The following is a 143,240-nucleotide window of genomic DNA, read 5'->3' on the forward strand; positions in this document are numbered from 1 at the left end:
GAACACTTGATATACAATCAGAGGTGCTCACAATACAAATCAGATACAGACTCAATGGACTTAAGAATTTCTAAGATATGACTTTGAGACACAGAAATTCTAAGTGAATGCAGAACAATTTCAGCAGAGGTTTGGTACTTGTGAAAATCTTGTGAGTCTTTCGTTTAGCGTTCTTGCTTTACCAATTCTCTAGGTCTTCACTCCTTTATATAGAGGTGTGAAAGAGACGTTGTGAAATTGCCAGCACACCAAAGAGTCGTTATTGAAGCTTGATCTTTCACCAATGATCTTTTGCCTGATTTGGTTGTTGTCCTATGAAGAACCAATTTGAAATCCATTCCTTATCCAAAGGAACATAAATGCAGGCGAGACCGTATTCTGGAGCTGTTTTCTTGTCTTGAAGCGTGGACACAAAACAGAGTAGTGGAGAACGTGGTTGTACAATTCGTACAAAGTACAATGTCAACGCTTTCGTCCAAAATGCAAGCACAAGCCTTCAAACACCTTTGAAATGACCGTTGCAAAATTCCACTAATCCTATGTTTGTGTTTTCGAATCCAATGGACAGCTTTTGCATTGATAATTCTTCAATTCTTGAATCTTTTGCAAATCCAGTTGAGATTCAGCTTCTGGTGAAATAGCTTCTGATGAGGCAGCTTCTGATGATGCAGCTTCTGATGATATGACTTCTGCAGCTTCTGATGACGCAGCTTCTGATGATGTGGCTTCTGGACCTCTTGTCTTCAGAAGCACTATTCTTCAGGAGTGGCTTACTTCAGGAGCGCTATTTCTTCAGGAGCAGCTTGACTTCAGGAGCACTTTGCCTTCAGAATCATCTAAGCTTCATTTTCTTTTGCTCTTTATTTGCTCATTCAGAACCAATGATGATGTAACTTTATAATTATGGTCCTGTACACTTGAACAAATATTAGCTAGTCCAATTTACAATTTTTAATACCTTGTTATCATCAAAACTCTTTAAGGTTCATTGTTAAACACATTTTGTTCCAACACATTTTGATATTATCTACTCAATAATTTCTTTAAATTTTTTATTGAATTTCTAATATTTTATGTAGCGGAAATATCTCAACAAACTACACATAATACTTTCAACAAAGTTTGCATATACGATCTTATTTTATGATTAAAAGACTCCAATTTGTTTATTTGTTTTTTGGAAAAGAAGCTTCAATTAGTTATTACTAATCTTTTAGCACTATATCATTCAATTAGTTTTTATGTTTGAGGGGAAAAAAGGTTCGATTAGTTTTTTTTTTTTGATAAAAAAAGGTTCGATTAGTTATTATGTTTTCTTTTAGCAGCATATTCTAATTCAAATGTTAATTATAAATAAATAAATTTTCATCAATCACATATTTACATATTTTGAGCACAAGCAGAATCCTCAAACCTTCTTTTCATCTAACATTTTTCCTTTTTCAGGTTTGCCAAACACCACTTTTATTATTTTTCATACATATACTTTGATATATATATATATATATATATATATATTTCAACAACTTTCTTCCTTTTCATTCGATTTTTCTCTCTCATACGCATGGGCCACGAAACAAACTCATGACCTTTAAAGGGACCCAAAACTCTTACCGCTTGGACTAATTCATTATTGATTTTGTTACACTTTTTATTCTTGCATTGGACATTCATCTCATCATTTATATTTATTTTTATGATATTATTATAATTGTAAATTTAAATAAATTCAATCTAATATACTGACACGTGTATTCCTGCATACAAACTTATAAAACTTATTTAATATCTAACCCGGGCAATGCCGGGTCTCTAAACTAGTAATACAATATAACAACAAAAAATATAATCTAAGTTCTTTTTTTAATGACACCAACAACAATTTTATTATAGTCCCTAAAAAAAAACAATTTTATTGTAGAAAAAGTTGTTTAAGGGTATAATTGGAATGATGAAAAAGTAAGTATAAATATACTCATCTAGTTTGTTACACTTTTTAAATGATAAAGGAAAAAACAAAAAATATATATTTATATTGTGTTTGTTACATTTGTTTTAATATTTAAATTTATTCTTATCTATTGTTTAAAGGTATAATTGCAATGATGAAAAAGTAAGTATAAATATACTCATCTAGTTAGTTACACTTTTTAAATCATAAAGGGAAAAAAATATTCATATCGTGTTTGTTACATTTGTTTTAATATTTAAATTTATTCTTAGCTATTTGTTACATGTGTTATTTGTATTAAAAATTAAGGGTATTTTTGAAAAGAAAAATCCAACCCAAAAATACTGAAAGGGATAGTTTTCTTTATATATATATGGACAAATCTCGAATATGATTATCTTGAGAAAAAATTATGAAAGAATTAAGGTAAATATATTAAAAAAAAATTAGGGGATATATTAAACATCAATAATAGCATTTTTTTTAGAGAATTTTTTTTAAGAAAGCATTTTTTTAGAAGATTATTAATAGCGATTTTTGTTTTGACAGACATTATTAATATTAATTATAATAGACTTTGTCGATAAGATTTGACTTCATTGATAATGTTGATATTGTAAACTTAGACATCTTTATCAAGATTTGAATCTGAGACCTTGTAGTTGTGTGTGGGAATTTTTATAGTATTTTCCATTTTCTTTAGAGTATGCACTTCATTTAAATTATTGCATTTATAATTTAATCTTTTTATAATATTATTTAAATCTTTAATTAAACAAATCAGTCAAATCTCATTGCAATATAAATAATTTCACCGCAATAGTAACAATATCGAGCACTTTATGAAAAGTTTATTTTGATTTAATTTGTCAAAATTATTTGATTGTATTATATGCAACAAAAATTATAACCAAGTGTTATAAAATAGATATATACAATTAATGCAATAGAAAAGTAGACGTGAATATTGTATGTGTTATTGAAAACTATGTAATCACCTTGTTCCGCAACTTTCTTTTAATATGTGGACCCCGTTAGTTTGACTGAGATTATCAGAATTCAGTGTAATTTTTGAATATGAAGGGTTCAAATAAAAAGAATAATAAAGGATTGCAATAAGAAGGAAAGAAAGATTAGTTAAAAAAATATGAAAGAAAGATTTCAATATGGGACCTCATGCAAAACATATTTTATCTTGATTGTGTAGAAAAAAGGAAAGAGATCATCACTCTAGGTAAAAAAAGATTAAAGAAAATGAAATCTTACAATATTATCCATGACCAAAATACAGTTTTAGCAGTCTTACAAAACTACTTAGTTACATACATACTGGTAGCTTGCCCGCCCACTCGTCAGGGATGCCATAGTCTATGCTGAGTTCTCTCAACGGAGGGATGTTCTCCATTGCATATAGCATGAGACGGGGGAACATCAGATTGTTATGATCATGGAGAACAAACTGAACAAATACATTTGGACTCGAACTATGGCTCAAATAGCTAGCAACATTTCGCAGTGTTGATATATCCATAGAATAATCTATATCAGGTATTAATGGATATGATGGACGAACATAATTATTGTATATCTGAGACAAATCCCCCCATTCTGCCCATCTATCTATAAACCTTTTTGGATATATTAACGAGTCGCCATTCATTGTTAAAATTTGAGCTTGTTCCCTTGTTAAAATTATTCCTGTATACTCACAGATAAAGGCTCCAGCTTGAATAAGGTCCAAGGACCTAACTCCCCAACCAGTTTGTGCAGACCTAAACACTTCCAACCTATGCTTGATCCCCTTTTGAGCAACACGATTCCGACAATTGGGAGGACAAGAGCAAAAAGGGCCACATTCAAAAATCAAAGGCTTACCTTTCACAAGCAAACCCTGAAGATTATAGGGAAACTCTCCTCCATTCTTCCTGGAGCAAAAGCAGCCATCAGTACAAGCCTCCACACATTCACAGCCAGTAGCTTTCCCGCTCTGATGAAATAAAAACCACGGAAAAATAGTTTTTGGAAGATACTCATAATGAAGAGGTTCTTCATTGTCATCTATGTCATTAAATAGCCTAATAGGAACATTCTCCCTCTTGTGTGAAATATCAACAGAAAGACAATTCATAGGCTTAACATCCAACCCAATTTTCTTAATCTTCCTAGCATCTTTGAGAACAACACTACCCATCTTAGTTTGCCCTTCAACTCTCAATAACTTATACTTAAAAACTCTAAAACCATTCATCCCTTCTTCAAACCAGCAATCAATAATCCTATACAATCCATCATAAACATAAACCTTACCAGAGCTAGACGCACCCCCTTCATACTTCATCCCACGAATAACCCTAATCTCGATCCCGTAATGCATACTACGCTCTAAAGCAAGGTTTCCACCCTCTAATTTCTGATCACAAATTTGAATTGAGGAATTCTTCTTTCTTCCTCCTTGGCCGGTATAGATTATTACATCACCATTATCCAATTCCATATCATCCTCATAACCGCCTGAAACAATCACACTAGTAGCAATTGGCTCGCCATTGGGAGACCTACTTTTAGGAAGAAAATCAATGCCAGCTTGTATCTGCATATGCAAACCAATTACACATAATTCCACCATATACAAGAAAACATCACCAACATAAACTCCAGGTATCGAACCAACTATCCTTTTATCGCGATACAACCATAACTCTCGGTCCTTCATTAACCTCGCAGCCCATATGTCACCACGAATATGATTATAACGTCTTTTTCCATTCAACATTTCGCCCTCCATCCATGTTGCTGCCTCTTCCATGTTCTCATCACCAGCTCCCATCTCCGCCTCCATAATCGCAACTTCAGAAACAAATATCCTATCCTCATCCAACCTCTTCTCCTTAACCAATCTCTTATCTGCCTCCATAAAAACTTCGTCAGCCAATTTCTTCTCCTCAATAATTCTTTTCTCATCCTCAATACTTGCTAACACACGTAGCGAATCAAAAGTCATCCTTGTTCTCCTCATCACGTTGCAAAAATGCATCCGATCTTTCATACTCATATTTGAATACCTCACAAGCATCTGACTTGCCTTTTTCTTAACCAGAGCTACTGCCGAACATGATTCTTGTTTATTTGAAATGGGCACAATAGATCGATCATTTCTATCATCCACAAAATCCACCCCCATATTAAGGTTATGATTTAGTCCAAGGTCAGAAATATTGACTGAGTTCTCCATTGAAGCTGCAGAAGCATTGTTGGAATCATCGATTTTGAGAAAATGATAAAGGGATTTATCGGAAGTAGCATTAGAGGGTTGTGGAATGTTGTAGTACTTAGTGTAGAGGTTAGATTGATTGGTGTGTTCATATCCAAGAGGGAAATGAGATTGATTGTTGTGTTCATATCCAGAAGGGAAATGAGGTTGTTGTTGGGAACCTTGGGTGGTGAAGAAATCATCAAAATGATTAAGTTTAGGGACGAGTATGGTTTGAAGCGGTGCTCCGGTGGAAATGGGAGTGAGTTGGGGATTGAGGGTTGACATGTTAGGGATTTGGTGAGAAGAAGTTTGAGAAGGGGAGGTAATAGAAGGGGTTTCAAGGGTTAATGATAAAGGATCTATTGGATTCATGGTGAAGGTGAATGAGAAGTGAGTTTAGTGAAGTTTTGTTTTATTTTATTTTAAGGGAGGTTAGAGAAAGAGTTTCATTGAAGTGATATCATGAAATTGAAATAATATGAAAGTGGAGAACAATATGGTGACAGAAACAAGGTACTCTCTTAGAAGATTTAGGAATTGATATTATAGGTGGGATGATGTATAAGATCACAAATATTTGTTTGTTGGCTTCATTTACCATTTCTTACTATTATATAGACATATAATTTATCGAAAAATCTTGAATATGATTATCTCAAATGACAAATAAATTATGAGAAATGTTGACCGTAGAAAACGCTTAAAAACATTCAATGAACCTATAATTCATCGAAAAATCTTGAATATGAATATCTCATATGGAAACTAATTAAGAGAGACATTGACGCGAGAAAAAATTATGTGAGACCAATTTTATTTTAAGGTAAATATATTAAACATTACTAATATCAATATTTCTTTTGAACGAGCATTATTAATATTAATTATATTGTACTTTGTTTGAAAGACCTGACTCACTTGATAATGTCGATATTGTTAGATTTGATACCTTCATCTGGGTTGGAACCCTCGACCTCGTAGTTGTGTGTGGAGTTTCAATTGTGCTTGAAATTTTCTTTTAAGTATACACTTCATTTAAAATGTTATATTTACAATTTTATCCTTTTTATAATATTATTTAAACTTTTTTTATTAAAAAAAACCAATCAAATATCATTGCAATATGAACAATAGTGAATACTATAAATGGAGTTTATTTTGTTCTTATTTGCCAAAATAATTTAATTGTGTTATATGCCAAATATTTATAACAAACTATAGTAAAATAAAGGCTTCAATAGGTCTTTCGTCCCTGCAAATATAGGTCATTTGAATTTTCTTCCCTGAAGTTACTAATCCTTCCAATCTGCCACTGCAAATATTAATCATTTGAAAAATGGTCCTAATTACATCTGATTTGTAACTTCAGGGACGAAAATTCAAATGGCCTATATTTGCAGGGACGAAAGACCTATTTAAGCCAACCACCTCGCCCAATCATCACTTGCCACATGGGCACCACATCGCTAATGACAGCCACGTCAGCAAAAAAAACCTAATTAAGACCAAAAATCAAATGATTAATATTTGCAGTGGCAGATTGGAAGGATTAGTAACTTCAGGGACGAAAATTCAAATGGCCTATATTTGCAGGGACGAAAGACCTATTTAAGCCTAAAATAAATATACAATTAAACAGAATAGAAAAGTAGGCATGGTCATTGTTGCACGAAAACTATGTAAACACCTTATTTTTCGCCTTTCTTTTAACATGTGGGCTCCATTAGTTTGATTGATATTACTCGAGGTTCAATGTTGTTTTTTAATATTAAGGATTCAAAGAGAAACAACAATAAAGGATTGCAATAAGAAGGAAAGTAAGATTGAAATATGTGGTCCTCATGTAAAACAAATATTCACGTGATTAGGCAGAAAACTGGAAAGAGATCATCACTTTAAGTGATATTGATTAAAGAAAACTTTGTTTTTGTAGCTAGATTATCGTTAGCCACGTGAACACCATGTTAATCTCATACTTTGTTTTCCATGTTAATATGTGGATATAATGTCAAAAATATTGTGTTTAATTCGGAAAAGTGTGTCACTATGTAAAAAATTATAAACAAAAGTGTTACGTGAAAACTACACAACCCCTTGTTTCACCACTTTTCTTTAATATGTGGACACCATTAGCTTGAATTACATCACTTGGATCCATTGTAGTTTTCAAAAATTAAGTGTTCAAATAGAAAGAATGGTAAAGAATTGCAATATGAAAGCTTTGAAAAATATTTATGCTTGATTAGATAGAAAATTGGGAAGATATCATCACCCTAAGTGAAAAAGATTAAATTTTGTAGCTAAATTCTCGTTAGCCAAGTGGATATTATGTTAACATATCCTTTTATGTCCCCTTTTAATATGTGGATCCAATGTCAATAATATTTTTCTTAATTGAGAAGTAAATCAAGAAGAGTGTGTCATATTAGGTGGAAAAGCACAATCATATTTTTCTGTGTCCTTAAATTGTCGGTGTTGCGTGAAAACTATGTGTCGGTATATGCGGGCCCTATTAGCATGCCTAACATTACTTAGTTATAATAAGAAGAAAATAAAGATGGAAACATATGTAGCCCATGCTAAATGTCTTTTTGCTTAATCAGGTAGAAAATTGGAAAAAGGTCATCACTTTAGGTGAAAAGGATAAAAACACCTTATTTTTTGTAGGACCTAAGAAGCCACGTCAGCTTTGTCTTCTTCTGAGAAGGCCTGTTTCAGGATATGACCAAGTACATTTTGTCTTCTTTTGAATCACGTGCTAAGTCAAATTCAAGGACAGAAGGAATGAAACATATAATTCTATTTGCAGCCATGAATTTCGAATGTCTTTTCAAATGACATTAACTATATTAGGCAACATTCCAACGTCTTGATTTGATAGGTTCTCAATGACTCTTAATGCATTGAAACTTCTCCAACGTCTCTCAAATCCTTCTCTATATAAGGAGATGAAGACTTGAAGAACACAACAAGACTCTTCAATTTTAACTTGTGCCCTTATTCTATCAAATTTAAAAGCGCATAAACACTTAAGAATTTTTGACTAATTTTGTATCTTAGAAAATCTAAGTCTTTAGAGCCTTGCTCTATTTTGTAATTGATTACACCTTTGATTGTATATCAAGTGTAAAACCAAATAATCTTTTATCTGATTAAGTTAGATTGTAAGAAGTCTCTCTCAATTGTGATTGAGAATTAGAAGTCTCTTGCTTGTGTGCTTGAGAATTCGGAAGTCTCTTACTTGTATGATTGAGCATTTGTAATCTTTAGTGATTATAACGAAAACCCCTTGGAAATGCAAGGGGACTGGATATAATTGCTCTCTCTCTCTCTCTCTCTCTCTCTCTCTTGCTCTCTCTCTCTCTCTCTCTCTCTCTCTCAAAAACATGAAGGAGTAAGTTAGCAAGCCTACTCTCACTAGCATTTTACTAAAATCCCAACTCCATTAATTCAAGTTCTTTTTAAACACAAGGAAAGTTTTGTATTTTTATTTTTATTAATTAAAACAAAAACATAAACCCTTTTGAAAACCCCTTTCCTCGGACAAACAAAACACAATTTTCTCAAACAAAACAAACGCAATGTCGCTCTCTCTCCAGTAGTCGTATGTTGTGGATAATCATATATTGTGTTACATGTGCTTAATTAACTCCATTTGATGTTTCACATTAATTTAGTTTTAGCCTACGATAGAGATATTAGAAGAATTACAATTTAGTGACATGTATTTTGGTGGGAAAACTGGATTGAAGATAGTGGTTATTTTTGCATTAGAAGAATGATGAGTCATTGATTTACTACATGATAGACATGTTGGGAGAGTTACAAATTTGTTGATATGTGATGACAGATCATTCTTAGCATGTTTTTCAGTTATTTTCAGTAGGGCTTACCAGCAAAAAGGAGGAGTATTAGAACGATTGCCATTGATTTCAGGACTTTTGTAATGTTTTCTATATTTGAGTCTGTAATTCTAGTTTTCCCGAAACATAGCAATTTTAGGGGGTGTTTGAAGTAATTCACGAATAAATCATGCAAATCAGCAAGTCAAGAACATCCAAAGATTTGTGAAGACTTAGGAAGACCAAGAATGAATATTCACGGGGCCTCAAAAGACTTACAAGAAGGAGGAATTATGTTTCCCAAGTTTCGAGGCAAGTTATTTGAAGACGAAGACCTAAAACGACGGAAAATCACATAATTTGGGCCTAGGAAGAGATGGTATGCGCCTAGGGCATTTGCCATATGCCTAGGGAATGGTTTTTACAAACCATGCACCTAGGGCATTTTCCATGGGCCTATGGCATGGTTTTCCATGCTCTCACATGCGTCTATGGCATTTTCCATACGCCCCGTGCATCTGAAAAGAGCGGGGTGCAAGCATCTTTTCCTTTTTTTTTATGGGTAAAGCCTGCACTTTTAACCCAACGCAGGTAGAAACACTCACTATAGATACCAGCCTTTCTCATTCAGAATTTCTTGTTCAGATCTGAAGCAGTTCAAGAGTAAGGCATCTTTGGAGCTTTAGGAGAGTTTGTATCTTCTCCTTGATTTTTTTGGGTATGTTTTTATCTTTAGTAATTTGTTTTTAGTTACCATGTGTAACTAAACCTTTTTAGATTAGAGTTCTATGATAAAACTTTATTTATTTTTGTTGGATATTTATTTCATTTAATGTCGTTTTTATTTTATTTATATTTTGTTCGTAATTAAGTTTTATTAGGAAATTCCTTAGTTTATTTTTGTAGTAGGCGTAACCCTAGATTAGATACTTAGGTTGTGACAGAGCCTAATATTGAGCAAAAGATACCGAAAGCCAGTTGACCCTATTAGTAAGTACTTCGGAGGTGACATTACTAATATTGAGTAAAATCTGCTGAACCTAGGAGGTAACTATTTAAATAATTAACGAAAAATGTATGCTTGAAGGAAATAGGTCGTAGCCTAATAGGACCATTCTCTTAAACCCTTGGTAAGGTAGACGCTAATATGGCTTATCGTTTGTATAACTACTAAGTGCGAGAGAGTGTGTTCTATTCGTGTCCTAAGATGCATAGATGGATGGACCTAAGGAACCTTGGCCTTCATCGCCTTGAGAAATGGTGGAAAGCCAACATAAAGTTTATGTTTTCAATTACCTTTGAGGTGGTAGGACCCCACACGTAAGGATCATAGTGATACCAGTAAGTGGAACCAAACATTGGAGGGATAGACCTAGTTAACCGAGAAGTATAGACCCCACATGTAAGGATCACCGTGTGATCGGAAGGTGCAACTTCCAACCTATTAGGTTAGTAACGTCCCAACAATCTCATTACTTATATAGTCTACCTAATATAAATAAACGTGACATCACTGTTATTTAATATCCAACAATATAAATAGAGCAGATTTGAAGAATCCTAACCGCTGCATACTTTTCTACAATCAAAAACAAGTAAATTTGCTCTATTAACCCTTTACTCTTTTATTATATCGTCAACTTAAAATAAGTAACGCAAATTGTTTGGACGAAACGACAATCCATGTGGATACGATACTCTACTTATCACTTTATTACTTGGTAAACGATTTGGTACACTTTCCTAATCCTCACATCAAGTTTTAGGCGCAATTGCAGGGATTGTTGATATTTTCGACTAAGCGATTCAAATTACTTATTTTCTATCTTTATTTTCCTGTCATTTAAATTTCATTCATTCATTTTTCCGTTTTCAAAAATAAAACAATGAAAAAAAAAATAAAAAAATTTATAAATACCAAAAATATTATTCCAGTTGACTATGTCCTACTAAGAACTTTGTGTAGTTTGTTTTATGCATAATACCAAAACAGGTGTTTGCAATTTGATCCAAACATAGACAAAACTGAACGAGCACTTTGAAAAGAAGCCCGACTTGCAAGAGGAAGGACATAACAACTAGAAACAATCTTAATTCATGACTATTCATCAGACGAGTCAGAAATGGGAGAAGAAAGTCGCATTACCCTAGAAGACTATGAGAGGTGATGACATGCTGTCATTACGTAATTTTTAGGACTTATTGTGACATTTTGATAGAGTTCTCATGCAATTTATACTGTTATGGAGTGCAAAAAGCTGAAATATTGAAGTCTGTTTGAAGCAAATCGCGCCACGCTAATTTCAAGCCGTGCTGCGATTTTTGAAGCGAAATTACAACCTCCCTGTTTGAGGGAAATCGCGGCACGCCTATATACATGGCGCGGCGCGATTTTGATGGGTCAGGCCCATGACTTCTATAAATACTGCACTAATCCTGAAGAACAAGGGTTACGATTTTGGAGAGCAAAGTGCGATTTTGAGACATCGGAGACGGCTAGAAGGGCGATATCTTCAACCTTTTACCAATTCATGTATGTTTTAATTATTTCATTGATTATGCTATTTGTAAACTCGATTATGAGTAGCTAAATCTCTTAGAGATTAGATCCGAGATGAATCTTTGTAACCCTAATTGAACCATGTTGCTGTGAAACTCTATTTCGTTTATGAATTCAATTCTAGTTTATTCAATTCAATTGTTCTTAATGCTTTTTATATCTTGATCACATATAACCTGATTTTGTGAGAACGAATGACCACTGACCATGGCTTTCGACTTAGACCTAATTGAATTGTTCTAATAAACAGGGTTAGCCTAGGAATAGATAATCGTTTGTTAGTGATAATAGGTTAACGTTCGATAAAACCTTCAAGAATTATTAGACCACCCAAGGGATTGGGGGCTGTAGTTTGAGAAGAGGGTTCTAATTCAAGGGATTGATTAGAGCTATTTTGTTAATCATCGTAAATTAGAAGAAGATTCATAACAAATAGGTGCGGTATACCAATTAGGGGAACTTAGAGGATTCGACGGATCTGATCTCATCTCTCTCCATATTTTCTTAATCAAATCTATTTTCTTTTATTTGATTTCATAAAATCAAACCAAATCTACTGCCTAGTGGCAAAACAAAATAAACTTTTATACATCCTATTTTTATAACGCGATTGAATTATTGAAGTTAAAAACAGTCCTCGTGGGATCGATATTTTTACTACTTCGATAGTAATTGGTACACTTGCCAAACATCTATCAAGTTTTTGGCGCCGTTGCTGGGGACTGTTGATTTATTTCAACAAGGCAATTACGTTATTATTTAGGATTTCTGTCTTTTATATTTTTGTATATATATATATATTAAAAAAAAATATTATGCTCTTTGTTTTCTTCTCATTGTACTGTGCTACTGAAAAGTTTATCCAAGTTTTGCAGCTATGATAGACAGGGTACTCCTCTATGACACAGAAGAGATTGCTAAGTTGCAGTGTGAAAAATATATGCTATCTTTTAAGATCAAAAGTTTGGACAACAAAATCTCGAGGTGTGGTCATTATGAGGCGAATCAACCAGGTAGTGATGGTGAAAGGAAGAAAGATGTGATCAACATCGATTACAATACTCAACTTCAGAATATTTTAGATGATTTCTTGGTGTCAAATCAAGTTTTATTTGAAAATTTTGATGTTCAGTGTGGTGATCTTGTTGAGAAAGCACATGAGTCTCAGAGGAAGCTGGTTCAGATGGAGATTGAGTGTCACAAGGTTGTGGTGGAAGAAAATCCAAAAGTGAGGAGTGCTGACATTTTCCCGAAGTCTGAACAAACAGGGGTTAAGGAAATCACTCATGTGCAGATGGTTGCTTGTGCTTCTCTAAGGTGGGAGAGCTTAAATTCCAAAGGTTTAACTGTGAGTGCATGGGAGCATCTACTTCTTTGTTACAAATTCATGGAATTCCTACCAAACAAGAGGAAGAAGAAGGATGATGTGTTCTTTCTGACATATTTGCAACCCTAACAGTGGTTGAAGCGTCAAGCTCAATGACGTAAAAGAAAGCGCTTGGTGGGAGGCAACCCACTAGATTTAATTTCAGGTAGTATTTATTTTTATTGTTTTCAATATATAAAAAAAAAATTTCAACAACGAAACACAAAACAGGCAGGAATTTTTCTTTCAAAGTTTTAGTGTGCAAGCCTGCCAAGAAGATTGTGATACAATACTGATGTTGTGTCACAATCTCCTCTTCAAAAACTCTTGTTTCTCAAAAGTGGAAGTCCAGGAAAAAATTGCAAACTTTAAAATTTTTTATTATGTCTTCAAAGTCACGTTACGATTGTCAAATCATAATACGATTTTGAAGTAAAACTGCCTGGACTTGACCGCTTAAATTGTATTACGATTGGGGGATCGTGGTACGATTTCAGAAAAATTTTGCACCCCTTTCTGCCTCAGCCAAATTGCGTCACAGTAGTGACAATCGTGATACGATCCTTGTGATAATTTGAATAAGGTAACCGTTACAAACTGCCATCGCACCACGATTTCCCAATCGTAACGCGATTTTGCAAGAGCCTCTATTAAAGAACCAGCAGTTTCAGCATAAACCTCTTTCCATTTTCCTAGTTACTCTGCCCAATTTTCTCTAGGAACCCTAACCCACGAAAATCAACCCTTTTCATCAATTTTTCATCTCCTTAGCATATCCCAACACCAATTCATCCAACATTCTTCATCTTCATCCATTTCAATTAACCAAAACAGCCTACCCTTTTTCACACACTCTCAAACTTTCACACAAATGGCACCCAAACCACAAAATGTTTCAAAACCACAAACTAGACAACAAACCAAGCCTAAGACAACTACCACTCAACCTTCATCTAGCCAAAACAAACGCAAAAGAAACGCTGTCCCACCATCAAATGTTAACCGATTTATTTCTGATGACGCAAGAGAATGGTTCGATTATTGCAAGAGTTTGAGGGTGATTTGCATACTCCTACTGTTCAGCCTAGCACCGACAAGACCATGGATGTCTTTATGAAGAAGTCTGAGGAGTTTATGAGGAAGAAAGGTGGTGCACCTGAAGCACCCCCACAGCAGCAGCCACCTCAAATGGAGAGAGGAGAAGGCAGTCAACATGGTTCTTATCCGCCGGTTCATCTTATGGTTCTGGAATACATGTTTACTTCTGCTATTTGGATGAATGAAATCTCTGATCTTATGTGGGTAAACCGTCCTAGGTTTTCCACTGAGTTTGCTGCAGAGGCACATATGCATAGGAAGCCGATCACTGGCTCTTTCGAGAGATTTGACAAATCCCGCTAGCCTTCTTTGATGGGTTACCTGATACTGGTGGTGATGAGGATGTGGACATGGGACTGGACCACTGAGGGTTCAGCTTTGCTTGTTTTAGTGTTTTCGTTGTACTTTTCTTTTTAGTACTTTGTTTCTGTTTTGTACTGTTTTTATATTCTTAGTCCGTTGAACTTGTTATTCCCCGTATTGTGATGAATCTGCACTTGTTTATTATTGACGAATTTGTTTGTTAGTTGACTTTTTACAGTTTAGTAACAGTTGTTTGATGAAACGGTATTCCAAAAGTTCTAAAGGAGGGGTGACTTGAATCAAAGTCGCATTACCCTAGAAGACTATGAGAGGTGATGACATGCTATCATTACGTAATTTTTAGGACTTATTGTGACATTTTGATAGAGTTCTCATGCAATTTATACTGTTATGGAGTGCAAAAAGCTGAAATATTGAAGTCTGTTTGAAGCAAATCGCGCCACGCCAATTTCAAGCCGTGTTGCGATTTTTGAAGCGAAATTACAACCTCCCTGTTTGAGGGAAATCGCGGCACGCCTATATACATGGCGCGACGCGATTTTGATGGGTCAGGCCCATGACTTCTATAAATACTGCACTAATCCTGAAGAACAAGGGTTACGATTTTGGAGAGCAAAGTGCGATTTTGAGACATCGGAGACGGCTAGAAGGGCGATTTCTTCAACCTTTTACCAATTCATGTATGTTTTAATTATTTCATTGATTATGCTATTTGTAAACTCGATTATGAGTAGCTAAATCTCTTAGAGATTAGATCCGAGATGAATCTTTGTAACCCTAATTGAACCATGTTGCTGTGAAACTCTATTTCGTTTATGAATTCAATTCTAGTTTATTCAATTCAATTGTTCTTAATGCTTTTTATATCTTGATCACATATAACCTGATTTTGTGAGAACGAATGACCACTGACCATGGCTTTCGACTTAGACCTAATTGAATTGTTCTAATAAACAGGGTTAGTCTAGGAATAGATAATCGTTTGTTAGTGATAATAGGTTAACGTTCGATAAAACCTTCAAGAATTATTAGACCACCCAAGGGATTGGGGGCTGTAGTTTGAGAAGAGGGTTCTAATTCAAGGGATTGATTAGAGCTATTTTGTTAATCATCGTAAATTAGAAGAAGATTCATAACAAATAGGTGCGGTATACCAATTAGGGGAACTTAGAGGATTCGACGGATCTGATCTCATCTCTCTCCATATTTTCTTAATCAAATCTATTTTCTTTTATTTGATTTCATAAAATCAAACCAAATCTACTGCCTAGTGGCAAAACAAAATAAACTTTTATACATCCTATTTTTATAACGCGATTGAATTATTGAAGTTAAAAACAGTCCTCGTGGGATCGATATTTTTACTACTTCGATAGTAATTGGTACACTTGCCAAACATCTATCAAGTTTTTGGCGCCGTTGCTGGGGACTGTTGATTTATTTCAACAAGGCAATTACGTTATTATTTAGGATTTCTGTCTTTTATATTTTTGTATATATATATATTAGAAAAAAAATATTATGCTCTTTGTTTTCTTCTCATTGTACTGTGCTACTGAAAAGTTTATCCAAGTTTTGCAGCTATGATAGACAGGGTACTCCTCTATGACACAGAAGAGATTGCTAAGTTGCAGTATGAAAAATATATGCTATCTTTTAAGATCAAAAGTTTGGACAACAAAATCTCGAGTTGTGGTCATTATGAGGCGAATCAACCAGGTAGTGATGGTGAAAGGAAGAAAGATGTGATCAACATCGATTACAATACTCAACTTCAGAATATTTTAGATGATTTCTTGGTGTCAAATCAAGTTTTATTTGAAAAGTTTGATGTTCAGTGTGGTGATCTTGTTGAGAAAGCACATGAGTCTCAGAGGAAGCTGGTTCAGATGGAGATTGAGTGTCACAAGGTTGTGGTGGAAGAAAATCCAAAAGTGAGGAGTGCTGACATTTTCCCGAAGTCTGAACAAACAGGGGTTAAGGAAATCACTCATGTGCAGATGGTTGCTTGTGCTTCTCTAAGGTGGGAGAGCTTAAATTCCAAAGGTTTAACTGTGAGTGCATGGGAGCATCTACTTCTTTGTTACAAATTCATGGAATTCCTACCAAACAAGAGGAAGAAGAAGGATGATGTGTTCTTTCTGACATATTTGCAACCCTAACAGTGGTTGAAGCGTCAAGCTCAATGACGTAAAAGAAAGCGCTTGGTGGGAGGCAACCCACTAGATTTAATTTCAGGTAGTATTTATTTTTATTGTTTTCAATATATAAAAAAAAAATTTCAACAACGAAACACAAAACAGGCAGGAATTTTTCTTTCAAAGTTTTAGTGTGCAAGCCCTGCCAAGAAGATTGTGATACAATACTGATGTTGTGTCACAATCTCCTCTTCAAAAACTCTTGTTTCTCAAAAGTGGAAGTCCAGGAAAAAATTGCAAACTTTAAAATTTTTTATTATGTCTTCAAAGTCGCGTTACGATTGTCAAATCATAATACGATTTTGAAGTAAAACTGCCTGGACTTGACCGCTTAAATTGTATTACGATTGGGGGATCGTGGTATGATTTCAGAAAAATTTTGCACCCCTTTCTGCCTCAGCCAAATTGCGTCACGGTAGTGACAATCGTGATACGATCCTTGTGATAATTTGAATAAGGTAACCGTTACAAACTGCCATCGCACCACGATTTCCCAATCGTAACGCGATTTTGCAAGAGCCTATTAAAGAACCAGCAGTTTCAGCATAAACCTCTTTCCATTTTCCTAGTTACTCTGCCCAATTTTCTCTAGGAACCCTAACCCACGAAAATCAACCCTTTTCATCAATTTTTCATCTCCTTAGCATATCCCAACACCAATTCATCCAACATTCTTCATCTTCATCCATTTCAATTAACCAAAACAGCCTACCCTTTTTCACACACTCTCAAACTTTCACACAAATGGCACCCAAACCACAAAATGTTTCAAAACCACAAACTAGACAACAAACCAAGCCTAAGACAACTACCACCCAACCTTCATCTAGCCAAAACAAACGCAAAAGAAACGCTGTCCCACCATCAAATGTTAACCGATTTATTTCTGATGACGCAAGAGAATGGTTCGATTATTGCAAGAGTTTGAGGGTGATTTGCATACTCCTACTGTTCAGCCTAGCACCGACAAGACCATGGATGTCTTTATGAAGAAGTCTGAGGAGTTTATGAGGAAGAAAGGTGGTGCACCTGAAGCACCCCCACAGCAGCAGCCACCTCAAATGGAGAGAGGAGAAGGCAGTCAACATGGTTCTTATCCGCCGGTTCATCTTATGGTTCTGGAATACATGTTTACTTCTGCTATTTGGATGAATGAAATCTCTGATCTTATGTGGGTAAACCGTCCTAGGTTTTCCACTGAGTTTGCTGCAGAGGCACATATGCATAGGAAGCCGATCACTGGCTCTTTCGAGAGATTTGACAAATCCCGCTAGCCTTCTTTGATGGGTTACCTGATACTGGTGGTGATGAGGATGTGGACATGGGACTGGACCACTGAGGGTTCAGCTTTGCTTGTTTTAGTGTTTTCGTTGTACTTTTCTTTTTAGTACTTTGTTTCTGTTTTGTACTGTTTTTATATTCTTAGTCCGTTGAACTTGTTATTCCCCGTATTGTGATGAATCTGCACTTGTTTATTATTGACGAATTTGTTTGTTAGTTGACTTTTTACAGTTTAGTAACAGTTGTTTGATGAAACGGTATTCCAAAAGTTCTAAAGGAGGGGTGACTTGAATCAAAGTCGCATTACCCTAGAAGACTATGAGAGGTGATGACATGCTATCATTACGTAATTTTTAGGACTTATTGTGACATTTTGATAGAGTTCTCATGCAATTTATACTGTTATGGAGTGCAAAAAGCTGAAATATTGAAGTCTGTTTGAAGCAAATCGCGCCACGCCAATTTCAAGCCGTGTTGCGATTTTTGAAGCGAAATTACAACCTCCCTGTTTGAGGGAAATCGCGGCACACCTATATACATGGCGCGACGCGATTTTGATGGGTCAGGCCCATGACTTCTATAAATACTGCACTAATCCTGAAGAACAAGGGTTACGATTTTGGAGAGCAAAGTGCGATTTTGAGACATCGGAGACGGCTAGAAGGGCGATTTCTTCAACCTTTTACCAATTCATGTATGTTTTAATTATTTCATTGATTATGCTATTTGTAAACTTGATTATGAGTAGCTAAATCTCTTAGAGATTAGATCCGAGATGAATCTTTGTAACCCTAATTGAACCATGTTGCTGTGAAACTCTATTTCGTTTATGAATTCAATTCTAGTTTATTCAATTCAATTGTTCTTAATGCTTTTTATATCTTGATCACATATAACCTGATTTTGTGAGAACGAATGACCACTGACCATGGCTTTCGACTTAGACCTAATTGAATTGTTCTAATAAACAGGGTTAGCCTAGGAATAGATAATCGTTTGTTAGTGATAATAGGTTAACGTTCGATAAAACCTTCAAGAATTATTAGACCACCCAAGGGATTGGGGGCTGTAGTTTGAGAAGAGGGTTCTAATTCAAGGGATTGATTAGAGCTATTTTGTTAATCATCGTAAATTAGAAGAAGATTCATAACAAATAGGTGCGGTATACCAATTAGGGGAACTTAGAGGATTCGACGGATCTGATCTCATCTCTCTCCATATTTTCTTAATCAAATCTATTTTCTTTTATTTGATTTCATAAAATCAAACCAAATCTACTGCCTAGTGGCAAAACAAAATAAACTTTTATACATCCTATTTTTATAACGCGATTGAATTATTGAAGTTAAAAACAGTCCTCGTGGGATCGATATTTTTACTACTTCGATAGTAATTGGTACACTTGCCAAACATCTATCAGGAGGTTGGATAGTCTGAAGGAAGTATCACTTGGTTTCCAACCAGCAAACCCAGTGGTGTTTGACATCAAGAACAGTGTTATGATGAATTTGAAATCTAACCAATTTTGAGGCAAGGAGTCAGAAGATTGCAAAGCACACTTGACACATTTTCTGGATGCCTACAGCGCAATCAACTCTGTTGGGGTGTCGGAATCATACATACGACTCAGGTTGTTTGGGTATTCCCTAACCAGAAGGACAAATGATTGGTTGGATGGACTACCAAGTGGTACAATCGAGACTTGGGATCAGTTCAAGAGGGAATTCTTGGACAGGTATTTCCCAACTGCAAAATACTTGGCGCAGAAGAAGGAGATTTCCAGCTTCAAGCAACAAGAGGGAGAATTACTTTCTGATGCATGGAAAAGGTTCAAGCTACTTTTGAAGAGGTGTCTTGGTCACAAGTTGTCAGAAATGGATATCATGCAAGCCTTCACTATAGGACTAAAATTGGATACTCAGATGTTACTAGATGCTTTTGCAAGAGGAGCCATGAAAATTGAAATAGTTGATGAGGTACGAGAGCTGATTGACAACATGTCTCTGAATGAGCATCGGGGACACTCTGAGGAAAAGGCGACCCTAAAGAAGAAATGTATGATAGATCTAAACACTCAAGATGCTTTACTTGCTAGTAATAAAGTTCTCAGCATACAACTAGAAACATTAGCAAAAAGGTTGGAAGCTCCTGAAGTTGCATAACTATATGTAAAATTGGATACTCGGATGTTACTAGATGCTTTTGCGAGAGGATCCATGAAAATTGAAATAGTTGATGAGGTACGAGAGCTGATTGACAACATGTCTCTGAATGAGCATCGGGGACACTCTGTAACGCCCTTCTTTTTATTTAATTATTTTAATTAGTTTTGTTATACCCTAATTTTGGACCTAAAAATACTAACTCAATTCATCTTATCTTGCATTTCAAGCCATTTGATATGTCTCTGATCAATTGCATCTCTCTCTGCATTTTATTTCAATGTTATTTGCAAAATTCACATGTAAGGGTATTTCAGTCATTTCCTATGGCAAGATTTCTTTCAATCTTTTAAAATTTTGTTTGAGTCCTTTCAAGTAGTTTGAATAAGTCTCTGTTCCATTCTACGTCAAAATCTATTTTAAAAATTGCATTTGAAGTCATTTTGAGTCAGTTTTGCCCCTAGGGGCACTTTAGTCTTTTCATGTGTTAAAGCCCTGTTTAAATCCTAAAAATGGTCTCTGAGTCTTTTAATTTTGCTTGTATGAGTCTTTGATTCAATTTCTGTTAAAAATCCATTTTTTAATTGCATCTGAGTCATTTTTAGTCGTTTTAAGCCCTAGGGGCATTTTGGTCATTTCACACGAAATTTTGGCAGAGAGAGGTTACTTTAAAGTACCTCATTTAAGCCATTGGTTCGTTTTAGTCCGTTTTGTCAATTTTATTCGTTTCACTTTACGTTATCTTCCAATTACCAATTTTAATTCATTTTATCTTTTAGACCAAAATTCCTAAAATTGCATTTTAGTCCTTTGAGTCACTTTATTTTCTTTTAAGTCCTTTTTTGATTCGAATCTTTTTTTTTAGGTCAAACTTCTTAATTCCTTTGGTCAATTGCAGCTAAGTCTTTTTTTACAGTCCAGTCCTTTTTTTTTCTTTTTACAAGAATAGTCCATGAATTTTCAATTTTTGCAGATTGGTCCTTTTAGTTCTTAATTTTGCAGAAAGGCCCTTGGGTCCAAAATTTGTCCAGTTTCGAATCAGAGCAGGTCCAGGGACACATGTCAACAAGCCATTGGCCACCAAGGCCACATGGCAGCCTATAAAAGGAGCCAGTTCATCAATACAGTAAGAAGAATCAATCATTCAACGCCAACTCATCAAACTCATAGAAACAGAATCACATTTTCTCTCTCTAAACGGTTACGATCAAAACACAAACAATTCTCCAGAAAAGTTCATCCCCAATCTCAAACCCTAGAATACCAGCATCACAAATTCAGCACAATTACAACAAATTTATTGCAATTCTCAGAGATTCGAGTTCGAATCTTCATCATCGAATTGAAAAAGCCGCAATTCAAGCACAAATCCGAAGAAATTGTGCGATCACAACATTAAGAGTAAGAAGAAGAGAAGATCAAAGCGAATTTGGAACCAGTGAAGCAGAAAGAGAAAGAATAACTGATTTATTTTCAGTTCAAGACTCACCAGAAGCTTCGCAGGATCTAATTGTTCGAATCTCCAAACAAAATCAGGTAAACATACAAATCCTTCTCGTTTTTTGCTTCAAATCATCATCGAAGGTTTAAAAGTGAAAGTAAACGGTGAATCGAAGTGAAAACTTCGAAAAGATTCAAAAAAAAATGAAACCAAACCCTAATTTCAAAAATCATGAAGATTCACCGTTTATTCTTCGAAATAAAGCATAGATTCATCATCAGCATGTAAAATAGGTCAAGATAGGGTTTAGTTCCGAAAAGATTGAAGAGAATTTTTCGAAACCCTAAAACGTAGAAACGAGTGTAGATCTGTTCGAATCCGTGCCTTATTTTGAAAAACGAGTGCAAGAATCGTAAAGAGGAGACTCAAATGAACACGATGGTGCAAAAAGTTTCGAAAAAATGTCCAGGTGTGGTGGCGCCGCCGGCGAACCACCACGCCTCCGCCGTCATGTTCATCGGAGAAGATGAAGAGAGATTGCAGAGCATCTCTCTCTAGAACTTTGTAGTGAGAGAAGGGGAAGGAAGAAATGAATTGGACCGGTTTCATTGTGCTTATATAGGCACGTGAACCGGTCTGGTTCAATTCGGTTCATTCCATCTCCCAATCTCATTCGTTAGATCCATGGTTCTCCACGTGTACGATCCTGATGTCTTGTTTCTGTGCGTCTGCATGTTATTACGGTGTGCTGCGTGTTTACGAGCGTTGGATCTAGGGTTTGTGGGTCCTGGATCAATCTAACGTCCCTGGCACGTTTGGATAGTCCAGGATCCATATTCCCTTGGGCCTGGGCTTGTTTGTAGCGCAGACTGTCCTCTGGTTTTCTTTTTCTTGCTATTTCACACGTGTTTCTTGCTTCTTGTACCCCTTTCAACTCAAAATCTTTTGTAAAAACATCTAAAAATTTCTTGAGTGATTTGATGTGTTTCTTGATACTTTTATGAGTGTTTTACATATTAAAATTGGTAAAAATTTATATGTGATGTATCTTGTAGATAGTTTGTACTCTTGTTAAATCCTTGCAAGTTTTTTACTATGTTTTGGTGTGATTTCTTTGTCCAATTAGTGCATAGGCTTATTGTGTGATCTTAGGATGTGTTGGTAACCAATTTGCATCTTTTCATTTACTGTTTGTAAATAGAAATTGTCAATTTCTTGTCTTGCAAGTAATGTTAGCGTAAAATAAGTCTAAGTTCACCTTGAAGTGTGAGGCTTACTATGACTCTTAGATTCTCATTTCTTTTAAGTCTTGAATTTCACATCTAAAAATGTGATGAAACATGGGAATTATAGGTCATGGTTAAGCCTTGCCTTGATGAGGAATTTTAGGTCTATTTTACACTACTTTTGCTTATTTTATATTCCTCCTTTTGGTTATAATAGCTTTACTTGCTTATGTCTCTTCCTTTTATGCCTCATATTACTAACCATTTCCTCCATTGTGTTTCATACATCATGAGTATTTCTCTCCCCATCTCACATCTTCATTCTTTTATTTTTTTTCTACCCTTTATAATTCATGCCAAGTTTAGAATGTAAATACTTAGAAGTTTTGTAATATGTTACTTCCATGCTTTTAATTTCTTGGCAAAGAGGCCATAGAATGTATCTAGGGTATGATGTAATAAGGACAATGGACTCTAATGATGTACACCGACACAAGCACCGACACATACACACACATCACTATAGTATATAGCTAGAATATGCATGTTTAGATGTATGTTTAGGATTGTATGTTTAGATGTATGTTTAGGCTTTAAACCTAGAAAAATCAATTTCAAAAAAAATGTGAACAACACCTTTCAAACTCTTTTTCATAATAAACCTTGGGGTCCAAAACCCCATTGAATTTTCCTTTTATTCTCTTAATCAAATTTCAATGAAAAATAACCATACTTAGACCACATTTTGCAAATAACTAATCCCACCTCACATTTTCCAAATCTCATGCCCTTGAGGCCTCTTTCTATTCTTCAAAACTTCATTTTCAAACTTAAAATCAATCAACAAAAACAAAAACATTTTTGGAAGAGAACTACGGTGGATTTGATCCCTTAAACGGGTACGTAGGCAAGGAACAAAATTCCTTCAATTCAACTAAAATAAAAATCCAAAAACATTCTTCTCCCTCCAATTCTTCACTTAGAAACTCTTAGGTTTAAATAAACATTTTCCAATATCATTTAAAAATAAAGCGCGCGCGTAGAAAGTAAAGACGGTTCCTATAGGTTACTATAGTCGTTATGGGTGCCTAACACCTTCCCGTAGCGAAAACAACTCCCGGACCTCGATTCTCAAGGGTTTTGCTTACTTTTTCCCTTCCCAAGAAAAAATAAGATATCACCGGTTTAAAAGGTTCAAACGTAATCAATGTTTGACACCCGAAAAACCAAGATAAAACAAGTTTTAGAATATATTTATATGATTGGTATGATTTACATGATTTATGTGATATTTTGTTATGTTATATGTTGGTATTTACTAGCATAATATAATTGTTATGTTGTCAAGATGTCAAGATGTTAGGATGTCATAGATGTTCTTGATGTTGTTTAAGTTGTCAAGTTGTAGGGAGATTGAGTCAATTGCATACTCATTAAAGATGGGGGCTTGAGGCCTGGCAACTTAATGCTCAAACTACGTTGGGGGCTTTAGGCCCGGCAGCTTTATGCTCACTTGTTGAAGAGCCTAATTACGCTCATATATGTTGCTGAATGATACCACATGCATTTGCATATGAAGAAGTTTACGATGATTTAAGTTGTTAAGAGTTGCATTGTCAAGTTGGGTTGCATTGTCAAGTTGGGTCGCATTGTCAAGTCAAGTGTCGAGTCGACTATGAAGTTGTTTAAGATTGAATATGAAGTGAATAATGAATTTGATTAAGAATGTTGTCTATGAATGATTATGAAGTTGATTATGAGTTTGATTAAGAAGTTGTTATGATGTTTTGATGATGATGTTTGTTTACGATTTGATGACGATGTTTTGATGATGATGTTTGTTTATGATTTGATGACGATGTTTTGATAATGATACTTATGTTAATTACATGATGATGCTTATGATTATATTTGATGTTAGCTGTTAATGCTTAAGATTATTATTGATGTTAGCTGTTAATGCTTATGATTATTATTGATGTTAGATGTTGATGCTTATGATTATTATTATAAAAAGTTGATGATATGATGTAATGATAAGTGATGTTTTATGAATAAATTTATGATGATACTTGATGACATTGTGTTTGTACCTATAATGTTGATTATGATTTGTTTATGATGGTTGAATATGAAGTTGTTATGATAAGATGCTATATGATTTATGATAAGGTGTTATGTGATTTCTGATATGCTGATAAGTGATTTATGATAAGATGTTATACGTTTACTAATGATGATGTATGAAGATTCCTTGTGATTATAGTTAAGATGATTGTTTGTGATTTTGTTTATGATATATATATATATATATATATATATATATATATAAAGTTATGAGATGGTTATGATTAGTATTTGATGTTATATGATGATGTTTATGTCTATGATTAAGTTGATGTATGATGCTATGATTAAAAAGGATATATGATAATGCTTATGACTAATATCTGTAGATATGTGATGATATTTATATGATGATATAATATGAAGTATATGACTAACGTAGGAAGAATAATGACATTAGCTAAGGAAGTTTAAGTTGTTAGATATGATTAATGAATTATTAAGATGTTTAAGTTGTTGAATGTACTTTATATGATTTATATGTTTAATACTATTGTTTGAGAAATCTCACCCCTCTGCTTGAAAATGTTGCTCTTCGTATGGGTAACTTGCAGGTAATCAAGATTAGAGGCGTTGTGAGTGGACTCCTCACATGTGTGTCTAGGTGCTATGATACGTAACGGGATGGGACTTAACTTTACTTCTGATTCCTTACGTATTGTTTATGAACTTTTATGAATAAATATTGAACTAAGACTTATGAGATTTTCTGTTGGGCCCTGCGTGCCAAAGAGTTTTTATGTTGAATGAACTAATTCCGCTGCGAAGTTTTGAATTACTTATGTTAAATGATTTTGAAGAATAAATTGTTATTTATTCAGTTTATGACTTTCAAGAAGTATGTGACATTCCGTTTATGATTTAAATACTCTGATTTATTATGAAATTTTTATGTTGGGAAAACGGGGTGTTACAATTGGTATCTGAGAAGGTCGGTCCGTCCGGCCAAGTAGAAGAGTCGTTGTGTCGTGTCGTTATGTTTTCTAGTTAGTAGTTATGTTTTATTATGTGATCATGTTTAACTGACTAACATTGATGTGGTTTTGTGTTTTGTTTGAAGAAACAATAATTAAATTTATTTTCTCTTGTGCTTGAATTTCAAGGACGAAATTCTTTTAAGTTGGGGAGAGTTGTAACACCCTCCTTTTTATTTAATTATTTTAATTAGTTTTAGAATATATTTATATGATTGGTATGATTTACATGATTTATGTGATATTTTGTTATGTTATATGTTGGTATTTACTAGCATAATATAATTGTTATGTTGTCAAGATGTCAAGATGTTAGGATGTCATAGATGTTGTTTAAGTTGTCAAGTTGTAGGGAGATTGAGTCAATTGCATACTCATTAAAGATGGGGGCTTGAGGCCCGGCAGCTTAATGCTCAAACTACGTTGGGGGCTTTAGGCCCGGCAGCTTTATGCTCACTTGTTGAAGAGCCTAATTACGCTCATATATATGTTGCTGAATGGTACCACATGCATTTGCATATCAAGAAGTTTACGATGATTTAAGTTGTTAAGAGTTGCATTGTCAAGTTGGGTCGCATTGTCAAGTCAAGTGTCGAGTCGACTATGAAGTTGTTTAAGATTGAATATGAAGTGAATGATGAATTTGATTAAGAATGTTGTCTATGAATGATTATGAAGTTGATTATGAGTTTGATTAAGAAGTTGTTATGATGTTTTGATGATGATGATGTTTGTTTATGATTTGATGACGATGTTTTGATGATGATGTTTGTTTATGATTTGATGACGATGTTTTGATAATGATACTTATGTTAATTACATGATGATGCTTATGATTATATTTGATGTTAGTTGTTAATGCTTAAGATTATTATTGATGTTAGCTGTTAATGCTTATGATTATTATTGATGTTAGATGTTGATACTTATGATTATTATTATGAAAAGTTGATGATATGATGTAATGATAAGTGATGTTTTATGAATAGATTTATGATGATACTTGATGACATTGTGTTTGTACCTATGATGTTGATTATGATTTGTTTATGATGGTTGAATATGAAGTTGTTATGATAAGATGCTATATGATTTATGATAAGGTGCTATGTGATTTATGATATGCTGATATGTGATTTATGATAAGATGTTATACGTTTACTAATGATGATGTATGAAGATTCCTTGTGATTATAGTTAAGATGATTGTTTGTGATTTTGTTTATGATTGATATATATGTGTATATATATATATATATATATATATATATATATATATATAAAGTTATGAGATGGTTATGATTAGTATTTGATGTTATATGATGATGTTTATGTCTATGATTAAGTTGATGTATGATGCTATGATTAAAAAGGATATATGATAATGCTTATGACTAATATCTGTAGATATGTGATGATATTTATATGATGATATAATATGAAATATATGACTAATGTAGGAAGAATAATGACACTAGCTAAGGAAGTTTAAGTTGTTAGATATGATTAATGAATTATTAAGATGTTTAAGTTGTTGAATGTACTTTATATGATTTATATGCTTAATATTATTGTTTGAGAAATCTCACCCCTCTGCTTGAAAATGTTTCTCTTCGTATGGGTAACTTGCAGGTAATCAAGATTAGAGGCGTCGTGAGTGGACTCCTCACATATGTGTCTAGGTGCTCTGATACGTAACGGGATGAGACTTAACTTTACTTCTATTCCTTACGTATTGTTTATGAACTTTTATGAATAAATATTGAACTAAGACTTATGAGATTTTCTGTTGAGGCCTGCGTGCCAAAGACTTTTTATGTTGAATGAACTAATTCCGCTGCGAAGTTTTGAATTACTTATGTTAAATGATTTTGAAGAATAAATTGTTATTTATTCAGTTTATGACTTTCAAGAAGTATGTGACATTCCGTTTATGATTTAAATACTCTGATTTATTATGAAATTTTTATGTTGGGAAAACGGGGTGTTACACACTATAAGGAAGAGGTAACCCAAAGAAGAAAGGTATGATAAATCTAAACACTCAAGATGCTTTACTTGCTAGTAATAAACTTCCCAGCATACAACTAGAAACATTAGCAAAAAGGTTGGAAGCTCCTGAAGTTGCACAACTATCTGCAAAAGCCAATTGTGACTTCTGTGAGCAAACACTTGAAAGTGGTGCATGCTTACCAGCAAGTTTAGGGTTTTCAGAGGAGCAAGTGAAGTATATGGGGAATTTTTCTAGGCACCAGTGGAATCCATACTCAAACACTTACAATCCAGGTTGGGCAGAACATCCACACTTTTCTTACCGAAGCAACAATGTTCTCCAACCACCACAGACAAACCGCCCCCTAAGAAACTCAACAGAAACAACCAAGGCAAAGTTTAGAAGAGATATTCTCTCAAGGTATGAAGAATACCTAGGGGCAACTTGAGCGACTAGCTAAGGAAATCATAGAGATAGAAAAACAACACGAAATTGATGTATAAAACTTGGAAGTGCAGATGGGACAACTGTCTACTGAGTATGCAAATTCTACAAGAACAAGATTTTCCAGAACATCTCTAGATAATCCTGGGAATGAAACTTGCAAAATTATAGAAGTGAATGAGATTGGTCCTCTGACAACTGAAAGCAAGGTAACAGAAGCATTGAAACATATGGTGAAATAATGGTCCACTCTCAGGGATGTCTTACAAACCAGGAAAGTAACCAAGAACCAATGTTGCAACAACCTTTTGGATTACTTATTCTCAACACCCGAAAAACCACTTCATGAGAAGATGGTTGTTGTTGCCAGAAAAGTTACCATAAAGGGATTCTATCTTGGAGAAGTGATGTGTGACCTCGGATCTAGTGCAAACATGATGTCACTATCACTATTCAATAAAATTGGAGGATTAGAGTTAAAGACTTGCGAAGTAAGAATATGACTTGCTAATGGTTCTCTAAAGAATGATTAAGGTGTAATAGAGACTATGAATGTTGACATTGATGGATTCACGTTCCCTATTGAGGTAGTAGTTTTGGAAATGAGGGGATTAGATAAATTTCAAAAGATCTTAGGGAGACTTTTTCTCGCCATTTCCCGCTGCTATAATAAATGTGGATCAAGGGGAAATTATCATCAGATCAGGAGAAGACTACGTCACCTACAAAGTTTCTAGACAGTACCGTTACCCCAAGTAGGACAAAGTGCCGAAGGAAGAATCCAACTGAAGGTTGAAGAGGAGGAAGAAATCAAGGAGCCTGAAGGACAGAGGCTCCCAAGCACAAGTTAGACATATACGTCAGGCTCGGGACGTTAAACACGCGCTGAATAGGAGGCAACCTATTTTGTTAAGCTAATGACTCAAAAGAAGCGCTGGATAAGAGGAAACCTATTGATCGTCGTTACGGAGACGCTAAACACGCGTTGAATGGATGGCAACCCATTGTTTTATTTTTCTACATTTTTATTTTTGCTAAGTTGAGATGATCTACCTAATCAATTTCTTTACTTTTTCTGTTGGTAATCCTTCAAGTATTATCTAATAACATTTTATTTCTTTTGCATTTACATATACAACCTTTTCTTTTATGCTTAAATTTGTTTTAGCCTTAGGTATTCATTTCAAAGCATTTAAGGCGGAGGTTAGTTTACCCTTACATTCAAGAGCATGATACTTTATGGGACTTGCTAGCGGAAGTACTTATAGGATCACCATCTCTTTTCCGAATAATATAACCAATGAGATTCAGAGCCACATATTTCCATATCCATTCTAGGTTGTTAGATACTTAAATATTTCCAATTATGAGTGTTACATATGAATGTTATTTTTGCTTGAATTTGTTGTCGTTCTTTATGGACGACCGGTTAAGTTATATTACACACAAGACAATTTTTCTTTCGTACCTTGAGCCTTTCAAGCCACCCTTTTATATTCATATTTCCCTTTGTGAAACCACTTTGAGTCTCTGGAGAAAATTTCTTTCTTTTTAGTGACGAATCATGTCACAGTCCTACACTTTAAATGCACCTTGTTTAATTTCACTTGGAGTTAGATATGTATTATTATGACTACACATGTTTTGAAACTAAGTTTGGAGTTGCTCTTTGGAATTAGCAACATCTTAAGTTTGAGTTGGGGTAACAGTAGAAAAAAATGGTCTCTCAAAAAAAATGTTTTCTTTCTGTCAAAAATAAAAAGACAAATAGTTCTTCTGTTTTACCCATTTTGTTTGAATCAAGGAAGGAATGATGGCAGTTCATGAAAGTTTAGTAGGAATGCCTAGATTAATGAACTAACTCCAAGTTCTTTTGTTAGCCTACTTTCCCAAAATATATCCACCCTTAACCTTAGCTAAGTTATAACCATCAAAGTCCTCTAAGTGTGTGGATAACTTTAACTTGACTGTTTGTTTAGAATTGTTTCAAATTTATAGAAAGGTACATTCATGTGACGACTGAAGTTGGAAAATGCAGTGACCAGCCCTACTGACTTTAGGAGATACATACATGTACCATAGAAAAGAGTATGGCTAAAAATATAGGTTACTTTCGCCGAGCCAGACCCGCTTGAATGTACTGTGGTAAGTTAGTTGTTGCTTTGCTATAAATGTGATGAATGATTTCTAAGCACAACTCCCGGAAAGGTATGTTTTTCCTGAAAAAATGCAAAGAATAAATTATGTTTTTCTTTCGTTACTTGAGGACAAGCAACAATTTAAGTTTGGGGTTATGATGACATGACATCTTACGTTATTCTTAGCATGTTTTTCAGTTATTTTCAGTAGGTTCTAGAAGCAAAAAGGAAGAGTATTAGAACAATTGTCTATGATTTCAGTACTTTTTTTTTAATGTTTTCTATATTTGAGTCTCTAATTTTAGTTTTCCCGAAACATAGCAATTTTAGGGGGGTTTTGAAGTAATTCACGAAGAAATCATGCAAATCGGCAAATCAAGAATATCCGAAGATTTGTGAAGACTTAGGAAGACCAATAATCAAGATTCAAGAGGCCTCATAGTTCCCCAATTTCCGAGACAAGTTATTTGAAGACAAAGAGCTAAAGCGACGGAAAATAGGAGAATTTGAGCTTAGGAAGAGGGAGGAATTATGTTCCCCAAGTTCTGAGACAAGTTATTTGCCATATGCCTATGGCATGGTTTTTACAAACCATGCGCCTAGGGCATGGCTATGCGCCTATGGAATTTTCCATGCACCTAGGGCATGGTTTTCCATACTCTCACATGCGTCTAAGGCATTTCTCATGCTCCCTGTGCATCCGAAAAGCGAGGGGCGCTAGTGTCTTTTCCTGCTTTTTGTGGCCAAAGCCCACACTTTTAGCCCAAACCAAGGTAGAAACTCTCACTATTAATATTAGTCTTCCTCATTCATAATTTCTTGTTCATAACTAAAGCAGTTTAAGAGGAAGACATCTTTGGAGCTTTAGTAGAGCTTCTATCTTCTCCTTGATTTTATAGGGTATGTTTTTATCTTTAGTAATTTGTTTTTAGTTATCATGTATAACTAAATCTTTTTTGGTTAGACTTCTAAGATGAACCTTTATTTATTTTTGTTGGATATTTATTTAATTTAATGTCGTTTTTATTTTATTTAACTTTTGTTCGCTATTAAGTTTTATTAGGAAACTCCTTAGTTTATTTTTGTAGTAGGCGTAACCCTATATTAGATACTTAGGTTGTGACAGGGCCTAATATTGATATTACTATCCTGATACTTATATTTTGATATTTCAATCTCGCTACTAATATCTAACTGTTTAGGAAGTAATTAGTTATAACTACCGAAAGATACCGAAAGCGAGTTGACCCTAGTAGTAAGTACTTATGAGGTGACATTACTAATATTGAGTAAAATCTGTTGAGCCTAGGATGTAGCTAGTTAAATAATCAAGGAAACAAGTTTCTTCTTAAAGGAAATAAGTCGTAGCATAATAGGACCATTCTCTTAAACCCTTGATAAGGTAGACGCTGATACGGCTGCCCGTTTGTAGAACTACTAAGTGTGAGAGAGTGTGTGGTATGAGTATCCTAAGATGCATAGATGGGTGGACCTAAGGAACCTTGGCCTTCATTGCCTTTGGAAATGGTGGAAAGCCAACATAAAGTCTATGTTTCAATTACCTTTGAGGTGGTAGGACCCCACACGTAAGGATCACCGTGTGACCAGTAGGTGGAACCAAACATTGAAGGGATATGCCTAGTTAATCGAGAAGTATAGAACCCACACATAAGGATCATCGTGTGAACAGCAGGTGCTGCTTTCAACCTATTAGGTTAGTAACGTCCCAACGACCTCATTACTTGTATAGTCTACCTAAGATAAATAAATGCGACATTAGTGTTATTTAATATCCAACAATATAAATAGAGGGGATTCGAAGAATCCTAACCGCTGCTTACTTTTCTGCAACCAAAAACAGGTAAACTTGCTTTGTTGCAAACAAATAAAAATTGCAAGCTTCTAACCCTTTACTCTTTTATTGTATCATCAACTAAAAATAAGTAACGCGAATTGTTTGGACGAAACGACAATCCATGTGGATACGATAATCTACTTATCACTTTATTACTTGGTAAACGAATTGGTACACTTGCGTATCCGTACATCAAGTGGTAGAAAACACGTCTCAATTTTTCCTGAATAATTTTGTAAATTTGTCGATACGTTTTTTATTTAATTTTTGTGTGTGGTGTAATATGGTTTTTGGGGTTGACGAGTTAATTACTTGAACAATGTTAAGTGGTGTGTTGTAAAAAAAAAAAAAAAAACATAGCATGTTTTAACATGTTTTTTTGTTTTAAAAAATAAAATGTAATTTACAAATTTATCCTTTGCTAATAACATAACGTAAATAGATAGAATTGAGTTTTTAGTAAAATGCAAGTGGGACTGTGGGAGTATGCTTGCTAACTTACTTCTTTATGTTTTTAGGTGAGAGTAAGTTAGCAACCCTCTATATATATATATATATATATATATATATATGACATGTCATCTTACGTTATTCTTAGCATATTTTTCAGTTATTTAAAAAGGTTTTGGCTTAATCCCCTACTTTTGTTTCTTTATCAATATATTTTGGTAGCCTAGCACTTTGTAACAAAAAAAAATATTGTAAATAATTGTTCAAAAATGTATCTCTCAAAATAGCTAACCCTTTTACGCATTTTTTGAACTTTTATTATTAAAAAAAGTCGCAACAAAACGATAAAATAATTAAAATATTTTATTTATGACATGCTTGTCATACCCCAATTTTTGACCACTTTTCTCTGTTCTTACCCATTTTTATCCGTATTTTAAAACGGTTCGAATTCTCTGTTTTTCGTTTTAACCAGTTAAAGTTTCGTTATCCGTTGTTTAATCCCTTAAAACCTTTTATCTTGTATTTTAAAGCAAGTAAATTTTGTTCGCATTTTATGTAGTCAAAATCACTTTGTTCGTATTTTTAGGCATTTAAAATTTTCATTCGTACTTTTAAAATATTTAAAGTCTTTTCTTAAATCCCGCTTTGCTCGTATGTTTAAACGTTTAAAAAGTTTTGTTCGTATTTTAAAAAAACACTGCAATTTTTTTTAGTCATATCGGTCGAAATTTCGACAGAGAGGTATTTTAAAATACCTCATTTGGTTACCGAGAGGGACAATTTTAAATTTTTATTAATTCACTTATTTTACCTTCATTTTTATTAATTCTCATTATTTCATTTTCCTTTTTTGTTTCATATTTTTTTTATTAATTTTATTTTGTTTCCATTTTCATTTTTTCCCTTTTAATGTCACGTTTTTGTTTATTATTTAAGATGGTTCTATTTTGTTTTATTTGGTCTAGTCCTTTTTATAGTCCTTTTGTCTTTAGAGTCCAGTCTGATCCAAGTAAGGGCATTTTGGTCCAGTGAAAGGGACACCTCATCTGTTGAACCTGCAACTTAACCTAATTTTGCACAGTATATATAGTAGCATTTATTGCAGAGACTGACCCTAATCACTGCCAATCACTGTAGCGCCGCAGAGTTCCTTTTCAGAAACCCTAATTCTTCTTCTCATTTCCCAATTTCGAATTAAATACCAAAAAATAAAAAAAAATATGAATGTTCATAAACATTCATGAACATTCATCCTCAAAATTTTCAGTAACACTAATATCAAACCCAAACCGATTTTAACAATATAAACTCAATTCTAAGTTCGAATCCACCGTTCAAATTCGTTTCGAAGCTCATAGTCAACCAGATCGAAGCTTGAAGGTATCAACAGAGAGCTTTTAGTTGAAGTATTCCAAAGTTTTCCGTTTCCAAGCAGTTTTCTCCGATAAAATCAAGGTAGACTTTCGATTTAAATCACTTTTGAACCACTTTGGATCGGATTTTAAAACATATACGTTCATAGATCTAAACCCTCGGTTTTCATCCATAAAACATTTTAAAAAAAAAGAACACAGAGGTTTAGAAATACGAACGTTGCTCAAAGTCATGTGTGTCCTTAGATCCGTGAACAAAAACTCGTAGATCTATTCTCGGTCCCGAACTCCTTCGAACAAAAAACTTCGAATCTGATGTTTAACTGAAAAGAAAATATGAAGTTGTTTTGTTCGAAGTGTTCGCTGGAGTCACCGGTTTGATCCAACGATGAAGATGAAGCTCAGCTTCATATTCATCCTGAGTTTGCAGATCGGATTCAAGAGAAATAGAGTAGTTTAAATGTGTAACACATGAGTTTGTTATGTTTAAGAAAATTTTTTAAAAAAAAAAAAGAAAAAAGAAAGAAGGATGAAGAAGTAAAGTTGCGCCGTTCATATCAAAGGGAAGAAGAAAACATATATCAAAATGAAGTGAAACCCTAAAAGGGGGTTTTATATAGTATTTGACAGTGGACCGGTTCAGTTGAACCGCACCAGATCCTGAACCAGCCCACTTTTCCTTTGGTCTGACCCGCTCCACTCTTCTTAAGCCCATTCTGTTTCATCAGTTGTTTTTACTACTGTTTAAACCCCATTTCTGCATTCTGCACCCCCCTGTTTTCTAAAAAATCTTTGTCGCATCATTTTTTTTTTCACTACTTATTTTGGTTTTATTTTAAACCTTGTTTCTTTAGTTTAACATATTAAATTAAGTTATAATCTCATATGTTTTAATTAGTATTCCAATCTTTTTCTTTTTCTCTATATCATGCATTTGGTTTAGTTTTATATAATGATGTAGTTTTTACTTCATGCACTTTGGTTTGTTTAGGATTTTAAAAATCATTACATGCATATTTTACCTCATTTTGCTTTATTTTGCATATGTGTTTTTTACATCTTGGTAATCCTTACTTTATTATTAATGCTTTATTATTTTTAAGCCCCATAATACTAGTGTGTATAATTTAGGGAAATGATGTAATTTGTTTGGGGCTTTGTTTTTCTCTTAGCGTGTATCTAGGAATGGTATGTAATAGCTTAGTAATTGCACACACCGACACAAGCACCGACACTACACCACTCTATTTATCGCTTTTATCTCGCGTTATTTTTCGCATCGTCACGTTAGTTTACCGTTAGTTTAGTAAAACTTTTTTATCTCAAAAATCAAATAAGCAAAAGTCAAATTATTTTCTTAATAAACCTTGGATCCAAATCCAAGAGATTTTTCCTTTATTTTCTTAATCAAATTCCTAAATGAACTCTAATTAAACTTAGACTAAATTTCTCAAATAAAATGAAACAACCTCACTTCTATTTTATTCTTCTATACCTTGAGGTCTCGCAACCCTTCTCAAAATCATTTTCAAAATCAAATATTCATAGTTTGAAAAATCCATCAGGTCAATACCTTGATAAATCCTTCGATAACAAAAATATTGTACATTTTTGCATAAACATATCATGCATTCATAGTTTCTAGTCTGTGTCTTATCATGTGTCTTTCTCTACAAAAGGTCAATCCATCAGTAAAGTGGTCCGATGTCTTCATCCAAGTTCGGCTCGCACATGCAAACACTCATGCAAACACAAAAGATTGATCAGCTTGAGCAAGAGGTCCATGAGCTTCGTGGAGAGGTAACAACACTTCGGTTTGAGGTAGAGAAGTTAAATAGCCTAGTATCTTCGTTGATGGCTGCAAAGGATCCACTGCTTGTTCAGCAAAGGTCTCAACCATTATATCAGCCAAGGAGCATGAAACGACCTCGACAACAGGTTCCTCAACAGCCTCAGCCGCTTACTACTCAGAATCAGGCTCCTCAGCCGTTTACTTCCCAGAACTGGGCTCCTCAGCAACTTATTCTTCAAAATCAGGCTTGGAAAACATCATAGTTTGACCCAATTCCTATCAAATATGCAACTTTGCTTCCCATCTTGCTTAAGAAGGAACTTGTTCAAACCAGGCCACTTCATTGGGTGCCGAATCCTCTGCCATCTTGGTATTGCCCTGACCTCAAATGTGATTTCCATCAAGGGGCACCAGGTCATGACACTGAGTAGTGTTACTCTTTGAAGGAAGAAGTTCAGAAGTTGATTGAAAATAACACCGGATTCTGCGAAGACCCGGATATAAAAGTGCTACTTCAACAGCAACATCTGGCTCCACACTTTGTTGCCGCTGCTAGGCCCATCAATGCTGTTCAAAATCCGGGTTATCAGCCCCAGTTTCAACAATGTCAACAACAGTATCCGGTTTCTCGCTCTGTTGCTGCTATTAAGTCCATCACCAACACTGTTCAAAATCCGGGTTATCAGCCCCAGTTTCAACAATGTCAACAACAGCCTCGACAACAGGCTCCAAGGACACAGATTGATCCTATTCCCATGAAGTATGCAGAATTGTTCCCAAGGTTGATTGAAAGGAATTTGATCCACACCATGGCGCCTCTTTCAGTACCGACAATATTGCCAGCAGGATATAGAGCTGATCTATCTTGTGCCTTCCATCAAGGGGCACCAGGTCACGATATTGAACAATGTTTTGCATTTCAAAAGATAGTTCAGAAGTTGATCCGAAAAGACCTCATACCTTTTGAAGAGTTTGAATTTGAATCTGCAAGTTAATCTGTTATCTGGTCTTGGAGCATGATGTTGATACATGGAATGTTTAGCTGCAGTTGGGTCTTTGCTGATGTTTCTTTCTACAACTCATTTGTTCAAATTATATGTTTGGTTATTGCTTTATGTTTTTCAAAAAAAAGAAAATTCTTTCGTCCCACCCGAGACGAAAGTGAACTTGTTTAGGGCTTTTTGCTTTATGTATTTTCATCATTAATTAAAAAGTCGCTTTGATCCCGACTTTGGTTTTATTTTGTGCTTTTTCCTGGAAAAATGGTAATACAAAAAACCAAAAAATTATTTTCCTTTAAATCATTTCCACATATCTGCATAATCATAGTGTTTATATCAATAATCAAAGCATGCATTAATAAACCTGTTGAACACTTAAACCCTGTACTCTCTTTCGACTTTGAGTTCCCTATGTCCGAGGCTGAAAAAGGGATGATGAAGAAGTTTCCAATGAGATTTCTCGCCAACTGGGGCATCTTGGCCATCGAAGCTACAAACATCAAGAAAGACCGTCTTGAAGAGGACTTTCATGCACAAAGACTGGCACAAGATGCTTCCATCTGCCTTGCAAGGATATTGTACTTCAAGTGCACACTTTAACAGGGGCAACCCCCCCCCCCCCCCCCCCCACCATCCCTCAGTACACAGTATAAAGGCAGTGCCCCCACATGGAGGTCAAAGTCCTGTCAACGGAAGTTCCAATGAAAGCCAAGCTTGATTGAATTCAAAAGTGTTATTGTCGTCTGCCACCGACAGTTATATCAAGTATTCGACAAAGAGGGCTCGTCCCCGTGAATGTCAAGAAAGTGGCTTTGTGCTCAAAAATATGTTACCTGATTCCAGGGGCAAAGGAATGCCTACTTACAAAGAATGGTGACAAACTTGTATGTTCTGTGAACGCCAATGCAGTCAAGAAATACTTTGTTAAAATGAAAAGCTCGATAAGTCGCAAACTTGAAGAAGCGGCTTAGGCAAAAAAGAGCGTCTCGATGGATTGGAAACCCGAAAGGGCGGTCCATGCAAAAATTAGAGACATGAAGAAAGAAAATCAAAACCCTCGGTTTAGAAAAAAGAACACAGAGGTTTAGAAATACGAACGTTGCTCAAAGTCATGTGTGTCCTTAGATCCGTGAACAAAAACTCGTAGATCTATTCTCGGTCCCGAACTCCTTCGAACAAAAATCTTCGAATCTGATGTTTAACTGAAAAGAAAATATGAAGTTGTTTTGTTCGAAGTGTTCGCTGGAGTCACCGGTTTGATCCAACGATGAAGATAAAGCTCAACTTCATATTCATCCTGAGTTTGCAGATCGGATTCAAGAGAAATAGAGTAGTTTAAATGTGTAACACATGAGTTTGTTATGTTTAAGAAAATTTTTTTTAAAAAAAAAAAAAAAAAGAAAGAAAGAAGGATGAAGAAGTAAAGTTGCGCCGTTCATATCAAAGGGAAGAAGAAAACATCTATCAAAATGAAGTGAAACCCTAAAATGGGGTTTTATATAGTATTTGACAGTGGACCGGTTCAGTTGAACCGCACCAGATCCTGAACCGGCCCACTTTCCCTTTGGTCTGACCCGCTCCACCCTTCTTAAGCCCATTCTGTTTCATCAGTTGTTTTTACTACTGTTTAAACCCCATTTCTGCATTCTGCACCCCCCTGTTTTCTAAAAAATCTTTGTCGCATCATTTTTTTTTTTTTCCACTACTTATTTTGGTTTTATTTTAAACCTTGTTTCTTTAGTTTAACATATTAAACTAAGTTATAATCTCATATGTTTTAATTAGTATTCCAATCTTTTTCTTTTTCTCTATATCATGCATTTGGTTTAGTTTTATATAATGATGTAGTTTTTACTTCATGCACTTTGGTTTGTTTAGGATTTTAAAAATCATTACATATATATTTTACCTCATTTTGCTTTATTTTGCATATGTGTTTTTTACATCTTGGTAATCCTTACTTTATTATTAATGCTTTATTATTTTTAAGCCCCATAATACTAGTGTGTATAATTTAGGGAAATGATGTAATTTGTTTGGGGCTTTGTTTTTCTCTTAGCGTGTATCTAGGAATGGTATGTAATAGCTTAGTAATTGCACACACCGACACAAGCACCGACACTACACCACTCTATTTATCGCTTTTATCTCGCGTTATTTTTCGCATCGTCACGTTAGTTTACCGTTAGTTTAGTAAAACTTTTTTATCTCAAAAATCAAATAAGCAAAAGTCAAATTATTTTCTTAATAAACCTTGGATCCAAATCCAAGAGATTTTTCCTTTATTTTCTTAATCAAATTCCTAAATGAACTCTAATTAAACTTAGACTAAATTTCTCAAATAAAATGAAACAACCTCACTTCTATTTTATTCTTCTATACCTTGAGGTCTCGCAACCCTTCTCAAAATCATTTTCAAAATCAAATTAAAATCAACATAACCCACAAAAAATATTTTTTATAAGAGAGAACTACGATGGTTTTGATCCCTTTTAAGGGTACGTAGGCAAGGGTTTATTCCTTCCAAATCGATCAAATAAAAATAACAAAAACTCATACTTCTTCTCCCTCCATTCTTTCACTTCAATTTTAAACAACAAATTTTCAAATAAAAATAAAGTTAGAAAGAGGTTCTCACAGAGTACCGTGAACGACGCGGGTGCCTAACACCTTCCCGAATCGTAACTTACCCCCGGATCCAAAAAGGGTTTTTCAATCTCATTTTTCCCTTCCCAAGAATAAAATCGAGCAAGTCCGGTAGATTGAAGGTTCAAGTCCAATCAATGGCTTGACACCCGAAAATCTTGGTCTACAAAATTCTATTTAAACTAATATCTCATTTGAAGCTTTCTTCGTGAAATTCTTTAAAAAAAATTATAACAAAAATATGGAAACCATATTTTATTTATTTATTTGCAAAAGCTATAACGAGCTTCGCAATTTGGTTTGGTGAGTTTTAAGAGACAAAATTTTTACAAAAAAAGAACTAGACGTAGGGTAGTTACGAATAACTTACTTTTTACTGACCCACGACATATAGTTTAAGACAAATTTGATGTTCTCGATGTGCTCGTCTGGGTCGGAGGTCCCGTCATAGATATGATAGTTATGGGTAGATCATGTGTTTAATTCCTTGCAATTCAGTTTTTCTTCATAATATTTGTTTGAATTCCTTATAAAAAAAGGCTCAAGTGTGTCATCTACTACAAAACCAAATATATGTTTTGTTAATTAAGTGACTTTTTTTTTTTTTGAAGAAATTAAGTGACTTTAATATATATTTATATAATAAACACTTTGTATTAAACTAGCGTTAAACTAGCGTTGATGCGTATAAATTACAAACAATAATTTTTCTAAATTTTTTATTAAAATTAATTTGATTTTGATCAAAATCATAGGTATAGATAATAAATATATTGCACTTTCATATTGTAAGAAATTAAACTTATCTTTTTGAATATCTTTAAAAATATATAACAAATACAGGGACGGACCCAAGAATTTTTAGTAGTGTAGGCCAATAGAGAGACATCACCAAAATATATTCAACAAAAAACAAGTACAAAAAAGGAGGAGGCTAGGCCAAGACCTCGCCAAGAAGAAACAAACTAAAGCTTACATATACATCATAATTTTTCTCTTCGGTTGTTCATATTTTGGAAACGTTGAATAATTTTCTCATTTTCAATGCCAACTAAAATATCACCCTCAATATAAGTAACCAAACAATTATTTAACCATTCGTCTCCCATGCGATTTCGCATCCGATTCTTGATAATACTCATAGCAGAGAAAGCTCTTTCAGCACTGGCGGTTGCAACAGGTAATATCAAAGACAACTTTAAAAGCAAATATACCAATGGATAAACAATATGTTTTCCGGTCTCCACCAGCTTTAAAGAAAGATCACCAATCCCCTCTAATTCTAAAAAATCACTATCAAAGCATACATCTACAAAATAGTTATCAAGCTCATCATCTAGTGCCAATAATTCCACTGGAGAAAATTCTAACGGGTAAAATTGAGCTAAACGATTCAACCTCTCCATATCAAATGCTGAAAAGGAATCTCTCGGGCTTAAACAAGCTATACAAAGTAGCAATTATGTACTCACTTCCGTAAAACGACTATTCAACTCTTGAAGTTGGCGATCAATCACTTCATAGAACACTTGAACTTAAAAGCGATGTAAATTAGAAACAAGGTTGATCAATCAAAAGAGGGATTATCTAAACCTAGAAACAAGGTTGATCAAGAGGGATTTCCAATTTCAATATCAAAATTCAATTCAATAACCCAAAAAGAGATTAAATGAGAAGAGCTTGTACCTATGTCTTTGAAACCATGTGTATTGTGTTGTGTCCAAGGTGATCGATGCAGTAGCTAGCAGGAGATGTTCTTGTTGTCGCTTTGTACGTTTCTCTCTCTCTCTCTCTCTCTCTCTCTCTCTCTCTCTCTCTCTCTCTCTCTCTCTCTCTCTCTCTCTCTCAATAGTAACTACATATTTTTATTGTCAAAATATAACTATTGAAAATGACATATAGTTTTATCGTAAAAAAAAAGCAGATATTTTTTAAAAAAAATAATACCTCAACCTTTTTTATAAGAAACTATTTAAACTATCATCTCATTTGAAGCTTTCTTCGTTAAATTTTTTGTAGAAAATGTCACAACAAAAATATGAAAACTATAATTTCTTTTATAAAAGCTATAATAAATGAAACTATAATATATATAGTCTCAAAACAAGCACTTCATAAAATTTCATGAAGTCAACAGACTTTTTTTTTTTAGTGGCCGGGGTTTGAACTCCGGACCTTACATATTTTATGCATTGTTCTAAACAACTGTGCTAAGCTCACGAGGACATGAAGTTAACAGTCTAACAACACAACATTTTTTATTTTGGACAAGTCTAACAACACAATATTATTATTTAAAATAAAAAAACACAACACAAAGACAAAAGGCCTTCTCTTATTCCATCTACCAACCAAATCAACTATGAGAAGACTGCTTAGATTTCACCATCCCAAAGTTCTTCAAGAGATCTGTAGGCACCATAGGTTTCATGAACAAATATGTCACCCTTCAGTAATCTTGCCTGTAACAATAAAAGCCATTGTCATAAAACTAGACAATATTTCCATGAAAGTAAAGAAGAACTTCAACAATATAGGTTTTTTTTTTAATGGAAAATGTTAGTCGTTACGTTAGCATTTTTCTCTTTCGTTAGGATTTGACCCTAAAATTTTCATTCCTCAACTCCTTTAATCAGATACAGCTTTATACATATAAAATGACTTGCAATAGGTGTAGACTTAGGGCAACCATAAAATACTATATACCTGTTCAATCTCAGAAAATTTAGCAAACAAGTCTTCAGGTATAGACCAATCAAAAACATCAAAGTTTTCTTTTATCCTTTTTTCATTTGCACTCTTGGGAAGCACACTATGACCCATTTGTAATCCCCAACGAAGAGCTACCTGAGCAGGAGACTTGCCTAGTTTCTCAGCAACCTCATTTAGAATTGGATGCTTAAGGACATCAGTATGAAGCCAGGTTGGGGAGCCCAAAGGTGAATAACCCTAAACATTACATAAAATAATGCAAAAATATAATGACTTATTGGAAGAAAGCGAAAAGGTTTCATGAAAATAGTAAATATAATGTGCTGAAACAAAATAATGATCATTCAAGAAAAGACTTGGAAACTTACAGAGAAGTGGACACCTTTGGAATTGCAGAAATCGCGGAGTTTGTCCTGCCTCCAGGAAGGATGGCATTCAACTTGATTGACAGCAGGAGGAACACGAGCAACCTCGAGCAAATCTCCCAACTTCTTGATAGAGAAATTGCTCACACCTATAGCCTTTGCCTTGCCAGAGTCATACAATGCTTCCATTGCCTTCCATGTGCTGGCTAAGTTAGGTATCAAAAGATCTTCAGCCTTAGCCGTGAATTCGGCGCCTATTGGTCCTTTCTTTATCGCAACTGGCCAGTGGATCTGAAAAGGAAGAACCATCAGTTAAATTGAGCATGTCTATGTCTGAAATAAAATTGTTAAACCACCAAATTTTGAAATTAGATGAAATAAACCCTAGGCCGGATCCAAGACTAAATTTTTGGCGTGACTAAAATAATGGTGTCAAAAAACTCGCCTAATAAAATTAAAGACTATGTACTATTTCACCCAAAATTATAGTTTTAGTAATTTTATTTGTAACATTAACAATTGCTAATTTGAACAAAATAAACCATCCTTTCAAAAAAAAAAATACACCGTCATATTTTATTCTTATAGTCATCAATCCTATGTAAAATTGTGAATTGGACAATGAATCTTTTATTATGAAATAACAAAAATGCAACGTATGAGGATGAATTCATGGTGAAATTGTGAATTGGACAATGAATCTTTTGGTAATTAAGGATTAGGGTTCATCCATAAATCGTAGACCAAAAACTCACTTTCTTTTTCACAACAAAGGACTCTAATTAAGAATTAATTCAATTAAACCTAAAAACTAAAATGTTTAAGACCCAATATATTGAGTAAGAAAAGCACATTATATATACAATATGATATTTTTTTGAGGGAATATACAAATATGATATGAAATTCACAAAAATAAATATAAAGACCAAATTATAAAATAACATACTAATATTAAAAATAAAAAATAAAAATGTTTGGTGGAACGACTTTACTGGTCCACCTTCATACTGAGTGGTCATTAAGTCTGCAAGGCACATGGCTTAACAGCTACGTCCATATTGCTATATACCACAAGTTTATAATGGAAAAAGTTAAACACAGCTTTTTCCAAGCACACATGCAGTCTATTAACCAAGCAGTGTACAACAGATTTCGCATTTTCACTTCTAATTTTGAAACAAAGTAATGACCAGAACCAAGCAGTAGGAGAATATACAAAAATCTATGAACCACGAATACGGTCACGACGCGGACATTGACATGTAGACACCGCTGATAATTTGAGAAAATCATGTAATTCAGTATTCGTGTTTGATAGATGAAGATTGAGTGATAGAATTATTACATACAAGATACAAATCAACGTAATCAAGCTGGAATTCTGCCAAAGTCTTTTCCAATGCTAGTGGTACATCTTCTGGAGCATGATCAGTATTCCTGCAGGTGCACATCATCTTATTAGATACTACTCAATAGTGAACACGACTAACACATTCATAAATTAGCTAAAACATTCAAACAAACCAGAGTTTAGAGGTAATCCACAAATCTTCGCGCTTCACTACGCCCTCATCGAACAGCTTCTTCAACACCAAGCCAATCTGCAAGCAAGAGAAGAAAACAATGAATCATTTCCTTCACATATTGTATGTATATTAACATTAAGAAAACAAACAATGAATTACGTACCTCCTTCTGATTGCCATATAATTGAGCACAATCAATGTGACGGTAACCAGCCTGTATGTATCAGATAAAACATCATTATTTATTATATTGAATACAAATATATTTTCCAAAACTCAAGTGGAATAATGAAAATTTACCTTGATGGCGGTAGCAACGGCTTCAGCAACGAGGCCAGGATCGTCCTCGGCTTGCCAAGTTCCCAAGCCGACGGAAGGGATCTTGGCTCCGGTGTTGAGATCGAAGAATTGAATTGCCTTGGACATTGTCAAGCAAGTTGAGAAGAATGAGAAGTTAGAATGGAGCTAAATGCATGTAGGAGTTTTCAGAATATATATAGTCCTTATCTAACTTTTGAGAATTGGTTATTAGTGATTTATCACATATCTGTATTAATTAATTATGCCTTAATTGTGCATTTGACCATTGACCATGAAATGAAATTCCAACTGATTGCGTTAATTTTCCTTTTTATGCTTATGTATTCAACATTCTTCGAATATTAGAAAAATCTTGAATGCATTTAATTTCTTTGACAATTCTGTTTAACGTTGGTAATTTGGTTTTGGTCAGTTTAGTATGATATCAATGCATGATATCCAAAAGATAACTTTTTTTTTAAGGATCCAAAAGATAACTCGACCTCTAAATTTTTTTTGAATTAAATGCATGATATCAATGCCATGATTGAAAATAAAACAATATAACTCCCTGCGTTTCAAGACATAAATAAAAAATATTTTGAAACGGATAGTGTATTTTTTTTATTTTAATTTTTGGTGACCAAATCTTGAATACCTCAAGATGCAATAATAACAAGTCTGCAACCAAGTGATCTCTAAGGAGACATGTGTAATATCTTCTTTTTGGTCCATAATGAAAATGAGAATATTTGAACAACAACTGACCACAAATTGAATCAAGCTTATTAGTCAAATTTTAACAGATTTAATAGATTTGCAATTTAGCTTGCATTTCTCTCATTGTTTCGATTTTAGCCAAATCAAATATATTTGATCTAAGTGCAAAGTAACGAAATTCGGAAAAGTAAGGGGTCATGGACCATGGTTGAACATTTTTTTGGAGATTCATATTAGATAGTACTTTCATCATTATTATTATTAGAAAAATGCTAACTTGTGTCTTAAGGGCACAAGATAACTAGATAAGATCTTAAAATAGACTTAAAAAATAAATGTTATATTGAAAAGATAAGTTTTTAAACTTTTAAGGTTATGAATGCATAATATTCATTGTACCAAAAAAAAAAGAATGCATAATATTCAAAATTAAATTTCTACATTTTTTTCCTTGTGTCCATAGGGCACAAGTTAGCAAGACCATTATTATTATTATTATTATTATTCAAATAAACACCGCACAAAGACGGGGAATCAAAACAAACAGAGTCGTGCAGAGACGACGAAATTAGAAAAACAAGCGAAAGAAAAACTGAAAATATATGGAAATCACTTATTCAATTAGGATAGAAGGAAAAACAATTTGGAGGGGTGGTTTTTGGTCAAAATTGACCCTGAATCACCCCTGTTCGGTAAACAAGAAGAAGAAAATAGTGGCGGCTCGGGTTTGAGAAAGAGAGAAGACCGAAGAGAGAGTATTGTTGTATGCTTTTTTTTTTTTTAGCAAAAAGAAAGAATGATGCAGAGAGCATCATTCAAAGTTCAGTATGCTTAATTTTCATCGAAAGCAAATAAATATAAATATATAAATAAATAAGTAAATAACAATACAATTTGTTTGTTCTAAGTGGTAGATTTATCAAGTGGAATAGTAACACATCATTCTTAATGTTGATGGTAGTTGTCTCGACTCTCCTATTAGAGTTGGCTACAGCGGTGTCTTAAGAAACAATGCAGGGCTTTATTTACAAGTGCATGGTGTTGGCCTAAGAGATGGATATCGCAAAGTTAGTTTGTTTCTCGGATTCTTTAAATTGTATCAACCTCATTAAAGGTCCCAACATGATGTTCTATGTCTTTTGATTCAAAATATAAGGATCTAATTTAGCAAAGCAATGTCACAATTTACCACACTCTTCGAGATGGGAACCAATGTGCAGATCTTATCGCTAAACTTAGAACTTCATCAGACATAGACCTACTCCTTCATGACTCTCCGTCAGAAGATCTTTGAGCCTTCGTAAGATAGATGCAACCAACATTTTCTTGTTTAGAGAGTAGTTTTTGTGCTTTTTGTTTTTCCTTTTTAATTTGTTGCTTTGTTTGTTTAACCTTGTAACAAAAGAAAAAACATATGTATTTTTTAATTTCAAATTCAATTATGATATTTGTTTTTTCTCACATATATATTTCAATATTTGTTTGTTTGTGTTTGTTCCCACATATTAATCCTTACATACGTACTGATATAAAAAGAAAAGAAAAATAGAAAAATCTTTGCCATTACAAAGTTCTTAAAAAATGCTTATTCAACGGTTATTTTTTACTTTTTCATAACATAACATTTCAAATCGTTAGATCTCACTCGTTTATATATTTCTTAATAACCACAACAAATTTTTTCAAAGATTTTTGTCAATGAGTGTCTTAGGAGACTCGATAAGGATTTTAAATTAATAATTTTTTAAAAAAAATTTAAATACTTTAATTTTCAATACATTGAATACACACATTTTCATAAAACATTACTCCTTCGATTCTATAAAATAGAAAACCAAATTCGTAATGGCGGACAATCATCAACCATACCAAAGCCAAAACCTGATATGTTTGCTGCCAAACTAACAAATATCTATTATGAAAATGGTAATTCCTACGGACCAAAGATGATGCATATTGCTGATTCGGTTTTTGAAAATCCATGTGTTAGGATAATTAGAGTTTAGTTGCATTGGTTTTAGTAGTTTTAGACTTAAGATAACTTGTAGTGCAAGTTATCTAGTCTTATGTCTTATGCATTCTATCTTGTTGCTTACTTATAAATAAGCATCCCTTGTACTTACGAACTTGTATGAAATCAATAATTTCACCTTACAATTGATATCAAGAGCCTTCATTAGGTCTTGAACCCTTTATTCATCACATATCAATCTTGCTCAGAACTATAGCTTCAATTGTGGCAGGATCATTGAATTACGCACAACCCTTTATTCCAAAATTTGACGATTTTTACGATCACTGGGCCATGTTGATGGGGATATGTTTTGTTTCAAAGAATATTTGAGTTTGATTGAGAACGGTGTCATCATTGCTCCTGCAAAAGATAGCAAGTTGTGTGATCTCAAGGTAAAGAACTATCTTTTTCAATCAATTGATAGAAACATCAAGAAAACGATCTTGGTACGAGACACAACCAAAGATATTTGGGATTCAATGCGCAGAAAGTATCAGGGATCTACAAAAGTGAATCGTGCTCGGTTGCAAGCTTTGCGCAGTTTGAGGTTCATGCAATGAGGGAGGGTGAATCCATTGATGGATACTTTGCAAGAACCCTTGCTATTGAAAATCATATGACTGCTCATGGTGAAATAATGGAACAAACCTTAGTGGTAGAAAAGATCATGAGATCATTGACAGGAAAAGTTTAACTACGTGGTGTGCTTCATTGAAGAATCAAATGACGTAAGAACTCTTTCCATTGATGAATTGCAAAGCAGTTTGCTTGTGCAAGAAAAACGTATGAAATATCAGAGTCAAAAAGCTGATACTGAATAAGCTTTGAATATTTCAAACAGTGGTAGAGGATATGGGCGTTGGAGAGGGCGTTCAAGATTAATAGGACGTGGCAGAGGGAAAAGCAATAAAGATTCAATAGAATGTGACAAGTGTCATAAGTTGGGACACTATCAGAATAAATGTCCTCTCCAGGAAGAAATCTCAAAGTATGCAGAGTTTAAAAAAGAAGGTAAAATGCTTCTCATGGCTCAAAACTGCTTGAATACCAATGCTAAATATAAGTTATGGTTCCTTGATTCTGGATGTTCCAATCATATGGTAGGAACAAAAGACTGGTTATTTGATTTTGATGATAATTTTAGAGAATCGGCGAAATTAAGGGATGATTCTAAGATATTTGTCATAGGAAAAGGCAAATTGAAGCTATGCATCGGTGGTATGATTTGAGTAATAACCAATTTACTATTTTCCTGGACTTAGAAATAATCTGCTCAGTATTGGACAACTTCAACAGAAGAATCTTACTATAGCGTTGAAGAATGATACTTGCAAAGTGTATCATGATGAGAGAGGGATGTTTATGTCTACACAGATGAGATCCAATAGAATATTTGTCATATTTGCACCAGTTATTATGCCACTATGCTTGAAGATAGCAAAACAAGAAGATGCAAATCTATGGCATTGCAGATATGGACATATTAGTTGTAATTTGTAAAAGACAAAATACATTGATGAACAAACAAATTGTGAAAGTCCTGCCAACACTGAAAGAATTGGAGAAAAATAGCAAAGATTGCTTGATGGGGAAGCAACACATATAAGCTATTCTTAAGTAGGCAAAATGGAATACCAGTGAGAAGTTGGAGCTAATTCATTCAGATATATGTGGACGTATCAAACCAGGTTCTAATGTAGGAAGCAGGTACTTAATGACATTCACAGATGATTGTACTAGAAAAACTTGGTTATACATTTTGAAAGAGAATTCTAATGTATTTGATGCATTCAAAAGTTTTAAAACACTTGTTGAAAAATAACCTGGATATGAGATTAAGTGTCTAAGAACATACTCCCTCCGGTCACTATTATAAGCAAAATTTGACTTTTTAGATACATTGAATAATTAATGTATTTAGTCTATAATAAAGTCTAGATACATTTATTATTCAATGTATCTAAAAGGTGAAATTTTGCTTATAATAGTGACCGGAGGGAGTATAGAGGAGGAAAATATACTTCATCTACATTCAATGAATTATGCAATTCTAACGGAATCAAAAAACAACTCACCACAACTTACACACCACAACAAAATGGTGTGTCTGAGATAAATAAAAGAATTATGATCAATATGGTAAGAAGCATGTTTTCCGATAGAGATGTACCAAATAAACTTTAGCCTGAAGCAGTGATATGGGTCACATAAGTTATGAACAGAAGTCCTATTTTGCCTGTTAAAGATATGACTCATGAAGAAGCATGGAGTGGTATAAAACCCTATGTGCAACATTTTTGAGTTTTTGGATGCTTATTAATTGGACGTCAAGAGTGATTTTCTTCATGGAGAATTAATTGAAGATGTATATCTGGAGCAGCCATTAGGCTATCAAAATGATGATGCAAACAAGGTATACAAACTAAGAAAAGCTCTGTACAGTCTGAGACATGCACCTAGAGCCTAGTATAGTAAAGAGATAGAATCTTACTTGATTCAGGAAAAATTCATCAAATGTCCTCATGAACATACTCTCTGTCAAAAATGAAGCTAGAGGTAAGCTGCTAATTGTCAACTTATATGTGGATGATCTCATATATACTGGAAATAATGAAGAAATGTTTGAAGATTTTAAGTAGTCAATGAATGGAAAGTTTTCTATGACAAATTTAGGCCAGATGAAGTACTTTATTAGAGTAGAAGTTACACAGAACAATCAAAGCATTTTCATCAATCAAAGCAAATATGCTGGTGAAATTCTAACAAGGTTTCGCCCAGAAAACTGCAATATGGTGTGCAGTCCCATAATCATTAGTAGAAAGCTAATGAAAGATGAAACTAGGAGATACTAGACCTGATCTCACATATCATGTACTTGCTAGATGCAACCAAGTATAAGCAGGTAGTTGGATGTTTGATGTACGTGTTTGCTACTAGACCTGATCTCACATACAGTAGAAACTCTTTGAATTAATACTCGGTAAATTAATAAACTCTCTAAAATAATAAATTTGTCCGGTCCCGACTTGGGCTAATGTAAAAAATTGAAAAACTCGATAAAATAATAAGATAATAATTTTTCGGGAGATCCCTTTATAATTTTCGGTCCCAAGAAAATCATAAATTAATAATTCATAGAAACTGAAAAAAATATATTAAGAATACATTGAACACATTTGTTCCTCTTGTTTACATTTACTGTACTTCAAAAGTCATTATTGATTTCCAATGCATATGAACACAGTAGTTACTAATTTACGTTGAGTCACAAGGTTCGCTGCAACGTAATTCTAAGAGGCATAGACTAATTTGCCTTTTTGTTTGGTATGTACAATATATTTACTTAAAAATTCTTTAAATTAATAATTATTAATTTATCGATAAATTAATAACTCTCTAAATTAATAAATTTCTCCGATCCTGACATTATTAATTTATAGGGTTTTAACTGTATTATGTTTGTCTTGTGATACATGGAAAGTCATACAAAAATGCATTTGGCAGCAGCTAAAAGAATTTTGAGATATCTTAAAGGGACAATGAGTTTTGGGATTATGCACAATAGTAGTGATTTGATTAGCTTAACAGGATGGTGTGATTCAGATTATGCCAGTGATACATATGGCAGGAAGAGTACATCATGTTATGTGTTCATGATAGGGAACTTAGAGAAAAATTGGGAGTGATTGATAGTTTAAGTTTAGATTGATATTCATGATGTTGCAAACTGATCTTTGACATAGCTCGGTTTAAGGGAGGTCATGTTAGGATGATTAGAGTTTAATTGAATTGGTTTTAATAGTTTTAAACTAAGTCTCATAAGATAACTTGTAATGCAAGTTATCTAGTGTTATGCATTATATCTTGTTACTTACTTATAAATAAACATCCCTTGTACTTTAAAATCAATATTTTCATCTTACACTATGTGCTACTTGAAAAGGTGCTTTAATGATGAGGCTTCTAGACAATGAACTTGGATAGTTCAAAATGAAAGATAGGTTGGCAAAGGTGTCGAAACTAACATATGATTTTGATATTATGGATATAAACAATGACTTTTTCGTGGTCAAATTTGATCTTGAGGCAAACAAAGTTAAGGTTATGGAGACTACCTCTTGGTGCAAGCATGGACCATATCAAATTTATTTCACCAACGACAAAGACCGAAAGAACCATGGTGGAGATCCGCTTTCCAGATCTAAATTTAGTTTTTTATAATGAAAGTGTTCTCATGGCCATTGGTACTCCAATTAAGGTGGAGAAATATACTCTAGATGTCATGGGAAGTTGTTTTGCTCGAGTTTATGTGGAGATAGATCTTTTTTATTTTATTTTTTAAGACAGCGTGGAGATAGATCTTAACAAACCAGTCATTGGCAAAGTTTGGATAAAGGGTCATTGATATTGCATTGAACATACGAATGACTTTATTAAACATGCACCATTTGTGATTTTTTTGTTTTTTGTTGTTGTCAAGATTTGGTTGTTTTTTTTTCAAGTTATAGAAGACAAGAAACCTGTGTTTTTTAATATGTGATTTTGTTCAAAATTTTCACATGTTTTGATATGTTTAATATGCTAGTCTGGAAGATAAAAAAAAGGAGTTTCCCCATCCGAAGATCATCAATAGCCAATTCAACTTTACATGATTGATTAACTCTTTCATATTCAAATGATTTGCCTTACTTCCACTACTATTAGTTTTAATTCTGCTATCAGACTTTTTTGCAAGAGTTCTATTTTATAGAGTATTTAGAGGAGTCGCAATATCAAACTATGGGAAAATGCTGTTGAATATAAGGTTGTTGTTTGTAGGTGCACTGCTTGTTGTTTTGCAGCAGTGGCAGATTGCTCACGCGTCAATTGTTAATTTTGGGCGCCAGCAACAGCTCAGAGTTGGAAAAAGTTTTGGTCAAGCCTCCTACTAGTAAATTGAAGTGCAATATTGATGCATCTTTTCATAAAACTATAAAGTGGGCATTGACATGTATTTACATGATGATGAAGGGTGTATTATTCGTGTGAGAACAGGGACTTTCAGCTCACCTCTTACATCTAAGGAGGGGAAGCTTTCGCTATTCTTCAAGCTATTTATTGAATTGGTGGATTCGGTTTGGACAACGTAATTTTGAGTTAGATGCTGAGGTGGTGGTAGATAGTTTCCATAAGTTCATATATTCTTATGGATTGGGTAATACCAGAGATATAGAAAGTCTCAAAATAAGCACTTTATAAAATTTCATGAAGTCAACAAACACACAAACACCTACAACACAGACAAAGGCTTTCACTTATTCCATCCACTGACCAAATCGGCTACTGAGAAGACTGCTCAGATTTCACCATCCCAAAGTTCTTCAACAGATCTGTAGCCACCATAAGTTTCATGAACAAATGAAGCACCCCGGAGTAATCTTGCCTGAAACAATAAAAGCCACTGTCATAAAACTGGACAATGTTTCCATGGAAGTAAATAACCTCAGCCTTATAGATTCATACTGTCAAATAACTAACAACAGGCTTATCTAGATTCAAGTAAAAACGAATTCCAACTCTCCATCCCCAAAACATTAGAGGGAAAATAGGTTTGGGTTAGCAATATTAATTGGAAATTAAGAATCCAAAATCAAGTCTTATTCTTACATATAGCTGATGACATGGAAGGAGATGACTAACAATATTTTTAGCTATGCTGCTTCACAACTAGAGCTGAATATCAATATAGTTAATATATTCTGTTCTTAAAATCAGAAAGACCAAGGGAAACCATCAAGCATTTTACCTGTTGAATCTCAGAAAATTTAGCAAACAAGTCTTCAGGTATAGCCCAATCAAAAACATCAAAATTTTCTTTTATCCTTGCTTCATTTGTACTCTTGGGAAGTACACTATGACCCATTTGCAATCCCCAGCGAAGAGATACCTGAGCAGGAGTCTTGCCTAGTTTCCCAGCAATCATATTAAGAACTGGATGCTTAATGACATCACTTTGAAGCCAGGTTGTTCCAGGGGAACCCAAAGGTGAATATCCCTAAACATTAAAAGTACCACATTTTAAATTAGAGAAAATTCTTCAAAAATATAATAATAAGGGTTCATTTCAAGTTTTAACAAACGGAAAAGATCCTCTCAAAAAAAAAAATCATGAAAATAGCCAATGTAATGTGCAGAAACAAAATAATGATCATTCAAGACTTGAAAACTTACAGAGAGGTGGACACCTTTGGAATTACAGAAATCACGCAGCTTGTCCTGCCTCCAGGAAGGATGGCATTCCACTTGATTGACAGCAGGAGGAACTCGAGCAACCTCGAGCAAATCCCCCAACTTCTTGGAAGAGAAATTGCTTACACCTATAGCCCGTGCCTTGCCTGAGTCATAGAGTGCTTCCATTGCCTTCCATGTGCTGGCTAAGTTAGGTTGCACTAGATTTTCAGCTTTGAAGCCTACTGATCCTTTCTTCATCGGAGCAGGCCAGTGGATCTGCAAAAGAAGAATCATCAATAAACAGTTAAGAATGTACTAAATAATATATTAAACCACCAAATTTTGCAATCAGATGAAATAAATCTTACATGCATCAGAAGGAAAGCATAAAAAAATGAATAAAATAATAGCACCCAAGCAATGCAGCATATGCTGGAAGTGCAAATTAAATTCCTTAGAATTAAAAGCACTTATAGTTGTCAAGTCTGCAAGGCGCATAGCTTAACAACTACTCCCTCCATCTCATCTTAAATATCGTTTAAGATTACACACATTTCATAAGAAAATCATGTAGTGTACTAGTTTCTATCATAAAAATGAACTTCATTCACTAAAGTACCCATATAGATGGAGAAGTTAGGTTGATTGAGAAACTCTAATTTGAAGGTCTATTAAGTAATTAGAGTTTCATTGATATTCTAAAGTGATAAATAATGAGATAAGCAAATACTACAAATGTGACACTTAATATGAGACGGGAGTATTTCCATGTTGCTATGTAAGAAAAGTTTAGAATTGAAAAAGATAAACACATAGCATTTTCCAAACAATCATACATTCTGCAATTAAGTTATTATCCAAGCCGTGTACAATAGGATTTTTCCTACAATAAAAAAATGCAGTCCGTAATTAATTAACCTCACAATTTCATAACTAAAAGACTACATGGAAAGGATGTTTCTTGGAAATTCATATTTCAGATTTCATTTTCAATTTAAACATTGACAGAAATTAATGATCAGAGAACTGGGGGTAGTAAAATCATAATTATGCATAAAATTTTAACAAAGTAGTTAAAGAATATCTAAAGATTGAGTGAAATATTATTACATACAAGATACAAATCAACATAATCAAGCTGTAAGTCAGTCAAAGTCCTGTCCAATGCTAATGGTACATCTTCTGGAGCATGATCAGTATTCCTGCAGTGCACACAATCTTAAACCCTTAGGTTCTGAACATTAAAGAAAACTAATAGATTCAAAATTATGAATCATAGACACAGACAAGGACATCGGACACAACAAACACTGACACGTCAACACCAATAATAATTTGAAACAGTGACATAATTCAATGTAATCACTTGTGTCGGTGGTGTCAGACACGACACACCTTCCATCAGTAGTGTCTGTACTTCAATATAGAGTTGAAAAACCTATTCTACCAAATAATTGAATTAGCTAAAACATGGAAACAAAATTAATTAATGAAACAAACCAGAGTTTAGAGGTAATCCACAAATCTTCGCGTTTCACTACGCCTTCGTTAAACAATTTCTTCAACATGGAGCCAATCTACAACAGAAAGAATGAATGAAACATTTCATTCACACATGAAATTGCAATATCATTGCAAAAACAAACAACGAAAGAATTACCTCCTTCTCGTTGCCATAGACTTGAGCACAATCAATGTGACGGTAACCAGCCTGTAATATATCAAAATGATTGATCAAAATCAAAATCAAATATAAAATCAAATATGATTGTGTAAAATGAGATTTCGAAAAATGTGCATGTGTAAATCGATGAGGTGGTGAACCTTGATGGCGGCAGCGACGGCTTGTGCGACGAGGCCAGGATCGGACTGCCAGGTACCTAAGCCGACGGAAGGGATCTTGGCTCCGGTGTTGAGATTGAAGAATCGAATCTCGTTCGACATTGTTAGGTGAAAAAGAGAAAAATGGTTTTGTCGGCTTCAATGGGGGCGAAAATGAGACTGAGAATGGAATATATGACAAGAGTAGATTTATGGAGGGCGGGAGTTTAGGAATAATTTTTTTTTTTTTTTTTTGGTTTATGTGGAATATATGTAAGAGAATATGAAGATCTATGTAAAATAACACAAAAAAGTACATGTCACACAAAATTATTGTATATTTAAGTTGGAAAAAGATTGGTGAACACCCTTTTGGGTATACACCCTCGTACCACTCCTTACCTGGCCAATAAAAAATATTAAAATAAGAAAGTGATGTGGCTTATTGAAAAAGAAAAAAAGAAGAATGATAAAAAAGGGAAAGAATAGATCTGAGAAACAAAACCAATTGATATTTTGTCTCCTACGCGATCTCTGCTCTCCTCCATCTCTATGTCCTTGGCATCTCCTCCCACTCTCCGATCTCTGACCGCCATCTCCTCCTAGTCTCCGATCTCCGACCGCCATCTCCTCCCAGTCTCCGACGGCCGCACTCTCTCTAACGGTCTCTTCTCCTTCTGCGATTCAACCTTCTCCTTCTGCGATTCAACCTTGGCCGTAGTCTCCGTCGCCGAATCAAACTGTTGAAGGTGATGTATATCTTAAATCTTGTATTGTTTTCAATTGACCAGCTTGTATAGTATAAATTATGGTGCCACTTTAGACTTTATGTAGCTAACTGTCTAATTCAAATCTCTCTTGCGCACACAAATTTCAACATGGACAATATTTCAACAGCTCTGTAATATGTGCATTTGTTTTTGGCCTTCTGGAATTAGCTATACCAATTTATGAAGTTTTTGCACCTTACCCATTTGGATGCTTTTATTATGTTAATGGTTGCACTTGATGAGAATTGCATTTGATTTTGTGATACATAGAAAACATGTTATACATAGAAAACATTCATTTATCATTGTATTATTGTTAGTAAAAAATCACAAGTTTTCCCCAAATTTTATAGTTTGATTGTGGTTGTTCCTGTAAATGTTTTCACGTAGAGTTGGTGTCAAATTCTTAATCACAAGAATTGTGGTCACCCTTTTGTTAAAAAATGGTCAAAGTGTTGGAAATTTGAAGGAAAGAAATGTGGTTACGTCTATGTTAAAATATGGTTAAGTGCAGATAAATTTTTGTAAGTATGTCTATGATACTGTCACGACCCAAAAACACTAATCGTGACCGGCGCATGAACTAGAACATTCTAGCCCGGCAAGCCTATTGATTCATCTTGACAAACTATAAAATAAAAACAATTCCAATTCGGTTTTCACTTCAAAAAAAATATTTACTGAAATTTCAACATAGTTTCCCCTGTAAATTCAACATTTCCAAGATATGAATCATGTTTTAAAAACCTGTTTTATCATCCAGTATCTCAATTAACATTTTTCTCATACTTGTACAACTCAGAATAACACATCCTAGACTTCCAAATAGCTGCAAATACATCAATGGATACTGAAATATAAATATAGAAAGAGAAACCAACCAAGAGGGCCTACCAAAAGTGACACTGATAGATCTTTAACCCTGCTAGAAGCTTTCTACGCAATTGACTTTGAATCTGTAAAAATATAAGAAAAAGGGGTAAGTCATAAAGACTTAGTGAGGAGACAACAACCACTACCAACTAGAAGGGAAACACACAAGAGCACGATTATTTTCTTTACTCAAAATTTAATGTTAATTTAAAATCTAGTAGCCGTATAAATTTCTAGTAACCCGCAACCGTTTATACGCATGAAAATCCACACCCTTTTTAAATATTTCCAGTCAAATAGACATCCTTCAACGAAAAGTCCAACATCGTAAAAACATGAATATAACATTACAAGCCTTTGAAAATATATTTTACCAAAAATCTTGATTAAAGCCTTTAAAGAAATTAATGAAAACTCCATTTAGTGAAAATAAACAAAATGGGTGAATCGAGAACTAGCTCCATCTCGTTGATAGCCCTCTCCTCCTAATGGTGGCCTATCCATAGGGGCGGCTCCATCTAACGGATAGCTCTTTTCTCTCGACTCAAAACAAAATGTTTTTTTTAAAGTATATCAAAATGGGTGAATCAAGAACTAGCTCCATCTCGTTGATAGCCCTCTCCTCCTAATGGTGGCCTATCCATAGGGGCGGCTCCATCTAACGGATAGCTCTTTTCTCTTGACTCAAAGCAAAGTGTAAAACATTTTCAATTAGGGAGTTTACCTCTCATTGATAGCCCTCTCCTCCTAATGGTGGCCTTTCCATAGGGGCGGCTCCATCTAATGGGGTAACTTTACCTAATTGAAATCACATACTAGGTGCACCTAGATCGTCGCAATGATAATCATTTTTCTCAAAACATATAGCTTTAAAAACCATCATTTGTAAAATATCAAATTTGTCCAAGAACACAATCAAATCCCAATTTGAAATCTTTTGCTTATAAATCATAGATAAAATCTAAATAGAGACCACATTAATATCATCGACTTTAAATATGTATCAAGACGAGAAAAATATTCGAAGGATGTGTTCCCCATTTTATAAAACACTTTAACATAGAAAATTTATCAAATATCAATAATATTAATCATGAAAATATATGATAATGATCGTTATCAACTCACAGATATGACGAAAGAACTCAATTCCTAGCGATGCCTTTCCAAATAACCACCAGAGCAATTTCCACCGAATCACAAACATTCTCCGGAGCTTGTACATAGTTCCATCTGAACTCAGACTCCATTTCTGCACCTCCTCGCTAGGCGAGGTTTCATGCTCGCTCGGTGAGCTAACACAATTAGACTGATATTCTGCACAAAATCTGCATCTGACCTCTTACTTCAAAATTATCTCCAGACCTCAATACTTGCATGTAGAATTCCACTCAAGCTCAAAAGCTTAACTTCCAAAGCTAAAGGATGATGGCTGCGGCTGAAGAGGGAGAAGAGAAAGGAATTTATTCTTGCATGCTAACCAAATTGCCCTAAGAATCACTTAACATAATTGCATGTTGATTAATTTGTAGTTAGATGAAATTTTTGGTAAAGGTTATGAGAAAGAGGGAGGGAACCGTGAGGATAAGAGAGAGTAAGAGAAGGGAAAGAGAGTTCTAGATTTTGAGAGAAGTTGGAAGAAAATGAATGGGTCCAACTTCTTAAAAAAAAAATCTCAAGTCCCAAATGACCAAAATGCCCTTCAAGGAAAAGACATGATTGTCCTCCGTTAATTCGTAACCTTTTAATTCCTCAAGTTCGTACGAAGAATATGCAAGATATTTACCGAATATCTTCGATTTTCTCAATAAATAATTAACCCTTTAGTAATAATTCCGTTTTGACATGTCCAACTGATACGACAATTTATTTAAAATTCAGAGGAATATTACAATCTACCCCCCTTAAAGAAATTTCGTCCTCGAAATTTAACGATTTACTTGCTAATAAGCACAAATAATTCTCCCATACTTTCACTTTTAGTCTCAAACATATATTGTTACTAACTGATTCTTTTTGACTGACTAATTTAAACTGCACAGGTACCAGCCACCATTGGCGTTGAATACTTCCTTAAGAGAATTCATTATAAACTTCACATCATGCCTTTCCTTCTTCGTACGCTTCATTCCTCCAAGGTCCTATCAATTTTACCTAATCTAAATCTTAACCAATAATGCCATTGAATGATCAAGCTAAAATTGAATCCCCCTTTTTAACAAGTTTTTGTAGCCCTTTAATTATAATTCTCTTTATTTCGACTAAATGAGTAAAACTACCCATGTACTTCCTACTTAAAGCATTTGCAACAACATTTGTCTTCCCAAGGTAATACAAGTCTTTGCAATCAAAGTATTTAAGAGAATTCCATCCACCTTATTTTTCCTAAATTTAAGTTATACTAAGACCTTTTTGGTTGTTATAAATCTAAGAAAATCCTTTCATATTGCTAATGCCTCAAAATCTTAAGAGCAAAATTATTGTTGACATATTCACTCATGTGTAGGATCTCTTAGATCATGCCTTTCTTTACTCTTGGAATACACAAAAATGTCATCACTAAACAATATCACCCACAAATCTAAGGTTGAAAAATCCAATTCATCAATCCATAAAAGACGTTGGAGCATTAGTAAGTCTTAAAGGTATAACCAGAATTTTACAATCCTCGTAGTATGTGCGAAAAGTTGTCTTTAATGTATGTTCACTCTTAATATCCAACTAGTGATATCCCTATTTCAATAAATCTTGGAAAACACTAAGCTTCTTGAGGTTGGTCGAACAAATAAATGCATGGTAAATAATATTTATTCCTAACTATCACCTTATTCCCTTGTCTATAACTACACACAGTCACACATATCTATCTTCCTTACTTATAATAAATTTCATTAATCCTCAAGGAAACGAACTTAGGTCAATAAATCCCTTATTGAAAAGGTCTTGTGGTTAGTCCCTAAACAATGTAAGTTATTCTATGTCATTCGATAAAGAGGTATGGATGTGGGTTGAGTGGTAGGAACCAAGTCTATAGAGAATCTAATCTCTTCACTCACTTGTATATCCCTAATCAAAACCAATTATCCTTGACAACCTCTCTTCAATAACTTGTTAGAACCTAAACTTGAGGTTAAATAATATGGTACCTAACCAGATTTTCCTCAAAAGGATAAAAGTGATTACCCGATATCTCAACTTTCACTACTTAGTTATAATAGGGTAAGGTGGCTTACTAGACAGACAACCAATTCATACTCAAAATCCTATAAATTTGTACTAACACGACTATGTTAATGCATGACTAAATAATAGTTGTGTCGTAGCTACCCATGATGAACACTCCTAATATAGCATACTTAACCACATTGAAATTATACCTTTTCATCCTTGAAACAAAATATTTCCAGAGTCGAATCAACCATTGTAGAATCAAAAGTACTATAAGGAAAAGTAAATTACCTACATGCCCCATGATCTACTCAATACTTTGCGTTGTGCCCAAAAGTTTGTCAACTAAAACTATCTATTTATGTTATTTATATTTATTGTTCCTAATAACCAAATATAACTTCACCATCATGCTAAGAAAAATCTATGTATAATCATTCAACTCATTTCTTGCAAATATTTGTCTACTACATCCCCTAAGCTTTTGTTGCCTAATCTGAAGTGTTAAGCTTTAAACCTCCGCAAAGTAGCACAATTAGATCTAACCACGAATCCAATTAAGCATTCCCTTAATTTTATAATGAACCACTTGACACTCATCTCTACTATGATAGGGTGGGGAGCGTTCATTGAAAGCTCAATAAGACGGGTTTTGTACTCTAAAACTGGCATGAACTCAGTTTAGTCCGATCTTTCACACTCTTAAGGAAATTCATCTCCAACACTTTCTAAAAGAAAACGAGTCATAAACACTTGAGATGTCTCACTTCATCCCAACAAAGGTTATCCTACTTGTTTTCCACGTGTAAATATATCAAACTAGTCATATACCATACCTTCCAACTTATATTATGTCAACTCCCACATCCTTATATCCACCTTTAAATGAGAGCATCATAATTTCATTCATAACCTATCTTGACCGTCAATAAGTCATTATATCCACACACATAGTAGACATATATAAAAGGTAAAGGTTTAAGTTTCATGAACTTTTCTATATCCACAATGATCTCTCTAGATGAACTTTTCTTGTGGGTCAAAAATATTTCTCTGCGCTTGATTACCATGTTGTTATTGTCCAACAATTTGTTACACAAACCATTGTATTCCTTGTAAGCCAACAATAATCTCTATCATCATCGGATTTCTTCATATTTCTCTAGAAACCTCGACATTAATTACTCCTACAACTCAATCACGTTTGTCAACATAAATGCTACGTCCTTTATCATTTTCTTTAAGTCAACCATGAGAACATCCTGAACGACGACCTATTTGACTAAGGTTTTACGGTTCGGCTTTAAATTCGCAAGGAACCAATTTCCCTTCTAGTGGAGATGTTGTTAATGGGTGGCACCCTCACTAAATGAAAGAAAATTTATCAAAAATAGGACTAGGCGACAAACAAAGTGAAACAATTCAAAGACCCAAAAGAAATCATAAGATTGGACAACAAGTGACACTACCATAGAGTGCTAATAGCTTTTTGCAAATAAATTGTGCCGCGGTTCACAATTCATTAGCAAAATCTATTACTAATCTATGTCTGCAGCTATTAGGACCTACAACCGGAGCTCTGATACCAACTTTGTCACGACCCAAAAACACTAATCGTGACCGGCGCATGAACTAGAACATTCTAGCCCGGCAAGCCTATTGATTCATCTTGACAAACTATAAAATAAAAACAATTCCAATTCGGTTTTCACTTCAAAAAAATATTTACTGAAATTTCAACATAGTTTCCCCTGTAAATTCAACATTTCCAAGATATGAATCATGTTTTAAAAACCTGTTTTATCATCCAGTATCTCAATTAACATTTTTCTCATACTTGTACAACTCAGAATAACACATCCTAGACTTCCAAATAGCTGCAAATACATCAATGGATACTGAAATATAAATATAGAAAGAGAAACCAACCAAGAGGGCCTACCAAAAGTGACACTGATAGATCTTTAACCCTGCTAGAAGCTTTCTACGCAATTGACTTTGAATCTGTAAAAATATAAGAAAAAGGGGTAAGTCATAAAGACTTAGTGAGGAGACAACAACCACTACCAACTAGAAGGGAAACACACAAGAGCACGATTATTTTCTTTACTCAAAATTTAATGTTAATTTAAAATCTAGTAGCCGTATAAATTTCTAGTAACCCGCAACCGTTTATACGCATGAAAATCCACACCCTTTTTAAATATTTCCAGTCAAATAGACATCCTTCAACGAAAAGTCCAACATCGTAAAAACATGAATATAACATTACAAGCCTTTGAAAATATATTTTACCAAAAATCTTGATTAAAGCCTTTAAAGAAATTAATGAAAACTCCATTTAGTGAAAATAAACAAAATGGGTGAATCGAGAACTAGCTCCATCTCGTTGATAGCCCTCTCCTCCTAATGGTGGCCTATCCATAGGGGCGGCTCCATCTAACGGATAGCTCTTTTCTCTCGACTCAAAACAAAATGTTTTTTTTAAAGTATATCAAAATGGGTGAATCAAGAACTAGCTCCATCTCGTTGATAGCCCTCTCCTCCTAATGGTGGCCTATCCATAGGGGCGGCTCCATCTAACGGATAGCTCTTTTCTCTTGACTCAAAGCAAAGTGTAAAACATTTTCAATTAGGGAGTTTACCTCTCATTGATAGCCCTCTCCTCCTAATGGTGGCCTTTCCATAGGGGCGGCTCCATCTAATGGGGTAACTTTACCTAATTGAAATCACATACTAGGTGCACCTAGGTCGTCGCAATGATAATCATTTTTCTCAAAACATATAGCTTTAAAAACCATCATTTGTAAAATATCAAATTTGTCCAAGAACACAATCAAATCCCAATTTGAAATCTTTTGCTTATAAATCATAGATAAAATCTAAATAGAGACCACATTAATATCATCGACTTTAAATATGTATCAAGACGAGAAAAATATTCGAAGGATGTGTTCCCCATTTTATAAAACACTTTAACATAGAAAATTTATCAAATATCAATAATATTAATCATGAAAATATATGATAATGATCGTTATCAACTCACAGATATGACGAAAGAACTCAATTCCTAGCGATGCCTTTCCAAATAACCACCAGAGCAATTTCCACCGAATCACAAACATTCTCCGGAGCTTGTACATAGTTCCATCTGAACTCAGACTCCATTTCTGCACCTCCTCGCTAGGCGAGGTTTCATGCTCGCTCGGTGAGCTAACACAATTAGACTGATATTCTGCACAAAATCTGCATCTGACCTCTTACTTCAAAATTATCTCCAGACCTCAATACTTGCATGTAGAATTCCACTCAAGCTCAAAAGCTTAACTTCCAAAGCTAAAGGATGATGGCTGCGGCTGAAGAGGGAGAAGAGAAAGGAATTTATTCTTGCATGCTAACCAAATTGCCCTAAGAATCACTTAACATAATTGCATGTTGATTAATTTGTAGTTAGATGAAATTTTTGGTAAAGGTTATGAGAAAGAGGGAGGGAACCGTGAGGATAAGAGAGAGTAAGAGAAGGGAAAGAGAGTTCTAGATTTTGAGAGAAGTTGGAAGAAAATGAATGGGTCCAACTTCTTAAAAAAAAAAATCTCAAGTCCCAAATGACCAAAATGCCCTTCAAGGAAAAGACATGATTGTCCTCCGTTAATTCGTAACCTTTTAATTCCTCAAGTTCGTACGAAGAATATGCAAGATATTTACCGAATATCTTCGATTTTCTCAATAAATAATTAACCCTTTAGAAATAATTCCGTTTTGACATGTCCAGCTGATACGACAATTTATTTAAAATTCGGAGGAATATTACAGATACGTCTTTTTGGAATTGCATGACAGTATAGTATTGTTGATTGATACGTCTTTTAATTGTCAATCATATAATTTTGTCAATGTGGTGCAATAGTTATAGAGTACTGCATATGTGGTACTCTTAAGAAGCATTGATTATGGTGTGATATTTGCTACAACATAGTATAGTACTGTTGATTGATACGTCTTTTAATTGTGCAATAGAGTACTGTGGTGAAGTTATTGAGATGCTTTGGGGTTGCTTTGACTGGCTTTTTTTTGTGCAATAGAGTACTGTGGTGAAGTTATTTATGAACTGATGTGTGCATTACTTTGGGTAGGATTATTGGTTGTTAAGCAATAGTAGTGATGGACATATGTTAGTACTGCATAATAAGGCTAACTTTGATTTTTATTAATAAAATTTTGGATTATGTTGATTAATTTGGTAGGTTGTTAGATTTTGTTCAAGTGTTAGTGGATGATCTGATGGATATAAGTTTTCTCCAATTTTTGTAGTTTGATTGTGGTTGTTCCTCTAAATGATATCACGTAGAGTTAGTGTCAACATCTGTCCAACATCTCCAATTTTTGAGTTTTATGTACAAGTTTTACTGATAAAGAAGGTTTTGTTTAATGAATTTAGAGATTGAGTTGGTCTCTTAGTAGCTTCATATTATTCCTAATTATTTGGTAGACTCAATAAGGTTTATTGATTATGATGGTTATCGTTTTAACAAAGACATGTTTTGATTTGTTTATTTAATTAAGCATATTTAAATGAATGTTAAACTGAGATAATGTCGGTTCAGAAAAGTAGAAATCCTATGCAGTTCTAATTGAATCACAATAAAGACATGAAGACATCATTTTTCTTTGTGGATGAAGATAATCTATTTTTTATTTTGAATCGCATTGGCTAAAAAACTGTGTGTGTGTGTGTGTGTGTGTGTGTGTGTGTGTGTGTGTTGCTTGTCCTACTGTGCATATGCGTGTAATACTCGCAGCTTAATGGTCCGACATACCCTAACTACCATGATAAAACGTAATTTGGTAAACTTCCGACCAATTTTGAAACACGATGACGCGTTTGTAAAATTGTGGTTACACGCTTCAAATATTTAGCTATATAGTTTTCCTGCTAAAACAATACCATTCTATGGCAATTTATCACAAAGATATCAAGAGATATATATTCTATGTTTCTTGGACTCTTAATTGCATTAGTTTTCTGTTATGAGTATGATAAACTTATAGACTACCAATTTTGCACGCAAGAAAACATATGGTTACGCCTTTGTACAATTTTGGTTATACTCTTCAAAATTTTGGTTATATATAGTTATAATAGTTCTATTCGACAATGCTAGTAGAGTCAATCAAATTACCTAAGGACATCATGTTCTTACTCGTTTGTGGTTGAAAGTATGGATGTATGGTTAGATGATAAAAAAGATCACCTATCAGCTCAATTTTTTTTGTATCACTTTCTGGAAGATTTGGCAGGTTAGGAACTAGATGGTGCTCCAAAATCAGCAATTGAATCCTATCCAAATAGCTATTTCACCTATAGCTACTGTTTTAGTGAGAACTGATACTGAATTTTAGTGTCCCCCTCCACCAGGTGTGATGAATCTGAATTTGAATGTGGATGGAGGATGCTTTAAGGATGATACAATGATATGGAGAATAGTAGTCTAGAGACCATAGAGGAGTCATGAAATTTGCTGCAACAAAACTAGAATGAAGGCAACTATTCCCTACTCTGGCCGAAGCATTAGCCCTTCAGTGGTGTCTCCAATGGATCCTCACAACAAATCAAGATGGACATTTCCTCATTGAAACTGAGTCTGAAATCACGGTGAAATGTATCCAAGGTCTTATTTGGGTGGTTGTGATATAAAATATTATTCTAGATTGCATAGACATTTTATCTACTATGTACAATTGTACTGTTATTTTTATTAAAAGAACTAAGATTGTTGCTGCCCATAGCCAAGTGGGAGTTGAAAAAGGTTTGGTTCTAACTCATCGGTGGGATATGTCCCTAAACCCGCAGTCTTTGCTGCTTGTACTATTATGCATAACCATCTTTAATTGAATACATGTTTGCTTGTAAAAAAATAATTGTTCATGTATCAATGTTGTACTATATATGAACACAAATAATTGTAGTTATGTGGTTATGAAAAAATAGTGGTCACGTATTTGTAAAAATGTGGTCATACAGACCATATATTTGGCTAATTATATTTCTCAGATGTAAATAAGTTCGTTTTAGGCGAATCGAACGCATGATCTCATTTGATCACTGCATTAAAAGCCTTTCAAACGATAAATAACTTCTTTTACAATCTGCAAGTTTATCACGCCTAAAGACGGACAAGTTCTAATTTCTGAAAAAAATAGTGGTCACGCACCTTAAAATATATGGTCACACAAAACATATATTTGGCTAGCTTATATTTCCCATGTATAAGTAATCTTGTTTTATGCGAATCAAACACATAATCTAATTTGATCACTACACTAAAAGCAATTCCAACAATAAATAACTTATTTTACAATCTGCGAGTTTATCACACCTAAAGACGGACAAGTTCTAATTTCTGAAAAAATTGTGGTCACGCATATTAAAAAATGTGGTCACACATACCATATATTTGGCTAGTTTATATTTACCAGGTGTAAATAATATCGTTTTAGGCGAATTGAACGCATGATCTCATTTGATCACTGCACTAAAAGCATTTCCAACCATAAATAATCTGTTTTACAATCGGCGAGTTTATCACGCCTAAAGACGGACAAATTCTAATTTATGAAAAAAAATAGTGGTCACATATTTGTAAAACTGTGGTCATACAGACCATATATTTGGCTAGTTTATATTTCTCAGATGTAAATAATTTCGTTTTAGGCAAATTGAACGCATAATCTCATTTGATCACTGCACTAAAAGCATTTCCAACCATAAATAACCTGTTTTACAATCGGCGAGTTTATCACGCCTAAAGACGGACAAGTTCTAATTTATGAAAAAAATAGTGGTCACGTATTTGTAAAAATGTGGTCACACAAAACATATTCATATTCATACTCTGTCAATATCTATCTTAAGAACCATAAAACCATACATAGTGCGATTAGAAGGAATAGTACATTACAAGCTTAGTGAGTACCATACTATAGTATTGTTCAAGAAAGTTAGTAACTAACAACATATTATGTTTCATTAATAATATAGGTTTAACATGGTCCTGGTAAATTTAAAAGAGAATAAAAAAATTTACAATTTCATTAAAATTTGGGTAGCTTAGTCCTCGTAGAAGTTCGTTAAAATTTATAAGAATACTCATTAAAATTTAGATATACAATTCAAAATACATAATAGATAAAATGTAATAATATCTCCAATTTCATTACTCCCAACAATATAAATCTTATCTCTAATTTCTATCTTTCAAAATAAAATGACATCACCATAAGATACATAATCAATTTGTAAATCATATCTCCATTTTCTATCCTTCCACGAGGCCAATGAAAAGCTTCAAGTATGAAAATAGAATATTCCCTGGAGAAATAAAATAAAGACGCAATTTTCTTCTTTCCACCACCTTTCTTCTTTGTCCTTATGCCTAATGGTAGTCAAACCTTTATCTCAGGATCATGTATTGTTTTTGTGTGCTGCAAGTCTTGGAGTATATGAGACGTGACACTGTCCAATTCATTTGGCATTAACAAGACCGTGAATTTGTTGTGTGCAACAAAATCATTTGATAATAAAACTATATAGCATGACATTCAATTTTAAGCTCATATGAATACAACACCAATATGGAATTGTTCATGTTATAGCTCATAGAAAAATTACCAGTTTTTTCATGCCGAACGGGAAATGGTGGCAATAGCTTATGATTTATGCATTCCACTAAACCCAAACAGGCTCTTTTATCCTCCAAAGCACCCTATGACAAAGGAAGTTCAATTTTAAGTTAAACGAAGATAATCAAGATTAGAACTCAAGCTTGAAGCCAACAACAAAACTGTGCAGTTAGTAGAGTTACCTGGTAGAAAATAACATGATCAGAAATTTTTAGCTTATTTCACTGAATTGCATAGGCAATAGCAACCTTCTGAATTGCATCAGATACATCCTTGTTCTATCAAGAAAAGTATTTGGAAAAAAAATGAATACACTACTATAACGCATGAAATTTTTTTCACGTAAGAATTTCAAACAAACTAATTCTAATAATTCTTTACAGACAATTGATATGTAATTGTATGAATATTGTACTATGTTGGCCATACTAGAAAATTGTATTGACTATATAAATCAGAACATCAAATTGTGGTCACACATACCAAATTTATGGTTAACTGTAACTTTCTGTTTAAAAACAATGACATTTTAGGCCAAACGAACATGGAAGCACACTAGTTCACCACATTTAACCTCCGTCCGACCATAAACAACTTCTTGTATAAGCTGCGAGATTTTCACGCCTAAAGATGAACAAATTCAAAAATCTGGAAAAATGATGGTCACACAACTGAAAAATTGTGGTCACACAGACCAAATTTATGGTTAACTGTAACTTCTTGTTTAAAAACAATGACATTTTAAGCCAAACGAACATCGAAGCACACTAGTTCACCACATTTAACGTCCATCTGACAATAAACAACTTCTTTTGTAAGCTGCAAGTTTTATCAAAGGTGTAACCATGTTTTATCCAAATATGAGATTTGAGGTACATTTTATCTCTTTCTTACTATTTATCCACCTAAATCATGTGAAAGGAATACATTTGGGAAAACTAGATAATCTTGACTAATGAGCATGGGTGAGAGGTGAACTATTGTTCATCTTTAACAGGCTTCACAAAAACTAACCAAAATTGAGAAAGATTACCCTATAATTTACAAAGGCGTAACCATATTTTTTTTCTGTGTTAAAATTACTCATCTATAAGTTTACTAATCTGCAAACATCAAATTAAAGTAATTACAGTGCATGAAACTTAAAAGTTGATCACAATTGGTATTTTAGTGATAGATTTGCTTAAAATTATATAGTCTTAAAATGATAATTCTACTAACCAATTAACTGAAGCATATAACCATAATTTTACAAAGGTGTAACCAGATTTATTCAGGCGTAATCGCATTGCTCATTCTTTTGGTTATCTAATTTTTACATGACAGGTTGGCTTAAAATGATATAGTTTTCATAGGATAATTTGTGATATACAAATAATTAAAACATATAACCTTAGCATCAGGGATGTCAACATTGACCTTAGCATTTCCAACATTTCCTTAGATCAATTGTGTTCTTTTTTGATGAAAACCAAAAGAATAAACGTAATCACTTACAATCAGCATCAAATATTGAACAAGCTCAATTTGAATTGACATTGAACACATGCAATCACATGGAATTGAAAAACACAGGCAAAAACACAAATATAACCCTAATAACCTTATGTATGGAATATGAATCAGGAGTTAGCGCTGAAGAAGGTGATAGAACTTACAAGAATCGAAAACGGAGAATTGGAGAAGAACAGAGAGTTTGAAGGCCGTCGAGAGCGAGAGCGAACGAGACGTGAGACAAAGAGAGATAGAGAGTCGCGAGCATCAATAACCCCTTTCTCACCCTACTGAATTGATTGAAGAAGGTAAAGTGATTGAAGGCGAAATTCTTCTCGCCGGCGAAAAACTGGAACGGGGGGGGAGAGAGAGAGAGAGAGAGAGAGAGAGAGAGAGAGAGAGAGAGAGAGAGAGAGAGAGAGAGAAACTGGACTGAATGAACCAGAGGAAAGAAGCCAATTTTTTTTTTGGTATGACATGGATTAGGCAAAAAAAAATATTGTTAAATATGCCAACTAAGAGTGGTATGGGGTGTTTGTCCACGTAAGGTGGTTGACGTATCAGGACTCATTTAAGTTAGGATATAGTGTTTTTCTCGTTGCCATTTTAGCGAGTTTTGGTTCATCCCATCGTAAAAAAAAAAAAAAAAAAAAAAGATTTTGAGTGTTCAACCTTGGTATTTGAATATTGTTTGATTTTGGCACCTTGTGCATCTCACTATGCAAAATTTATAAGGGCACGCTGACTTGGATTTGGCTTTGTTAAATTGATGATATTGCATGCTGACTTGACTTTTTAAACATTTTTCCATTTAATTTTTTTCCACCGGCCTCTTTTAGAAATTAACAATTATATTATAAAAACGTACATGCTAAAATCAAATTAAAAAAAATGAAAAATACCTAAAACAACAATAAAAATAAATTCTTCATCATCATCCTCTTCACCTTCATCATCAAATTTTTCATCCTTCAAAAAAATCATCAAATTTTTCACTTACATCCAAATTTATCCAACCCTAAAAAAATAAGGGTTAATTATGTTTTTGGTCCCTACAAAATTGCGACCTTGTAAGTTTAGTCCTTACTTAATTTTAATAGCATTTTTAATCCCTACAAAAAAATATTTACTTATAATTTTAGTCCCTGCTAAAATAAATTTTGTTTAATTATCCTCAAACTCTTAAATTTTTTAACGATTCTTTTTATACAAGTTTAGAACACTATGAAAGGTTCATTTACTAAAATCTATAATTTTTTAACATGAAATAAATTAAATATGAACTTTTTAAAACGACAAAAGTTTAAGATATAAGTAACAAAAATATGGACGTAGAAATCAAATTTTTGCGATATTTTTTTCGGAGGACCTTTTAATAACGTTCTTAACACGCCTGTAAAAAATTGTTGAAAAACTTAAGAGTTTAAGCATAAATTAAACAAATTTGGATTGAGTAAGGACTAATATTGAGTGCAGAAATTTTTTGTAGGGATTAAAAATGATATTAAAATTAAGTAAGGACTAAACTTACAAGGTCACAATTTTGTAGGGACCAAAAACATAATTAACCCAAAAAATAATGCCACTCATTATCCTCTCCCAAGCTTGCTGCCACTACCTTACCAACCACCGTTCCCATTTCCACTCTCCTTTTTTTTCTCTCATCCATTCAGATCCTTCCCTTTACAAAATTAAAAGTGATTTTAAAACCTAATCATGACCTTTAATTCCAAGAGTATGTGTGTTAACTTACTTCAAATCATAATCTTTAATTCCAACATTGATTAACGGCTTAGATTAATTGATATGGTAGGCTTTAATTACATTCTCTATTGGAATCAACACTCATCAACACAAAATAACAAAATAATTAATGTCTTTTATTTAATGATTTTTTTATTCTTCTTCCTTTCCTTTTTTTCTTACGCTAAAAAAATATTGTAAAAGGGTTGACAGCAAAACTTAAAAACCCTATCATGGCAAAAATGTTTATGAATTCTTACGGATTTGTTTTGGATTGTTTAGCTCTTGTTATGTTATGTTGGATTCACATGTTCCTTAAAAAAAATGTTCCTTTATGTTGAACTCTTGAGCTCTTTTCTCAAATAACATCATCGTCTATGTATGCCAATGGCAACAAAAACCAATTAAAATGGAGATGATTATTTTAATTTATCATTATTTATATAAGAAAATACACCAAATTTTTTTTTTATGCAATTATTGTAAAAGAATTGGATATAAGATAAGACCAGAGTTATTTCCTCTATCATCTTTTTTTTCGTGACTGATTAGTAAAAAAACGTGTGTTTAGAAAAAAAAAATATATGTACAAAAAATATAAGAAAGGACCATGATTATAACAAAGAAATCAACTAATATAGTCGTATAAAAAATAAGTAAAGGGCGAAGAATAAATATGCAATTCTTTAAATTTTACAATTGTTTTCTTTAAGAAAAAAATATGCAATTTTTTTAGCGTAAAAAAAAACAAAGGGAGAAGAATAAAAAAAACAACAATTAAAAGACATTAAATGTTTTGTTGTTTTGTGGTGATGAGTGTTGACTTCAATAGAGAATGAAATTAAAGTCTACCATATCAATAAATCTAAGTCATTAATCAATATTGAAATTAAAGGTCATGATTTGGAGTAAGTTAACACACTTACTCTCGGAGTCAAAATATCCTCTGTAAATATATTGAAATTAATGTTGTATTGAAAAGTGGAATGGATCAATTTTTTTGGAACAATATTTTTTTGCAAATGACTCACTTATTATGGGACGGATGGAGTACTTTTTTCCAATTATAATTTTAATTAATACTACTTTCACCACTTCCAATTCAATATATTCTACTTTACATTTATGATAAAGAAGAATGCAGCAATACTTGACAAAGACACTCAAAACTATCTTTCTCTCTTTCACTTTTACTCTTTTTCTTAATATGTGTGAAATGAGCAAAATGCTCACTTATAATGGGACAGAGGGAGTAGGAATTTAAATAAATGGCCTGATTTATTTATGCATTAAGATTAAAATATGACTTTTATATTCATTGCACACATGTTTTAAATATCATTCTTATAAAAATAATAATGATAAAAATATCAATTTTTTAGTAAAAAAAATAAATATCTATCAAAAAATATCAATCAAAAATATCAATTTTTTATTAGTCAAAAAAATTAATTATTATTATTATTTTTATTAATATTGCAATAAATATCAGTCAAATAAGATATTAATCAATTGACTTGTTTATTATATTTTAATTTATTGCATTAACATTCCTTGTCATTATAAATAGCCTATTGTAAGGTGTTACTTGCCAAGCTATCAATAAATAATGGCAACCCACATGACTCTTCTCCGGTTTACCTTTGCAGTTATGTGCATTGCTTCGGTTGTAATTGCAGGTAAAAATCTAGTTCCATATCAATAAATAATGGCAACCCGCGTGACTCTTCTCCGGTTTACCTTTGCAGTTATGTGCATTGCTTCGGTTGTAATTGCAGGTAACAATCTAGTTCCACAATGAAACATTTGTTATGTTTTCAATGAAATGATTTTCATTTGTAGAATATGATAGTTATGTTTTAAATGAATATGTTTTTATTGTAATATTTAAGTCTTTATTTTCTAACTTCCTTATTCGTTTTAATCTTTAAGTTGTAGAATTTTATGGAAAAATCTATAATATCTTTCAAATATGAAATATTTGCTCAGAATATTAGATGATATGTCTAACAATGTTTAATTTTCTGTAAAGTAGGTGCTTTTAATGATGATGGAGGTAATTGCGGTATATCGAACAATGTAATTCAAACAACTGCAACGAATATTGCAAGTCAAGGGGCTTTTACATTTGGAATGTGTATCGGATCCTACTGTTGTTGTGGTTGATATGTTTGGCGATTACAAGTTTTCAATATCCTTGTAATAAAACTTGTAATCGTCAAACATATCAACCGCAACAACAGTAGGATCCGATACACATTCCAAATGTAAAGCCCCTTGACTTGCAATATTCGTTGCAGTTGTTTGAATTACATTGTTCGATAATACCGCAATTACCTCCATCATCATTAAAAGCACTTACTTTACAGAAAATTAAACATTGTTAGACATTCTGACCACGATTACAAGTTTTCAATATCCTTGTAATAGTATATCTGCAAACATAGTCATTATGACTTTCATAAAATAAGTTTCAAAATAAAGATTGTAATTTCAATCGAAACTGGATTATTATAATATTTTATTATAAATGAATAGTTATATTTTAGGCTTAATAGCAGTTTTCGCCCCTTAACTTTCACGAAGTTGCGATTTTGGCTCCCTAAGAAAAAAACTACAAAACCGCCCCCTAAATTTTGCAACTGTAGAAGTTTTGACCCCCCAAGGCGAAAAAATAAAAAAACAAATAACACGTGGCACCTCACTTAGGGTGTCACGTCTGCGTTGACCGAGTCAAAATTGGCCTTGGGGGCCAAAACTGCCACATGAGCAAAATCTAAGGGGCGGTTTTGTAGTTTTTTTTCTTAGGGGGCCAAAATCGCAACTTTAGGAAAGTTAGGGGGCTAAAATTGCTATTAAGCCTATATTTTATTTAAGTAGTTGTCATTTTTCTAATAATGATAAAAGTTATACTGACAGAAATGATAATATAAAATTGACGGATAATAAATGTCACCATAGTACTAAATATAGTCAAAAAGTTATATTTTCTTTTTGCTCTTCATAAAAAATATCATCCTACTCCTTGCTTGAAACAATTTTGTTTTCACAACGAGAACATAGAGTTTTAATTATTTTTTATGTGTGTGAAAAAGGTAAACTAAATAATCAAGTGGTGAATAAAATCTAAGTATAAATAACCACACTTCTAGTTACATGTTTTCAATAATAAAACATTTCAAAAGTGGAGTTTTTGGCCGATAAAAGGGCCTGTACAATAATTTCCTAAATTTTCTTGCCCTTTTTCCTTTGATTTGTACTAAAATTATCTCATAGATTAATACTTCTTCTTATTATATAGACATGGCAATGGTTGATGCACCATCACTAAAATTCTGAATGATTAGCACCTATTTTCGCAAGTATATACGCGCAAGAGTTTACTTCTCAAAAAATATGATGAATGAAAATATTTTACTCTTTAACCAAATACATCCAAATGAGCTCCAAGAGGTTCACATAACGATGAAGTCTTGACACTTCCTTTGACTCAGTCTTTGTGAAATTAAGGGCTTATCGACAAGTTTCAGTTGCGGGCACGAACGGCAACACATAAAGGGTATGTGACCCTCACTACTTTAGGGAAAAATAAAGAAAAATAATATATATATATATATATATATATATATATATTATAGAAGAAAAAGAGAGGGTTCTTCAAAAAAGAAGAAAAAGAGGGAATGATACTGAAGTTTAATTAAGTTATTAAGGTCTACCCTATAAATTATAAAAAAAAAAAAAAATCTATTCAATTAATTATTGTTAGACTAGATGTCATGATCCAAGTTCGAATTCGGCATTCTCACTTATGTGAGTTTTTAAGTGAATATTTTCACTCTGTCTTTCTAAAAAAAATTTAAGGTTAGATAAAAGTTTCAAAACATGACAACAGTCTTAGGAACTTTTGGGATGTAAATGAATATCCGGTCTTAAAGGGCCAGAATAACATGGAAACCATGAGACTAGGAAGTCATGTAAGTAGGGCACTTCTTTTATTACTAGAAATAGATTAATTGATATGAATTGAGAATATATCATCCCTAGGTTTGCATTCCTAAGGCAAAAGGAAGAAATAGAATTCGGAAGTTCACTTATGTAGTGATGAGTTATAATGATTCCAACATATTTTTATCAAACATATTTCTAACACATTCCGAGTAATCTAAATTATCCATCTTATAAAAATCCAAAAACACTTCTTAATTGCATACTTAAGAGAAAAAGGTAGACTTGAGGTTCACAAGTTCATGTGAGATCGATATTTTACTACGACGATAAAATCGTGCACTTGTGAACTTATCAAGTATCTTCCACAAGTGATGCAAGCGATGTCGAAGTCTCCTTCCTATGTCTCATGGAACACATTGTTATCGTGAATAAGTATTTACTACTTCTAACTTACCTTCTGAGAAAGACCTTCAAAGAGCTTTTTGTGATGTTCATGATGAAGCTCAAATGGAAATTAAGAAATTGTTTCTCAAAGAAATACCATATTCACTTTAAAGACACAAATTTTGAAACTTGAAGAATTAAAATTCCTTAAGGCTTTATATGAAAAATCTAAAAAAGAAATTGTTGAAGTCAAAAACGTTTCTGCTTGGATTGATTTTGCTAGTAGTAAAAATTGTCTTATTTTGTATAAGGAGAATGCATCCCTTAAATGAAAATTAGAACATGCTTCAAAACCTAAAGTGGTTTTTTTTTTTATTATTAAAGATAAGAATTTTAGTGAGAGCTTAAAAATACCATATAATAAGTATACTTGTCATAAAAAGGACAATGGAAAAATTCGTAGTCCAAATATTGTTTGTTACCATTGTTGTTACCATTGTTGTAAAAGAGGTCATATCAAATCAAGATGCTTTGTAGGGAAGTTTGTGATCCCTCAAGTAAGAATGGTTTGGGTGCCCAAGGAAAACACCTTTGCTACTATCTGGTTAGAATCCAATGAGAATTGGAGACCTATAACCTCCAATTGTTAATGTTGTAGGTGTGCCTGAGAACCTCAATATTGAAATGGTACCTTGATATTGGCTAATCAAGACATATGACGGGTGATAATTCAAAGTTAATCGAGATTCAAGCAAAAGTACGAGGACATGTCACTTACAATAACAACAATAGATGTGAAATTATTGGTATTGGCATTGTGGGAAACCCCTCCAGAACAATTATTGAAGACGTATTATATGTTTGAGGGTCTTAAACACAACTTGTTGAGTATCAGTCAATTATGTGACAAATGTTATAAAATTTATTCTAACCCCATTGGTTGCTTAATTGAATGTGATACAAATAATCAATGTGTGTTCAAGGGTATAGGGGTATACAATGTTTTTTTCTAGATCTGGATGATTTTATACTCACACTTCAAACCTTTTTTAAATGCACAATTTTAAGAATTCTCTACTCTAAGCATGTCCACATCATCAAAACCTTTTCTAAATGCACTATTTTAAGAATTATCTACTCTAAGCATGTCCACATCATCAAAATCTTGAATGGCAATTGTTTCAAAAATTTCTCGTAATTTTTAATTCAAGCTTAATAATAGTTATTATATAAAATTTGATTTTAACTTCAAATTATTCATAAAATACAAAATCGGTTATATTCAAATAATTATTAATATAATAAATGTAACATCCCGCTCTTTATTTAATGGAATTTTTATCAGTCAAATGTATCCGAGGACTGATGTTCATGGAAAGCGAGTATAACGAAGAATGTTAAGTACGACAGAAGATATTATTATGTAATATCAGAAAAATACGGACTTATGTACCAGTGTCAAGCTAGACACGATTAAGACGAAGGACATTGTGGGTATTTGCACGCGAGGAGTATTTAAGTATGTTTGGACCCAAAATATTCATTTTGCCTTGCTCTTTCTCTCTCTAGGTTTGGAGCAAGAGAATTCTCTCCTCCTTCTCTCTAAAAGTGGTGCCTCTTTCCCTCTCTAAATCATCAATCCTTCCAAGTTTGTGTGATTGGTGAATCAAATATGAACTTTGGTGGCTTAACAAACAAGAAAGTGGCAAGAATTGGAATGGAAATCCTTGGAACATCACAAGTAAGAAATCAAGAGCTAGGGTTTGGTTGGAGAAAGGATGATGTTGAGGCTTGAAGATGTTACAACACCATATGAGTTCTTAGATAGAACCCACCATTAGGATTATGTGTTTAATTTGCAAGAAAAGCATGAATTATGTTAAGATTAGGAAAAAATATGATTTTGTACCCTTGCCTTTGATCTTGCTTTGTTCATGTTAAAATTGCCATGAAAGATGTTTTATAATGACATGTAAGTTGTTGGATGTTCAGAGTGCATTGCAGGATCGATTTGGACGAGTTTTGGGTCAAAATTGCAAAATTTGCACCACAGACTCGAAGAAACTCGCTATTAGCGAAATAATTTCGCTAATAGCAAAATTACCCAGATGAAAGTCGCTATTAGCTCAATTTTCGATAATAGCTAAATTTCCAGAACCTGCCCAGAAAAAGTTAGCTAATAGCGGAATTCTCTGTTTTGGCCTACTTTCTTTTGGCTTGTTGGCCTATTTTAGGGCCAGTGGTGCAATCCAAAGCCTTTCTTTCATCGATATACAAATTTATAACCCCAAAACATCATCTAATCCATGCATATAACATCAAATGATTCTTGAAATGAAAATCATGGTAATCTTAACATGTATGGCAAGGATGGCATATGAGAGTTTAAGCCGAGATAATCGGGTAGATGATGAATTAAGAAAGGGTATGAATGTAAAGCCTCGACTTAGCTTGTCGAGAACTAGAAAGTTAAGCATGAACCTTATGTAGGTTAAGACGCAAAGTATATTCTCTTCGCACATGATTAAGAATGAGTACGATAAGCCGTGAATTGATAGCAATCTCTTCACATATGATTAAGTATGAACATGAATGAATAAGAAGGTAGTTTACTATTAATCAGATCGACCCCAGATCCGAGGTAAACGAGTATGCATGTATATGTTAGAAACCTTTCATGATTGTTAAAGACTATGACTTTATGAATGATGTAGGTGCCATGTCTCTTGTGATCCCGCTACGTTGGATCCCAAGGGGTTCTCTTTATGGGAACGGGATAAGCTCCGCAAGGGGGGGCCGCATGTCACTGAGTAAGCAAGATGTAGGTGTCGTGAGAACGGGATAAGCTCCGCAAGGGGGCCCACACGTCACTGAGGGAGGTATGGGATTGTTCTTGGGGCTCCTCCACCCCGGGGCTCTTCGTAAAATGAATCAAGATAATGATTGTTTGTTCAATGCTAACATAATGAATGTATGAACGATTATGACTATGAATGAAACGATATGAATATGTTATGATATGATGTTAGCTATGAGCAAGTCGTGCATTAGAGCAAGATATGAATGTTATACCGATGACGATCTTAGGTTTTCCCTAATCGTCCGATTTAGGACCGTGTCATGATTATGTTATGTCAAGTTATGTCTTGATGCGTATATCGTATCTTGAGTTAGCGGTTTTAGGATCCCTTTACCGCCATGACACGTATGATGATAGTAAAGACCTATGACAAGTAAGATGAACCTATGACGGGACTAGCATGCACTACCGTCTAGGAAAGCAAGTCCCTACACACGTATAATCAACTGCCAGGTTGTATTGTAGACACGTGGCGACTGTAGGTTTCCCCCGTGGTTGCCTATAGCCTAGGATTAGGTGGAACTCACTGAGACATTATGTCTCTTCCCAATCCTTATTTGTTTCAGATGAGCAGGTTGATATGCAAGCTTGAAGTTGGATGGATATTTCAGCAAGTGCGCGTTCGAATCTATTCAGGATGTTATGGATATCAAGGATGTAATCTTATGTATGGACGAGTTGTTTTATATATTTGATTGTACGAACACAAATTGTTGTATAAATATTCATTCGTATGTATTTTATGTTCTAAATTTTTAATGTATCCAGTACTAAAGATAACGGTCATGCTAAACTTCCTAGGTACGTTTAGTATGAGTGTTACAATAAACGTTTCAATTAAGATTTATATGGTACATTAAAAATTCGGTAGGTTACAAAATTATAATAAATAACTTGAATAAATTATATTTTGAATTATGGTCTGTTACACAATTACAATAACAAACTAATTAAAAATTTAAATGTAGTAATTATTTTTTAAGATTATATAATTTTTTTTTGAAGAAGATAAGATTATATAATTAATTTTTATTCGTTACAAAAATATATTACTTAATAATTTGCAAGATACTATTAAATTTCAAATGTTTTTTTTTAGGGAAAAAAAAACATTTGAAATTTAATACATATTTTATAAAATTGAAGACATTTTTTTTTCAAAAAAAAACTAAAAAAATGCTCTAGAGGCGATCATTCAAAAATAGGAAACATGGACCTAGCCGCCGCTCCACTTTCTTCCCCTTCCTTCTCTCTTGCAAACAACAGCCACAACCACCGTATTCGGCCTCCACCATCGTTTGTGCCTTCTCTTTTATTGGTTTGTACTAGCCGCCCTCCATCTCTTTCCGAATCGCCGCTGCCAAGATGTAGATGGTGGGGGTTGGTGGTGCGACGATGGGTAAGCCATCCGCATCGCCTCTCCGTTCTTTCGATGGTGGTTCGTCGAAAGTCCAGATTCTAGGTGCGCCCTGTGTTGGTCCGGCGGTAGCGCCTGCGGTTTGGATTCGTTCGAATGCAGCGCCGTGACTGGGTTCTTGAAGATCTGAACTTTGCTGGATCTGGTGTTCGGGTTTTCTCTGTTTTGATTCCTTCTTGCTGTCGCCATCTGTGTTGCTGTCGGAAGCTATGTTACAGTGAGACCAGTTCATGTTTCAGCAAGATTCTTGTTGTTTCTTAAACGCCTTTTTTGTGCGTATGTTGTTCTCTTTCCTTCGCCTACGACGTTGTTGCTGGTGTAAATGTAAGGCGTGGATTGTGATGCTCGAAAGGGCTGTGATGCTTTCTGTTTTGGTTATAGGGGGTGGTTCGTAAGTGAATCTGATCTGTGCTGGCAGTCGGTTCATAAACCATATCTCATACGACAATTTGTCTCCGGTTCACTTTCTTTGAAGGTGGTTGTGGTACCGTTGTTGAGCCAGAAATGGTTGTTACTTTGCTGATGATGTGATTGCAGTAAACAGTTGGTGTGTGTGGTTTCGCTAATTACCGTGTTGGCGGTCGAATCCACTCCCCTATCAATTGTCCGTGGTTTCGTAGATTGAAATGGGATTGTATGGACTTGAAAGAGTCGTTAATGCTTGCTGCTGATATTGCAAGGAGTTGATGGTACGTGATCCGATTTCGTGTTGACGAACGTTTCATTCGCCAAATTATAGACTCGGTTGCTCCTTTCAAACGTAGTGTTCGTTTGTTAGAATTGATTAGGGTCGAATCCATTGTGTGTTGTTCTATTTGATGTATTACCCGTTAGGGCTGATTCACATGGATTGTCTGGGTAAGGTTTTATGTCCCCCCAGTTTTTATGTATTTTTTCCTTTTTTTTAATAATATATATTAGCAAATGGCAAAAGATCAGAGTAGGGCACCAACTTAGTTGGGCACTATTCTTTTTTTTTGACAAAAATAAAACGATATTCATTCATTTCAATCGATAGATTACATCAAATACAAACATCGCTAAAAACGTAAAGGGTGAATCTGCAAACAAACTCACAGCACCCAAGTTAATAGCATAAAACGGCAAAATGCCTACAAATAATATGATACTCCCTCCGTTTCAAAATGAGTGTCGCTTTAGCAAAAAAAATTTGTTTCAAAATGAATGTCACTTTCAGTTTTCAATGCAATAATAACTTTTTCTTTTCAATTGTACCCTCCGATTAATACTCTGCACACTACTTCCAAAGTATTACTTTTAAAACTAACCAATAGTTAATAAGGATAATTTGGTAAAATAATCATTCTCTTTCTTTTAATCATTGCATTTCTTAATATGTGTGTAAACACCTAAAACGACACTCATTTTGAAACGGAGGGAGTAAAACCTAAGTCACCGAAATTCACATGCTTCCGGATCTTCAACGTTGACGCCCAAATCATTGGTTGAATTTGTAATTGACTGATGCCGATCTTTCAATAGGAAATAAACGAACACCGCGACAAAACACGAAATCAAACGTCGCACAAGACGACGAACAACACAACGCCGCACTTAGACGACGAAATCACAAAAAAACACAAGAAAAAACTTGATATATGTGAAAATCACTTATTTAGATTGAAAGAAAAGGGAAAAAAGATGTCGAGGGGTGATTCTAGGTCAAAAAATGACCTAAAACCACCCCTCCTCGATGAACGAAAGAGAAAGAAAGTTTAGAGAGAAGTTGGAGTTTCTCTCACTAGAAAACTAGGGCCAGCTAAGTTTGATTCTTGAGTATAAAATTAAAGACATTAATAATATTAATTTTAAAACGGTTAAAATAATAATTAATGGATATTAACTGTTATGGTACTATTTTTCTATATCAATAGTGGCACTTTGGGGTACGAGTAAACGACAATCACAAAATATAGTTCTTCTTTATCTGTTCTTTGGTTCTCTGATATCTATAATCATGTTGTTTCTGTAATTTTTTGTATTGTAAAGAAAAAATTTCTTTGAAACACGACTTCATATCTGATGCTTCGCCAAGAAAACAATCGTTGACATTGGTTGTGAGGGTTTTTCGTGCTTGGTTTGTTCAAGATTGTAAAAATAAAAAAAAAACTACCATTTTGCATGGAGTTGGTTCTAATGGATCGAAAGGTACTTTTCATATCGTTTTAGTTTTTTGTATTTTTTGTTTAAAGTATAATGTTTTAATATTTGTTATGTAGGGTGATCATATTGGTGCGTCTATACGAAGAACATTAATCTACAAATTCAACGAGCAGCTCCAAGAGGGAATGGTGTTCACGATTTTCTCATTTGATGTTGCATGCAAGAGTGGTTCGTATAGACCATCACGCAACGACTAAAACTAAATTTCACAATCAACACAAAAGTAAAAATATCTAAAACTGGTTTGGTCCCTACAAACATGTATTCGTTTACACCTACATGTGATGTTTTCAAAGATTCTTACGAGAACAACTACTTAGTTAGTAAGTGAATATCACTTACTTCGTATCAATTGGATTATTTACTATTGTTTATTTATAATAATACAATAATAAATTAATTACTTTTTTGTAAAAATAGTTTTATTTTTCAATATCGATTTTTTTCTTTGTTAATTTTGCTCATTCATATATTTTGTTTTTTAATGACAATTCAATGTTACAATTTATTTTTAAACGTTATATAATTATGTTAAAGGTTGAATTAATAGGTTTAATAATTAAATAACCATTTAGATCTTTTTTTAATGGTAATAAAATGTTTTGTTTAATATGATTCAAGTATACGTTATATTCTTATAATATTAAATGGTAATTTAATCAATATTTTAATTTGTGTTATATATGCAGATGTAATTAGAGTCGTGACTGGAGTGGGTGTTGAAAGATAATATCAAAGAGATGGTGGAAAAATTAAGATAAATGTCATTGAATTGAATTCAAATGGGTAAGCTTGATTTTTCGTAAGTGTAATTTTTTGAACATGTATTATGGTATTTAATTAATATTTGTGTAATTTGTTTGTTTATATATATATATATATATATATATATATATATATATAACTAAATTCTATTTTTATCATCAAACTAATTTCGAACCTTCATCCCTTTATAACATCATGAAAATTTTAGTGTCAAATTACTTAACATTTAATACATTATATATTGATGTAATTGGTGTCTTGACCGAGGCGGATTTTGTTTGTATGAAGACGTCAAATCAATTATATTAAAAACCATTCAAGCACAAGATGTGTCCAACAAAAGAAAATACAAAGTTCAAGATGCATAGATACAAAAGATAACCAAATCAAGAGGTAGAATAACCAAGACAAGTACAAGGATTATTCCACCAACCTTTCAACTCAAAAATACGAACCTGGTTTTTTAGCATTTTGCCACCACTAAACGAGAATTGTAAATTTATCTAACAGCACCATAAACTGGTTCTTGTGACAATAATGTAAGAATTTATGTCTTTCCAAATAATCTAAATGCAAGTCAACAAAATCAAATGAAAACTAAAACGAACTTTTTTTTTGGAACTATTAAGAACTACCGAAATGAAGAGTACCCTCGCAAGAATTAATGGGAAGAACACAATAATTATCCAACCACTTAAGAATATTATGTCATATGCTAGCAAAGAATTCACACTAAAAATAAAAAGATTAACATTTTCCTCTTTTTCACACCTGCCAGAACATAAAAATGAGTCCATATTTAAAATACTCCATCAAACTAAGTTATCCTTTGTTAGAATTCAGTTATTCAAGAGGCTCCACGGAGAGAGAGAGACATTTAGAGGAACTACTTTGTTCCTAATGAGATTTTTTAGAGTCATAGGTTCATCATGCTCCACGTGCATCATCAGATGATATATCCCTTTGTCAGGGTAAAGGTCACCATGATCAACTTTCCATGTCCACTTATCAAAGACGCTAGCCTTAAACAATTGTTCTCCAACAAAGAACAACAAAAAGATCTAAATAGATATTATTAATACAGTCTCCTTCCAAGAAAAATTCTATGGCACCGTCTCCACCCCATCCAACCCTAACCTATGCATCTCCTTAAATGGCATAGAGTTATTTTGAGATAACTCAAAAAGTTTTCTAAATATATTACACAAAGGATCACTCTACAACCACGAACCATAACAAAAAAAGGTGTATTTTTCTCATTACTTTCCACTATCATCAAGTTGTCATCAAACAAATTTCTAATCCTCATCTCCTCCTCTATTTTAACACCATGGAAGTATTTTTGCAACACATACGCCTAAATGTCTCCACTCTTCACATGAAATCCCTCCAACCTATTCTAAGATGTTAAAACTTTAAAATGCAAACTCATTGATCCATATTAGCCTCCAAACCATTCACTTAACAAAGATAAGTTAAATTCTGCACTATACGAACCCCCAAGCAACAACTATATTGACCAAGACACACCTTATCCCACTTAACCCAATTGACTTTCCTAGCTTCTGCACTACCTCCACACTAAAAATAATAAGGATTCAATAAAAAATTTGTTTACTTATGTGAGCCTTGAAGAATGAAAGAAAATAAACCAACTGTGATGGATATTAAAAGAGAATACAAAGATACATTACAAGAACATTGAATTGAATTTGAATGGGTGAACTTGATTTGTTTTTATTTTTTTTTATTTTTAATATATAATACATGATGATATTTAATTTGAAGATATATTAGTTTGAATGTAATCTTTTTCTATCTTCCGGTGAATTTAAAAAGGCGACTCTGACAATTTTGTTGGCAAAAATTAAGTTGTTCATGGGTAAGTATTTATAACCATCAACTTGATTATTTAATATCATTGAAAAGTACATATCTATTCATTTACTTTGAACCATTTTATTTGTTTCTTTAGTGATTGGAAAACGATGTTACAAAATTCTATTCAATCAAGACTTAAATAGGTCTTTCGTCCCTGCAAATATAGGTCATTTAAATTTTTGTCCCTGAAGTTATTAATCCTTCTAATCTGCCACTGCAAATATTAATCATTTGAAAAATGGTCCTAATTACATCTGATTAGTAACTTCATGGACGAAAATTCAAATGGCCTATAATTGCAGGGATGAAAGACCTATTTAAGCCTACCACCTCGGCCAATCATCACTTGCCACATGGGCACCATGTCGCTAATGACAGCCCACCTCAGCAAAAAAACGTAATTAGGACCAAAAGTCAAATGATCAATACCTTCAGGGACGAAAATTCAAATGGCCTATATTTGCAGGGATGGAAGACCTATTTAAGCCTTCAATCAATTAAGATAAAATTCAACCGTTAAGGGTCTGTTTGGTTTGAGCTTATTTTGTGCTTATGAATAAAAGCTTATGTTAATAATTAAGTTTTTATGTTAATTCATAAGATCTTACTAACTAAAATTGTATATTCATAAGTTGATTTTTCATAAACTACCTTAACAAACTCATAAATAATACTTTAATGCTTATTTATTTGCATAAGCTGCTTTGTTTAAGCTCTAAAATAAGCCAATCCAAACAGAGCCTAAATTATGAAGACAAAAAGAACTAAAGAAAATGTATGCTTATTTTGATGGAGGGGATTTTTTTTAACAATCTTTTTAGTAAATACATTTTCTAATAAATGGTAATATTTCTGACCTTTGTTTTTTACCTTTATTTTTAGTTGTCTGATCTATCCCACATTAGCATATTAGAATAGTTTTTTTTTAACCTCACTCCTAGGATCACCATTGAAGAGTTGAAGAACTTGCATGTAATTGAGTGGGTTGACATAGATCTCCTACCTTTTCTTTCCCCATGTTTGGTGGAGGTTTTAGTTTGTGGGTTTCGGCTAGAAACTTTAAGAAGAAGGATGTGTTTGCTTGAACAAAGGGGAAACGATGAATTCAAAATCAGAATTACAGTAAAGTATAACGAAATTAGGTTAGAGTGTTTTAATTTTTAACCCTTGATCTCTAATTAAAAAAAATGAAGGGAGGAGATTAAAGAAAATTGTTTTCTCAATCGAGAGAAATACTCTTCTCCAATATTTTTTTAGGGATTTTCTCCAATCTTAAATATCAAAAATAAATAATTACATTTTTTATCTTAAATTAAAAAAAAAAATATAACATACTTTGACTCTATTTAATTTTATTTATCCTAATATACATTTTAATTCATGTAAGTTTTTTTTTATTCTCATGAAACAAGTTCCAATAGATGGTACTTTTCAGAATTTTATATTTTTTTTATCAAATCAAGAAAAACTAATTGCATATAAGCAAATTTTTAAAGTTAGATATTTTTTAATAATTGAAATCCAAGAGAGTGTTGTGATTAAATAAAAAAAAAGTAAGAATTTTATTCATAGTGGTAGATTAAAACAGAGGTAATCATACATGTTTAATATATTTTCTCTCAAAAAAAAATACATGTTTAATATATTGAATGACTGAGAAACCAAAGTTAATTTGAACTCTTATTAATTAGACATATTTTTAAGAATATATTAATTATTCATATAGTATTATATTTTAAGCATAGTTGTACTTTTTCCCACTCTTTTATCACTCTCACAAAAATAGTTATATCTTTATAAAATTTAACCTTTTTAGGCCCAATAAACGGTGATTTATTGTTTCAATTTTAAATATGAAGATAAAGTTCCACATAATGTCAAAATTCTGGATGAAATCAAACTAAAAAAATCAAATAATATATGAAAAACTTATTTATTCGTAAACCCCATTAAAGAATTTTAAATAAAATGTATCCCGTGCTTGGTACGGGGCGTTACACTAATGATTCACAAGAAAGGGTTAAGACTCGTAGTTATAACATAGACGTTTAACTCACATTAATCATGACTTGTTAAATATAATAGTTTCCAATGATCTAGTAATATGACTACCTAAGTTAAAATTCTCGAAGGATCTCCTTTGAAACGCTTGTCAAAAGGGCAAACAAACTAGGGTCTCTTTAAAATTCAAAATTTTTGTTTCTAGCTAATTCAACATCTTTAGAACTAATCCATATGGATCTTTTTGGTCCTTCAAGAACCAAAAGCTTAGGAAGTAACTAATAAGGTTTTGTCATTGTTCATGATTACTATAGATTCACTTGAACTCTATTCTTGCGAAGTAAGAATGAAACATTCTATATTTTTGTTATATTTACCGAAGTTATCCAAAATAAATACGATTTCTAAATTAGTTCAATACGCCGTGATCATGGAGGTGAATTTGAAAACCATCTTTTTGAAAAATATTGTGATGAACTTGAGATAGACCACAATTTTTCGCCTCCTATACTCCACAGCAAAATGGTGTTATGGAGAGAAAAATTTATGTTTTGGAATAACTAGCAATAACAATAATAAATGAATGGAACTTACCTTAATATTTATGGGTAAACGCGATGGGAAATGATAGATAATGTGACAAAATTTATCAAGAAAATTTCAAGACAATGTATTTGCTAACACCTTTCCTTAATTACACACCATTACCTCCCTTAATTTCCGCCAAATAACAAATTTAATTGGTTGAGACCTTTTCTTGATAAATTCTTGATAAAAACTCTCTAGATAAATAACAATGCTCAAACGCGATTAATACCGTGTGTTATGTAATAAATTAGATCTTGATCCGACCTATTTTCCTTTTGAATAAAGAGCAATGCTATTTATCAAGATTTTATCAAGAAATTGTCCCGAAATTAATGTTAGCCAATAAAATCTCAGTCTGGCCGGAAATCATGGGGTGGTGGGTGTTATGTATTTTTTTTTTTTTTTGAAACTTTAATAATTAAGATTAAAATCTAAGGGTGATTATTTTGCCATGTCATTCTTGAATTCATCAAGAAAATCCATTCTTGATATCTAGCATTTTCCTTGAATAAAAGCCCGTATGAAATATTTAAGGAAAGAAAACCCGACATATCCTATTTTCATATTTTTGGTTGTAAATGCTTCGTTTTGAATAATGGAAAGGACAATTTATGCAAATTCGATGAAAAATATGAAGGCAAATGCTTCGTTTTGAATAATGGAAAGGACAATTTATGCAAATTCGATGAAAAATATGAAGGCATCTTTCTTGGATAATCATCATCTAGTAAAGCTTACATAGTGTATAACAAGCATACCATTACTATTGAAGAATCTATTCATGTTGCATTGATTAATCTCATCCCCAAGATGAAGGGAAAGGTACTTTTTATGAAATGTTGCAGGTACTCCTACAATTGAGATCCTTAATGACAAGTAAGAAAAGATTAAGAGTCATCAAAGGAAGCTTCCAATGATGAACCAAAATAAAAGGAGGACAACATTGAAGATGGAGAATCTAGCTCCAAGTATGAGTCATATCACAATCAGAGATTAGTTAAAGACCATACACGGGATATCATGGGAGACATAAATAGAGAAAACAACATGTGTTCACAGATAAGCAAATTTTGTAATTATTTTTCGTTTGTCACACAAATTAAGCCTAAATCAACCAAAGAAGTTATTCTTGATGAGCATTGACTTTTAGCTATGCAAGAAGAACTAAATCAATTTCAAAAAAAAAATGAGGTTTGGGACCTTGCCCCTCTACCTAAAGATCATCAAGTAATAGATATTAAATGTGCGTCTATGAAATATTTTCTCCCAAATTTCGTAATGACTTGCTTAAAAGGAAATAGAGTTCGCGATTTTCCTCATTTCTTCGTTCCTCACATTCTTTCTTGTTCATTTATCCTTTATACCACATAATGAATCAAACATATGTTTAAAAGAAGACAATTTTAGTAGGTTTAAACTATCCTAACACATTGTGCTCTTAAAGGTGCCGTTAACAATACAGGAATATTCCGTGATGCTTTGGTAGGGCACTGAAAAATTAAGCTATAAAACATAACATTTATGGTTGACAAGTTAAGGGAGTTAGGTAATAAAATAGAAGAAAAAACATCATGTAGAAATCACTTCTATAAATATATTGATAGTGCTCAATAGAATGATTACATACACTTCACATATAGACATTATCGTTTATCATTTCAGTGGCTTCATAAATTCATCAAAATCAATGAATTATAACAATAACTTTGGGCATTCAGAGTTCATAGTTGCTAGCAATGGTATCATCAAATGTAAGATTCTTTGTTTATATTTAGAGAGGCTTGTTAATGCATATATATTATGTTTCACGAAAACACTATCAGTTTGTCAAACATATTATATACACATTAACAATCATTTATAAATAGAATTAAAAAATGTTACCTTTGACTCTATCATCTTTGATAACAATGAACTTTGCGTGCCTTGAATTGTTGTTGTACTTCTTTGATTTTAACAGTCCTATGTGCCACTAAGATAATAAAGAAAAATGTCTCCAAGTTGAATGTTAGCAACGGCTTTAGAGAGCTTCATCAATATCTTTGTAGAAGTGATTTCTACAAGATGTATTTCTTTTATTCTTTGACACAATACCTTTAACTTCATTGACCATGAGTGTTACATTTTCTCTGGGTTAAAATTTCAGTACCCTACCAAAGCATTCTGATATATCGTTTATGACACTATTAAAAGCATCTTAAGTAGTTTAAACCCACACGCATCTTTTGAATATTCCTTCAAGCGATTAGGTGGTATGGAGGAATAGGGCTTAAGAAATAAAGTGGCGATTGGTGGAGAAATGAGAAAGCTCGAAACCATATGTCATTTTAAGCATGTCATAACAAATTTGGGAGAAAATATAATAGAAAGTAAAATTTGGGCTTCTCATGTAATAGAAAGCCAACGAACACATCTCTCTGCCTAACTTAGAAAGGTTATAAGAGGAATTGTTAAGAAACACTTAAAAGAGTACTGAGTTGGATAGAGACATTATATAGGACAGAATGTTATGGGATCGTTTGATTAATTTAGTCGATCTTACTAAGTAAGATAAGACTTATCATCTATTTTGTAAGTGAAAAATGGATACATCAATAACTAATATATTTCCATGTCTAAGTATGTCATGATGTAGCTTGTCATAGACTTATTTTTAGGCTTACACATATCTTTTTTTTTTAAGGAACACACATGATCTTTTTGACAGTCCGATAAAACATTTTAGCCTACTTAAAATCATATTTCACATGGACGTATTTAAATAAGCCTATTTTAAAAGTGTGATATGACTTGAGGAATATTCCAACTTCTAAGTACTACCTCAGGTTTCAATTATAATAAAAAAAAGGTTTAGGTTTCGATTTTTATGAAGTAGGTTACCCAACTCATTACGATCCTACCTTACTCGAGGAATTAGTCGCGAAAATTGCACATAAGATATATGGTTTTTGGTTCTAATTATAAGATAAAGAAACCCATTTCGATATACAAACCATTTTCTGGCCAAAACTAAAATACAAATCATTTAATGATATCGATATACTCCCTCCGTCCTAAATTATAAGCAAAAAAAACTCATTTTCTTTGTCCCAAATTAAAAGCAAAAAAGACAAACTTTTATCATATTTAATTATGTTTTTTCAAAAAATTATCTTTTCCAAAGTAAAATTAAATGCAAAGTGCATTCAATTTACTCTCTTTTTCATTTTCTCTATAATCAACTACCAATGAAAATTGTTTTTACATCTTCTTATAAAACTTATTTCAAAGATAACACAAAAAACTATGTTACAAACAACCAATGTTTTAGTTTTCTTAATAAGTGTGATTTTTTTTTTTTTTTTTGCTTATAATATGGGACGGAGGGAGTATTTGGAAGAATATCTCAATTGTATAATATTAAATAAACTTCTTCTTTTTTGTGAAAGAGTATTAAATAAAACTTCTCCATGTTTGTGATTTTTGTAATTTATTTTTATACTAAGGCTTAGAGGGAGCATAAATTATTTTTACTCACCGTAATTTTTTTTCTTTTACTTTTTTATGTTAACTAGCGGAAAGACGGATATTTACGTGCCCGTCTTTCCGCTCTTTTTATTATGCTAACGCGTATAGGTTATCAATGATATTTTATAAAAAAAAATTCATGTAAATTACAAACGATATTTTTTATAATTTTTTGATATAGATTAAAATTATAAGTATTGATATTTGTGACATTCAAACGTAAAAGGTAATGTTGTCAAAAAAGGTTCGATAAAAAAGTACTTCATCCGTTTCACAATACTTGTCGTTTTTGAAGAATAATTTTGTTTTACGTTACTTGTCACTTTCGAGTTTCAATGCAACGTTAATTATTGGTTTGTCAATAATACTTTTACGTATTTATAGAGAAAAATAATACTCCATCCATCCCAAATTATATGTCGCTTTGGAAAGAAAAAAATTGTCCTAAATTACACATCACTTTACAATACCAATTAAATATTAATGTTACTTTTTTTATTATACCTTTAACTATTTTTTGCTATCTATTCTTTCAATTCTTTAATTTATCTTTCTAATACTATTTATTAAGGACAATTTTGTAAAACAACTCATAATATCTCTTTTCCATACAAAATTAATTACATTTCCATCACTAATTTTGTATTGTGACAAGAGAGTAGAAGGATTTTTGGGGCTGAAATGGTTATGGGCGTGAAATAGTGGGTTGTAGATTAATTAGTGAATAATGTAGTGGATGTGGAATCTTCGATCATCAATTTTGAGATAATTTTCAACATATTCCTTTTCCATTTTTTCTTGGTTTCGATAAGGTTATAATATAGATGGAATCAAATTGATCCCGTATTAAGTAATTTATTAACATGTTTGGGTGACTTTCTTTAGCTTGGAGGAAAAACAATTGATCCCTTAAGATAAATAGGTGGTGAATCTGAGGTTCGAATTTTTGTCCCTACATATATAATACAATGTCCTCTATCAATTGAGTTATGATCACGGTGACGGAGGAAAAGCAATCTTAAATGAGCCATATACCTATTTAGAATTGATAGTTCACGTCTCCTTATAACCTTCCTTATTACTCCTTATGTTTTCCCTGGTTGAGTTTCCATCCAAAAAAAGGAGAAGTTGATGAAAGGATGAATTCAGTTATATCCTGTTCCTTTAGACAAGGTATCCCAATTCATAAGGCGTCATGCATGACTTATAATTTGAATTATATATTCAAAGAAATGTTTTATTATAGTTTTCTATTTTAGAATTATTGAAGTTGAACCTAGAAGGGTCTAGCTCACATTTTAACAAGTACTTGCAAACTAGTACAAGTCTAGAAATTCCACCATAGTTCAAAGTGATAATATAAACCTGACATGTTTTCCTCTTAGTAGCAATTTTTAAACATCACTCATTTCCGACTTCTCCATGCAATGATTTGTTAAACTGATTTTGTCTACAAAAGTAGCACGATCTTCATTCTTCATGTATATGACAATTGCTATCTTGCAATGTTTTCAATCAACTGAAATATTTTTATTTTCTTGCTTCATTGATTTAAAATTCGTATCTTCAACCGATGAGTTTGACGATGTCATCAAATCCATTTAACGAATGAGCTTGAGAAATTTGGCACTTTAAAAGTGTGCAGTCTTTGATAACAATGGCATGTAAGGAAAGTGTTAAGATTGTTAACACTGCAATTTCTTTTTTTCTCTTGGGTATCATAATACAATAAATTTCATGGACCGTTCATGCTTGTCGTTGTTCGTTGGCCAGTTTTTAAGTATGCTTACGTACGTGAACTATCCCGCATAGCAAAATAAGTAGTAATCGGTTAAAAGAAATTCAGAATTCCAAAGAAAAGTAAATAATGTGTATGCAAGCAAAATAATAAAAAAAGGGATCCAAATGTACTAATCTAAATTTGCGGCATCTTTTAGATAATCTAAGTTTAGACTTGCTAAGAGGCAAAAGGGAGACATGAAGTCAGTTAAGTGCAAGTTAAAAGTTGTAATGGTTGAATCAACTTTTTTAAGCAAGGAAGCCTGCTAGGGAAGCAGGTTCCTAAAATATATTAATAACAAAGAAAGATACAAAAAGAAAGAGGGGAGACAAACAACCAAAACCCTCCAAGGATTAACAAAACCTAAAATACGGCAAACCTAATCTATTTCTAGAGAAATCCACCCTAATTTGCTGAGGAAGATGATCCCACCATAAATAGGTATTTAAACTGAGACCAATCGAAGCCAGTTGATCAGCACAATGATTTCCCTTATATGCAAGCAAAGTTAAAAAAATATTTACATTTCTTTTGTTCTCATTGAACTGGTAGTTCAGATTTTCGACTAATTTACTGAAATTAAATATTGACTCCTCGGTAACTTATTTCTTAACATGTTTAAACACAAAGTAAAATATGCAACAGAATATTAAGTGCTACTTTACAAAAAAAAAAAAAAAGCAGCTCAAGATTAAATGGTAATGTGAAAGAGACTTATCAACCAATATCTCAATTTTTCATATGCCATGAGCGTGTTGACACGTGCAAACTGTTTACGTGTCAATGACGTGTACCGAAACCAAAAATTCCAAAAATAAATAATGATATTTAAGGTTTTGGATCCCTAACAATAATACAACACACAGCCTCAAACCTAGGCGGATGGACGGCGTGTGGTGGTCATGTTGAGTGCGTCATCACACTAGTGTTGTGTGTAAACTATCCAGTGTGGGACATAGAAATTTTTCAATTCACACAAACACACATAGTGTTCCAACATATACTTAGTATTGGTGCATGTGCAATACAATATATGTGAAGTTTTTTTTACAGGTACGATGCGAGCATGCGGCCGAGATACGCTCACATTTTTTTTTTACAAGAACAAACTCATATTATTTCATTCATCAAAGTGGTAAAGATATAAGATGATATGTAACCAAATACATGGTAACTAGCATACAATTTTGACGCATTTACTAAAGAGACTCACAAAATATATGTAAAATACTTGTAATGAAGATCCATTTATAATTTTTTGTAAATGTATAATTATAATGATCACAAATTAAAAGAACAAAAAATTAACTGTGGTCAACAAATAATATAATTTTTGTTTAAATTAAAATATTTTTTAATCTCTATGTTAGAATATCAACACAAACTTAATTAAAAGAATTCAAAACAAGTCTTGTCTAATATGAACAAGATTTGATCTCTTACCATCACATGTGCAACATCTCCACTAGTTTTTCACATATATACTAGATATCTTTATGCGAGTAACTTTGAAGTATATAATATGTATCCGATAAACTATTTTAAAAAATAAAATAAATAATTATGATACTTCTAAGGTATATGTATCCTTGAGAGTCTCTGAAGTATCATACCTAATATGTATATGATACGGATTCGTCTTCAATTTTAGAGTACCCAAACTTCATAGTTGGTAAAGGCCATCTCCTTCTTTTGGATTCATCCAACTGTGGGCTATTGTGAAGGGGTTGGAGATTTTAACAATGACATCCTTAACTCATCTTGATGGTGATTGTTCCAAGATGCATCCTTTTGCTCATAAACACAATTTATCAGCTAAAGTACAAAATATCAAGTATAGTCATGTGCAAATTTGGCTTTAACTTAAATATGGAGAGTCAAATTTTTGTTTTTATTCTAACTTTTACTTCTCAGGTCATGTTGGTGAGGGAGGTTTTCCTTTTTTTTTAGTTTCTTTTTCCTTTGTTGCGGACTCTAAGCCTTATTTTCTTCATAAAAAAATCAAATAAATTTTTTTTTCCCTCAAATTTGCATATTTTTTATTTCAATGTGAAACAGGCCTCCATATTATTGCAATGCATATTGCTAGCAGTTGAAAATAAAATTTATTAAGAACAGTCCTCCATATTATTGCAAATTAAAGACAATTACAAAATGGGATCATCAAACCATGATCTCTCTCATAGGAATATTCTCAAACTTTTTAACAAGGTTTAGTGCAAAAGCATCTCTGACGGAAGCCTTCGCAATGTCCTCCAGGAAAACCCTCAGTTTGGCACACAGAAGCACAATTGGTGTCACTCACACATAGTCCTTTGAAGTTGTTACTTGGAGTCTCACAAGTCCTTGCCTCTGCCACTATAATTGGCCCCATCTCTGGCGATATCACAAAATCAACAACACAAGTAAATTAACAATTTCATTCAAATATAAAATAAAATAAATAAATGGAAATCAAATCAGACTACATTTAGATTTGTGAAATAAATATTAAACACAACTATTGAGATCAACAAAAAAAATTGAGATCAAAATGTTAAACACAATTTTAGAAACTAAAATTAGTTAATTGAAATAAAAAAAAATGAAGTTGTAAATTAATTAAGCATCAAGAAATTATTACACCTTACCAGTGGCCACAAGAAGAAGAAAAACAAAGATGGTGGAAACCAAAGGAAGTGAACGAGCCATATAGGAGACTAGACTTGTAAGAAGAAAAAATATAACTAGCTAGAACTTGTTGATATGTGATGGAAATGGAGCTACTATGCCTTAAATAGGGAAATAAAGCTTTTTGGGGTGCGTAAGTATAGCTTAATTAATAGCATAATAGCATCAAGGGCAACCTCTCAAAAAAAAAAAACATCAAGGGCATTTTCGGTCTTTAAGAATTTATTATTTTTTTTTAAGGAAATTTATTTATTTTTTGACAAAAGATCTTTAAGAATTGGCTAGCATCACATGAAACTCGCGCACACAATTGTAAGCGTGACACACTAGACCCCAAAATGTAAATATCAAAATTTAAATTTTTTTTTTCTTACAGTGATTTCACCAAACGCAGGGTCACGGTAGACAAACACAAACAACGATGAGGTGTTTTGAAAACATGTACTCACTCCGTCTCATATTATTTGACAAAGTTGACTCTGTCACACATATCAATGCATCATTTTGATCTTAAATATCTTTAATAATCTATTAGAAAAAATTATAAAAAATTGATATTTTAATTAAAAATATTCTTCGATACGAATCCAACATCTTATATGCTACCACTTGTCTTTGTATATTAGTAGAAAAATATGGTCAAAACAAATTATATGAATAATACATATTTTCAAATTAGGTCATATAAAATGGGACGGAGGGAGTAATAGTATAAAATAATTGAGAAAAACACTCAAAATTTATTTGTCAGGTTCTTGAATAATTGTTTTATCTTGTTTATATTATAAATCAAATACATTGTATATTCAATAAATCTGAAAAAATAATAGTTGCCTATTATAGTGATCGGAGAAAGTGCATCACTTTTAAATCATATTTTCTTTGGTCATATTTATAAGCTTGAGACGAAGGGAGTATGTGATGCATGAAACAAATGAGAAATATATGTTTCTTAGCTTCTAAGCACAATGAAACTATTCCCTCAAAAAAAAAAGCACAATGAAACTATTGGTCAAGCAGAAGCAAACAAATAAATTAAAATGAAACTTGTTGGAAATTGAAACGGAGTTAGTTTGTTTTAACTATGGTTATATAACCTAGTCAAGCATCAGTAATATGAGTTGTTTTACTATCTCCGATCACATTTAGAAACAACTTTTACTTTTTGATAAAAATTGAAGTGGTTTTCCAATTCTAAATCATTTTTTGAGAGCTTCTAATTCTTCTAAATCATAATTAAATAATCTTACCACCTTCATGAAGTTATAAAAAAAAAATCGTATATTATTATGAAAGTTGTACATTGTATATGTATTTTTTTTACACACAAATGTGTACCGATAATGCATACAAATTGATCTAATAATTATTTAAGTTTTTCTCCCTTATTTTTATAATTGGTCGCTTCATCTTAAAATCATTTAGTTTTGGTTACTTTTCAGATTTTTTAACTTAAAAATGGTCATATATTATATCTGAATTAAAGTTTTTAGGAAACTTTCTAGTAATTTCATTTCATGGTTGGTTATAATTCCACATCATTAAATCGTATGAAATGTCATTTAAAATATGTCAGATCACCATTTACGAGTTCAAAAATATGAAAAAGAGACCAAAAATTGATGATCTTGAAATATGAGGACTAATTTCGTGAGTGCCTCAAATAGGAGGAACAAAATTGTAATTCAACATTATTTTTTTTACTAAGGTTAAATAGTATGAACCCCTACTCCAAGGTCCTGGATACGCCATTGTTGACGGTTGAGACATTCACCAGTTTGTAGACCTATGATCAATGCTCCTTTGTTAGGACAACTATGGAGAGTCAAATTTTTTGTTTTATTCTCAATTTTGCTTTTCAAGCCATGTTGGTTATTGAGAAGATGAAATTCAGAGAAGAAAAAGAGAAAAATATGAAGAATGAAGAATTATTCTCATTAGCTTTTAATCATTGATACAACAGCCTTATATAGGTTTATAAAATGAAGCTATACTATAAGCTACTATGAACCATCTCGCACAGGATTATAACTAACTAATTGACAGCTAAGCAAGTTAGTTACAAGAAACTTGGGCTACAAGTTAGCCATATAAGCTAGTGACTTGAGCTAACAAGGCTGGTAACTTGAGCTGCAAGTTATTGAACAGCAGCTTCTGGAGTACAGCAGCTTCTGATCATGTGCTTCTGAAGTACTGCTTCTGAAGTACAGCTTCTGAACATGTGCTTCTGAAGTACAGCTTCTGAACAGCAGTTTATTCAACTCTAGCTTGTTTCTGCTTCTTCTTCATTTAACAGATGCATTTCTATCTTTTTCATATCTTCTTTCAACAGCCTCCCACAAGCTGGAGCATGATATATGTTGATCATTCCCAGCTTGCATATGAAAGAATTAAACTTTGGAGGTGGAAGTGCTTTTGTTAAGAAATCTGCCAGCTGCTCATTGGTTGAAATGGGTAGGAGCTTAAGAACACCCTTATGTAATTTTTCTCTAACTAGATGACAGTCAATTTCAAGATGTTTTGTTCTCTCATGAAAGACTGGATTTGATGCTATGTGAATAGCACTTTGACTATCACAATAAAGAACTGGCTGCTTAACACATTTAATGTTGAGATCCTTCAACAAGTACAGTATCCATTGAAGCTCACAAGTTGCCACTGATAGAGCCCTATATTCAGCTTCTGAAGAGGACCTGGAGATAGTTGGTTGTTTCTTTGCCTTCCAAGATATGAGTGAAGAACCCAAAAAGAAACAGAAGCCAGTAGTTGACCTTCTAGTGTCCACACAACCTGCCCAATCTGCATCAACATACCCCAATATTTGTACTTCTGACTTTCTTGGAAACAGAAGACCAAGGCCAGGAGCATTTTTGAGGTATCTTAGAATTCTACACGCAGCTTTATAATGAGTAGTGGTAGGAGCATTGAGAAACTGACTCAGTTGTTGAGTGGCCAATGAAATATCAGGTCTTGTAGTGTTTAAATACAACAGTCTTCCAATAAGCCTCCTGTAGCATAGGGATGGCAATGGGTACCCAATGGATAGGGTACTACAGTACCCATCCCCATACCCACGTTTGTAAAAAATGCCCGTACCCGAGCCCATACCCTCGTGGGTAACAACTTTAGTGCCCTTCCCCATACCCTGTGGGCACCTAAGTGCCCATACCCGTACCCATTACCCGCACTTTAATTATAAAAAGACAATAAAAAACATCACAATTGAAATAAAACTATGATCCATTTTTTTTAAAGAAACTCATAAAATAGTAGAAATCATAGAATTTAACCAAATAAAAAAACATCCAAAATATTTCTCGAAAATTAAAATAAAAACATTCAAAATACATATGAAAAAGTGCATGCTAAAATAAACATCAAATTGATTTAAATCATAAATTTTTTAGCTAGTGAGCTTATGAAGGTAAGGATGAAACGATTACCGTATTGATTTTTAGGTTTAGGTATATCCTTAAATAGCTAAATAAATTAAATAATTGTACACCAAAAATAAATAAAATATTTATTATATTATATAAATATGTATATGCGGGTTGCGGGGCTGGGTAGTAGAGTGCCCTTACCCGCACCCATACCCATCTAAATTTGCGGGTAATTACCCGTACCCAAGCCCATACCCATAAAAGCGGGGTGTACCCTATCCATTGCGGGTATTTCTTGCGGGTGCCCATCGGGCCTGGGTCCAATTGCCATAGCAAGACACATCTGTAAAAGGTTTACTTGTGTCTTGATGCAATTTGACTGAAGTGTCTAAAGGTGTAGGAGCAGGTTTGGCACCTAAAAGACCTGATGAATCAAGCAAATCAAGACAGTATTTTCTCTGTGAAATAGAGATTCCTTCCTTGGAATGAGCTACCTCTAATCCCAAAAAGTATTTAAGAATCCCTAAATCCTTGATTTTGAATTGATTATCAAGAATATTCTTGATTCTCTGAAACTCATCAAGTGAAGTGCCAGCTAGTATAATGTCATCCACATACACTAGAAGTGCTGTGAAATCACTACCATGTTAGGGTAAACAAAGAGTAGTCAGCAGTGGATTGATTGTATCCTTCAGCTAAAAGCAATGTAGTCAGTTTCTCATACCATTTTCTACTAGCTTGCTTCAAACCATAGAGGCTTTTCTTCAATTTACAGACTTTGCCAGATGAACATGAGACACCTTCTGGAATTGTCATGTAAACAGTTTCTTGTAGCTCCCCGTGAAGAAAAGCATTGTTCACATCTAGCTGGTGCAAATGCCAATTTTGAATAGATGCAATAGCAAGAAGGGTCCTCACAGTGGTTAATTTGGCTACTGGTGAAAATGTATCAAAATAATCAAGACCCTCTATTTGATTATATCCTTTAGCCACCAATCTTGCTTTGTATCTTTCAATAGAACCATCAGCTTGGTACTTGATTCTATACACCCATTTACAACCAATAGGTTTCACATTTGGTGGTGTATCAACAATGCACCAGGTGCCATTATTGGCTAATGCCTCCAATTCAACATTCATTGCTTTTAACCAATGATCAGACTGACATGCTTCTTTATAGGTTTTAGGCTCAGTACTTTGTGTGACAGAAGTAGAAAAAGCTTTATGTGAAGATGATAAATGAGAAAAAGAATGAAAAGAGGAGAGTGGATATGGTATACCTGAGTTGACTGATGATGGTGATTGAGCAGATGAGCTGCATACAAAATCTTTCAAATAAGCTGGTTGAGACCTAAGTCTTGTGGGTTTGGGTGAATGAATAGTGGAAGTGGTGGATGGGGATGTTGATGTGGATGTGTCATTGGTAGTGGGAAGAGAGAATTCAATGGATAAAGGTGAAGTATCAGAAACAGGTTCAGCACTAGGGGAAAAAGAAATGTCAGAAACAGGTGGTATGTTGGTATGATAGGTCCAAGGAATATGTGAAGGATTGGACTGATAAGGAAGAATAGTTTCATGATGTGTGACATTTCTAGAAACAAATATTTATTTTGAGTGTATGTCTAAAAGCACAACACCTTTCATGCCACTTTTGTAGCCAAGAAAGATGCACTTTCTTGCTCTAGAATCAAGTTTGCTTCTTTGAGCTTGTAAAGTAGAGGCATAGGCTAAGGAGCCAAAAACTTTAAGTTGATGTAAATCAGGTTGCATGTTATGCAATAGAAAATAGGGTGATTGATTTTGTAAAATGGGGCTAGGCACTCTATTCATGATAAAAACTGCATGAACTGCAGCATAGGACCAAAATTGTTTAGGTAAATGAGATTGAAAAAGTAATGCTCTAGTAATGTTTAAAATGTGCTGATGTTTTCTCTCAACTCTTGCATTTTGCTGAGGTGTTTCAACACAACTAGTTTGGTGTAAAATTCCTTTGGATGCATAAAATGAAGGGATGTTAAATTCAGGACCATTATCACTTCTGACAGTTTTCACATTACAGTTGAAATGATTTTCAATGAGGGTTATAAAAGCAATGACATGTTGTCTGGTTTCACTTTTTGTTTTCATTAGGGTTAACCAAGTATATCTACTATAATCATCAACTGCAGTGAGGAAATAAACATGATTATGAACAGAAGGAACAGAAATGGGGCCCCAAATATCAAAATGTATTAGATCAAATGGTTTTAAAGCTTTATTACAACTGATAGGGAAAGGGAGTTTTCTATGCTTAGAAAAATGGCATACATCACATGTTGCCTTAGAATCAACATGAACAAAAGGGAAACTAGATTGCAACAAATTCATTCTAGAAAATGAAAGATGGCCAAGTCTGAAATGCCAAAGGGCACTGTCAGGTAAAGGGATGGTTGAGTGAATGGTCTTGCTTGCAGAACAAGCCAACTTATTATCCAGATTCAAGTAGTACAGGTCTTCTCTCTTATCACCAGAACCAATCATCCTCATGGTTTTCTTGTCCTGAATCAAACATTGAAAACCATTAAAACTGACAATAGTATTCAGGGAACTATTCATTTTGGACACAGAAAGCAAATTGTAATTAAAATCAGGGACATAAAGAACATCATAAAGAATAAGAATGGAAGAAAATTTAACAGTTCCTGAATATATTGCCATACTAATATGACCTGTAGGTAACTTTATGGACATGGGAGCAATTTCATTGTAAGAATGAAACCACTTCAGATTGCAACAAATATGATGAGAAGCTCCTGAATCTATGATCCAGGAGTTTTGAGTGAAATTATAATTTGCCAAAGAATTAATGAAACTTGTACCTTGCCTATCTGATGGTGAATGACCAACAGACATAGAAGTAACCTGATTGGAAGCATGCACAGTTCCTGAACTTTGATTAAGAGATGAACCTTGAAGAAGAGTCATTAACCTTTCATACTGCTCATGTGTAATAGTTGGAGCACTACCCTTGCTATCAACACTAGTTGGGGATTCTGCAACATTATTATCTCCCTCAGGTGCAGCATGATTGGCATAAGCAGAATTGAATTGTTTCTGAAGATGTGGTGGAACTCCATGCTTCTTCCAACATGTTTCAACGGTGTGATTGCTCTTTCCACAAAAGGTGCAAACACGAGAAGTACCTTTAGAATTTGATCCTTGAAATGATGATTTACCAAAAAAGTTGTTGCCTTTAAACTTCTTGGAATCAACAGAGTTGATTAAAACAGAGTCATCAACAGTAGGAGAAGGATTATATTGTCTTTCATATTGTAAAACCATGGAGAAAATCTTGTTCATAGAGGGAAGAGGATCCATTAACAGAATTTGAGATTTCACCATACTAAAGCTTTCATTCAAACCAGTAAGAAAACGAATAGCGTAGAGTAAAGTATGATTACGTCGTGCATTTCTCATGAATTCACAAGAACAACGTACTCTACAAGTGCAGTTTGGTATAGGCATGTAAATCTCCAATTCTTCCCAAAGAATCTTCAATTCAGAGTAGAAAGTGGTAACTGTTTTGGAATCTTGTTGTAAGGAGTAAATTTCTTGCATTAGTTCAGAGATCCTTACCAAGTCACCTTGTGCAAATCGTTCCTTCAAATCCACCCAAACATCACATGCATTTTCCATAAACACAATGGATTGAGCAATTGAAGGAGAAACTGAATTCACAATCCAAGAATGAACAAGCATGTTACAGCGATTCCAAGCGCGAAAAAGAGGATCGAATTCATCAAGAATTGGAGAGATTGATCCATCAACGAATTCAAACTTCATTTTCCCGCCCAAAGCTCTTCGCATTGAACGAGCCCAAGAATGATAATTTGATCCGTCAAGAACCGGAGAAACAGAAACTGAAGAAGGACCATCACTTGGATGAACAAAATAAGGACTTGAATGATTTGTGGGATCCTCCTCGAAAGTAGAAGAAGTACCAACGTCTTTGTTGCGTGGCGCCATTGATGAAGAGCTTGAAAAGCTTGAAAAGCTTGCGGAAGAAACGTGTTTAGATCTGAAGGCTCAATGATACCATATTGAGAAGATGAAATTCATAGAAGAAAAAGAGAAAAATATGAAGAATGAAGAATGATTCTCATTAGCTTTTAATCACTGATACAACAGCCTTATATAGGTTTATAAAATGAAGCTATACTATAAGCTACTATGAACCATCTCGCACAGGATTATAACTAACTAATTGACAGCTAAGCAAGTTAGTTACAAGAAACTTGGGCTACAAGTTAGCCATATAAGCTAGTGACTTGATCTAACAAGGCTGGTAACTTGAGCTGCAAGTTATTGAACAGCAGCTTCTGGAGTACAGCAGCTTCTGATCATGTGCTTCTGAAGTACTGCTTCTGAAGTACAGCTTCTGAACATGTGCTTCTGAAGTACAGCTTCTGAACAGCAGTTTATTCAACTCTAGCTTGTTTCTGCTTCTTCTTCATTTAACAGATGCATTTCTATCTTTTTCATATCTTCTTTCAACATTGGTTGATTTATCTCGGGGAGGTTTTCCTTTTTCTCGATTTCTTTTTCCTTTGTTGCTGTCTTTGAGCCCTATTTTCCTCATAAAAAAATATCGAATAAAATTGCCTCCTTTCCCCTTAAGTTTGCAAATTTAGGATTTCAATATGAAAAAAGTGAACACATTTGTACCTTTGATGTTTGATCGGGTATATATACATCATCCAATTATTCAATGTTATGTCGTATATATTTTTGTATTAATTTATTTAAACATAAAATCAAATTTTAAGTCGATTTTACCTACTGGATTCCGGTACCTAACCAAGCTTAAGGTGCCTAAGTATTTACCATGAAAGAATTGGAAAACATATTGTAGGCCAAAATTATAATTCGCATGTAGTTGCATAACACAATAATTGTCCGTAAAAAACAAAAAGCAATTGTTATTTGACTCTTTTTAATTTATTCATTCATTAATTTATTTATTAAATTTCAAATTGCAATGCATATTGATAGGTGTAGGAAAAAAAAATCATCAAGAAAACTCCTCCACATTATTCCAAATTAAACACAATTACAAAAGGTGATGAAACCATCATCTCTCATATATAGGATCTTCCCAACCTTTTAACAAGGTTTAGTGCAAAAGCATCTCTGACGGAAGCCTTTGCAGTGTCCTCCAGGGAAACCCTCAGTTTGGCACACAGAAGCACAATTGGTGTCACTGAAGCATGCTCCTTTGAAGCTGTTACTTGGAGTCTCACAAGTCCTTGCTGCTACCATACTTGGCCCCATTTCTGTCCATATCACAAATCAAAAACACAAGTAAATTAATAATACTTTCATACAAAAAATAATAATAAAAGGGAATCAAATCACATTAGATTTGGATTTGTGAAATAAATAAACATTAAACATAGTTATGGATTATATTATGGCATGTAAGTGTGCTACAATAGCGACTAAAGTTAGCTAGTAATCGAGATCAACAACAATATGATGTTGTAAATTAAGTAAGCATCAAGAAATTAAGAAATTACACCCACCAGTGGCCACAAGAAGAAGAAAAAAGACAAAGATGGTGGAAACCAAAGACACTGAACGAGCCATATTGGAGACCTAACTTCTAAGAAGAAAATGAAACAAAACTAGTTGGAACTTGTTGAATGAAATGAAATGGAGATAGTGTGCCTTAAATAGAGTAATAAAATTTCTATTTTTGTTTTTTCTTTACCCAAAAAGAGGGTTCTTTTCCAAGGGTAATAAATGCTCTTTTTCCAAGGGAAGAATATTTTTCAAGACTACATTTAACATTTTCATTGTTTTCGAAAAGGACAATATTGAATTACTTTTTAATAAAAAGAAAATATTGAATGATTTATTGAGGGTTGGTGGCAAACTCTCTTTTCAATACTCGCTCTTCTATCATGTAAAATTCATGTGAGTTTCATTATATTAGAAATGCATCTACGTGAAGTAGTAAAAATTTATAAATTCTCACCCACAAGACTTAATATGTCCCAATAAAGAGAGTTATTAAGAAATGCAATTGATAACTTGGCAAAAAAAAAAAAAAGATATTATTTGTTCTCATGAACATAACGACAAAGCATTATATATGCAGGGGTAGGGAGTTGAGTCATGAATTTCACACTTATTCACCTTAAAACGTAAAATCTTAACCACTAGCAGGTTGCTTGACAAAAAAAATCATTTATTTTATTAAAAAATTATTACTCCCTCCATTTCTTTTCTTTTGATGTTTTAGGTGATTGCACAAATATTAAGGAATCATTAAATTAAAAGAATAATTGTATGGTTATACTAAAATACCCTTACTTACTCCTTGATTTTTTTTCTCAAAATTCTAATCTCCTTAATTATTGACACTCACCACACAAATTGCGTTTATTATTTAAACTTCCAATTTTCTCAAACTTATCACGTGACTTTAAATTGAACGTGGGAGCTGTGCAATTGTACTCCTTCTAAATTTTTTAACCCATTTTTTAATTCAATTGTGATAAGTCAATAGTCCCAACTTATTTAATTACTATTAAAGTGTGTTTTTCAACAAGGGTAGAATTGGATAAAAAGTATTAAAAATTCTAAAACATCAAAAGTTTTGGAATAAAGTTTAAGTTCTAAAACATCAAAAGAAAAGGAATGGAGGGAGTATATATTATACTCTCTCCATCCTAAATTATATGTCACTTTGACAATTTCACATAAATTAAGAAATGTAATTAATGTTACATGGAGAAAACAAAATATGAGTCACTTTACAAAAATATCACTTGTTAATGGTGTGGGAAAGATAAATTAAATGAATTAAAAAAATTATCAAGTACTAGTAGTAAGTGCATAATAGGAAGAAAAAAAAAAGCATTAATGTTTCATTGATATTGTAAAATGACATATAATTTGGGACAAATATATTTTTCTAGAATGACATAATTTGGGACGAGGAGAGTAATTGTTATTTGACTTTTTTAATTAATTCATTAATTTATTAAATTTCAAATTGCAATGCATATTGATAAATCAATGGGATAGTAGATAAGGAAAATACAAACAAACAAAAAAAGTTAAACTGCACTTTTTGTCCTTTAAGTTTTAAAATATTGCGATTTTGGCCCCCTGTTCAAGAAAATAGCAATTTTGGCCCTTTTCGTCCCAAAATTGCTGAGAAGACGCCACATGTCCCAAAAAATGGGTCATAATCGCAACTTTTTGAGAAGATAAGGGGTCTAGAGATCATATTCCCCTTATGTTATGGGGGTCAAAAGAACATATTTCCCTAAACATGGGGTCACTTTTGCCATTTTTTTTAATAGGGGGCCAAAATCGCAACATTTTAAAACTTAGGGGGCGAGAAGTGCAGTTTAGCCAAAAAAAAATATGTTTAAAAGATGATCCATGATATATTTTTTAAATTATTACTCTTGACTAATTAATTAGGGTGTCCATGATATCTCAATGGTATTAAGTTGTCATCGTAAGAGTTTAAAATATATTTCATACTTCTATTATATAAGATATTATTAAATCCTTTCAAAAAATGATATTGTTAAATAAAAAAATTATATGAAATTAAAATTTTAAAAAATAAAATATATGTATGCATATTAATATTTTAGATTATAGTTAGTATACATATTAAATTCAAATAAAATATATTTCTACATCCATCCTAAATTATATAGATCACTTTGACGGTTTCAAACAAATAAATGTAATTAATTTTGTATGTAAAAAATAAATTATTACTAATTTAACAAATTACTTTTCATCAATGGTTGAGAAAGATAAATTTAAAAAAAAAAAAAGGGATAATAGATGTAATAAATAATAAATGGTGTCATAGAAATTGCATTAATTTTTTTCGTTGATATAGTATCAGAACTTTTAATTTAAAGGATTTTTTTTGCTTAATTGACATATAAATTGGAACAGATATATACTCTCGTAAGATTTATACGACTGTCATATTTGATTATTTCACACAAATTAAAAATAAACTAAAAATGAAAACACAAATAATTTTATCAGATTAACTTTATCAAATACTCGCCAATATCATAAATATAAAGTGGAAGATAATGACTTAAGAGTAATGTGTGTATTATTAATTCAAAACCGGAGGCCAAAATTGTAACTTAATGTAATGCATGAAATAAATGTGAATATAGTTGTCTTAGCTTCTAAGAAAAATGCAACTATTGGTCAAACAAAAGGAAGAAAAAAAAATGAAACTTATTGGAACTTGAAATGCAAATGGAGTTAATTTGTCTTAACTAGGTCAATAATCTTATCAAGTACTTCATCCATCTTAAATTACGTGTATCTTTTGAGTTTTACACAATTATTAAGAAAAGGGTCATGTTAACTTGTGTCCTAAGGGCACATGTTAAGGAACCCAAAAAAAAGAAACTTTGCATTGGAAAACATGTTATTTAACTTTTTAGAAGTTGACTAAACGACTTTTGATACGTACATTTTTATAATAAGTTCCTTAACAAGTGCCCTTAAGGGCACACGTTAACATTTGTCTTAAGAAAATGATTAGTAGTGTTGATTTTAATCGAAAAGTGTGTTTCATTTACTAAAACACTCTTATTAATTGGAGTTAGTGAAATAGTTAAAAAATTGAAATGCAATAAAAAAAAGTTAAGCAAATGGGGTACAGAGCAATTTACGACACCTTAAGTCGATTAAAATAAAGGTTAACATGCATTTTTTACCCCTTAACTTTTAAAAATTGCGATTTTAGCCCCATAACAAAAAAACAAAAAAAATGCCCTATATATTTAGAGAAATATGTTCTTTTGTGCCTATATCTTTAGAGAAATATGCTTATTTGACCTTCTATCTTTAGAAAAGTATGTGCTCTTGACCCCTTTTTACAATAAGTTACGATTTTGGCCCCCTGTTTTGGGACACGTGGCGTCTTCTCCGTAGTTTTTATAAAGATAGGGGTAAAACTGTTTTTTCTTTGTTTGTTAGGGGGTTGAAATCACATCATTTTAAAAGTTAAAGGGTAAAAAATGCATTTAAGCTCAAAAGAAAAAACAAAAAGTACAAAGACTGGGGGACATAAAACTAAACTCAATGTAAATAAATAACAAGCAACCTCAATGAGTGTTATAGACAACCACAAAAATTAAAAGAACCACAAATCTTAATCAAGAGGAGTCAACCCTGCACGACTTGCACAACCCAACAAACCTAAGTATGGGCATGAAACTAAATCGTAAAACAAAAAAAATTATGTGTGTGAGCATACAAACACTAGACTCAGATCTTTTGATAATGGAGAATAAATATGATTGCCACGACGGTAATGAATTTAGACATCAATAATTCATATTGACAACAACTGTGAACATAACACCATTTCTAGACTATCAGTCCCAATTCAATCACAAAGGATTGAAGTGGGTTAAATAACGACCTCAACTTCTCTGGCACAACGGGCGAAGAACCGAAATCTTTAAACTTATGAATCTCAACATATCTGAAACAGAACGAGAAATCAAAATCAATAAAGAGAGATATCGATCAAAACAACGTCAACACTACAGACACATATGCAGACTCTTTGATAGGTACTTCGTTACTCCATATGATGTCAACAAAGGTGTGTAGAGGCATTGGAGGGTGAGGCTGAATTGTTGGATACCATGTCACACGCAGACAAGATTGGGAGGATAGACAAGGTTAGGAGTGTCATTGTCTTCTGCCTCAGAGATAAAAACTTGAGAGAAATCGCAAATGAGACAACCAATAAGGCGGTGTGGATAAGGTTCGAGTCACTTTATATGACCAATTTGTTGGCTCATAGGCAATTCCTAAAACAATAACTCTAGACATATATGATGGTTGAGTCCAAAACCATTATGGAGCAATTGACGGAGTTCAACAAAATCCTAGAAGATATGGTGAACATTGAAGTGAAAATTAAGGATAAGGACAAACATCTACCCTTATCGTGTGTATTACCTATATCATTTAAGAACTTCAAGGATACCATGCTTTATAGTAAAGAAGGCATGTCGCCTTAGAGAAAATCTAAACGGCGCCGAGAACCTAGAATTAACCAAGTTCAAGGACTTGAAGGTTGATGATAGTGGAGAAGGTTTGAGTGTCTCAAGATAAAAAGATGAGAGTAGAGGAAATCGGTCAAACTCAAAGGGTTATGAAAAAATCAAAGTACAAGTTTTTCACTTCAATAGGGATATTCCCGAGTTATGAGGCAATGTCAATTCTACTCAATTTTTAGTTGCTTCGAAGGACTACGTGGATGTGAAGCACTCTAGGGGTTGAAGAGGTTATCGTGAAATTTATAGTGCTACTGAAAAATCCAAAGGTAGTCAGGAGCAAGTTCATCAAGAAGGTGAAAGATGTTCCGAGGTTTGAAGAGGTAAATGTGGAATCTTGTGAGACTACAAAGTTTAGTTGGATGCAAGGTCAAGCAACAAGGTTATTGATGGTTAAAGTGACATCATCATCCATTTAAAGGTAAGATATGTATCATTTTCAATCAAGGTAGAGATAGTTAGTGTTGGTTGAACTTGAAAATATACATATTAAAGAAGTCTCGCATTCCTTAGAATTGAAAAGAAATATGGAGGCCAAGTCTATATGTATAAAGTGTTTCTTTTATTTTTAAGTAAGAGGTGGAAGTGAGGCAAACCAGGGTTCAACAAAAGAGAACGGTCCTTAGAAAATCAAAGGTCAAGGGTTTGTTCCTTTTGGGATAGAAACTAGGGGATAATAATTGCACGGGAAGAGATTCAAGAAGATGGTAGAAATTAAGGTTTGCTCTTTAAGAACTTGTTAAAGGCTAATTTCTTGTAACCTTTGTGTCACCTTGAAAGAAACTCTTTGATCATAAATTGGATAGATCTCTCTCCTCCGTATGTAGGTCAATTTGGACCGAACTAGAAGAACACATATCGTTGTGTTCTTCTTCTCATTTATCTTGTTTTATATTTTGTGCTTGTTTAATAATCAAATTGTTGGATTTAAAGTATGAGTGGTTTAATTTGTGAGTGATTTTATCCCAAATCACCTATGATTGAATAAAATGTTGGATTTATAAGAGAGATTTCTCATGTACCCAATGCATTATCTCTTATCTATAATATTATCACCACATTAAATGAATCTCTTTATACACCACCCAAAAAAAATCTCTTTATACTTCGTAGCTATATTCCCAATTTTTTCTGTATTATTGTAGTTCTACTGTTTTATTTTGGATAATTTTGTGCTTATTATTTTGAAGAAGAAAAAAATGATGGTAAAAATGTTGACACAATATGAGCCCATTCTTGAAATTCAATCAAATTTAAGTGACATTCGTTTCGGTCCTCCGATTACTCGTGTCGCGTGTCCTATATTCAGATTCTAAAAAATGGAGGGTTTTAAACTTTTTTTAGGTGTTTTCCCTAAAAAAAAAATAAAAAAATAGGTGTTTGGAATCTAAAATCTAAATATATGATGTTTGATAAGTGTGGAGGACGCGATAAAAAATTTACCAATTTTTACTTTCAAGAAATTACCAAATTTTATTCTGGAAAACCTCTTTATTTAAAAGAAGAATATTACTTTTCTCACCCTACAACCTTCTTCCGCACCCTGTTAAATTTCCAAAAATGCCCTTGTGCAGTCCGGATCCGGATTCATATTTACTATTTCGGATTTTATAATCCGGACAATTCTTATGTATAATCAGCCATCAGACTCTCTGACATTTCAGCGGCTTTGAGTTTTGCTTTTAAAAACAACAAAAAAAAACTAAGTAAAAAAATACTAAAAGCCTGTCAAATAAAATCATAAAAATACCACCAAAAAATTCTAAAAATCAAATAAAACTAATGCAAATTTTTTCGGATTTTTCTGAGAATATGAAAAATTAAAAAAAAAAATGGGTCTAAACGATGGAATCTTGGATTTTGAGGGGCGGAGTCCCGTAAGAAGTCCCTTCTACGGGAGTCATAGTCCTTGAATTTTTTCTGATTTTCTGTGGAAGTTTCGGAGCAATTCGATCAAGTAGCCCGAAAACCCGATTTTTGACTAAGAACAGGTAACAATGACCCAAAACAGAAGGATGAGAGTTAGGAAGATTAATAATGTCCCTAAAATGATTATCCATGTTACAAACATGTTTAGATTTTGTGCTGATACAGTTCGGATTATTTAATTCGAACTGTTTTTCACTTGAAAAATGGGGTTTAGGGGGTGTTTTGATTATATATAATCCGGAAAATTCATGTAACGCACCCTATTTTTTGAAGTTTCCGGATTACAAAATCCAAAAAAATTCGAAACTCATTTTTTCACCCTTTAACAAAAGAAAACACCATTCCGGATTATAAAATCTGGAAACTCAAGGACATTTTTAGAAGAAAAAAAAAAGGGCGCACGAGGAAACACACATGGTGGGAAAAGTAAATCTCTTAAAGAATTTGCTTACTGGGCTTTCGAATGGTACTTTGAGAGTCCATTTGTTTTTTTATTTAATTTCAACAACAACAAAATTGAGATTTAGTTATATTTTCTTATAAAAAATACTAAAACTATTAACTATAATTAATTGACACATTCAGTTACCTTATAACCATCCTTCAAAAAAAAAAGTTACCGTATAACCTTACAAATTACCTTATCATTAAGATAATTAATATTACATTGTAACCGTATGTATGTATTACTCATAATTAGCTACTATTAGATTCTTTCTTTGTGATATAAATAGTTTGTATAGCTACTCATATATCCTACTCCCTCCGGTCCTTTATACAAGAAACAAAAAACAAAAAACATCAAGACTAAGGAAATACATTGAAAATAATCATCTTCATTTAATACACTTCTACATTTAAAAAATTTCCATGAATACCCTAAATTAATTACTTTTTATTCCACTAACTTACTTACTTTTAAGATTCTCTCTCATAGTTAATAAGGGCACAAATGAAATTTAGCTTCAAAAATACTTGAAACTTGGTCAATCTTCTTATAAAAAGGACCAAAAAAAATTTCACTTTTGTTTCTAATAAAAAGGACCGGAGAGAGTATAATATAATCATTTTCACGGTAATGAAAAAATCTTTCTCACCATTTCTCTTCTTCCTTAATGAAGTTTTTCACATTTATCAAAAACAAAGATTGAAATAGGAAAAAGAGAGCACTCCCATGACCTCTCAATTGATGTGACAATTTGCTAGTTGCAAGATATATCCAATTTGAAAATTGCTCTTCTCCCATCAAAAATTGATCACTCTTAATTAAACTTCTTAAAATACTCATGTATGACTTAGGTCACGTAGGTGTTATATCCGGCGTAACTTAAGTCACGTTGGAATACAACCTACGTGACTTAAGTCACATTCGATCACGTACCGAACACCAACATGAGTTAACTCTCGTTGGTGTCAAAGACATTCCTTTTCACCAGTAGTAAATGTTCCACCAAGCTCACGTGATTTGGATGATAAGGAGATTGGCATGCATGTTAAACCTAGTCAGAATGGTCTAATTGCCAAGCTTTGAAATCTCCAAATGCAGAGATATTCAAGCTCATTAAGCCTCATTACGTGGAATAAGTGGTTCTTCAAAAATAAAATTGAATAAGTGGTTCTATTCTACCTAATTGAACATTTAAATTACTTTTTGTCTTAATTAATCTACGGTGGTGTGTAACCCTGGTTATTTAACCCTGCTTGTCTCAATTTAGTACACATACTGCAAAAAAAATTGAAAAGAAATGCCATTGACACCAATGTGAGTTAACTTACGTTGGTGTTTGGAATGTGACCGAACGTGACTTAAGTCACGTAGGTTGCATTTCAACGAGATTTAAATCACGTATGACATAACACCAGCGTGACTTAAGTCAAGTCACGTGGGGGTATTTTGGGAAGTTCGGTTGAAAGTGAGCAATTTTTTTATAGGAAAAAAGCAATTTTCATCCAATTTCCATATGCAGCAGCACCCATTCCTTCTTCCAACGGGTTCTATATTTCTACACTTTTGCTAGCTACACTCCGTTTTTATCCTGTTACACCCGCATGCTGTCTTCTAAACCAAATGAATTGATTAAATTTCCCCTTTAAAGAAAATTTGCGAAACACGCCACTTTCTCGTCCAACTCGTTCTCTTTCTTTCTCGTTTAAACCCTCGCCACTGGTGGACCTTAGTGGGGATTGGGCGAGTCGCGGCCCGCCTAGTTCCCAAAATCCATTTAGTATATACTATGGTATAGTGTGTGACATTTAAACAATTCATGCATCGCTGTTGTGCAAGTTATGTTTTGAACTATAACAAGTTGCGAGTTTAACCTTTAAAAGTTATATTTTTGCAACTCATTTTTTTTGTTCTTATTTTGATTCCTATAAAATAAGGATGCTAACCACTTTCCTGTTTTACATTTCATACCTTCTTTCTTCCTTGAGATGAAAACATCTCTCACCTCTCCTCTCTTTCAACGTCACCATCATTTGTACCAAAAATAGAAGAATTTTTGTCGTTTCTCTCTTAATTGTTTAGTCTATCTTTTTCTTTTATTTCATCCATATAATAAGCAAATCCAATTAATTTATATCTATGTTGATGATCTTATCTTCATGAACGTTGATCACTAGGATTGTACATCTTTCTCTACACATGATTAGGAGATTAATCTCTCCAGAAGTAATGAAAACTCATTTGAAAAAAATTATATTTCTTAACAACAACCAAAAAAAATCAAATACACCGTTCAATATCAAAGTCTCAACCAAGTAATTAAGTAACTCGATATTTTTTTTTTTGTGATGGTCGAGGTTTGAATCCTGGACCTCGCATATATTATGCATTGTCCCTACCAATTGAGTTAAGCTCGCAATGACACTCGATATGATTATTTACCACACATCACAGTGATATCATATCATTTACTTTAAATAAATCATCTTTTATAAAAAAAAAAACTAGAATATACTATATGTGAGTTTGGTTTTATTGCATGAGAGTCAAAATTATTCTAAACATAAAAGTAATTTGGACATATTCGTGTGATGTCAAGATCCCAATTTTTGCATCTAAGATTAATTTTAACTTGAAGCTATGATATATAGCTTTTAACTCTAAACAATACTTCTTACCCCTAATTCTATAGTTCAATTTACTTTTATGTTAATGTTTCAAATATAACCTTTATTATGTTCGGTTTAAGGGTCAAGCAGTCCAAATTAAGACTTTCGGCCTTAAAATATTGGGATAAAAAATATCTAAAAAAATCAATTTAGTTTATATAATATGACTAGATAGTGATATAAATGTATACCGGTTCAATTAGTCAAAATGAAGTTTCATATGCTCGATGACCTAAGTTTGAACCTTGAGCTCAACAAAACTTATTTTTATTTTATTTTATTCATAACTCTTGGTTTCTTAGAAATAAACCCACATAATTTGCAGTATGGTCAGATGATACATAAAATATGATCAAAGATTGTTTGAGAACACATATGATTTTCTTCATTTCATTCACTTCCACTCGTACGATCGAAAGATCTATAACAAGATATTAAAAACAAAAAGACAGATAGAAAGAAACCCATAATAGAATGGATAGCTAGCTAGCTTTATTCCAAAACATGAACAAGTAGAAAAAGGTGATGGATCCATCATCTTTTTTTTTCTTAGCATAGGGATTAATTTCTCAAACATGTTATTTAACAATGTGTAGTACAAAAGCATCTACGACGGAATCCACGGCAGTGTCCTCCAGAGAAACGTTCTGTTTGGCACACAGAAGCACAGTTGTGATCACTAGCACATGGCCCTTTGAATTTGTGACTTTGTGACTCACAAGTCCTTGCTTCTGCCACCATACTTGGCCCTATACCATTTATCACAAAATCAATTAGCAAAACTTCTATAAAATTAAATAATTAAATAGAAATAAAATAAATAGTATAGTATAGTGTGTCATATAATAATAATAGTATAGTATAGTAGTAACAAACTAGTTAATTGAGATGAACAAAGACATGATGGTGTTAGATAAAGGATAAAGAAACACTCACCAGTGGCCACAAGAAGCAGAAGGAAGACAAAGATGGTGGAAACCAAAGGAACTGAACGAGCCATGATGATAACTTCTAAGAAAAAAGAGAAGAGAACTATAGTGTAGAATTTGAAGTGAAATACACATGCAACTAGCTTGTCTTAAATAGGGCAATAAAGGGTAGTAGTGTCTTGCCAAAGAATATTTTACCGACAAAATATTATATGATTTATATTATTTTGGAAAAAGAAAACAACCTATAATTTATATCATTTACGTTTATTTGAATTTTTAATTTATTTTTTACACCTTACCTAGATTTCATAAATATACACAAAATTTACATGACATAATATCCAACATTAAAATTGTCATGTCAAGAAATCATTTTTCATATAATATATATTTTATTTATTTCTCTTTTTTTAGAGGGTTTTATTTATTTCTCTTGCTTCCCCTAAAAAATAAAAATAAATATCTCTTGCTTAGTCACTGTTGTAGCGGAAGAAACTCGGGTAGGTAGTATTTGAATGGAAGATTTGCTTTTTGACCTAACTTTATTATAAACTTCATAATATATATATATATATATATATATATATATATATATATATATATATATATATATATATAGGGGTTTGCTAGAACACACCCACTACTTTTTATGTGGGAGTGTTTTAGCAAGTTATAACTAAAAAGTTAATAAATACACCTTAAGGTGTATGCTGCTATAACACACCTTCTAACAAAAACAAGTGGGTGTGTTCTAGCAAATCCTATAGGCATTTGCTATGATACACCCACTTATTTTTTAGAAGGAGTATTTTAGCAAGTAAATAACTAAAAAGTGGTTAAATACACCATAAGGTGTAGCTTTGCTAAAACACTCCCACATAAAAAGTAGTGGGTGTGTTCTAGCAAATCCAATATATATATATATATATATATATATATATATATATATATATATATATGGGATTTGCTAGAACACACCCACTATATATATATATATATATATATATATATATATATATATATATATATATATATATATATATATATATATATGGGGTTTGCTAGGATACACCCACTAGTTTTTATTAAGGTGTGTTTTAGCAAAGATATAACTAAAAAGTTGTTAAATACACCTTAAGGTGAATGTTACTAAAACACACCTTCTAAAAAATAAGTGGGTGTACGTTAGCAACTCCTATAGGCATTTGCTAGGATACACCCACTTATTTTTTAGAAGGTGTGTTTTAGCAAGTTATAACTAAAAAGTAGTTAAATACACCTTAAGGTGTAGCTTGCTAAAACACTCCCACATAAAAAGTAGTTAAATACCCACTTATTTATTTTATTTTTTTTGAAGAAGCTAAATAGCCCACCTAAATTGGCACCGGAGAGTATCGAACCTGAGACCTTGCGGAGGAGCACACTCCCAAGACCCAAGCCAATACCATCAGGCCAACCCAAGTGCTAGATGAGTGCAGTTTACAAAAATCTAAGATACTAGATGAGTGCCGTTTACAAAAATTGACGAATCAAACAAATAAAACTTGTAAGAAAACATTCTAAATAAAATATATTTAAATAATTAAATAAGTAATTCTTTTAGGAATTTCTTAAAAATAAAATTGACATTAGGAATTTTTAGAAAACTTATTCTAATAATTTTCAAAACTAAATTATTAATCCATTAAACTAAAATATTTTTAAATTTCACTTCGGTCTTTTAAGTTGTGTTGTTTCATTTGATTTCTTGAGTTATAAACATAAGACAATTTATTTCTCAATCTTTTTTCATTTTATCTTGGTCTCTAAATTATAAATTTTAGACATTGACAGAAAAAGCAAACCATCTTATGTTTGTAATTAAATAAATTAAGTGTTTCACCACCAAAAAAAAAAAATTCAGTGTTTACTATTTATAATTTAATATATTAAAATTCAGATCAAAATGTTTACACGTTTGTAATTTAAAATATGGAAGAAAAGAAAACAGATGAAACGTCTTGCTTTCAAAAACTACGAGGCACAACTATTTTTAGAAACAAAATTCACGAGACATGATAATTTTGTTTTTGAATAATGCATATCATGATCATGAATAATGGATACAGACAACAATGAATGATCCAGAAAAAGGTGACCATTCAATTCAATAAATGACAAGTGGTAGCAGAACCTTTAATTTATTGCTTTTGAGCTAATCTTATTGACAAAAATGGTACTCTTTCTGCTTTTGTGTTGTATGTTTTCATTCACACTGGTTTCTCCACGTTGTTTACAACAGTTCATGACCCACCATTGCATGCTAGAGCTTTTTCATTTTTCTTTCTTGTCGTCACATGATAAATATGGATGGGTCCTTCTATATATATGATGTACCTTACTACCTCCTATACTCCTAGGAATAGTATATGTCTACTCGCACGGTATACCAATCAAATCAAATAAGGAGGTATTCAATGAGTCACATTTAATTTGATTTAAGGAGTAGTGTCAATACACTATCAAACATATTTTTTAGGCTTAAGTGCAATTTTGCCCCCTCTATTTTGGCTGAATCGGAATTTTACCCCCTATTTTAAAACTCGGAATTTCACCCCTCCAATTTAATGTTTTTCGAAATTTTACCCCCCTATTTTGAAACTCGGAATTTTACCCCCGCAATTTAATGTTTTTCGGAATTTTACCCCCCACCACATTTGATGTTATTATCCACCTAATTAATTATTTAAATTAAATAATTTTTAATTACAAAAAATAAATAACTTTTTAAAAAAAATAGAAAAAACTTTAAAAATACCTTAAAATGCAGATAAAATTCTAAAAAAATACTAGAAAATAAAGATAAAATGTAGGAATTACAATAAATAAATAATTTTTTAAAAAAAATCAAAAAAACTTTAAAAATACCTTAAAATGCAGAAAAAAAATACTAGAAAATAAAGATAAAATGTAGGAAATAAACCAGAATAAACGAAAAAAATTCCATTAAAAATACAAGGAAAAACAGTATAAACGGAAAAAAAAATACATGGAATTTTCCTACATTTTTTTTAGAATTTTTTCTACATTTTTTTAATGGAATTTTCCATGTATTTTTAATGGAATTTTTTTCGTTTATTCTGGTTTATTTCCTACATTTTATCTTTATTTCTAGTATTTTTCTGCATTTTAAGGTGTTTTTTAAAGTTTTTTTATTTTTTTAAAAAATTATTCATTTATTGTAATTCCTACATTTTATCTTTATTTTCTAGTATTTTTTTTAGAATTTTTTCTGCATTTTAAGGTATTTTTTAAAGTTTTTTCTATTTTTTTAAAAAGTTATTTATTTTTTGTAACTAAAAATTATTTAATTTAAATAATTAATTAGGTGGATAATAACATCAAATGTGGTGGGGGGTAAAATTCCGAAAAACATTAAATTGGGGGGTTAAAATTCTGAGTTTCAAAATGGGGGGGGGGGGGGGCAAAATTCCGAAAAACATTAAATTGGGGGGGTAAAATTCCGAGTTTTAAAATAGGGGGTAAAATTCCGATTCAGCCAAAATAGGGGGGGGGCAAAATTGCACTTAAGCCTATTTTTTATATTGATTAAAGAATTATACTAACAAGTGTTTAATGATATTGTTTAAAGAATTTATAAAATGAAGTTGTGTTTTGAAAATATAAGTCAAATACGAGTAAAAATAATAGATGTATAATTTTCTAAAAAAGCTACCATTTTGATTGTTTAAACAATGCTTAAACATTTTCTTAGATTAAAGTCTATTAAACCTTTTCTTTTGTAAGAAGGAAATAGCTCTATTCTTTATACTAAGCATATAGCATTGAGCTGAATAGACACTTCATTGTGTGAGGGAAAGAAAAAAGTGTGTTTGTACAGATGGATGCTTTTAAAAACATTTGCTTTTTGGTATACACTTTTTCTATCATTTGTGAACCTCACATACACCGTGTTTGTGAAATACATTTTAATTATCTGTATATAAATGATCCCACTAAACATTTAAAATGGAGAGTTGAATTATGGATGCTCCAAGTCTTGTTAATGTGATTTGTGTGAATTTCAACTTCAACTGATAAAAAAAAATATGTGTCGAGAACAGTATGTATAGGTTTTTTTTGTGGTTGATAAAATCAGTATCAGTATGTATAGGTTATGGCTAGTCTTTCTCATTTGTCATCCTATTATTATAGATTAATTAATAAAATCTGAAATTACAACAAATACACCTTTTAATCAAATATAGACTAAGGTTGCTAGTGGTTGTCCCAATCAAGGACGGATATTATGAGGATAGCGTGGGCCACAAACGTCCCCCTAATAGATGGAGTATTTTGTTAGTCAGATCATCTACGATGGTGATACCTAAGTCGACAAACATTGGTATCTTTAAAGTACCATCAATGAGGAAAACATATTGAGTTCTTAATAGATGGAGTCTCAGGTAAGCACTTCTTCCATCTGTGGGTCTCATATCTCTTTAATATTAAAAAAAAAAAAAACGCAATGATTAATAAATTTCGTTTAAGAAATTTGTATGACATGTTAGGTTTGAGGGATTGTCCCTCAAAAAAAAGTTTGAGGGATTGAATGTTTATTAATTATTACTATTTAAAAAATTATAAATCAATAATATGTACTCGTAAAATCTATTTAAATATTGTAACAAAAAAAAATCTACTTAACTATAAAAAATGAATGTCCTCGTTGTGGACGTTTAGACTCTTCAATTCAAGGCTCAAACTAAATTTTCTACATTTGCATGCATGAAATTTATCTCTATTTAATATTATGCATTCACATTTGATTATGCTAAACTCTTGTCAAGTACTCAAAAGCACTTGAATGAGGTCTCTTATAACTTTAATAGAGATTTTAAGTTGAAACTCAACTATAAAAATACAAATTAGATGAGAGTTTTGTCAATCCAACCCAACACATTAATCTCAATAGTTACACGTGTAAAGGATACTCAACTCGCACTAAAAATATCTCAAAAAAGCATTAACCACGTATTCTTTTAGGATAACATAAACATGACCATCCGTATTAGTTTTATAAAGACAGTTGATGAAGAACCAAGGTTTTAAGGATATTTTTTGAAAAACAACTATAAAATGAACATAAATGACAACATGATAAAATCTCATCGAATATAATTAACTGAATACTAGCAATGAACATTCACCAAATAAATATAATACAGGAAGAGAAAACTAGCGAAATTGGTATATTTCCATTGATTTTACGCATAATTTAGATTCATAATTTATACACAAGAGTTTAAATAAAACTTCTCTTTTTCTTTCAGCATAAACCTGCCTCGTGTCAAAAGATGAGAAACATGGTCATACATCACCAATCCGAAATTCTCGAGTCTGAAAATAAAAATCTGAACTCAGTCCCAAGTCACTGAAATCATAGAGTTGGCAAGGCCTGATTCCTCAAATGTTGAACTAGTTTCATAGTCCAGGTTTTTCGTTGCTCCAGGAATTGCATGAGTTAATTTAAATGGCTTTGTCTCTTCTTCCCCGAGCTGAACAGCAATGAATGACCACAGCAGCTTCAAAAGAAACAACGGGGTAACTCAGAATCCAAAATAGATAAGTAAACTGGTAAAAAAAAAAAAATCAAAATGAACTCGCATGAGTCCTGTTACTAGGCAATAATAATAGACCGATAGCATCCCAAAGAAAAGATGAATAAATTAAGTATTCTCCATGAATCTAAGTAAGAAATATGACATTATTATAATTTCTTCATAACCTCAAATACTTAATTTGAAAAGGTGCAGGGTTGTTTGAAAGAAATCTGTTAATTCAGCAGTGTACAGACCAAACTTGCTCGGATACCAGTTAATAGAAACTGGTAGGCACAATTTTCCCTATCACAGCATAGATGAAGAACTTCAAAGGACAGTACCTCCTAATACCAGACTTTATCAAAATGACAAGATACCTCCCTCTAATCTCTTAATCTTATTTATACATAGCACATCCTAGCCTAACTAAACTAAAGTAATTAACTAACTAGCTGACGGTTTGCCTATTAATGAATTCCTAGAGAACAATGTTTGTTACCTGAATTGGTTCAGAGCGTAAGAAGTTTCGCTGAACACGGCGTCCATCCGGAAGTCGTACACCAACTCTGCATAAGAGATTTCTTTCAGCCTTAGGTTCTTCAGGCAAGGTTGGATAAGCAGGCCTTTGTGCTAAGGCTGTTTCTTGCACGTTGCCAGCAACATTTGCATCTTTATCATCTCCTTCAGCCATTTCACTTGATTCTTTCACGCTTTCCAACGAAGCTGCCAGCGCCCTTTGAACCTCCTCATCCTCCTCTTTATTCGCATCTGAATCTACAATTTTATCATCATTGATGAGCACAAAATTCTGGTAGAAAAGATTTTTCAGTACAAAACCGCATGAAAGACATCATAACCAGACGTCGATTAAGTTATGTGGGCAAGGTCCATCTAATAAGTCAACAGGACAATGAAGACACTTTCAACGTCGAGCTGACCTATCACTGAACAAACCAGCAGTGAATAGAAATGAGCAACAAACCTTTAGGCTTTGGTGGGCTAGAACTTCCTCTAGGACGCTTGTGAGACAAGGTATTGTGATGATCCTTAGGACCAGCATCAAAGAATGGTAGCAGTCCCTAAACAAAAGCACAAGGCTCGTCAAATCAGTAAGAAATAGTAAAAACAACAGAGCCAAAAATTTATGTGTGAATGATGTTTCAGTTTCCCTGGAAAATAATTCCATCACAGTAAGCTATGAAGTTGTATACATACTTCTAATAGGCTGTCAGGTTGAACCATTCCTCCCCAGGCGCGCATCTTTTGGCCAGTGATGGGATCAATAATAAGCACAACAGGAATTGAGTCAAGTCTGTAATAAGTGCAGACTTTTTTGCCTTCAGTTGTATCATCATATACCTGTATTAAAAACAACAAATAAAATAAAAAATTGACGAAGGCAAATTGCATAGAAGACAATAGCATGCAATGAATGACATGGTAAATATTAGCAACAAAAACTGCTTCAAATAACACAATATATCCCAAATGCATGCCACAGCTACTCTCACTTTAAGCATTTGAAAGACCGAATTAGTGGTTACAGAGACCAAAGCAGAACCCATTTACAATCAAAGCAATGTTTATGCAAGTACAAATCACCAAGACCCAACCTTCCCTTCTTAATACCAACCTTCCCTTCTTAATACCAACACAACAAGCAAACCAAACAGACCCTATTTTCTCTACCAATCTAGGTCAAACAAAATCCCACATAACCACCTCAGTCCTTTGACTATGCGTGTATAAATAACATAAACTTCTAAAGCAAAGAAGAATTGGTCACAATTATAGAGGTTCTTGGATTGGAGAGTTTATAAACCATTGGATCCAAGATATTAACAACCTATCGATTACCCCCTAGAGCAAGTCCAACCACATTATGCCGTGCCATGATCCCATAACCAGTGAAGTTAGCTAACAAGATATGATAAACAAGAATTGGTCCCAAGTATCGAGGTTCTTAGATTAGAGACCTTATAAACCACCGGACCCAAGATATTAACAACCTATGGATTACCCCTTAGAGCAAGTCCCAACTCCCAACTATGTAATGCTATACCATGATCCCATAACCAGTGAACTTAGCTAACAAGATATGATTCCCAACATTTACATCTGCCAAACAACTAATCCCCAAATTAACCATCAGATTTTAAAGAATTGCAAGTATAATCTCTACAAGAGTAGGATTTCAATCGGCATACTGTAAAAGAGATACAGAAGTTAAACAAGTCCTCAACAAATAAAAATCTAGGGAGTTCATAGTTCAAGTACGTTTGTTTTCCCTATTTATTTTAAGGAGTATCCTTATCCTCTAAACTCTTTGTAATTATCTACTTACTATATGTCTAATCAAGGTTTTTCAAACTTGGGATTCCAGGTAAACTTGTTTTGCCCATGTCAATTTGAGTGTAAACTCGAATCCTTGTAAAAAAAATGATCAAAGCTTAACCTGGGAGCCTTGCATCATCATTTTCAGTGTTATGGGTCAAATAATATCTATAAACTTCTCTACAGAGATTGAGCAACTATAGTGGTTAGGATGTGTCATAAGCTACCTACCATTCAAAATAACACTACAAAAATAAAAAAATAAAAAATTGACCACCAATGTTCAGGTGAGCATAGCAACAAACTGACCTGCCAGAATATGAAGTTTGTTTTGATGGTCTGAGAAACAGCCTCATTTGCCCATGTATCTCGATTAAGCTTTGCAAAGAAAAAAGTGTCACCAGTAGAGATAAAACTGAATCAAATAATCAAGAAAATTGAAAATGGAGCACTAAGAATAAAATACCATATGTGAGCTGAATTCCTTGGTAGATTGTATGTTCACCATCAACCACTTGTCCTGCATAGCAGCAGCACTTTTTGCCTGCAGTCAAAGATCAAACCTTAGTCACAACCATATATCAGTTACATGTTTCACTATTTCACAATATATGTCCTACCACCCATCTTAGAGTGAACCCTGCCACATATTATATGCAAACAAATTCTATAATGTACTATTAGAATCTGAATTTATGTGCTAGTCTTTTTGAAATACATATATAAGGGGGTGTTTGTTTCATGGTTGCAAACTATTCCCATGAATATGGAAGTTACAAAGATGGATTTCTATATTTGTTACAAAGTTCCCGGGAATATGGAAATTAATTCCCAGGTATATAGCATTTCCAGGAATAAAATAACTTCCCATTTCCCATGCTTTTATTCCCAAGGAAATAGGTGGGCATAAAATATTCCCATGAAGGTGGGAATAAAACTTAAGTAACCACCTAGAAACTACCCATATACCCAATGTTTACAAATAATCTCAGGAATGTGGTAAATGTTAACCGAACGCTTTTTTTAAAAGTGCCCGAGATTAAGATTCCAATTCTTAATTCCTAGGAACATTATTCCTGGGCATACATTTCTCATCCATGAAACAAACTCCCCCCAAGTGTTTTTAATAGTTCATTTGCCGAGCTAATTAGCTCGTACAGGCAGATGCTTATATGCACTCAAAGATCAAACCTTAGTCACAACTGCATATCAATAACATGTTTCACTATTTCACAATATCTACCCTACTACCCATCTAGATTGAACCCAGCCGTATAGTATATGCAAGCAAATCTATAATCTACTATTAGATTCTGAGTTTCTGTGCTAGTCTTTTTTAAATGAATATATGAGTGTTTGTAATAGTGCATTTGCCCAGCAAATTAGCTCGTACAGGCAAGATGCGTCTAGACTCTAGAGGCTTTCTATATTCTGTTAGTGGTTAGTTCAAGCCATGGGTTAATGTCTCGTTTTGGGCTTCTTAGTTAATATGTGACACAATACTCTGCGCATCACAGGGAGGACATGCGACATAACAAACGTTGAGATTGATAACCAATTAACCATTGATCAAGACTTGAGTGTTATGGTATATTTGGAAACTTGAGCTTATAGGTCATTTTAACGTGAGAAGAAAAAAGCAGTAAATCAAGGATAGTTAAATTCAAAGTCATATATCAACAACAACAACAACAACCAAGCCTTATCCCACCAAGTGGGGTCAGCTACATGGATCAAAGTCATATTATCAACATCAGATGTTTTGTTTCCTGAATCTCAGCAGTCAGCACCATAGCCTACTTTCTGAGGTGATAGTAAGTAAGAAGTAAAGGGAGTAACTGCAGGTCCCTTGATTGGTAACAGCTAGTGCCTAGTGGTAAAGAACATCACTGTTCAATTATAATCCCTAGCTTAAAACATATTTAGAATTAAGTTTCCAAATATCATATCCCTTTGAACTTTCTAGAAGCCAAAAATGTGAATATCAGAGCTTCAACTAGAAGATATGCAACTACTACTAATAAATAAGATGGAGAACACCTTCACCATTAGGTCCAGACATTAGTTATTCCCTTAAACAACCTTGGGAACATAAGATGCCTTGGAAGGTACTGTTTTTTAGTATCCTGAAGCACTTCAATCTGTCTCCATGTTGTAGGAGACAAATCCCAACTTTTAAGATTTACTAAGCACAAGAAAAAATTGGAAGACGTGGGGGTGGGGGGGTGGTGGTGGGGTCCGGTCAACTGCAATAGGTCCTTGTCAAGGACTCCTTGTTCTTCCCCATAGTGTGCTGATTATTGGCTAGCATCTATTCATATCATGCTCATTATGCTAAAATGGATTGATTATTCTAAAATACAAAAGATGTAAATCTGTAAGCCACTAGGCCTTGTCACCTTGAGGGAGGTTTGATTAACTTATAAATTAAAAAATATGTCAAATAACCGAAAAATTGGGAAACATGGAGAAAGTTGGAGTGAAAAACACTTCATGTCAAAGAATAGAAAGTATAAAAAATTTAAAAATACAATCAAGTTCAAAAAGTTACTTTAGTTTGAGCTGGGTTTTACAGGCTCAAGCTTGAAGTCAAATCGAATAAAAAATGTAAAATGAGCTCTAAATTCCAATACCACATCAAACACAAACCAAGCAATCCAAACTAAGTATATTTACCTTATCAAAAGAACCAGTGAACATTAGATGAAAAGGAGGGCGATAAAGCGAAGCAAGTGTGTCCTGAGAACTTTCTGCTGTAGAGGCGGCACCTTGCTCTGGTTCCCAAACCCCTGGACGCCTTGTTTCCTGTTCAAAGTTACGGAACGCAATTAAGGAGTTTGGTTCTTGTGGGAGATGTCCAAGCCTTGATCCTCTGCACAAACATGAAAAAACACAATTTCAATAACTAGTTTGTCTGTTGAAAACCAAATAAACTTACATACACACGCACAAACCTACATACATAATGTCGTAACGCAATAAAAGACAAGGTGTATTAACTTAAAAAGCTCAATGAGTGCAACTTAAGTACAGGAAACATTTCCTGGATAAACAACAAACAAAAACAGCCCCAATTGATTTTTGACCACCATATCTTTGCAAGAGGTATCTATGTAATTTAATTTATGAAAATCAAAATACATTTCAGATGTGGATACAGAGATGACATAAAAGAAGACATCCCTAACATACCATAGTGTAATATGCAAGGCAATCTAACAGTACAATGAGTACATATTACATAAACATTTTAAATTCCATAAAAATATACTAGCAGTATGCTTCTTGATGTCAAAGGTACACACTACTCGGAAAAATTTGAATCATTATTCCCTCCGTTCCAAAGTATAGGCAAAAAAGGGTTAAAGAAAGTTGATGTATTTGGTTTGGACCAAATACATCAACTTTCTTTAACCCTTTTTTGCTTATACTTAGAAACAGATGGCGTACTAATTAACTATTTAACTATTATATATTTTATATTTATATGCAATCGAAAGAATAATTAGTTGCATCAGCACATAATGAAAGGAATGCTAAAAGCACCAAACTTCAGTATACAAGAATAGTCTACTAGAGTTAAGACTCGAGTGATGCCGTAGTTAAACCCTAATGATTTGCATTTAACATGATCGATAAAACACCATTTACACATGCATGATGCATCTTTATGAGACCAAAATCCTATAGTTTCCAAGGCAAACAAAGTAATGGCAAAAAGGAAAACATACCCATACAGCAGTACATTATCATAAAGAGTTTCCCTTCTAACAGGTAAAGGAGCGCGCACTTCATCTCCATCATTAATTCCACCACTTTGATTCGCAGTATCCGTCCTTGTTTCACTACAACAATCACAAAAATCAAACAATCAAAATATAAAAAAATAATAATCTTTACTCTTAATTCCAAGGAATAAGGGCCTGTTTGGATTGGCCTATTTGAGCTTATCTACTGTTATAAGTTTTGTGAGACTGTTTAAGAGAATTAATGAACAAAACTTATGACAATTTTCATAAGCTTTGTTCAACTAACTTTCATAAGCTCTCCAATATGGCTTATAAAAACAACTTATAGCATATAAAAAACAGTTTAAGGTTAGTCTACATTTTACATTTTATCATCATAAGCGCGTGTGTAATAAGCTGCAAATAAGTTGTTTATCCAAACAGACCCTAACTACACAATCATAACTCAGCTCATAGATGAATTTTACATAACTCAATTCTCAGCATTACCTCATATGAGACTGATCAACCCAAGCATCAGCATTCTCTAAAGGCGGAGTGAAAGACGCTGGCGCCGGCACTGGCACCGCCCCAGTTTCACTTCCAATCAAAAACAGCTGAAGAGCTTCCTCAAGTTTCCAACTTGTAGCCTATTAAAACACATCACATAGATCTTAACACAACAATAATCCAAAAATCAACAATAACATAAAACCCACAAGTTAAAGATAACAATTTTGCATAGATAACTGATTAACAGAATAAAAAAGTGTTTTTTGACGGTGAAGCAAACCTGAAGGAATTGTCTAGCGGTGGCAGCGGTTTGGCCTTGAGCAACTTCGAGGAAGGAAGTGACCAATGTTTGTTGATCCGTGGGAGATACCAATCCTTCCATTGAAATTTCAATTGAGTTTGTGATTTTGGGAATTAGGGTTTCGATGTAGTGATTTTGTGTTCACCACACTCGTTTAGCCTTTCTACCTTCCTACCAGATTAGTCTTGTTTTGCCACTTCACCGTTTCTAGCTATTTTAATTATTGAGTTTAACTATTTTAATTATTGAGTTTAATTGTGGTAGATTGACGGTTCAAAACAGTTTTGCATACACAACCAATCAAAATATTCTGAATTATCACATCAATTAATGAATTTAAATTGTGCGGGTCAAATTGTGGTGGGTTGACAGTTCAATCAATTAATGACTTTAAATTATGAGATTTACTTTTCCCACCCTATGGTTTTCCTCGCGCGCCCTATTTTTTCCCAAAATACCCCTAGTCCGGGTTATATAATCTGAACACATTCCGGAATATTAATTTTGGATTTATTCGTGTATTTTGGCACTTCATCCACCCTTATGGATGATGATGTCAGTTATGAATATATTGATTCGGATTATATAATCCGAAAATTGTAGATAACTTCTGGATTATATAATCCGAAAAGTGTAAATTACCCCGTTGAAATTCAAAGGGGGTGGTGAACGATAGTTCCGGATTATATAATACGGAAAGTGATAATCCTGTCCGGATTATAAAATTCGGCTGCATCAGTACAGAGGCAGAAGCCATCTGTTTTGGCTGAGCCTCTGTTTTAGAACTGATTTAGTCAATTTTTTTTGGCCTTTGACCATATGCAAACCAAAAAATCAAATTATAACATCAAAATTAACAACACAATATAATTTTCAAACTTTAATAAAACATAATTATCCAAATGGTACATAACATAATTATCCAAAATATTCAAACATTAAAATTACAAAAAATACTATCAGCCCCTAATAAGTACACCCGTACCACCGCCACCTCTGCCACCAACCCTGCCACCACCTCTGGCACCCCTACCACCTCTCATCACAGCATAGATGTGGTCTCTGATGCGGCTCATCCTTCCGCTAAGCTGTAAGTACCCAAGGTCTCCATCCTCCTGAGCAGCTCGCGCATCAAGGACCTCACGCTCTAGTGGCCTCGGCACCGGTACCGACATGTCTGGAAGAATCATGCGTGGATGAGACACCCGGTAAAACCACTCGAAGTATATATCTACTGCCTCCACATAATGACCTGCAGTCTCTCCCAACATCTGAGGTGTCAGCGCATAATCAAGTGCACGCCGAAAGCGGTTTATGATATCCGCCAAATTAACAGCAGTAGGTGCACTCTCAAGGGGATGTCTCGGTATGGTCTGAACTCACCCAAACTGACGAACCACCCTCTCCGGCAGATATCTCACCATGCGGTCTCTGCATCTCAGCCATCCAAAGTAAAGGCTGACATGCTGAAACGGACATGCCTGACGGTGCGCTCCATATGGGGTCATGACAACCCTCGTCAAATCCAGCGCATCCAGATGGATTCTGTAGTTGTCTAATGTACCTAAACCAGACAGTGGTAAAAAAACATCGCGCGTGGGTATTGATTCTCTAACTATCCTTCCCTGACATTCTTGCTTCCCATACCTGGGAAGTGGTGAAACACCCAAGCCTGCACCAAAGACAACACAAGTTTATATATACAAACCATATACACTTAAATTTAAAAAAATAAAATATAGTTTTTAATTTATACCTGCAACAAAGTCAGGTATCCTGCCACCTGACTGGTGTTTCAACGTGCAGCATTGTTGAGCTCCTTATACAATTGATCTAGTGCCGCAGCTCCCCATGAAAAACCAGAAACAATCTCAAGATCTCTAAAGTACTTCAGGTACACAACATCCACAGCCCATTGGCTCTTGTCACTGAATATCGTGATCCCCACCAAGTACAGCAAATATATGCGGACAGCCTGATCCCGCAACCTCTCAACCTCCTCAGTCACACCATACTCGGCCGTCAAATCCCTCTGCTCCTTCAAACGGTCCTTGAAGATCCTCTCCAAGTAGCTAAATCGGTAATGTGCACCTTTGGTCTTTTCGACATCAATAAGAGCATCACCCGAATCAGACCTCAAGTACAACTCCATCCACTCGACCGCCTCATCCCGTGATATGGACCCGTGGGACAGGAGCATGCCGTCAATGGGGAGATGCAGCAAACAGGCCACATCATCAAGTGTGACTGTCATCTCCCCAATAGGAAGGTTGAAGCTGGAAGTATCCTCGTGCAACCTCTCCACAAAGGCACAAATCAGACCATGGTCAAGCAGGTTGTAGCTGGTATCCTGAAGCAAACCAAGGCCGGTGTCATGCAATTTGTTTTTCCACCACCGTGCAGCCATGATAGGTTTGGTGTCTTTATCATGCGTCACATCTATCTTCTTTCCATTGTTGATGCATTTTAATTTTGGACGCCACTGCAAATAATTAAAATTAATAAAGTGAGTTTAAACTCATGGCTTCACAAACAGATTTTACAGTAAATAAACATGCAGATTTAACAGCACATAAACAGACAGTTTCAGATATAAAGTAAGTGAGTTTAACACTAATTAATACCTAGCCATCAGCCGCCTTCCTGGCCACGTGCACATGGTACCTCCACAGCAGGCCAGTCTCGTGTGGGCCACCGGGATAGTCATCTAGTGGCTCAGGGTCCACCACCTTCTTCTCTCGCCTTCGTTGTGGCTCGGCACCTTCCATTTCCTCTTACATAGCCTGCAGCTCCTCCTCAAGCTCTTGCTCCTCCATATGCTGCAATTCCACATCAGGCTGCTCCTGCTCCATGTCCATATACTCTTGCTGCTCCGGGTGATGCTCGACATCAGCACGGTGTCCTGTAGCATCCCGACACCTCGGAGGAACACCACCTTCCTCCTCCAACCGTTGGTGACGCTCTCTCCTACGGGAAGCATGCCCTGCCTCCCTTACACGCCGAGTATTAGAGGTTGAACCTTCTTTGACATGCACACAACACAATCAGCACAGAGCAGTACAAAACAGACGGCCAAAACCAATACTGGATGTTTCCGGAATTTATTTTCCGGAATGTAACAATACAGTCTGGAAAACGAATTCTGGATTGCTTCAGTTCATAGGGTAAAAAATCCGAACAAATTACTTGTATGCATACAGAAATTGAACTAACCTTCCATGTGATGTTTGTCAAGGATTCAAATGCGGTCCGTTTGAGCAAGATTTCACCGATTTTGGTTTGATTTTTGCAGTTCGGATTTTGGGATTAGAGGGAGGGAGGGGGAGAGAGAGAGAGTAAGTGAAAAGTGAAACTGTAAAAGTGGGGGGTGAACGCGCTTTTATACTTCGAATGAGTCCGGAATATGTAATCCGAACCGCAAGTTAATATTCCGGAATAGGTATTCCGAGGGTAATTTAGTCATTTTTCAGGGCGCGTGAGAAGGGCACAGGGTGGGAAAAGTAATTCTTTTAAATTATGTGGGTCAAATTGTGGTGGTTGACAGAGTTTTGCATACACAACCAATCATTCTGAATTGTAACATCAATTAATGACTTTAAATTATGTGGGTCAAATTGTGGTGGGTTGAGTCACATCAATTAATGATTTTAAATTATGCGGGTCAAATATGGCAATTCTGAATTTTTGATTGGTTGTGTGTATAAAACTGTTTTGAACTGTCAACCCACCACAATTAAACTCTTAATTTTTAATAATATGAATGTGTAAAATAATCCCTCTAGAAAATGAACGTGTAAAATAATTGTATACTGCTATATTAATTTTGATTCTTGTCAAAAAAAAACTTAATTTGAAAAATGTTAATAATACTCACTTTTCAATATTCTCTGTATCACCTACTCTTTTATTGGATAGAATCAATGTATGTCCCAATATTTTGTGTGAGTTCAATTTTCAAATTGTAGACTCACAATGATTTAAACCAATAAGAAAGTGAATATAAGAGAGAGCGTTCAAAAAAAAGTGTTGCTAGCATTACTCAATTAATTTTGATTGGCTGTGTATGCAAAGTTGTTTTAAACTGTTAACCCACCACCGCTAAACTCTTAATTATATTCATAAATATCCTTAAAAAAAATATTTAAAGGATATGCATCATCATCTAAAACAATTTTAGATTGACATAGTCAATCAAAATCCATTGTATTGCCACATAACCCCACTCTTAGTTAATTTCGATTGGTTGTGTATGCAAAGTTGTTTTAAACTGTTAACCCACCACCGCTAAACTCTTAATTATATTCATAAATATCCTTAAAAAAATATTGGGTTAAATATGTTTTTGGTCCCTATAAATATGTCAACTTATAAATATCCTTAAAAAAATATTTAAAGGATATGTGTAACACCCCGTTTTCCCAACGTAAAAATTTCTTAATAAAATCAGAGTTTTTCTTCACAAAACGGAATGTCACATTTCTTAAAAATCATAAATGGAATAAATAAATATTTATCCTTCAAATTCAATCAACAAATTATTTAATATCTCGCAGCGGAATTAATTCAACATCTAAAATAGTCTTGGCACGCAGGCCTCATCTTGAATGATCTCATAAATTCTTAGTTCAATAATAATTCTTAAACTTCAAAAAGGCAATACGTAAAGGAACAGAAAATAGTATCAAAATCCCCATCCCGTTACGTATCAGAGCACCTAAGGACACAATGAGAGTTAATCACCCACGACCGCAGCTAATCTTGATTACCTGCAAGTTACCCATACGAAGAGCAACATTTTCAAGCAGAAGGGGTGAGATTTCTCAAACAATAATATTAAGCTCATAAATCATAAATTACATTTAACAATATAAACATCTTATAATTTAACAATTATAATCAAATACATAGACATCATCATCTAATCTTAGCAGTATATCATCATATAGCAGTCACAATCATCGTCACATATCATCATACTGAAAGGCATCACAAAGTAATTTGTTAAAACATCACAACTTAACAACTTGACTTGACAATGTATCTAGACTCGACTATGCAACTCTTAACGTCTCAAACCATCTTGAATCATCATGAAAATGCAAATGCATGTGGTACCAATCTAGGGCATAAGCCCTCGTCGCTATTGAGCATAAATATACTCCTAGGGCATAAGCCTTCGTCGCTATTGAGCATAAATATACTCCTAGGGCATAAGCCCTCGTCGCTATTGAGCAAAAGCTCCTAGGGCATGAGCCCTCGTCTCTGGTTGAGCAAAAGCTCCATCGTCGTGGTTGAGCAAAAGCTCCAGGGCATCAAGCCCTCAACTTGAATGAGTATGCATGGACTCAACATCTTAACAACTTCGACTCGACATCTTAACATCTTACAACTTGAACTTCTTGAACAACTTATATGATTCCAATAATTTGGACGACTTCACAACTTAGACCGACACTTACAACTTTATGACATTAATGGTCAACAACAGCAAACAGCAACAAGTGCATCATATAACAACTCTTATATAACACATCGTCATTTAATAACATCACTATATAATCATCTTCAATTATCACATCAATTTTACAATCATTGCATAATTCATAAATTACACATCATTAAATAACACATCAATTTCTCATTATCAAATCAATCACAAATTACACTTAATCAAATAATTCATCAATTACTCTTCGATAAATAACTCATCAATCACACAATGTCAAATATTTTATTATTTACACATCGTTAAATGACACATCAATACACATCATTAAATAGTTAATATTCACACATCAGTAAATAATTCGTCAACTCAATTTATCATTTAAATATATTATTTTGTACATGTTAAGTTTTTGGCATCCATTCTTACCTAACTAATATTGGAAGCTAAATCTTTAAAGCCATCTCAAATTTATGGAAGACTAACCCATCCAAAGAATCTTATAATTTATTCAAATTAATGATTCCAGTCTATACTACTAGCCGAAAATTCTAATTTTCAAAGTATCCGAACTTATTCTATATGTATATTCCCCCTTCTAACTACTTCTTGATGGCTTCATTCTTTTGTCACCTCTAACTAAAATTTACTTACATTGAGGGACTACTCCAAATAATTGAGATAGATTGAATCCTATCTTGCCTAAATTCATGAATCCAACAATTCTTATTACCCAAATCAATAGCAGTAACATGTATCCTACTGTAGACCTTACTATCAACAAACTCTTATTTTGTGGTTAATTTTACACCGATTTTTAGAATAACATGATAAAAGGTTGCTAAGAGAAAGGTCAAGTGTATAGAATAATTCTGTTAATTATTTGCGAATACAATTATTCAGAGGGATAAATTATAGAATTGTGGCATAACTCCTACTCATGATATAAGTTTTCTATACACTAATTTTCTAACGGAATTGGATACAGCATACAAAATAAAAAGGCGTAGTGATAAAGAACCATTATCTTGCCACGACGGGAACCGAATAACAATTAGGAGAAAAAGAAAATAACGTTTTATTATAATAAGTATTAACATGGGGAAAATATAGCACAAAATTAGATTCATCAAAGTTATCAAGAATACAACGAACACGAAGAACACAAACAGCCACAAGGAACACAATAGCAACAATAAAAATACGAATTTAACGTGAATTCATCAAAAGATCTTGAAAAACAAATAAAATAAAATAAACAAACCCTTCAATACCCATATGATCAAACAACCCTTATCATGAATAGAGACTCCCCCATACAACTCATCCTAAATCATGTTAATTGTAATCTAATGATTCACAGACTTAATATTACTGCAAGATAGTCCCACCCTTACAAACTCATCCTAAATCATGTAAAATTCAATTCTCAGAATCATACCCTTAATAATATTGAAAGTTAATCCCACCCTTACCAGGTTATAGATGAAAATCGATGGCCTCCCTCTTGTTCTCCTCTTTTCTGACTTTTCTCCCTTTTTCTCCAAAAACGTACGTTCTGCCTAAAAACTTTTCTCAACCTAACTCCTTCTATTTATAACCTCACTCTAATTTCTCTTTACACCTCTAAAAATACTCTTTCACACCACAGCCCAAATTCTAATATTTTTATTTTATTTTTCATATCTTATTTTATTTATTAAATAAAATAAGTCACCCAACGTAACAACTTCACAAAATCATATACTCCTCATAATCTTATTTATTTCTAAATTAAATATATCTCTCACAAATAACAAATATATTCACATAAATACCTTACATAAATATCACGGCACATAAACCATATAAAATCACATAAATGTTCTCACCACATAAAATCATACGAAATCATATAATATTCACATCTCATCACATAATTCATATAAATATATATAAATATATTTCTAGGCTCAATAAATAAACCAATAAATCAAGTAATAAGGAATAAATCAAGTAATTAAAAAGTGGGCGTTACAATATGCATCATCATGTAAAACAATTTTAGATTGACACAGTCAATCAAAATCCATTGTATTGCCACATAACCCCACTCTTAGTCAATTACTCAATTTCGATTGGCTGTGTATGCAAAGTTATTTTAAGCTGTTAACCCACCACCACTAAACTCTTAATTATAGTCATAAATATCCTTAAAAAAATATTGGTTTAAATATGTTTTTGGTCCCTATAAATATGTCAACTTTTCGTTTTAGTCCCTCTAAAATTTTCCTTCAACTTTTAGTCCCTATAAAATTTTCAATCACTACTTTTGGTCCCTATTTTTAATTTAATTTTTGTATTTTTTAATGAAATTGTGCAGAAATGTGTAAAATATTCTAAAAAAAATTCCCAAAAAAAGTTAGAATTTTTTAACAAAACACAAATTAAATATGAATTTTTAACCGTAAAAAATATAAAAATTTATATTAAATTCATGTTTTGTTAAAAAATTCTAAATTTTTTTTGGAGTGATTTTTATAATATTTTGAATTTTTCTGGAAAATTTTATTAAAAAATATGAATTCTGCATATGAGTTTACTTTAAAAGAGGGACCAAAAGTGAGGATTGAAAATTTTATAGGGACTAAAAGTTGAAGGAAAATTTTAGAGGAACTAAAACGAAAAGTTGACATATTTATAGGGACTAAAAACATATTTAACCCAAAAATATTTAAAGGATATGCATCATCATGTAAAACAATTTTAGATTGACACAGACACTCAATCAAAATCCATTGTATTGCCACATAACCCCACTCTTAGATGAGTATTTAGACCATCTGCATTGCAACATCCCAAATATACGTCACTCGTTTTGTAACTAAGTAGAGTGCTAAAAACACTCTCTTTTGAACATTCTATCTGACACTCACTCTCTCATTTGGTGAAATTAAGTTAATCTCAACACTTTATGTGAAATTCATTTACAAAGTCTGACAATCAAATTGATTTTATCAAATATGATAGTAATTGTTAGAGAGAGTGCTGAAAAAATATTTGCGTATAGCACTCCTCTTATAACTAACTAGCGGAAAGACAAGCATTCGTGTGCCCGTCTTTCAGATCTTTTTATTGCATTAACGTTAAATTATGAACAGTTTTTTTTTTTTTTTTGAAATTTTAATTTTGATTAAAACTAAAAATATAAATGTATGTTGCTTTGAAATTATAACAAATAAAAATAACCATGATTATCCAGTATCTACATCAATGACATCAACAGTATAACAAAAAAGTATAATTCAATTTTTTTTTTTAATGACACCAACAACAATCTTTATTATAGCTTGTAAAAAAAACAATCTTTATTATAGAAAAAGTTGTTTAAGGGTATAATTGGGGTAATGAAAAAGTAAGTATAGATATACTCATTTATTTTGTTACATTTTTTAAAGGATAAAGGAAAAAAATTGGACATAAATATACTCATACCATGTTTGTTAATCTTTTATTTTAATATTTGAATTTATTCATATCTATTTGTTATATGTGTTATTTGTATTGAAAGTTTAGGGTAATTTTGGAAAGAAAAAAATCAACCCCAAAGAGCCAAGCACATGTATTTTCTTTATATATATACTAGCGAAAAGAATGGCACTCACGTGCCCGTCTCTGCGTTCTTTTTATTGCGCTAATGCTTGAAAATTATGAAGGATATTTTTATGAAATTTTAATTTTGATTAAAAGTATAAATAAAAATGCTTGTTACTTTTAAATTATAACAAACCAAACTAATTATGTTTATCTATTTTAGTGACACCGACAATATGACAAAAAAATATAATATAAATTATTATCTTTTTAATTACACCAACAACAATTATTATTATAGCAAAAAGTTGTTTAAGAATATAATTGAGACAATGTAAAAGCCAAACCAAAATCTACTTTTTTTTTTTATATATAGTATAAATATAATATATAATATAGATATATTTGTTCTAGTTTGTTACAATTTTGTTAAGGAAAAAAGAAAAAAGATGGACATATACTCATATCATGTTTGTTACACGATATATTTTATGTGATAACCAAAAAATAAATATTTTGTTTATTACACTTTTTATAATATTTGAATTCACTCTCATCCATTATATTTTTTAAATGATTAGGAAAAAAAATCGGATATCTACAGTTTGTTAAATTTTGTTTTAATATTTGAATTTACTTTTATCTATTTATTATATGTAATATTTGTATTGAAAGTTGAGGATAATTTTAGAAGGAGAAAAAGTTAGCCCTAAAGAGCCAAAATATGCTATTTTCTTTATATATAGTATAGATAAAATATTGTTTGTAATTTACACGCAAAATAAAATGAACGAAAAGACGATCTTTTCTGCTAGTTTAATTTTTTTTTTGTGGCCGGAATTCGAACCTCGAACTTTACATATATTAATACTATGCATTATCCTTACTAATCTCACGAGAACTTCTACTAGTTTAATTTAATATAATGAAAAACAATCCATCAATGAGAAATTACATTTTAATTTTATTTCAGATAAATAACATATTCATTCATATAATACCTTATTGACAATTGTACATTGAGAATTATAAACACTATCATACTAGTTTTTTCTCTTGATGTGGATTATTTATAGTGCCTCTTGCTTCTTTAGGCTTGTAAGAAGATCCATAAAAAAGCAATTCAGAAGCAGCTCATGATGATGATATTTTAAGCCAGCATTTACCCAATACCTCTTATAAATTGAACTCTTTAAGTTTATGCAAATTTTATAAAATGCCTATCATTAATTATGTAGATTGGTTATAGTTAAAAAAAGATACAGTAGAAACGCTTTAAATTAATACTCGGTAAATTAATAAACTCTCTAAAATAATAAATTTGTCCGGTCCCGACTTGGGCCAATGTAAAAAATTGAAAAACTCGATAAAATAATAAGATAATAATTTTTCGGGAGATCCCTTTATAATTTTCGGTCCCAAGAAAATCATAAACTAATAATTCATAGAAACTGAAAAAAAAATATATTACACTATAACACATTCATGTAATTTATATATGTCAAACTTGCTTAAGAATACAGTAGAAACTCTTTGAATTAATACTCGGTAAATTAATAAACTCTCTAAAATAATAAATTAGTCAGGTCCCGACTTGGGCCAATGTAAAAAATTGAAAAACTCGATAAAATAATAAGATAATAATTTTTCGGGAGATCCCTTTATAATTTTCGGTCCCAAGAAAATCATAAATTAATAATTCATAGAAACTAAAAAAAAATATATTAAGAAATACATTGAACACATTTGTTCCTCTTGTTTACATTTACTGTACTTCAAAAGTCATTATTGATTTCAAATGCATATAAACACAGTAGTTATTAATTTACGTTGAGTCCCAAGGTTCGCTGCAACGTAATTCTAAGAGGTATAGATTAATTTGCCTTTTTGTTTGGTATGTACAGTATAATTACTTAAAAACTCTTTAAATTAATAATTATTAATTTATTGATAAATTAATAACTCTCTAAATTAATAAATTTCTCCGGTCCTGACATTATTAATTTATAGAGTTTTAACTGTACATTGAACACATTTGTTCCTCTTGTTTACATTTATTGTACTTCAAAAGTTATTATTGATTTCCAATGCATATGAACACAGTAGCTACTAATTTACGTTGAGTCTCAAGGTTCGCTGCAACGTAATTCTAAGAGGCATAGACTAATTTGCCTTTTTGTTTGGTATGTACAGTATAATTACTTAAAAACTCTTTAAATTAATAATTATTAATTTATCGATAAATTAATAACTCTCTAAATTAATAAATTTCTCCGGTCCTGACATTATTAATTTATAGAGTTTTCACTGTATTTGTGTTTCAACAAAAGTATCTAAAACTGAATGATTATATAGGACAAGATTTGAATAGTAGAATTCAATTTGTTATCCCTGAAAGTTTTTCTCTTAACACCTCACATTAGTTTATTTATTTATTTATTTTTTGACAAGTATTTTTTCTTATTTTCAAATCAAATAAATGATCTATATGTGGAACCAACCTCCCTAATGTAGTCATAACAAGTACTATTTGGAACAAAACTTTATTAGTCTAAATAATTCGTAGGACATAAGTAATTTGATGATCAAATTGAACAATCCAGTTATGCTTTTGGGATTGAAAATTTGCTTCTTTTAGTTATTGAATTCAACTAAATGGACAAGATGAAGTGTGGTGGCAAAAGTTTCATAAGGGGCAGCTCAGCTCAGTTCCATAAGTTTCTTAAGTACTCAAATATCTAATCTCAATTTGGTTAATTCTCTATCCTATTTACAACATGTTCATATTTTTTTGTCTTTGCAATATCTATTATCAGTCTTTTATTTTTGACACCGCAACATTATTGTTGAAAGTTTGTTAAATAAGACATCACAATTATGTGAACTAAAACTTCCTTCAAAAAAAAAAAAAATTATGTGAACTAAAACTATGTACACTAGCGAGAAAAAAGGGCAATTACGTGCTCGTCTTTACGCTCTTTTTATTGTGCTAACCTCTGAAAATTATGAACGGTGTTTTTTTTTATGAAATTTTAATTTTGATTAAAACTAAAAATATGAATGTTTGTTGTTTTCAAGTTATTATAACAAATCAAACTAACCATGATTATCTATTTCAATGACACCAACGATATAACAAAAAAATATAATCTAATTTTTTTTTAATGAAACCAACAACAATCTTTATTATAGAAAAAGTTGTTTAACAATATAATTGGGATAATGAAAAAGTAAGTATAAATATACTCATCTAGTTTGTTACACATTTTAAATGATAAAGAAAAAAACTATATATATATATATATATATATATATATATATATATATATATATATATATATGGGTTATGTTACAAGCCACCCTTTGGTGGTGTCTTTTATCAAGTCACACCTCAAGGTGTGATTTTCACTTTTTAGTTATAACTTTGATAAAAGACACCTTCATAAAAAGTAGTTGGTGTCTTTTAACAAATGCTCATAGAGTAACTTGATAAAAGACACCTTTATAAAAGGTGTCTTCTATCATAACCCTATATATATATATATATATATATATATATATATATATATATATATATTCATATCATGTTTGTTACATTTTTTTAGGAAAATATTAACGAGTGCTCCTGAGACACTCTTTAAAACCTTTAAATGGTTACCTGTAAAAAATGTCTAATCAATGCATTAAAAATCGAAACATTTTACTTTTGTTTAAAATATTTATGTAATAAAAAAAATTATATATACTATTCAATCTCTCCAAGTCACAATCTCAAAAAAAAAAAAATTACTCTCTTCGGTCATATTTATAAGAAATATTTGACTTTTTTTGATTCATTGCATAAATAATGCATTAATTTGGCCTATATTCTAGACAAGATACATCACTTATTCAATGAATCGAAAAAGTTAAATTTTTCTTATAAATATGACCTGTGGGAGTAATCCTTAAAGAGTGTTCCGGGGGCACTCGTTAACAAGACTTTTTTTTATATATTTAAATTTATTCTTATCTATTTGCTACATGTGTTATTTGTATTGAAAATTATGGACATTTTTAAAAAGAGAAAAAATCAGCCCAAAAGAGTTGAAAATGATTATTTTCTTCATATATACTATTCAATCTCTCCAAGTCACTATCTCAAAAAAATATAGGGTTAAATATGTTTTTAGTCCCTATAAAATTGCAACCTTGTAAGTTTAGTCCTTACTTAATTTTAATAGCTTTTTTAATCCCTACAAAAAAAAATTTACTTATAATTTTAGTCCCTGCTAAAATAAATTTTGTTTAATTATCCTTAAACTCTTAAATTTTTTAACGATTCTTTTTATACAAGTTTAAAACACTATGAAAGGTTCATTTACTAAAATCTATAATTTTTTAACATGAAATAAATTAAATATGAATTTTTTAAAACGACAAAAGTTTAAGATATAAGTAACAAAAATATGGACGTAGAAATCAAATTTTTGCGATATTTTTTTCGGAGGACCTTTTAATAACGTTCTTAACACGCCTGTAAAAAATTGTTGAAAAACTTCAGAGTTTAAGCATAAATTAAACAAATTTGGATTGAGTAAGGACTAATATTGAGTGCAGAAATTTTTTGTAGGGACTAAAAATGCTATTAAAATTAAGTAAGGACTAAACTTACAAGGTCGCAATTTTGTAGGGACCAAAAACATAATTAACCCAAAAATATATTAATTACGTCTCATCAATAATACATGTTTAAAATGATGATAAAATATCTATTGTAGTAAAAAAAAAGTGTTAAATATGTTTTTGGTCCCTATAAATATACCAACTTTTTATTTTAGTCCTTCTAAAATTTTCCTTCAACTTTTAGTCCCTATAAAATTTTCAATCACTATTTTTGGTCCCTATTTTAAAGTAAACTCATATGTAGAATTCATATTTTTGAATAAAATTTTGCAGAAAAATTCATAATATTATAAGAATCTCTCCCAAAAATATTTAGAATTTTTTAACAAAACATGAATTTAATATGAATTTTATATTTTTGATGGTTAAAAATTCATATTAAATTTATGTTTTGTTAAACAATTCTAATTTTTTTTGGGAAATATTTTTACAATATTCTACACATTTCATTAAAAAATACAAAAATTAACTTTAAAATAGGGACCAAAAATAGTGATTGAAAATTTTATAGGGACTAAAAGTTGAAGGAAAATTTTAGAGGGACGAAAATGAAAAGTTGGTATATTTATAGGGACCAAAAACATATTTAGCCCAAAAAAAAACTCTAAAAAAAAGGTTTTTGATAGAAAATTCAAATTTAACGTTGATTGATTAAAAAGTTGAACGTGTTTAACGTGTTTTTTTTATTTACTATATTATTTTAAGTGTTGAACGTGTTTTTTCAACTACAAAAGTTGTGAACAGTTAACTATGTAACAAAATAAGTGATCAGTGGCTAAATGACCGTCTTGTAACTTATATAGAAAGATATGTTCTTTTAAAAATTAGCATCGCTGTTATTTTAACTCATTTTCAACAAATAAATATGAGACAATTTTTATTGTAATTGTATTGTATCAAACAATGTTATTTATTATTTTTCATATAGTTTACATTATTTTATTTTATTTTAATTTTAGCCACACGTATATGGAATGTCTAGATCCATTCCTAGTCACAATGGAGATGCCTATCTAACAAGGTGTTAATAGAGGAATGACATCATTATAGATGATTTTAGAAAATTTCTCTATAACTAAAAAAAGATGATCTTCGAAGTTAGTAACATGGTATTTTTTTAAAAGGGAGTTACTAATGGGACATAAAAGAGTACCGTGTGATCTCTCATTATTGTTATATAGAAATGTAAAAATATTTTACATCGAAAGGACATGCCCTTTTTTTAAACGAAAAAAGATGAATAAAATTAACATAATCTAAGCATAAGACGTGCCTAGAAAAAATATTACAAACAATCAATTGCTCGAAAGGAAAATAGCATCCAATCAATATCAATTGAAAACCTACCAAAATACGAAGACAGGAAAAACAAAGAACCAGAGACCGACACGTTAAACTTTTTTACAACACCCTTTTTTGGTACAAGATTACGAGTAATTTTTTTTTTTGAAATGTAAGATTACGTGTAATGCATAGTAGTATGCATGTAACAACAATGACTCAAGATATTGTCAGAAAAATATTGTTAGTGATGAATGTGAATTGTACTTGTTCCTTCAATGAGATAAATAATCACCACAATAGTCAATGAAGCTTTTTTTTTATCTACCAAATGAGTTAAAGATTTCTTTATCGTTTTTAGATCTACCCAATTTCTCTAAAATCAGAAAGAAAGAAAAAGATTTGCCAAATTTATTACACTTCAAAAAATATATTTGATAGATAGTACTATCATTATTTAAAGTATTTAATATTTGTTTATTGTTTTTTAGGTTAAATAAACATTTCTCATAATTCAAAAATAGATTTTTTTAAGTAACTTAGTTGCTAGATTCACACACTATAAATGTGCGAAAGAGGCAAGTCTAAAATTCGAACATCAACCCCTCCATACCATGTTCATAGAGTTATCAATCGAGTTGCACTTACTGGACTCCCAAATAGATATCTATTATCATATAATATATTTTCCGTATTATGAAAGCATGATTTGTTTTAAAATGAAATAGAATTATAAGATGTTAATTCTCTAGAAAAAAATTATAAGATGTTAATTGATGTGAGTGGATTATTTTGTTTTCTTTTTTTTCATTTTATGTGAGTGTACCTAAAAAAAATTAACTAAGGTTGTGCACATAGAAGACTTGCTTAAATAGTAGACATTATGATTAAGAGGGAGATCAATTTCAAGTGCCTACAACGAGAAATGAAGTGTATTATTGGATTACTTGAAAGTTACCATGAGAGCGTGCATCTAGCTAATTGTCCAAATGGTAGATTTCGAAATTTCGCCACGTAAAATGTTGAAAACTTGTGGTATTAGCGAGATGTTGCTCAACCAAAGATGTGATAGGTGGATCACTGAAAAGGTGAAAGATACAAACAATCCAAGTTTCCAGCTTTGGTACACTGACAAAGTAACATCGAGATATAAAATGGACATTATTGTAGATAAGGAGTGAAAGAAGTATGTTGTTGATGTGAAAATGATAGGTGATTGTTCCATAACCCTAAAATTTGTAGCGGAACAAGACATGTTTAATGTTATTAGTGATTTCGTAGCTTAGATAGTATTATAATAACACCTTAAAGTAGGGTTTTGGAATGATTTAAAAGATTAAATTCATCAAAAACAGAAAAAATGATTTTTCTATAAGGGGATTTAAATGTGCATGTAGCGAGTGTATGAGGGCGTGCCTCTAGCATATGATGTGGAAGGTAAATACATCATAATTTTGCG

General features: G+C 32.8%; 6 protein-coding genes, 4 long non-coding RNA genes and 3 pseudogenes across 11 annotated transcripts; 3 read left to right on the top strand and 10 right to left on the bottom strand.

The window, feature by feature from the left end:
• Nucleotides 1–3,180: 3,180 nt before the first annotated feature.
• On the bottom strand, nt 3,181–5,766 carry LOC146900368 (histone-lysine N-methyltransferase family member SUVH9 pseudogene; annotated as a pseudogene).
• A 12,109-nt stretch (nt 5,767–17,875) lies between these two features.
• Nucleotides 17,876–28,244, top strand: LOC146900369 (uncharacterized; annotated as a pseudogene).
• Nucleotides 28,245–35,731: 7,487 nt separating this feature from the next.
• LOC146900370 (uncharacterized) lies at nt 35,732–37,090 on the top strand. The gene is made up of 2 exons (XR_015021325.1): nt 35,732–36,265; nt 36,743–37,090. It is a non-coding gene; the product is annotated as an uncharacterized LOC146900370 (long non-coding RNA).
• Nucleotides 37,091–40,481: 3,391 nt separating this feature from the next.
• Nucleotides 40,482–41,066, bottom strand: LOC146900371 (uncharacterized; annotated as a pseudogene).
• Nucleotides 41,067–41,589: 523 nt separating this feature from the next.
• LOC146900372 (NADPH-dependent aldo-keto reductase, chloroplastic-like) lies at nt 41,590–44,571 on the bottom strand. Its single transcript, XM_085732093.1, has 7 exons — nt 44,405–44,571; nt 44,268–44,318; nt 44,103–44,179; nt 43,928–44,015; nt 42,579–42,866; nt 42,205–42,447; nt 41,590–41,960 (listed from the first exon to the last, which is right to left on the bottom strand). The coding sequence occupies exons 1-7, from the start codon at nt 44,528–44,530 to the stop codon at nt 41,874–41,876; spliced, it is 960 nt and encodes a 319-aa protein (XP_085588219.1). The 5' UTR covers nt 44,531–44,571; the 3' UTR covers nt 41,590–41,873.
• A 7,776-nt stretch (nt 44,572–52,347) lies between these two features.
• Nucleotides 52,348–55,484, bottom strand: LOC146900373 (NADPH-dependent aldo-keto reductase, chloroplastic-like). The gene is made up of 7 exons (XM_085732094.1): nt 55,173–55,484; nt 55,009–55,059; nt 54,849–54,925; nt 54,463–54,550; nt 53,349–53,624; nt 52,924–53,172; nt 52,348–52,560 (listed from the first exon to the last, which is right to left on the bottom strand). Exons 1-7 carry the CDS (start codon nt 55,290–55,292, stop codon nt 52,474–52,476), a joined length of 948 nt encoding a protein of 315 aa, XP_085588220.1. The 5' UTR covers nt 55,293–55,484; the 3' UTR covers nt 52,348–52,473.
• Nucleotides 55,485–55,521: 37 nt separating this feature from the next.
• On the top strand, nt 55,522–65,806 carry LOC146900374 (uncharacterized). Its single transcript, XR_015023371.1, has 2 exons — nt 55,522–55,918; nt 65,400–65,806. It is a non-coding gene; the product is annotated as an uncharacterized LOC146900374 (long non-coding RNA).
• LOC146900375 (uncharacterized) lies at nt 56,576–63,748 on the bottom strand. 2 transcript variants are annotated; one of them, XR_015022281.1, is made up of 4 exons: nt 63,030–63,748; nt 61,923–61,984; nt 57,941–58,184; nt 56,576–56,895 (listed from the first exon to the last, which is right to left on the bottom strand). It is a non-coding gene; the product is annotated as an uncharacterized LOC146900375 (long non-coding RNA). The 2 variants fall into 2 exon arrangements; XR_015022280.1 differs by having other exon boundaries at nt 57,941–58,250.
• Nucleotides 65,807–67,177: 1,371 nt separating the features above from the next.
• Nucleotides 67,178–69,571, bottom strand: LOC146900376 (uncharacterized). Its single transcript, XR_015023022.1, has 3 exons — nt 69,322–69,571; nt 67,653–67,941; nt 67,178–67,496 (listed from the first exon to the last, which is right to left on the bottom strand). It is a non-coding gene; the product is annotated as an uncharacterized LOC146900376 (long non-coding RNA).
• Nucleotides 69,572–94,319: 24,748 nt separating this feature from the next.
• LOC146900377 (defensin Ec-AMP-D1-like) lies at nt 94,320–95,001 on the bottom strand. The gene is made up of 2 exons (XM_085732805.1): nt 94,846–95,001; nt 94,320–94,591 (listed from the first exon to the last, which is right to left on the bottom strand). The coding sequence occupies exons 1-2, from the start codon at nt 94,904–94,906 to the stop codon at nt 94,419–94,421; spliced, it is 234 nt and encodes a 77-aa protein (XP_085588931.1). The 5' UTR covers nt 94,907–95,001; the 3' UTR covers nt 94,320–94,418.
• Nucleotides 95,002–103,315: 8,314 nt separating this feature from the next.
• LOC146900378 (defensin Ec-AMP-D1-like) lies at nt 103,316–103,986 on the bottom strand. The gene is made up of 2 exons (XM_085735941.1): nt 103,830–103,986; nt 103,316–103,580 (listed from the first exon to the last, which is right to left on the bottom strand). Exons 1-2 carry the CDS (start codon nt 103,891–103,893, stop codon nt 103,411–103,413), a joined length of 234 nt encoding a protein of 77 aa, XP_085592067.1. The 5' UTR covers nt 103,894–103,986; the 3' UTR covers nt 103,316–103,410.
• Nucleotides 103,987–113,791: 9,805 nt separating this feature from the next.
• On the bottom strand, nt 113,792–114,479 carry LOC146900379 (defensin-like protein 1). The gene is made up of 2 exons (XM_085735944.1): nt 114,363–114,479; nt 113,792–114,175 (listed from the first exon to the last, which is right to left on the bottom strand). Exons 1-2 carry the CDS (start codon nt 114,424–114,426, stop codon nt 114,009–114,011), a joined length of 231 nt encoding a protein of 76 aa, XP_085592070.1. The 5' UTR covers nt 114,427–114,479; the 3' UTR covers nt 113,792–114,008.
• A 5,097-nt stretch (nt 114,480–119,576) lies between these two features.
• LOC146900380 (UBX domain-containing protein) lies at nt 119,577–127,003 on the bottom strand. The gene is made up of 10 exons (XM_085735943.1): nt 126,796–127,003; nt 126,513–126,652; nt 126,006–126,119; nt 124,951–125,146; nt 122,741–122,818; nt 122,584–122,652; nt 121,156–121,299; nt 120,923–121,019; nt 120,440–120,714; nt 119,577–119,922 (listed from the first exon to the last, which is right to left on the bottom strand). Exons 1-10 carry the CDS (start codon nt 126,895–126,897, stop codon nt 119,758–119,760), a joined length of 1,380 nt encoding a protein of 459 aa, XP_085592069.1. The 5' UTR covers nt 126,898–127,003; the 3' UTR covers nt 119,577–119,757.
• Between the last annotated feature and the right edge of the window lie 16,237 nt (nt 127,004–143,240).

The sequence above is a fragment of the Medicago sativa genome, chromosome 8, assembly GCF_051527215.1.
Source record: "Medicago sativa cultivar Bolivia chromosome 8, Bolivia_mono, whole genome shotgun sequence".
NCBI lineage: Eukaryota > Viridiplantae > Streptophyta > Magnoliopsida > Fabales > Fabaceae > Medicago > Medicago sativa.

Excerpts from the sequence above, each read along its gene's own strand:
- LOC146900380 (XM_085735943.1), bottom strand. The coding sequence starts at position 126,897 with ATGGAAGGATTGGTATCTCCCACGGATCAACAAACATTGGTCACTTCC. Across the intron at positions 122,819-124,950 it reads TCACTGGTTCTTTTGATAAG|GCAAAAAGTGCTGCTGCTAT; the intron begins GTAAATATACTT and ends CTTTGACTGCAG. Across the intron at positions 122,653-122,740 it reads AGGAATTCAGCTCACATATG|CTTAATCGAGATACATGGGC; the intron begins GTATTTTATTCT and ends TTCTTTGCAAAG.
- LOC146900373 (XM_085732094.1), bottom strand. The coding sequence starts at position 55,292 with ATGTCGAACGAGATTCGATTCTTCAATCTCAACACCGGAGCCAAGATC. Across the intron at positions 54,926-55,008 it reads TCTATGGCAACGAGAAGGAG|ATTGGCTCCATGTTGAAGAA; the intron begins GTAATTCTTTCG and ends TTTCTGTTGTAG. Across the intron at positions 54,551-54,848 it reads TGGATTACCTCTAAACTCTG|GAATACTGATCATGCTCCAG; the intron begins GTTTGTTTCATT and ends TGTGCACTGCAG.
- LOC146900372 (XM_085732093.1), bottom strand. The coding sequence starts at position 44,530 with ATGTCCAAGGCAATTCAATTCTTCGATCTCAACACCGGAGCCAAGATC. Across the intron at positions 44,319-44,404 it reads CCGTTGCTACCGCCATCAAG|GCTGGTTACCGTCACATTGA; the intron begins GTAAATTTTCAT and ends TGATACATACAG. Across the intron at positions 44,180-44,267 it reads TATATGGCAATCAGAAGGAG|ATTGGCTTGGTGTTGAAGAA; the intron begins GTACGTAATTCA and ends TCTTGCTTGCAG.
- LOC146900377 (XM_085732805.1), bottom strand. The coding sequence starts at position 94,906 with ATGGCTCGTTCACTTCCTTTGGTTTCCACCATCTTTGTTTTTCTTCTT. Across the intron at positions 94,592-94,845 it reads TCTTCTTCTTGTGGCCACTG|AGATGGGGCCAATTATAGTG; the intron begins GTAAGGTGTAAT and ends TGATATCGCCAG.
- LOC146900378 (XM_085735941.1), bottom strand. The coding sequence starts at position 103,893 with ATGGCTCGTTCAGTGTCTTTGGTTTCCACCATCTTTGTCTTTTTTCTT. Across the intron at positions 103,581-103,829 it reads TCTTCTTCTTGTGGCCACTG|AAATGGGGCCAAGTATGGTA; the intron begins GTGGGTGTAATT and ends TGATATGGACAG.
- LOC146900379 (XM_085735944.1), bottom strand. The coding sequence starts at position 114,426 with ATGGCTCGTTCAGTTCCTTTGGTTTCCACCATCTTTGTCTTCCTTCTG. Across the intron at positions 114,176-114,362 it reads TCTGCTTCTTGTGGCCACTG|GGCCAAGTATGGTGGCAGAA; the intron begins GTGAGTGTTTCT and ends TAAATGGTATAG.